At 45.4% G+C, this 144,179-nt stretch overlaps 2 protein-coding genes across 2 annotated transcripts; both read right to left on the bottom strand.

Annotated features, from left to right (window-relative positions):
* Positions 1-15,823: 15,823 nt before the first annotated feature.
* LOC114641457 (interferon alpha/beta receptor 1a-like) lies at positions 15,824-65,697 on the bottom strand. Its single transcript, XM_028790488.2, has 7 exons — positions 65,479-65,697; positions 48,871-48,997; positions 44,048-44,226; positions 34,220-34,377; positions 27,371-27,521; positions 20,046-20,188; positions 15,824-18,155 (listed from the first exon to the last, which is right to left on the bottom strand). Exons 1-7 carry the CDS (start codon positions 65,537-65,539, stop codon positions 17,871-17,873), a joined length of 1,104 nt encoding a protein of 367 aa, XP_028646321.1. The 5' UTR covers positions 65,540-65,697; the 3' UTR covers positions 15,824-17,870.
* A 3,074-nt stretch (positions 65,698-68,771) lies between these two features.
* LOC114641458 (interferon alpha/beta receptor 1a-like) lies at positions 68,772-141,367 on the bottom strand. The gene is made up of 7 exons (XM_028790489.2): positions 141,145-141,367; positions 86,444-86,570; positions 84,101-84,282; positions 83,213-83,370; positions 74,299-74,449; positions 71,956-72,113; positions 68,772-69,423 (listed from the first exon to the last, which is right to left on the bottom strand). The coding sequence occupies exons 1-7, from the start codon at positions 141,197-141,199 to the stop codon at positions 69,175-69,177; spliced, it is 1,080 nt and encodes a 359-aa protein (XP_028646322.1). The 5' UTR covers positions 141,200-141,367; the 3' UTR covers positions 68,772-69,174.
* Positions 141,368-144,179: the final 2,812 nt, after the last annotated feature.

Raw genomic sequence — 144,179 nt, 5'->3', positions numbered from 1 at the left:
AAAAAAAAAATCTACAAAACAAGAACCTAACATTGCAGACAACAAGCCGTAAAATTAAAGAAGGTCCGAGACTGGCAATGATTGGTTTCTAATTATGCAACTGGTTTGGAAAGAAAACCTGCAGCCACTGTGGACCTCCAGGACCCACACTGCCCACCCCTGGCCAAGGGGGCAGATCATAAATAAATACCTGGGAGTGCAGCTGGATGATAAATTAGACTGGACTGCCAATACTGATGCTCTGTGTAAGAGAGGACAGAGCTGACTATACTTCACTAGAAGGCTGGCGTCCTTCAACATCTGCAATAAGATGCTGTAGATGTTCTTTTACCTGCATTTTTATTACTCTTTAATTTAATATTGTTTTTTATCAATATGCTGCTGCTGGAGTATGTGAATTTCCCCTTGGGATTAATAAAGTATCTATCTATCTATCTATAAGGGGGGATAAAGCCAGGCGCACTGCTGAGTTGTGGCTGGCAGCAGGGCTGAATTTATATGAAAAGAGGCCCTAGGCTATTCCACTTATGAGGCCCTTTCACCTTCCATTTTTAAGTTTGTAAATTACATGAAAGATAATAAAATACATCATTACTGTGATTAACCAATACATTTTTATGTTTGTTTATTAGTCATATGCGTAGAATTCCTCCTTATTTTCGGTTCAGTGTTTTAGTGTTCACTGTTTTTAGAATAGTGTAATTTTAATTTTGCTAACAATTTGAATGTAGGCCCCTCTTGATCTTGAGGCCCTAGGCTGAAGCCTAGTTAGCGTATAGGAAAATCCGGCCCTGGCTGTTAGACTAACGAGCTCTGCGTAGGGCAAAAAAACTAAGTGCGCACTGGCACTGGATAGACAGATATATATTATTTGTTAATACTTTACTGAAGCTCAAGAAAGAAAATGATTTTATTTTTATACACACATACATACATACATACATACATACATACATACATACATACATATACATATAAAGTGCACCGTACGATTCCTTTCCGAGATGTTGCACAACTCACCGAGCGGTCATCGCTCTTCCACTGCGCCGGGACATCACGACTTCTACTGAGATTTGTGCCGAACTGAAAGCCCGCTGACCACACAGGAGTCGAAAGCTCCGAGGCCGCCGATATGAAGGAATGTGACGATTACAACAAATCTCATTAAAGGCCGTCAGCCCGCCGTCACTCAAACACGGCGCGACTCGGTAATGCAGTAAGTTGTCAAAACTGAACCTATTAAAACGCAATATTCATTAATATCACCTACAAGTTACAAAATACTATGATGGCCTAATATAACAATAAGTCTATTAAATAACAGGAGCGCCTACCTGAATAAGAGGCCACCAACAAATAAAATGACAAGCAGCCCGCCGCTCAAGCAGTAGAAAAGCAAAGCCGAGTTACAGCAGCGCGGCATAACGTGCACTTTTAAAATAACACAATTGAACGGTATACAAAGTTCATACTTAAAAAAATAATAAAATAAACAAACAAACATAACGGGCCAGGTGAGCGCAGTCTGTAAGAGAACGCAGAGCGAGCGATCACGTGCCTCTCGGCTGAACTTGGCGCGCAAACCGTACGCATGACGTCACATCGGGTGCAAAGGTCAACGATCATCTCTAGACCAAATACAGAATAAAAATCGTGTTTAATAAATGTGATCGTTATTAATGTCACCACGTATCTGGCATGAAATGTGAAATAAAAACACGTTGCACACGCACACCCAACACTTGATAAAGAAAAACTTGAACTGAAAAAAGGCAGGGAATTAAAAAGGCGGATAGCGCGGGTGCTGCTGCAGCTGCCATATGCGAGCCCACTGGCTGTCACCCTGATGCTCTGACAGCGGGGGTCCTGCGAGGTCAGCGTGCCTCAGCTCCTGATGAAAATGGTAAGGGGGCATCTGGAATATTGGCATGATAAAGAGTCCAAAATCCGACCAGTAACGAGGTGCCCAGTAGTGTGGGTGGGGGCTCTCAGAAAGGCCAAATGCCCCCCTTACAACAGCTAATGTCGTTTCTGTACAGGGTTTATTCGTCTTGCTGCATTAATAAGTGCAGATATGCAGAAGGTGTAATGGACTCAAGTGGCCTGTAATCTTCTTTTTCTTTTTAGATTTCTCTTAATTTGAAGCTTTAGCGTCTGCAGCACTGCTGATGTCTGAGATTCGCCATCTGCTGGAGGAATAAAGGGACTGCAGTTGACAGCTACACGCATTACACCAGTCATTCCAGCAGATGGCGCCCTGCTGAAGGTCGGCTCCTTTCATCACAGTGGTGCCCTGCTGGGCCGTTGGCATTTGAGTGCACTGTTGCCAGCTCAGTGGTTTTCTCTCCCAGTGGGCTATTTTTGATTGTCGTCTGCAGGAATAAATGGGCTTTTGCGGGTAGCAGGTTTTTGGGCTATTTTTTAAAAATCAACGCCGTATTTTGGGCTTTTTTACAACCCTCTGTAAAGATTTTTTTACCCTGATTTTCATCCATCTGGTTCCCCTTCCCTGCATGTGTATATGTTCAAATCTCCCCCAGGGATCCCCCCTTTGTGTAATGGTATATACCATTCTATCACTCCCCCACCCCAACTCAGGCTTTGATGGTACGGACCTGACCCCCTTGCTCTGGCGCTGCCCCCCACTTTCCATGGTGTCATTTTGTTCACCTCAGGCCTTGGGCTATTTTAAGGTGTTATTGGGCTATATACTTTTAGGAACCTGGCAACCCTGGTTTGAGGTGACACGACATGTTGAGGACAAAATGGGGGACTGAGATGCTGCATGCGAGACCCACCCTGGGCTCACCAAGAAGGGCAGTCCCTATGGCGTATGCCATGTGATGCCCACAATCTCCATTTTATTATCATTTACTTTAATAAAATTCATTGCCGTCCAGGTGTTAATGTCATTCACACAGGCATGGAGGGGCCGTAGAGTCATTTTAGTGGCAAATAGACTTGAGTGTCATTGGCATAGCAGTGAAAGGAGAAGCCATACTTGTTAGGAATGGAGCCTAAAGGTAACGTGCATATCATAAAGAGAGCTGGTCCAAGGATGGGACTCTGCAGGTACGGGGGGCTAAAGAGGACAAGAACTCACCCAAGAGCAGATAAGATTTAAAACATTTACATGCATCACCTTGGCTGCTGTTCAGGGCAGGATATCAGAATCGCGTGATCCACAGGTGACTTCAAGATCTAACAGCACAAGAACGGCCGAATCGCCAATGTCAGCAGTGAGGAGGAGGAGGAGGAGGAGGTCACCGTAAACCTTTAATAAGCCGGTGACAAGGTCTGAATCCGGACTAGAATTTTTCCAGAATCTGATTTTCATCCAGAAATGTTTGTAATTGAACGAGGACGGCTTTTTCCAGGACTTCAGATAAAAAGGGCAGCTTGGAAGTTGACCTGAAATTAGAGGGTTCAGATTTTAATGTTTAAGTGGCGCATGAGCCGGGGACTCGGGCCTTAATGCTCTATAAAATAACGGCAGAGGCCGAGGACACCGATGACGGGCTCAGTGAGTTCAATGACAGGTTTGGGACACTGAATCCTACACCAGGACTGTGACAGTGGCAGTGACAAGGATCTTAGACTGTGTACAGGTGACGTGACGAGCTGTGACACCTGACAACACGCCTGATCGGGTGTTAAAAAGACTGTGCTGCTCAGTTAGTGGCTGATTTTATGGACGTCTTCAACGTGTCCCTCCAGCAGACTGCCACTATCGTCACTGTGCCCTGCCTCAATGACTGCCCAGCTTGTGTCACCGATAATGAAGTGCTGAGAAGGACTAGTCACGGGTCACATTAAAGCCCAGCCTCCCTCCTCCACCGGACCCCCTTTCAGTTTGCGTATCGTGCCAATCGTCACACTTGTCCTACACACCACCTGATCCTACCTAGAGAGAAGACGGCTACGCCAGGATTGTGTTCATTGACTTCTTCTCAGCCTTTAAGTCTTTCAGGGCGGATGTCGTCATCTGTGAACACGGAGCCTTGAGGGCAAACGTCGACTTAAAGTTGTGAAAATAAAGCTGTGAACGTCGATAAACTCACCGTTATGTCATACAGTACAGCAGGTAGAGCCTCACTGACGTGACGTCAGATCTCTGCCTGTGTGAGGAGCGCGGGCTAAACATCAACTAGAGGGGCGGCGAGTGAAAGAGTAACGCTGAATACTCTGTGCGCACATCATCTGTTTGTGTGTCACTGGCCTCTGACTTATCAAACTCGGGTACCTGCATCAGCTGATCAGTCCGCACAATTTACAGTACAACACAATGTATTGTTGTGTAGCCCAAACTCACACAGGGAGTGACACAATGGGCTTTAACAGGCCCGGCCTCTCGACGGCCCCCCAGCCTCGACTCTCTAAGATGACAAGGAAACCCTCATAGGGAAAAAATGGAAGAAACCTCCGGAAAGGCAATTCAAAGAGAGACCCCCATTCCAGGTAGGTTGGGCGTGCAGTGGGTGTCAAAAAGAAAGGGGGGGGGGGTCAATACAACCCAATAGACAGAACAGAACAAACCCTCAATACAACAGAAATATTACAGGGACAGAGCAGAATTTAACAGGAGATGATATCCCATAATAGGATTTGGATTTGTTCAGAGTCCTGGAGACCTCATCCATCAAGCTGCCTTCTCCTATTGGCCATTCCACAGTTGGGCCAGCCAATCCGATGACAGGACCCATCTTTCTCACGATTCCTGTGATCCCCCATCTGAGATGACTTTACTTTAGGCTGGCAGAACAACTTGGCAGGTGGGCCGTGGGCACCAAGTGGCACATTTGAGTACCGAGAAGACAAACAGAAGAGGTGAGGGTTAGTATCCAATTCTAACTATCATGTTACTTATGTTTTAGTGCTAATGACTAACAACAGAGATGCAGTCTGCACAGTAATCAGCAGCTCTAGTCAGGGTGTGCTAAACTGAAGTAGTGAGTCTTCAGCCGGGATTTAAAAGCGGAGACTGAAGGGGCATCTCTTATAGTAGCAGGCAGACCATTCCACAGTTTAGGGGCCCTGTAACTAAAAGCTCGACCTCCCACTGTTATTTTATTAATCCTTGGAATCATAAGCAGACCAGCATCTTGAGATCTTAATGTGCGCTCAGGTTTGTAAGTCATGATAAGTTCAGACAAGTAAGCCGGACCTCGGCCATTTAATGCTTTATATGTTAAAAGAAGGATTTTGAAATCTGCCCTAAACTTAACCGGGAGCCAGTGTAAGGATTTAAGAACTGGAGTTATGTGCTCGTATTTTCTTGTTCTTGTAATAATTCTCGCAGCAGCATTTTGGATTAACTGGAGGCTGTATAAAGAACAGTTTGAACATCTAGTGAACACCGCATTGCAGTAGTCAATCCTACTAGAGATAAATGCATGAATTAATTTCTCAGAATCCTGTTTATTTAAAAAGCGCCTTAATTTCCTAACATTTTTAAGATGGAAGAAACATGTTTTGGACAACTTTGTAATATGCGCTTTAAATGACATGCTAGAGTCAAAGATAACTCCTTGACTGTAGGCTGATTCAGTAAAATTAATTGGGATTCCAAATGAGTTAAATGATGACAAAATATTATTGTGATCAGCATCATTCCCTCCAACAATTAACATCTCTGTTTTATCTGTATTTAAAGACAAGTAGTTCTCATTCATCCACTCCTTTAATTCGCTAACACAACTAATCAAAGACAACATTGGAGAAACTTCATCTGATTTAAATGAAAGGTATAACTGGGTGTCATCTGCATACGAGTGAAAATGAACATCTAATGAGAGATCCCAGTGGACGCCTGTAAAGTGAACACAGTGAAGGTCCACGTCTGATGTCCTTACGCCAACGTTTGCCTGGCACACTGACATGGACACTCACTGAACTTCTCAAACTCTCATTTTGATCCATAAACCAAACATGAAAGTCAGGTCTCTGCACCAGCCGATCGCAGTGCTGGACTCGCTGTGTGGCCGACACTCCTGTCCTGTCATGCGCCGGTGAGGACGTTGATCCACGGGAGGCCAGCCGGCTACTGGACTTCATCAAACGACAGGGTGTGCTGGTGGACACCAAGGACCACCAGACCCTCACGCTGTTTCTTTCCTCGTCTGAGTGACGAGACATCAGGTATGTAATAAGAATGTGAATTTACACACCAGAGAGGCTCATGGAACATAAAACAGAGAGACCTTTGTCATAAATGAGTGTCTCACATCGATTTAGGTGTGAAACGTTTGCTTTGTGTGCTTTTCACAAGACGGAGTATTCAGCCCTGGGACAAAAGGGAATAAGAAATAATTCGCCCTAAAAGAGTCGATCGCCATCATCCCGCAGCAGCTAACAGTGAAAGTCTCTCTGCTCGGATCGCAGGCCTCACTTTGGAACTCGACCTCGGACTTCTTATCAGGAAGGTGACAGACAGAACACGTGTCGGCACAAAGACTCCATCAGACTGAACATGGTGGCCCCTCGGGGCCGTGTGCTCAGCCCACCGCTCTTTACTCCACCAACGCTCGACTGCACCAATCAGCTCATTGAGTTCCAACAGGCGTGGGACAAAACGACATACAGGGCAGAGGTGGCACAGTTAGTGAGCTGGTGTGGGGACAACAATCTGTCCCTTAACGTCAACAAGACCAAGGAGTTGATTGTGGACTTCAGAACAAAGGCCGAGCATCAGACGGGGGCGGCAGCACACACTTCACTGAGGGTCTCTCCTGGACTCTGAATACCCCACACCAGGCCAAGAAAGCTCAGCAGAGGCTGAAGTGGGTGAGAATCCCCCCATCTCATCCTCACCACCTTCTACCAGGGCACCACTGAAAGGGTCCTGACGAGCTGCGTGACATCTGAGTACAGAAACTGCACTGCGTCACGTGTGGGGAGGATGGCGGAGAGGGTTATAGGGGTCTCTGCCTCCTCACCACATGCAGGAAGAAAGTCCTCCACATGGCGAGACCCCTCTGGTCGCTCTCTGCTAGGAGATATCAGTAAAGAAGACACTTCTGTCCCCAGACCCTCCCGCTAGCGCACTCATAACAAGTCCCTTTTTATACCTTGGATTATTTCACATTTCTAACTTTGGGAGTTCGGCCCCCTAATCCCCCCCCCCGTTCTTCTTATTGATTTTCTTTGTGGTTTTCTCTTTCCCTTCTTGACATTCTCTGGTCTTGAGAAAGCCCACCATATTCTAGAGAAATGACAAGTAAACTGAACCAGAAATCAAGGAAGCGTTTATTAAGGTAAGTCACTGGGGGGGGCAATTCATAGGCCCAAATCAGACAAACAGAGACGGTGACACATAAAGACTCAAAGGGGACAAAGACAGCAGGACATGTGAAGGGAAGAGACGCACCTGAGCAGGCGGCACGACTGAGGACCCCATGGCGTTAATCTTATTATATAAAGAAAATAAAAAACAACCCGTCTGCTTATCAGATTTGGAAATACGGCGCCCACCCCGTTTAAAGCTGAAGCGATCTGTGAGTCGGGAGTAAGTCAGGCACAGAGGGGGCAGCGTTCAGTGATGCCAGTCTCTTTAGAAAATCTGACGAGAATATCTAGGGGGCAAGTGAAGAGGTTCAAGTCAGGGTGCGGATCTCCTGTCCCATTAAACTCCTCACTCCACGCCACACCAGGCCAATCAGAGGACATCAAGGCCGGGCCAAAATAAACGGAAAAGTCCACTTGAATTCCATGGATCTGACTGGCGGCTCCTTAACCAACACGTTTAAACACATCTCAGTCCTGCGGGTACGATTTCTATTATAACCGTAAGAAATTGTTTAGGGGTAACCAAGATATCATTCATTCATTCAGTGTCTGACCAGCTTAGTCCTGAACAGGGTCACAGTGGGGGGGGGGGGGGGGGGTACTGGAGCCCATCCCGGGTAGCAGAGGGCACAAGGCAGGAACAAAGCCAGGTCAGGGTGCCAGTCCACCGCAGGGCACACACACACACCGGTCCACCTGGAGACGGACAATGGAGGACGAAGGTAAGCGTGAACATTTCTAACGTCGTCCAACACAAACCGTTTTAAAAAGGGTGTTAGTGAGAACTCAAACGTTTCGACCTCCATTTTCATGCCTCTTGATCAGCACTCATAAATTGAAGACATTGATGGAACTGTCGCTTTTATTGAATGAGGTTCCAGAAATAACATAAAAATACTTTCAAATACTTCAAATGACAGAACTCACTATAGGGTGCCGGTCCAGATCTGATTATGAAACTTTTAATGCAATGCAGGAAAACAATGCAAGACAAAAGAATTGTTCGAAATATCCTGTAATACAGTGGCTCTCAAACTGTGGGGCGGACCCCCTAGGGGGGCACAAAGTAACAAAAAGGGGGGGGGGGGGCGCAAAGATGTGAAAAAAAAGAAAACAAGAATCGAAAAATATGACAAATCCATCTATTAAACTGATACTAGAAAAATAAATAGAGAGTTAGATAAATGTCGATAAAAGTTCAGTAGGTGTAATAAAATGTGCATCTATGATATGTCATTAATTAAAAAAGAACAAATTGGTATCAATGGGCTCCTTTCAAAAAAACATTAGGGGGGGGGGGGCAATTACAACTGTCATGAAAACTCGAGTCACAAACACTTAGAGGCTGAGAAACGCCGATGTAATAAATGTAATGCAGGGCAGGTGCTGCCATCTATTGGCAACAAAAAGAAGTTTTTGTGAATTCTCCATGTAATAAACTTAATAAGTTATAGCTTATATAAGTTAATAAATAATAATAATAATAATAATAAATAAACACATCCTTCTGCTGATACCAACATAGGAGAGACATCCCCACCCATAATTACAACAGCGCAAGTGAGCAGAGAGCTGAGGAGACTTCGTGCCAGCAAAGCAGTGGGTCCAGATGGAGTATCGCCACGACTGCTGAAGGTCTGTGCATCGGAGCTGGGGGGTCCTCTGCAGCGCATCTTCAACCTGAGCCTGGAACAGGGGAGAGTCCCGAGGCTTTGGAAAACATCTTGTATCACCCCAGTCCCAAAGGTATCACATCCTGGTGAGCTGAATGACTTCCGGCCTGTCACTCTAACATCACATGTGATGAAGACCATGGAGAGGCTGCTGCTTCACCACCTGAGGCCACAGGTCCAACACGCCCTTGACCCTCTGCAGTTCGCATACCAGGAGAAGGTGGGAGCGGAGGATGCCATCATCTACATGCTACATCGATCCCTCTCCCACTTGGACAGAGGCAGTGGTGCTGTAAGAATTATGTTTCTTCACTTCTCTAGCGCCTTCAACACAGTCCAACCTCTGCTCCTTAGGGACAAGCTGACAGAGATGGGATTAGATTCATACCTGGTGGCATGGATCGTGGACTATCTTACAGACAGACCTCAGTATGTGCGTCTCTGGAACTGCAGGTCTGACATTGTGGTCAGCAGCACAGGAGCGCTGCAGGGGACTGTACTTTCTCCGGTCCTGTTCAGCCTATATACATCAGACTTCCAATACAACTCGGAGTTCTGCCATGTGCAAAAGTTCGCTGATGACACTGCTATCGTGGGCTGCATCAGGAGTGGGCAGGAGGAGGAGTATAGGAACCTAATCAAGGACTTTGTTAAATGGTGCGACTCAAACCACCTACACCTGAACACCAGCAAAACCAATGAGCTGGTGGTGGAATTTAGGAGGACCAGACCCCTCATGGACCCAGTGATCATCAAAGGTGACTGTGTGCAGATGGTGCAGACCTATAAATACCTGGGAGTGCAGCTGGATGATAAATTAGACTGGACTGCCAATACTGATGGTCTGTGTAAGAAAGGACAGAGCCGGTTATACTTCCTTAGAAGGCTGGCGTCCTTCAACATCTGCAATAAGATGCTGCAGATGTTCTACCAGACAGTTGTGGCGAGCGCCCTCTTGTACCCGGTGGTGTGCTGGGGAGGCAGCATAAAGAAGAGGGACACCTCACGTCTGGACAAACTGGTGAGGAAGGCAGGCTCTATTGTTGGCATGGAGCTGGACAGTTTAACATCTGTGGTGGAGCGACGGGCGCTGAGCAGACTCCTGTCAATCATGGAGAATCCACTGAACAGGATCATCTCCAGACAGAGGAGCAGCTTCAGAGACAGACTGCTGTCACCGTCCTGCTCCACTGACAGACTGAGGAGATCGTTCCTCCATCACACTATGCGACTCTTCAATTCCACTCAGGGGGGGGGTAAATGTTAACATTATATAAAGTTATTGGCTGTTATACCTGCATTGTTATCACTCTTTAATTTATTATTATTTTTTTGTATTAGTAAGGTGCTGCTGGAGTATGGGAATTTCCCCTTGGGATTAATAAAGTATCTATCTATCTAAAAATTGCCTAATTAGATCTGGACCACCCTAATAGAAGTTAGTTTAGCCACTTTTCAAATTTAGAATGGCGTTTCCTTAATCTAAAAGATCAGTTCTGTCCTCTTCAACTATCCAATCCTCAGTCATACAGTGGTGTCAGATTTGATTTTTGGTTTATAATATGAAAATATGAGCAGAAACTGAGCACCAATCAGCGTCACTTACAAAGGCTGGGGGCGTGGCCTGGGGGAGGGGGGCGTGGCACCCGAGTCTTCAGCCTGCAGCCTTAAATAAAACTGGGTGACGGACTTTAGGGTTAAAGGAGAGGAGACCCCTTAGGAGGCGCTGCTCTCGACTTTAGTGGGTCAGCCAGCGTCTCGGCCTCGGACCGGGGGGACGCCGTGTGGCTTTCAATTGGACTCCAAGCCTCATTCATCAAGCTGTTACTGTCTAGTTTGTGTGTTTTGTGCAAAGTAGAAAGGACAGAGCGGAGTCTGGAAAGTTTTTATTAGAATGGACCAAGCACTGAAGTATGTTAACACGGGCACAGCCGAGGGCTTTGACGATTCCCATCATCAGGAATCTCATTCCGGGTTTCTACGTGTTCTGGTTATTTAATGCAAAGGTCTGAAAGATTTAACTCAGAAACAAAAACGGTTTTAACTGTAAGTATTCATGAACACAATAAAAACAAATGGATCAATTCTGTCACGACACGATGTTCACTTAACAGCTGTTCTCTCTTTATTTCTCTTTTCTTTCTCTTTCCTTTATTTCTTTCTTTCTTTCTCTTTCTTTCTTTCTATTGTTTTCCACGCCTCACCGACTGCATTTCCTGCTGTTAATTATTAGACAGCACTCAGTGACCCCTCAGCCCCTCTCAGTAGTGACACCTCATGCCTGTCACTTTCTTTCTTTCTTTCTTTCTCTTTTCTTTCTTTCTTTCTTTCTTTCTTTCTTTCTTTCTCTTTTCTTTCTTTCTTTCTTTCTTTCTTTCTTTCTCTCCTTCCTTCTCTTATTGTAGACATCATTAATGGCCAGTCCTTCCTTTTTTATGAGAGTGTCTTTTATACTGTGGATGATCACACAGCACTCAACATCATTAAAAGCAAGGAACTGGTCCAGGACTTTGGTGACACCAGAGAGCCTCAGGGTCCGGTGACCAATCGAGGAGTCGATGCCCACAGCGGTGGTCGTGTTTCGTGACTCTGGTCCACGGTGTTCATAACTCAGATGTCACACAGGCCCTTTAGGGTATCGCGCTGTGACTCTCTGCTCTGAACAAGTCGTTTTATACCCCTGAGTTTATTGTGAGTGGAGATCAGCGGCGTCACTGGCACCAGGCAGGACGTGCAGGTGGTGGGCGCGGGCAGAACTTCACTTCACTTCTCTATTGAGGCACACAGAGGCAACGCTGGCACTGACCCGGTGTGTCAAAGACGAGGGAACATTCCCAGAAACGAGACCTCCGCCTCACGTAACACAGATGGGCAGTCATGGAGTCTGCGGTCTCAGAGGCCACAAACCCAGCAAAGGCATAAAACACAAAAAGGAATCCAAATGGAGGACTAAAGTCGCTACTGGGGGTCCCTGAACAAAACACACAGTGACTGTGAGCACACACTGGCACAGCGCGTTATCACACCCACCACACGATGAAACATCATGGGTAACCCCTCAGGCAGACATGTGGTCCAGTGCCACCCTCTGTCAGTCACAGTCAGGTGTCACGTGGGCATCCCCTTGGCCTGGTCCAGCCGCTAGGGTCCTGCCCATCAGATCACCCTCGGGTAATGGCGCCACATGGCCGTAGTGTGACATCTGACGCCCCCTCACAATGCAGGTCATGTGCCTCATTCAGGACTCCGTGAGGGACACGACGTCAGAGCAGTGGCCCCCAAGGACCCTCTGAAGAGACCCCCAGTCTTCATCTCAGGTCACTGGGTAGCAGACAGGGAGCTCCAGGGCTCTAAAGACACCACACACCCCTTTAAAGTGACCTCATGACACCCCATGTCCTCCCACTCCGTTTTCTGAGTCACATGAATGTCACTGCCGAGGCGAGTAAAGCTCTCAATGCCGAGCTCGACGTTCTCTCCACAGACAATCAGAGACGTTGTTAAGAAATGAAATATCAACGGAGTCAATGGCGCCATTAAGATGGCAGAGACAATTAAAGCTCTCAGGATTTGTGGACGTTACTTTCTGGTTCTTCACTCATTTAACTTTAACAAGGAAATCCCTTCTTGGTTCTCAGATAAGCAGACGACTTTAATACCAACGGCACTGAGGTGGCATCATCCAGTAAGAGTCTAATAATCCGAGTCCATTCCATGGCACCGAATGAGGCGCATCACCCGCATTGTGAGGGGCGTCAGTTACGACACTACGGCCACGTGACACCATTACTCAAGGCCACCCCAGGGGACGCCCACGCAACACCTGGCTGTGACAGATAGAGGGTGGCACTGTCTGCCTAGCGGTGGGTGCCAGCTGGGACCCCGAGCTGTTTCGTCGTGTGCTCCCCATCCTGACCGGTTTCTGACGGTTACACCTGTGCAGTCTTCAGTCTCGTAAAACACTTCTCAGTAGCACCTTTAGTGACAATGGTGGCATCTAGTGACCAGTTTCAGTATTGCCACACTGTGATTACTGTTTTAAGAGTTTGAAACACGGCAGCTGTTGTCCTTTGCGTGGAAGTTGGTTTCATTTTACCTCTGATTTTTTATCGTAGCCCACCTGTACGTGAACATCAGTCTTCATATTCGTTTGGACCTGAACTTTTCTTTCCAGGCGTTTTAATGGACACTCGGCTGCGAATGCCACCTACTGCTGCACTACCACAAGTCCTCCTTGAGTGTTTTCTCTCCTACACAGTGGTCCTTCGATCTGGATGGCGGTGTTTAAAGCGGCCCAGACGTTTCGGTTCCAAAGTGGCAGTGATTCAAGTCGCCCACTGAGGGTCACCAGTCAGCCTGAAGGGTTCCATCCTGCAGCAGAGGACACACAGCATCAAGCTGACATCAGGCCAATTGGCACGGAGGGACTTGCCAAGATGACACCCCTTTGTCAGCACAGAGCCTGCTCAGCCAATCACGGAAGTCGTAATTTGGGTTGAAATCCTTAAGATTCACAATTTCACAAGGGCTCCAGGGCTGTTCTGTGGTCACCCACTCGTCGCCTTTTCACAAGTTCATCACTGAAAGTGTCGGCTATCAGAGCGTCACTTAAAGACGACCCTTTTCAAATGGACCCTTTTTCTGTCACCAATCACCTTCAGTCTCGCCTCACACATCACAGTTCATTTGACAAATTCCAGTCTCGCCAGTCACAGTACAGAAACGGCACTCGCGGGTATCATAAACGACATTCGATATCCGACGATGAGAGAAAGTCCATGGTGGTTATGCTGTTAGATTGGACACCACTGATCTTATTACGCAGGCTGGACAGCGACTGAGCCCGCCTGGTTTAGTTCTAATTTCTCCAATCAATCCCAGGCCTGGACTCCATCACCATTACACTCAGAAGTTCAATATGGTGTCCCGCAGGGCCTTCACATGCTGCCACTGGGACTCTCTCTCATTAGAGAACACAGCGTTCATTTTCACTTGTCTTTAAGACCAAAGGACACACTTAAGTAGTTATCAGTATCAGAGAGTTAAAGGAGTGGATGGATGGGATGACTTGAAGAGAAATGGGGAGAAGGAGGAGACCACAGTGCCATTCTGTCACTTTGTACAGTTTGACTGAATCAGCCCACCATCTCATCTCAGCGTTACCTTTGACCCTAGCATGTTGTTTAAAAGCACAAATTACAAAACAGGTTTTATCCATCTTAAAAGAAAATTCATTTTCCAGCAGACCCCCTGTGACCCTGTGTTAGGATAATGACCGATGAGGAGCACTTCCTAAATATGCAGGATACTGAAACATGAATTCCTTTCTCGTTGGATTGACGACTGCAACGCGGTGTTCACAGGCTTTCAGGAATCACAAAAACAAGAAAATGTGAATAAATAACTGCTGTCCTCGAGTCCTGGTTAAGTTTAGGGCACATTTCAAAATCCTCCTTAAATGCCCGAGGGCCTGCTCACCTATCTGAACTTATCATGACTTACAAACCTGAACGTACATTAAGATGCCGGTCTGCTTCTGATTTTGAGGATTACTAAAGGGGGAGGTCGAGCTTTTAGTTACAGGCCCCTAAAACGTGGACTGACCTGCCTGCTACTCGAAGTGGTCTCAGGCTGATGACGGGCGACTTCCGTCCTCCATACCCTGACTAGAGCTGCTGATCGGCTCTGCTTGCTGCCGCTGTCTGCTTGTCATTTGTGCAGAACGAGAAGTCATTTAAGATTTATAAACTGGTACTAACCCTCCTCGATGCTACTTCTCTTCTCGATGTCCACTTGGTGCCACTGTTCTCCTGCCCATGAAAAGTCCTCTCAGCTACTGGAATTATCAGAAGCCATCTTTAGATTGGATTACCAGCACAGATGCAACAATACAATGACCAGCAGGTCCAGTTGGCCGAGGTCTCCACGATCACCGGTTCTCAAACTGAGGTCCGTGATCCCCTACGGTGGGACCGTGAGAAATGCTTGCATATTTATACTATTTATATTTTTGTAATAATTAGCCTTTACCATCTGAGGGGAAGTAAGTGACTGAGCTCCGTCGTTACCCCCACCACCTTGACCCGACCACTGATCCGCTGTTCTGTTATTCGCTGCCACTGCTTTGTTATCCCACCGTTATCACTCGGCACAAACCAGCCCTTATTATTTTTATCATAATCAAAAATTATCAATTTTTTCGTAGAATCAAAACACTCGCGAACAGTTTTTGTATATTTTAGAATAAGAGCGCTAAAGGTGGATACAGATAATCAACACACAACACATTTTTTGTGTTTTTAAGCAGATGCATCCATCCCATTAAAATTCTAACTTAAATTTAATAACTAAGATGTACGTAATATTTTCTGAATAAATAATTGTTTTTCAAAAAATGTTTTATTCACATCAGCCTGTACCCACTACGCAGTGCCACGCAGTGGGTATGTGGCTCCCTTGTGCAAAGTATTTGACGTCCCCAATTTTCTTGCAGTAATATTGATTTTTTAAATTTTTAATAAAAGGGTCCGCGAGCCATCAAACAATTTTTAAAGGGACCGCCACGCAAGAAATTGTAAAGAAGTTTGAGAACCGCTGGTCTTGATCTTTGGCTTTCCTCTCCTCCACTGTCAACTGCCCGGAGGTCAACACTGAAGTGAAGGACTGATGTCGCTGGGCTCCATTTGTGTTCATCCGGCCCTGAGGGTTTGAACTGCTCTTTGTCATTACGTAAAGTCTGTTTGTGTGTCCACCTGTGAACTTGTCACAGTGCCTGCTCTCAGTGACTGAACTGAAGGTGACACTCAACCAAACAACTAGAATACAAAAATATATCTTTATTTTATAAAAAAGTTACAAAGTTAGTTACAAAGTGTAATATCAGGTACACAAATGCAGCGTGATGACGTCACTAACACACAGGACGACTGGGGCTCAGCGTTAAATAATCACAGAAAAGCCAACAAAATGACCACCTAAAACAGCCATGGGAGTGGCACCTCTGTCCTTACTGGGCACACACTGCAAATAGGTGACCCTCGGAGGGCTGACTATGGGACAGCGGAGGTCCGTCTACCAGGTACTCATTGTGAAGAAAAAGTTTGACTGAGTGTGAGCAAGAAATGGAGCAAGCAATACATGAGTGACACCTGGGGACAACAGCACCTGTCACTGAGGACACTCGTCCACTGGACAACGGGTCACATCACACTGAAACAAGAAGGGGCATTAAGGGAATGAGTAGACAGAGAAAGCCTCAACAACACGACCACACAAGGCTTTAGAGTCCGTGTTGGTCAAACACCACCACAAGCGGGACAGAACAGGACACTACTGTTGAAAGCAGGCCAGGATCACAAACGTCAGCCGCCACTCACTCCCTGTGACGACAGAAACACGAGAGAAAGAAAAAACATTATTAACTGAAATGTAAGGTATAATAAGAATGTGCTGTGCATTAACCGACAGTATAACATTAATCCTTTTATAAGCCGAGAAAAGATTCTTAAATTGTAACTGCCACAACCTGATGGTGCAGAAGAATAGAGAAGTACGTGGTTTTGTAAAGTGCTGTCTCTGTAAAACTAGCCATAGCTGAACTGCACAGCCTAATTTGGATGGGGAACCTGGGACTTTGGGCATGCAGACTACCGTGTACTTCTGCACGTACGGATTTAATGGGTCATCTTAAGCTAATTGCAAACTCTGCGTGAGCTCACATTGAACGGACACACTTTTTCTTTTTGTTTAGTAAACAGACTGGTATAAAACTGAGCGAACTTCCTTTTTTGAGCGGGTTGTCTGATCTGACCAGTCAGTAGCAACTTGAGCTGGCAGGCGGGCACAGCCTCTCTTCTCACCAAGAATAAAGAAATTGCTTTTTATTTTAAATTGGTGTTTTTGTCTCCTGTTGTTGTTCTCGACTTTCGTCCACACACGGGATACAAATGAAGGTGAATTCACAACACTTTCAGATTCTCCATTGCTGCACGGCAGGCTGCAGCTTACAATTCATGGAGTGACAGAAACAACGGACGGGTGCAGTTGAGCAGCACAAGTGAATGCCTGGTCGGCCTCCATAGCTTTGCTGGGGCTTTAGCTTTTGCTCACATTTTTCTCTTCTTATTCCATTCTCTTACAATTTTTGAAGTTTACTGTATCTCTGCTCTTGTTTTTCAATACGGTCTCCTACAAAATGCGCCATTTTTCTTATGAAATCTTTTTCAAGGTAACCTTTACAATTACTTAGAAATTCTGCTTTCATCCTTTTGTGCCATCACTTTCATGGCTCTTGTGTTCCATTTTGAGATCTCTTAAGATTTGGGTTTGCAGGCCAGAAAGCCTGCTTCTCGAGTTTGTGTTGGTTAAGGCCTACTGACATCTGTCAGGCCTGCTTTTAAGTTTTGTGAATCCCACGGTCAGTCATCGTCCATGTGGAGTTTGCTCAATCTAAAGTGGCAGGACCTGCAGTAGATTGTTAATGTACGTTAATGTATGTTCATTTTTGACGTGATGTGAAGTAATTCTGTGAATAATTAGATATCGTTTGAGTGAAGCAGCTAAATTAATGTCAAGTCACTCTAAGTGTCCCCTTTAAAAAATGCCTGAAACCACAGGAGTGTGACATCAAAATAATAATAAGCAGCAGCACATCCAGAGGCTGGGCTGTTGTCTTCGTAGGCACGTCTGTGTGCACACCAAGTTCACGGCCATCAAGCTGATGGCTTTGCATCAAAGTAACACTGGCAACATCGGTCCTCCTATTGGGCACAGTCAGCGCCAGTATATACAGCAGATGACCATGTGCACTCAACGTGCCAGCGCTGGCCAACTTGACCTTTCCTACAAAGTATCGTCATGTGTCTGCCTCCAAAGACTAGCGGATGTCATCCCACGGGCCTTTAATGGCCCTCATCAAGCAGGCTCATAAAGCGGTGATCTGTTTAGTAGTTGTGGCTCACTGAATGTGTGCTCGAGCTTCTCATTTGAGACCCCACCTGAAGTCTCCTCCATCGAGTAGATGCCAGAGTCGCTGCTGTTCTGTCTGAGCGTTTGGGGCAGCAACACGGGGACTGCCAGCAGTGTGCAGGGTGCATGTTCGGCCATTTCCTCAGGAACGGGATCTATGCCATCAAAATACAGGACTTGCACACTTTCTGCACGGGCCAACATGAACATGTGCATTGATCCATTTGGAAACTGGAAAAAAGAAAAAACAAAAAGGATAAGCGTGGCGTGAAATCTGCAACTGTGCACACAACTCCAGCTGTTCACCCACACGCCGGAGCGCACAGCAATAAAGCAGGCCGTTCTCATTTCACATCATTTCTCGCTCTTATTGAGTTACTTAGCAGACACTTTAATCCAAAGTAACATTAAATAACAATATTTTGGATAACGTTAAGCCATTTGAGTTTAACTGAGTTGAGCATCTAATGGGCCTTGTCATATAAACCAAACCAGTAAGACATCGGGGTAAACTAAACAGGATGGATGGGAACGGGACACTTCACAAGTTCTTTGGGGGGTGATAAACCGGATTATGTTTCAGTTTTGCTTCATTCCGTGCCTAAATTTTTATTTATTATTTTGGCTTTGCTTTACTTACAATAATTTCATGTTAATGACGATGACATCACTCCATCACCTTTCTGAGTTTGGCTTGCTGTTCGTGTCACTGCTACAGTATTTATCTGTCACTAGGCCAGCTGCCTTTGTCACTGCGATGTGTAACGTCATCACCAAGCGACTATTTAAACTGCCAACACTTGGCCCGTCCTGTTACAGTTGGCCACCAGGCCCTTCACAGCTCCCCAAACTCTAAGTGCGGGTATCGATGCGTCATTTACTGGTGCAGATTTAACATTTTGTAAAGGAGCAGAACAAACGACAAATGTGCCATCAAAAATGAACCCAATTAGCTTTCCACTCATTTGTAATCAGGGTGAAATTAAACAAAAATGATTTTGTCATCACTTGTTTATGAAATAAAAATGTCCCAACGTGACTTAATTAAATTTGGGGTCATGAGTTGACTTATTTATCTGAAATTTAAAATGCCTTTTAACAGTCTATTTACTTATGACTCTGTAGTAAAGCATGAAGGTAACAGCATCATCAAGTTCACGGACAACACCACCGAGACTGGCCTCCTCAGTGACAATGATGACGAGGCTGCCTACAGGAGGGACACAAAGACGACTGCATGGTGACATATCGCCACCTCTCGCTCAATACACACAATACAAATTGTTTACACTCCACACCGACGGCTTCCCCGTCTAGACTGTTAGCAGCTTCGGGTTCCTAGGTGTCCAGTTCACCGACTGCCTTTTCGTGGTCTTCCAGCACCACCCGTACTGACTGACAGGCTCAGTAAAGGCTCTCTAAAGAGCTGTGGGTGGGAATCAAAGTGCTGGTGAACTTCTACCACTGCAAGTATCCTGACTGGACGCATCACGCTGTGGTTTAGTAACCTGACTTGGCAGGACTGCAGTCTCCTCCAAAGGACTGTCCACACAGCTTCTATAATCACTGGGGTGGACCTTCCATGGCTATCTAATCCACCAGATATCTGGAGAGCTGTGAATCCATCATCTCTGATGGACGCCATTCAACTCACCCACTTCTGGGAAGCCTCACCACTCACTTGCTCCACCAGCTTCAGGGAAAGCTGCTTTTACCCAGCAGCACCCTGCTCTTACATGCCCTACACTGTACCCACCTACTGGTTTATGTGTAACTGTACTGTATGTTACATGGGTACTGCATTGGACTTTCTTCTAATTCTGGATTTCTTCATCTTCTGCTACTCGTTTATTTATATATCTTCATCTTATTGTTTTCTTGTATTCTGTATTACTGCCTATATATACTTCTCTGTCCCCTCCACTACCCACAACTGTGGCACAAGAACTTCACTGTGCTCTTGCAGTGTATGTGACAATAAAGATCTCCAATCCAATCTAACCTTTCATTGAAAAATAATACTAGATGTAAATATTAGAGTCAATAAAACTCATAGGGTCTTCAAATAAACAAAACTGAGAAGAGACTCTGTAAAGACACTGCTGCACTGTGCCCACCTACCTCCTTGATAAAGACCGGAGTCTGCCGGGATGGAAAGAAGACGTATTTGATCACTTTGAAAAGTAAATATAAGAGAGGAGGAGGGCCACACAGGAAGAGCAGAGGCAGGATGAAGGTCAGGTTTAGCCCACTTGGAGTGTCATCTGCAAAATGGAAAAGTTCACAACAATCATTAGTGTCAAGAATGAGCACTCACTCCCAGATAACACTTCCACACTTCCAAGTGCATTTCATTTGTCAGAAGAAGCCTTAGCAGTAAGAGCAGTTATTATACTGTCAGATGTACAGACGGCACTCAAATTCTTAAATGTGGCCACTTTGCAGTGCCACGACAAACAAAAATGGATTACAATACAAAACTGTGGTCAATTTGGTTAAGAGTAATACATAAATAAACAGGGACACAGAGCGACTCCCTGGTGCACAAGGCTGCCAGTTCTCTCCACCTCGCTGTGAGGCTTAGAGTAAATAATTTTACCTGCCAATGTTCACGTTGTTGAGAGATGATAACAACTGCTCTGTGCCCTGGTGATCTGTAAGTTGCTTTGGATACAAAATTCACATAACAATCTGGACGAGAACAGGCCATTCAATCCAGCAAAGCTCACCCATCCTCTATCCAATTAACTCCTCCAAATAACATCAAGTCGAGTTTTAAAGGTCCCTAAAGTCCTACCTTCTACCACACTACATGGTCACTTATTCCTGTGGTTCTCTGTGTGAAGAAAAACTTCCTAATATTTGTGCGAAATTCACCCTTCACAAATTTCCAACTGTGTCCCCGTGTTCTTGATGAACTCATTTTAAAATAACAGTCTCGATCCACTGGACTAATTCCCTTCATCATTTTAAACACTTCAGTCAGGTCTCCTCTTCGTCTCTGTGAAGGCTCAGCTCTTTTAATCTTTCCTCATAACGCATCCCCTGTAGCCCTGGAATCAGCCTAGTCACTCTTCTCTGGACCTTTTCTAGTGCTGCTATGTCTGATGGGCCCAAAACTGCACCCAGGACTCCAGATGAGGCCTCACCAGTGTGTTATAAAGCTTGAGGAGCAGAACCTTCTGTGACTTGTACTCCACACATCAAGGCGCTATATAACCTGACATTCTGTTAGCCTTCTTAATGGCCTCTGAACACTGTCGGGAAGCCAAGAGCTTAGAGTCCACTATGACTCCTAAATCCTTCTCATAAGGTGGACCTTTGATTTTCAGACCTCCCAATTTTTATTCAAACCTCACATTTTTACTTCCGATGTGGAATTCTTTACATTTACTGACATTACATTTCATCTGAAACAAATCTGCCCAAGCCTGTCTGCTGTCCAAGTCCCTCTGTGATGATTCAATGGATTCTCGATGATCTGCCAATCCACCACGCTTTGTATCGTCTACAGACTTAACCAGCTTGTTCTTTATATTCCTATCTAAATCATTTCTATATATTAAAAATAGCAGCACCCCAGCACTGCCCCCTGCTGGTCACCACTCTTCACATCACCCATTTCTGATGAGGTTCCTAGCACCATCACCCTCTACTTCCCGTGTCTGAGCCAATTCTGCACCCATCAACACACAACACCCTGAACTGCCACTTCTTTTAATTTGATGCCCACCCTCTCATGTGGCACCTTATCAAATGCTTTCTGAAAGTCCAGATAAATAACATCGTATGCTTCACCTTTTCTTGCTTCCTCATAGAATTCCAACATGTTAGTAAAACACGACCTCCCTCCTCTGAACCCATGTGGTGGTCTCTTCACTAAAACTCCTGTTCTTGCCACATATCACTCAATGTTTCGTTCCATTAATTTACCTGTGATGTGCAATAGGCCCGTGTCACGTTTACCAACTGAGCACCTCTCTCTTCCAGCACAGCTGTGCTCCGCCTTTTTTTCTGACAGCCAATAATGTGCTGCCTGATGGAGCGCTGCTTTATGATGGGTTGACGCAACAAGTTTAGCAGCAATCTCTGCCCTTTAGTTCTTTTTACAATTCTGTTATGGTATATCAAATATGAGACAGATGAGCTTCTCTTCTGTTTGAGGGTCAAATCACATTTGCTCCTTGTCCCTCATCATGACATTCTATGCATTGTACTTTTGGTTCATTTGGATGAACACAGCCCATCCCTCCGACTAACGAGAAAGTTAAACCTGCTTGATTTTACCCTAGTGGGTCAATAGATGATCTTCCTGCCTCCGAATGGCTAACATTATGGAAATGAAGGCTATGACTGAAAATCGCTGGAAGTGTCATGTGATGCGACACAGGCTTTAACCGAGTTACTCTCTTTATCTCGATTTTGAATTTACACGTAAATGTACTCATTGATTTATGAAACTGGTACCCCAGGACAGAACCTGAGAACCCCTCAGTTACACTACAGGGTTGACATTCGCCATGTGATACAAGGGGCACATATGGAGTATTGAAGAAGGAAACAAACAGACCTCTGGAAGTTCCCTTTCAAATTGGCTTTGACTAAATGTTCATGTGCAGGTCTCTGAGTAATAAATATGTTTTTGAAAATGTTCAATTCGGTTCACATCACACTGTATGTAAAAGACAGAATGAGACAAACTGCTCGCTGCTAGGAAGTCCATGAAAACAGACCTCACTTTCAGGCCTCCTAGGTAAATGCATTCTATGTAGTTTTCTGTAATGGAAACTAAAACGGACTAAAATTGATTAATTAAGCCTTTGTTTGCTTTATCTTGAGCCAATCAATGCACAGCATTCAAGATGGCTGACTTTCTCCATTGTATATATACTAGGGGGCTCCGCCCCCTGCTCGCTTCGCTCGCCAACCCCTGGCGTTGTGGCATGATAAAGAGTGAGATGTATGAATTAGATATAGAATAGTGTGCAGGTTTGGATGATGCCTATATAAATACAAAATAGAGTGTTTGGCATAGAGTAATGTTTTATTGGAATATTTATCTGTATACAACATTAGTAAAGACGGTGTCTTGTCTTTGAATGAGTCTTCCTTGGCATGGATCATTTTTAACTTTAAGTTTAATGTGAGATGAACGTCGAACACATGAGAATGCAACAAAGTTGTCCATGTCCAAAAACGGGTTCAGAGAGGTAGATCCCAACTTTGTCCATGGTTTGTCCTTGTGATTTGTTGATGGTCATGGCAAATGCAGCTTTAATGGGGAACTGTCGGTGTTTCAATGTAAAAGGTAATTCCAGGTCAGAACTCATAAGGTCAATTCCAAGAATGAGAACAGTATTGTTAGCATGTGAATCTGAAAGAACTGTTGCTTGAATAACATTGTGTGTCATGGTGTTGACGACTAACCGTGTGCCATTGCATAAACCCTGTTTAGTGTTAAGGTTTCTTAATAGCATGATTATTGTTCCGTTTTTAAGGGTAAGGTTGTGTTGTGGTCATCCGTCCGGGTTAATAGTGTTCAAATATTCTAAGGGGAAATTCAGATGTTCATTGTCGTCATCAGAGTCAACTTTGTCAGAGCTTAGAAAGAGCCGTGTCTCTCCAGGAAGTAATGAAATGACCTGTTTAATAATGTGATTAACATTAATATTTTTTGGACATAATATAGTGCGTTGTGTTAACCACATATGCAGTATGGGGCATTGCCTTTTGGTGTCCTGTTATGTTCTCTGGTAGATTGCAAAAGCAAATGAACTATTGTAGGATCTAATGCAGTTCATAAAGTTTTTACTTTCAGGCACATCCTTAGTTAGAAGCTTCTGTAGATATTCAGGATATGAATGTAAAGGAGGCTTTCTAATCTGCCCCTTTTGACAACAACGTGTAAATTCATTATTTGTATTGCCAGTTGTTTCTTCTGTGAAGTTAAGTGAATGACAATGATTGCAAATGACATTCATTAATCCCAATGAATTTTCCTCAATAGTGGACTCATTATTGAAAGCGTTGTCAGCCAACTGGCGTAAGCGTTTAGCAGACGTCTGGCGTTGATGTCTGCGACGGGCATGTTTTGCTTGTGGTGTTTGAGTGCCGCGTTGTTGCATGTCCATTATTTGTGACGCACTATTTTTGATTTTTAATTGATTCGCCTCCGCTTTGCGCAAAGTCAGTTTCACTCTACGTCATGCATTGTTTGTATCGTGCCTTGTCCGTTTTTGTATGTCGGTCAGTTGAGCTTTCTGCTTTTTGAGTCCAGCTTGCTTGTTTTCTGGCCGGTCATATGCGCGTTGCTTTGCTCCCTTTTTTGTATGTCTGAGTCGCGAGCTCTTTCTTTTGAAATCGTGCTTGTTTCGATGCAGCACTTTGAGACGCGTACTATATGCATCTACGTTCATTGTGTCTGTCCATTTGGGCACGTCTCTGTAGCGGGGTAACTCGAACTTTGAATTTTTTGATCCGAGACATTTTTCCTCACGTATTTTCCGAAGCGCGTTGTATGCGCCGCCGTGTATTGTTTTGGTTTCATTCGTGTTCGTGTGTTTGGTCCCGTTATCCGATCCGAATCGTTTTGTACCCGTGACCGTGTATTCATGACTTGTTTGTTCCTCAGCGTGCGAAATATGTATAAGTAATAAGGAGGATCGCACTCACTGTTAATATGGAGCCTTTTCTCCAGTTGAACGGTTAATAGTGCTTTATTTTAATGAGATCCACCTATGCTGCCTAGTGTGAAGGTTTTGAGATGACGTATGTTTAATATGGACGTTTCCTTTAGATATGTGGCTTTGGGTGTCACTTCTTATTGATTTGGGGGGTGTGGGGGGGGGGGGGGTGTGGGTGAGGATTGTTGTTGCGCGCGCGTCTTCTTTCGTTTTGTGTTCCAGGGGCTTGTTGAATCCCCCTCTTTGTGTGTGTCCTGTCCGTTGCTTGTAGGGTGTGTGGGGTGGTTTTGTGTTCTTTTTTTTTGTGTTCCAGGGGCTTGTTAAATCCCCCTCTTGGTGTGTATCCCGTCCGGTGCCTGTAGGGGGGGGAGCCTTGCCGTTGTGCGCGAGCGTCTTCTTTTTTTTTGTGTGCTAGTTTCGTGTGCAATGGGTTTCGTACGGTGCCTGCCTTTGACTACATTTTTCTTTGCCTTTTCCCTTTTTCTGTGCTTGTGGCGTCTCATTTCTTTGTGCTCTTGTTTCTTTGCTCACTCCTTTTTTCTGTGGTCTTGTCCACCTCTCGCGGCCCCTCATCCGCCTCTCGCGGCCCTTTCTTGCGCCTGCGCAGTACGTCTTTTTGCAGCTACGGCCCATGGCCGGATGTGCCTGCGTCCATCATCCGGTTTAGCATTCTCGGTTAGTAATATGGATATATATATATATATATATATATATATATATATATATATATATATATATATATATATATATATATATATATATATTTATTATGTATGGGATATTCTGCTTTTATGCAGAGAGAATGCAGAGATGATTTTGTACAAAAATAACAGCAACAAAAATAAAAACAACTGGATAAAGAAGCTCTTAAGATATCCTGCTTTGTGGGTTAAAATGTAATGTCAGCTGTGGTAGAAGAGTACACTGGGATAACTTAGCTGTTAGCTGAACAAACAGGCCTCATGGACTGGATGGTCTCCTGTCCTTGGTCAGATTTCTTAGGTGGGAGCGGAGGATGCCATCATCTACATGCTACACCGATCCCTCTCCCACTTGGACAGAGGCAGTGGTGCTGTAAGAATTATGTTTCTGGACTTCTCTAGCGCCTTCAACACCATCCAACCTCTGCTCCTTAGTGACAAGCTGACAGAGATGGAAGTAGATTCATACCTGGTGGCATGTTTCGTGGATTATCTGAAAGACAGACCTCAGTATGTGCGTCTTGGGAACTGCAGGTCTGACATTGTGGTCAGCAACACAGGAGCGCCACAGGGGACTGTACTTTCTCCGGTCCTGTTCAGCCATCGGACTTCCAGTACAACTTGGAATCCTGCCACGTGCAAAAGTTCACTGACGACACTGCTATCGTGGGCTACATCAGGAGTGGGCAGGAGGAGGAGTATAGGAACCTCATCAAGGACTTTGTTAAATGGTGCGACTCAAACCACCTACACCTGAACACCAGAAAAACCAAAGAGCTGGTGGTGGATTTTAGGAGGTCCAGGACCCCTCATGGACCCTGTGATCATCAGAGGTGACTGTGTACAGATCTATAAATACCTGGGAGTGCAGCTGGATGATAATTTGGACTGGACTGCCAATACTGATGGTCTGTGCAATAGAGGACAGAACTGACTATACTTCCTTAGAAGGCTGGCGTCCTTCAACATCTGCAATAAGATGCTGCAGATGTTCTATCAGACAGTTGTGGCGAGCACCCTCTTCTACGCGGTGGTGTGCTGGGGAGGCAGCATAAAGAAGAGGGACGCCTCACACCTGGAGAAACTGGTGAGGAAGGCAAGCTCTATTGTAGGCATGGAGCTGGACAGTTTAACATCTGTGGCAGAGCGACGGGCGCTGAGCAGACTCCTGTCAATTATGGAGAATCCACTGCATCCACTGAACAGGATCATCTCCAGACAGAAGAGCAGCTTCAGCGACAGACTGCCGTCACCGTCCTGCTCCACTGACAGACTGAGGAGATCGTTCCTCCATCACACTATGCGACTCTTCAATTCCACCCAGGGGGGTAAACGTTAACATTATATAAAGTTATTGTCTGTTTTTTTACCTGCATTATTATCAATCTTAATTTAATATTGTTTTTTTGTATCAGTATGCTGCTGCTGGAGTATGGGAATTTCCCCTTGGGATTAATAAAGTATCTATCTATCTATCATATAGTGCTTTTCATCTATCTATCTAAGTACTAGGGTGTTGTACCGTGTTAGCCATTACAAATGTAGTGAGAGGTCAGGCACAATGACCCCTTTTATTGGTTATCTAAAAAGATTACAATATGCAAGCTTTCAAGGCAACTCAGGCAACATGGCATCAAAACAAACGTCAAAGTGAACTTTATTGTCATCTCAACCATATACAAGTATACAGACAGACGAAATTGCGAAAGCTCAGGGTCCATGATGTAACAACATAATGTGCAAATAATCAATTAAAAATAGAATTAAAATTTAAAAGTAAAACACAAACAAGACATCGTGCAATCCATGTCATTCATACATTACATCTCGCCTGAAGAAGATGGCCAGAGTTGCCTCGAAAGCTTACATATTGTAATCTCTTTAGTTAGCCAACAAAAGGTGTCATCTTGCCCGACTTCTCACTACGTATCTTTCTTAACAGCCTCCTCAGTCGTACTGAAATCCTCCTGTGAATGTGCTGCTAAGACTCCTGTGACATCCAAACGCAACCACAAGCTCAGACTCACAAACCAAGTGGCGCTGGTCTTAAAGAAATGCTTACCGTCACCCAATGTCTTCTCGCAAGCAACTCGACTGAAGTTACTTGTCTTGTTGAATCTGTCACTGATGATTTGCACCTTCAGGCAGTAGGTGGTGTGCGGTGCCAGGTTGGAAAGCACAACGGTGGTAAGTTTTGTAACAATGCTTTCATTCTGCAGCAATAGAAGGAGACATGTCATTAAATTCAGTGAGTAGAAAGCTCAAGATGGCAGAAGAAAGAATTAAAGGAGAAGCACAGGAAATGGCTGTGGAGGAATATTAAAACAGCTGTGACGAGGACAGAATGACACCAAGTCAAGATATGAAGCTCCCTGCAGTCCTCCTGTCCACCAACACTACTTGGTCACTCATTCCATGTGTCTGTGGTTTGAATATTTGTGTGAAATCAGCTCTGAGCAAGTTTCCAACTGTGTCCTCGAGTTCTTTTGGAAGAATTTATTTTAGTTAAAGTAATAACTGGGGTCAGCTGTATGAACGCCTTTCATAATTTAAAGGCTTCAGTCCTGCCGCCTCTTCACCTCCTCAGTCTGTCCTCACAGCTCATACCTCAGCCGGGTGGCTCTCCTCCGGATGCTTTCCAGAGCTGTGAAGTCTTTATTGTAATATGGAAACCAAAGCTGTCAGTAATATGTCAGGGGAGGCCTCACTAGTGTGTGACACAGCTTCTGTATAACCTCCCTGGGCGTAGGGGGCGCTATGAATATTAGTCTGGCTTACTTGCAGCACGTTAATAAAACTGAACGTTATGGAGTGCAAGCCACCTCTGTAGGTCTCTATTGAGGTATTTTATAACACTTGTCCAATTGGAATTTCAGATTAATGAAGTTATAATCGAATCAGACTTTAAAAAATGATTTGAAAAAATACGGCCTACTTGCTGGCTTGGTCCATGTGAAATCTCCGACTATTGGTCTCGAGTTTAAATATAAGCAGCAGTGGCCTTCTTATCTGTAAAGTTTATGCAGAATTCACAACAGAAGGCTCTGAAAGAATTTCTTCATTTTCTAATGTGAATCCTAATTTTTCAAGATCTTTATTAAATGGGATTTTGTGTTCACAATTGACGATAACTTGCCACCTGTTGTAATCATTTTGAGGTCGCGTTTCAGGAGCCTTTTGTCTCTTTTTCTTGTGGCAGCTGCCTCAGATCTGTGAACTACTTCCTTAAACATGCTTGACACTTTAAATCGAACCACTAATTTATTTGAAAACTTTTTTCCATGAATTTCAGCAAAACAGGTTTTACCGGGAAGCAAGATTCTTTTAATTGTAGCTGCCAAACGTAAGAACATCGATCTACATAGATGGATACTTGTTTCTATTTACATTAAGTTACAGTATCAGTTTTTCTGTTGCCTCAAATACACAGAATTAGCTATACGATTCTCAACAGCAGTGCTAATGTTTGTAATGCACCATTTGTTGGAATGAAAATGCGTTGTATTTAATTGCTTCATGCGTTACAAAACACATTCCAACAGATTCTTCTATGGGCCATCGGGGTCAACAGAAAACCATCGGGCAGGCAAAGACTTGAGAATGTAAATCAATAAGGATAAGACTCTAACAAATTAAACTTTGGTATTTCATATACCCTTCAGATTTTTAGGAATCTCAAGGCACAATTGCATTTTGTGCAGAAAAATTATGGGAATAACTTGGAGGGTCATGGTTAGCAATAAAGAGATCAGGAAGGTGCTGAACAGGAGAAGATCAAAGTGAGCAAACTGGCGACGTTTGGACAAGTCTGTAACAACGACGACAACATTTATGTCCATGGCACATTTACATACAAACAATGGAGCTCAAAGTGCTTTATGTCAAAACTCAGTGTAGCTTAAAGTGCTTTACAGGATGTCAAAGAGAAAGATACAAGACAAAAAAAATAAGATTAGGCAAGAATATTAACAAATAAGAATAAATCTAAATGCTCTTAACAGACAGATTAATATCAAGTGGTGTCCTAATATACAACATCATGACGCAAGTCTCTAAAGAGGAGTCCGGTGGTGAGGACAGCAGGGTGACAGACAAAGAAAAGGCCTGGATGACATCTGGAATGCATTACAATGGATACCCAAAGAGCCGGACGCTTGGCTCAGTGTTTAAGAATTTCCAAAATGTTGCACAACTTGAGGTTCTCTTGTAACATTTACACACCAGGAATTTGAATTGCTCCGAGTCAAAGAGAGCAAGAGAATGTATTGAGAAAGCACTGCTCTTATTTCAATTACTTTGAACTCAGAAACTCCGTGAAATTCATCTCTCATATTTAATACGAATGTTAATTATGGATGTGGTGAGAGAGGACATGCAGGTGATGGGTGTAACAGAACAAGATGGACAGGACAAAGAAATGGAAGAAGATGATCTGCTGTGGCGACCCCTAACGGGAGCAGCCGAAAGGAGAAGAAGAAGAACAAGAAGTCAATACTGAGTTTGGGTCCAAGGAGTACAGCAGCACATCCACAGCCCAATGAGATTCTTGGTTAGCTATGGACAGGAACTCTCTCAATGCCTTTGTAATTACTGCCAGTGCACCAGCAACCTACTGGTCCACAAAAGATATGCATTTTCCATGGTCAGACAGAGCCCCCCCGTCACAATGAAGACTGATTGACCTCATAGCATGGGACCAAACACCATCCTTTAGACTTGTCCATGGCACCAGGGCCCTCCAGTGGCACTGCTGGACTGGCAACTGGGACTTCCCAATAAAGCTATAAAATCATGTCATCCAATCCCCACCCGATATCAACCCATAAAGTCCTTTAAAGAAAACAAAAAAAAAGTAAAGTAGCCGTAAAAAAAAAAAAAGAACAGCTGAGAGAAAATGATGATGAAGAGGTACAACAGTCAGACCGGTCCCTTGTGTCACTGGGAGGTGCTTACTGGGGACTTACTGGCTCACACTCACGTACTTGTGTTGGCATTATCCACTTGTGACGGTCAGATCAGCCTTTACATTTTGCTGCTTCACTTTTAAAGATAAATTCAGTAAACCAGGAGGCCTCTCGTTCAATCCTGGAGGACCGCGGTGCCCTGCAAGGCTCAGTTTCACCCCAGTTTCCAAACTGAAATTATCGAAGCAACTAACAACTATACTGTGATTCACTAAATCAGGCAACATTTTCACAAAAGTGCAATCATTACATTCAAAAATGACAATTGTATTCCACGTGCACTGCTCTTCTTCATAATGTAAGTACAAGTGTGCTCTAAAATCACATCTGCCACAAACACCTGGTTACCAACTGTAAGGTGCAGCATAAAACTTTCTGAGCTGTTAAAGTGAACTTCAATGGGTAGAAGGATGAAGGCCTTGTAAGGCGTTACAAGAGAGGCCTTTGGTGTGCAGTATTGTTAGACTTGATTACTTCTTATTAATGTCACAGCCTTCATCCTGCCTGGTCACAGCTCATTCGTGGTTTGCCACGGCACTTCATGTGATACCAGTGTTGTAGAGTGTGATCTGAGTAAGGACAACAACTACACAGTAACAGTTACACAACTGAGTGAAGACACAATCAGGCAGAAAGCTGGCCAAGTATCTGCGCACATGTGAGATTCTTCAACAAGCAGAAGGGCAATTCACCGGTGCAGTTTCACAAAACTTTAAAGTACGGCAGCACACACATAACACAGTCTAGTGTGCTTAGTGCAAAGCAGAGAACAGAGCAAATCATCAGATAGTGGGAGATCATTATCACAGGCCACGTCAAGCAAATTCAAAGTCAGCAAACCGAAGGTGAAGCCAGGAGCATACAGAGATATTCAGAAAAAGCTTCAAGAAACGTCAGATTTAGTTTTGCCTAACAGTGGTGGTCATCCTCTGAATTGGTTCAATTCGTGAAGAGGATACACAAAAAAAAAGAGCTAAGAAGCTTTGGGCTGGAAGATCCTGGCTGACTGCTTCATATACACCATGAATGAGAAGCAAATGGACCCCAAGAAGGAACAGATCAGCCATACAGCTGATATAAAAAGTCTACACACCACTGCCAAAAATCACAAATTTTGTGTAATACAAAACAAAGCCAAGATAACTTGTGTCAAAACATTTCACCTTCACTGCAAAACTGCAATCCGTACAAAGAAGGTGGAAAGAAATCAGAAACTGTTTAGTGGAAAAAGGAACAGCTGGCATCATTAGTGTGCAGACCCTTTAATAACCGTGGATGTGGCCAAGTTCAGAATCGACCAATCACGACAAGTTTCATCTCAAACACCTGACTTCACCTCAAGTGGCTCTGACTGAACTCAGATAATCTTTGGATGTTCCTGTCGGATTATTCGGCTATCCTCTTGAATCCAACATACCATGAATGCCATGGCCCATGAACGGGGTCTCATCTCTGAAAGGTATCAACCAGGTCAGGGGTACAAAAAGTATCAGGAGTTCCTGATGAGTCCTGGTTGTTCCCCACATGTGACAACAATCAGTTGTATTCTGTCTGGGGTGTGGGGTTTGGGTAGCAAGATGAAAGCCTGTTCTCACAAAGAAAAACATCCAAACCTGGATAAACCGTTCAAAAAGGCATACGGGTCTCCCAAAATCAGAGAGAGAAATACATTATGGTCCAATGAGACCAAGGCTGAACTATTTGGCTATAATTCCAAAATGGTTTGTCAGTCAGTCACTCATTATCCAACCCAATACAGTAATCCCTCGCTATATCGCGCTTCGCCTTTTGCGGCTTCACTCCATCGCGGATTTTATATGTAAGCATATTTAAATATATATCGCGGATTTTTTGCTGCTTCGTGGGTTTCTGCGGACAATGGGTCTTTTAATTTCTGGTACATGCTTCCTCAGTTGGTTTGCCCAGTTGATTTCATACAAGGGACGCTATTGGCAGATGGCTGAGAAGCTACCCAGCTTACTTTTCTCTGTCTCTCTTGCGCTGACTATCTGTGATCCTGACGTAGGGGGATTGAGCAGGGGGGCTGTTTGCACACCTAGACGATACGGACGCTTGTCTAAAAATGCTGAAAGATTATCTTCACGTTGCTACCTTTTGTGCAGCTGCTTCCTGAAACGACATGCTGAACGGTGCTTCGCATACTTAAAAGCTCAAAGGGCACGTATTGATTTTTGCTTGAAAAACAAACTCTGTCTCACTCTCTCTCTTTTCTCTCTCTCTCTGCTCCTGACGGAGGGGGTGTGAGCTGCCGCCTTCAACAGCTTTGTGCCGCGGTGCTTCACATACTTAAAAGCCAAACAGCCCTATTGATTTGTTTGCTTTTCTCTATCTCTGTGACAGTCTGTGCTCCTGACACGCACTCCTTTGAAGAGGAAGATATGTTTGCATTCTTTTAATTGTGAGACTGAACTGTCATCTCTGTCTTGTCATGGAGCACAGTTTAAACTTTTGAAAAAGAGACAAATGTTTGTTTGCAGTGTTTGAATAACGTTCCTGTCTCTCTACAACCTCCTGTGTTTCTGCGCAAATCTGTGACCCAAGCATGACAATATAAAAATAACCATATAAACATATGGTTTCTACTTCGCGGATGGCTCTGTAACGCAACCCCCGCGATGGAGGAGGGATTACTGTACTGTATATCCTAACACAGAGTCAAGGGGGTCTGCTGGAGCCAATCCCAGCCAACACAGGGCGCAAGGCAGGAACAAACCCCGGGCAGGGCGCCAGCCCACTGCAGAAAATGGTTTGTTTGGCACAAAATAACACCACTCATCCTCAATTGATCGCCATGATACCCACAGTGAAGCGTCACACTTTGGGGCTGCGTTTCCTCAGCTGGAACTGAGGCTTTAGTCAAAGTGGTTGGAATCAGGAAGAGTGCCAAGTGTCAGTCTACTGTGGCACAAAACCTTCAAAGCATCTGCTAGGAAACCGATGATGAAGAGGAACTTCACCTTTAGCATGACAACGAGCCAAAGATTACATCAAAATCACCAAAGCAATGGCTTTGTCAAAGGAGGATCAAAGTTCTGGAATGGCTCAGCAGCCAGAGCCCACCCAGACCTGCAGGGTGACCAGAAGAGAGCTGAGCCCAGGAGATGTCCTCCTTGGCATTTCAAAGATCTGGAGAAGTGGGCATGTGCCAAACTGATAGTTGATTTGATTGCAGCACTCAGTCTATTAGTTTGGGGGGGCGTGTGTGTGTGTGTGTGTGTGTGCACACTAATGACACCAGGTGCTAACTACTGTTTGAGATTCTGAACTTGGCCACATCCTCCAGTATTAAAGGGTCTGCACACTAATGGCACCCGGTGCTGTAGGATTTTCCTTTTTCACTAAACAGTTTCTGATTTGGTTTCACCTTCTTTGTGTAGATTGCAATTTTATAATAAAAAGGTGGAACAAGTTCTTGTTTAATTTTTTATTACATAAAATCTGCGATTTTGGCAGGGGTGTGTAGACTTATTACATCCGCTGTAAGTCCAACCTAAATAAAAAGAAACCTAAAAGAGGAAGTGTGTTTGTGCTTTAAAACAAGGAGGCAGAAAATCAAAGGCCATTAGACAAAACAACGGCTAGTTGGTTAAAAGCTTTTCAGATCTGTTATGGACTGAAATATGAGATGGCTCAAACACGTTTAAAGAGCAGAAAGTCCAACATGACTTTAACAAGAATTTAACATTTAACAAGAAAGAAGACCAAGAGATCAGCTAGAATTATAACATGAATTATAACATTAAGGGAACAGTACTGAAAACAGAAAAGTAGGAAGGGGACGCCACAAAAGTGCCAGTCATAACAAAAACTAGATGCCATTTCACAGCATGGCTCTTGCACTGTAACATCACATATTGCTTCTGTTAGTGTTTATGTTGAAAGGCACTATATATACTCCACTTCTGCAAAGTACAACTCCATCCTACCTTCAGACCAGATGCATTATTCCAATACACTATCACGTATGAAAAGGACAAGTGCTGTCGCATCGAGGCGTTATTGCAGTCCTTCGGATCGGTTATGTTCACTTTCAGCATGTAGTTTACTGGAACAACGTGAACATCAGAAGGTGGGCCCAACTCAGCTGAAAGACCAAAAACACACAATTAGCCAAGAGGTCCGATGACAGGAGTAGACATTACACAGCAGGTCCCCTTTCATGTTGGAATGTTTCTATCTTCAATACAGCAATCCCACTCTTCATCGGTAACATTTGCTTTTCTTGATCCCATCCCTTTACTGCACCAACTTTTATTGTGTGAGAAAACGGCACCAGTCCACTGTAGGGCACACTCACTCACGTTAGGCTAGTAGGGCCAAAAATCCAGGAAATGGTCAAACGAAATGTTGTGACGGTTTTTAGTAGATAGCACTATAATGTATTTGTGTATACTTTGAGACAACTGTATTTTGTCACAAATTAAAAATGTACTCCTGATATAGAAGTTGTGCCCACAGGAGTGCTCTGTTGCTCACATGGATTTACTGTGTGTGAACCAATCAAAGGTACTCTCTCTCTCTGGCTCAGTCGCACTGCATTCTGGGTAATACACATGGGTTGGCTCACTTAGGACACACAGTCACACTTCCTGTCCCCTTTTCTGTCCCTACTTTGACTTTGTTTTTTTTATTAATTTGTGAATTTTTCTCGGTTCCATTGTTTGCATTTATTGTATTTCTTACAATTCTGCCCCTATAGTCAGTCAGGTGTGGCCTACACACACTGTAAAGCCTGTTGCTCTCCGCTAGCTAATCTTCCTGACTATTGTTGTCTGCCTCACTCTTTGTGCTTCCTTCTTTTCAGATTTGTGTTCTCGTTTGATTTGGAGGTTTGGGGTTTTCTGCCTATTCTAATTGTTTGAAGGATTTTGGATAGGTTTCATTCTGAAGATTTATTACAATCAATTTGACTTTTTATATTGAGTTCTTTCTAAACTCTTTGGGTACGATTGTTTATAAGTGATGCACACAAAACCTCACATTTTTTTCTCTTCAAATAATTTCTCATTAAATTTTCATCTAGAAACTTCCATTTATTTATTTATTTTTTATTTACGAACAAAGCTAACTAGTTTTGACGCGGTCATCTCTAATGGTGAGGAACAGCACTGCACACTTTCTCACCATTTCTGTGCACACGCGTCACTAAATGTAACCAGCAGCACACACTGTAAGCTCAGTCATTAATTAGTAAGCCACTCAACTGGCAACTGAGTCCCAAGTTAGGGATCTGTGCCGGACCCTCTCAGGGAGTACAGCTGCTGGGAGGAGAAGGGGGCAAAGTTAGGAATCCCTCATCAAAGATGGCACATGTCACTAAATGTAGCTGGCAGGTGTGCAATGGCGCAATATGTTCTGTCACAAGTAAGCAGCTAGATAGCCAGTTATGGGTTTAGCCGAGTGGTAGAAGCCACTGCTTGTAATTCCCAGCATCCTAAGGGAGTACAGCTGCTGGAATGGGAGGTGATGCTCACAGCTAGCCCTCAACAAAGACAACAAAGGATCAATTGTCACTTAGTGGTGGCTTTTCGTGGTCGTCATTATGCATTTTTCAAATTCCATGAGGTCAAAAACTGTAGGACGTCTAACCTCCTAGGCACTGACCTGAGGATCTCTCAGGCTCGGAATTCTACATAAAAACAGAAATTCCCGAGTGTCTCTCAGGATGAGCACAGCGTTACGCATGAATGCTGCCCTCTAGTGAACGAAAGAACATCAACTTCAGGGCTGTTTCTGACCCATTTGGTACCCCAGGCAAGAAAATCCATCTGACCCCCCACCTTCCCCTCTTCAGAGAGACACACACACAAACACATAATATGCTGCTAACACTGGTTAGTTAGTTACTTATGCAAATAGAATAATAAAGTAATACAGTGGAACCTCTAGATACGAGTTTAATTCGTTCCAGCACTGAGCTTGTATAGCGAATTTCTCGTATCTAGAACAAACGTCCCCATTGAAAATAATGGAAATCCAGTTAATCCGTTCCGCATCCCAAATATATTAACATAAAAATCAATTTTCCTAACAAATAACACTGATAAATTATATATACTGTAGTCTACCTTTAATAAATAACACTGGTAAATAATATAACTGATTATTAAAAGAATCAAAACAGGTGTCCAAAGTGCAGTAGAGCATTCAATAAATCTTTAAATAAATAATCCTTAAAACAGTTGTGAAGTGGAGGTTTAAAGTACATAAGAATAACAATCCTTTAACACGAGGTTAAAACGTCAACAGGAAGCAGTCTTCAAAAAACAGATGACAATCCCCGGTGCTTCTTCTCTGTTAGCGTCTCACCTGCTTCTCCCATGCGGGCTCTGCAACAGGCGAGACACTTAATGCAGCTGACCTTCTCTACACCGTCCTGCTTCAGCTGTTTGGCTCGCCTGTTCAGCTACACGCGAGCCTGTACTCGCTCGCTCTCCCGCACCGACTTCCTACTGCTGCGGATTCCTGCCTCCTCCTGCAACCTCCGCTCTCTCTCCTCTCCTTTCTTTTACTTCTTTTCCCCCTTAACCAGCTCACGCTTCTCTATATATGCGGGGAAGACATGGCAGCTACAGCCCATCAGCCACAGGACAAATCATGGATGTGGGCAGTTTCCCACCTGTGCACTTAGGTGAGAAACGCAGACACCGCAGATCGCCCTGCGGCTCGCTACTGCTACCACGCCCCCTCGCTAAGCCGCGAGCTATACCCACAGCCTGGCTCGTGGCTCGTTACGCGAGCCAATGCTCGTATTTAGATCTGAATTTTTCGCTCATACTTTCCTCGTATTTTGAATTTCTCGTATACAGAGGTGATCGTATCTCGAGGTTCCACTGTAATACTATAACAATAGAACTCTTCTGTGTGTAAACTGTGTATGTACCAACACATACAAAACGAACAATGAATTAACAACATAGAACCACTTAGCATGTAAATAACTACAAAACTTTATAAAGATAAAGGAAGGACAATAAATAATATTAGAAACCCATCGCTGGTAAATGGAGGGACTTAACATTGCAAATAAAAGTCTTTTAAAAAAGCACCGTGCTTGTGTAGTCCTAAATGTGTTCCTGCATAATGTCCCCGAGGAGTGTATGTATGCTGGTGTAGTGGTCACAGTGTCCCTGCTGCAGTGCCAGTGCCCCAGCCTCCAAGACCTCCTGCCCTCAGGTATCACTTTCTCACCCGAGGAGCAAGTCAAGCGGGCAGTGGCAGCGCTGACCTGGATGGACTCAGTCACACACAGGAGTCTGGAACAGCACCCGGGTCATCGTCACTCACCCTGCACCACTGTCCTTGAAGAGGAGGAGGAGGAGGGGACTGGGACCCAGCTATGTGTGGCCACCTGGCAGGCTGTGCGCCAAGTGGAAGACCAGGGGATGAGTCCCGAGTCCTGGTCCTGGCAGTGGCTAACTGCCAACGCTGAGGTGGCTCTGCCTCACAGTCACACACGCAGCATGGCACACAGGTAGGGAGGAGGCTGAACGCTGCCTACACTAGTACTGTACATGTAACAGAGTGCAAGCCATGCCGAGGCACACAACTGAAACATTTCTTCATGCTCTGGTCAGGTGCAGACAAATTTTTCTAAAGTAAAGATAGGAATCGCTACCGAGAGCTGCAGTAATGTGTGCTGCCCACCAGATGGTGCCCCTGACACAGACAGCCTGTGCCCAGAAGTGAATTTGATCCTGCTGCCAAAAAAAAAAAAAAAAAAAAAAAAAAGAATATTTCAATGCATTTTGGTACCCTATAGTACTTCATCAATAATCACGAGTGGGACGGACCCTCAGCCTAAACGCACGATTGTGATGTGTAAATCAGAAGCTGTAATTTTTCACACCCTTTTCCTTGGCCTCTAAAATTAATGAAGGAATTGTTTTGGGGGTTTTAGAGATCAAGGAATTTCATGTTCTGGTCTGTTTTTTGATTTAGGACTTTAATTTTTAAATACTGCCCAAGGTGCCACTTTGTTGCACCACCATTTCTTATTTGTAATGAACGCTTGACAGGCTGTTGCTAGACAAGACATCAGGGAGTGTGTGACGCATCATGTAATTTACACAAACGTCTACATCGTACAATTCTTTTTAAAATTCCGAGTCTGTGACTAATTCAATACTTCAAACAGACTGTGTCATTGTTTTCCAGACTTCTCTGGTTACAAATGGCTTCTGTTCTTTTTTAATTTATGTCTTGCATTTTGACTGAGGCTGTTTGTAACATTTTGGTATTTGGCTCTCAACGTACGATTTTGTCTCACTCCCTGGCCGCTGTTTATTTATATCACATCCTTGACTCACAATTATAATCGCGTTACGTCTCCTGATTCCATCCTACTTAAAGCTGCTGCTGCTGCCCTGTGCAGTTGTAACAAATCCAGTTTTAGAACAAACTGAAACTGCACCATTGAGCTGAATCAAGTGATAGGGATGACAATGTGAACGACACGGATAACAAAACTGATGGATAAAGCAGCCTACGGCACAACTGCTGTGATATGTGTGGTGAATTCAGTGGTGTGAGGATTCACTGGGGTGCAACAGGATCGTCAAGTGGAAGGGCCATTAAGACATCTGTCCCCTAGGCACCGTCACTAAGCCTTGTGCTGTTGTAGCGTCCAGTAACACAAGGGGCGCGTTGATCGTGTGGATCAGGCACTGACATTCTACCAAAATAAAAAGAAAAAGAAGAAAAGCATGCAGAGAAACACACGTCTACTGTCCTGGTTGTGTGTTGGCATTTGTTTCAAAATGCATCACACAAAGAACGCGTGCCAAGTCTGCATCAGTTCAGCAGGGGACACTGGACAGGCCTTTGCTACTGTACTTACGCCATTTACACGTTTCTCTTACACATAATATTATTTTCTTGTTCAAAGACATTCAGTGTTTTTGGTTCATCTTCTGGGGGTAAACATGGCACTAAGGATGCGCCGCATGGGGTCAACTTACCGGGAGTATGCAGTTTCATGAATTAAAGAAGAGTAATATTACTTTACTGTGATTTTATGAATAAGTTTTAAACCCTTTTTCTGTAAAGTGTGTGATAATTTAAAAAAAACGTATAATGCCTTTCTACTGATGGACATTTTCAGTGCAAATTCCAACTTAAATACAAAATCCGGTTATGAACCCAAGGGCCACCTCTAAATATATTTTTGTGAATTTTGAAACTCAAATATTTTAAATTCTGTGGACTTTATTTTATTTAATGAAATATGTCTTAAATAATGTTTCGTTACAGTTTAAGTCAGCGATTGTAATGGTCTCCTTCTCCCATTTGGGGTTTGGTCTCTTCAGGGTGCAGGCCCAGACCTAACTTGTACTTCAAAGCTGTCCTCAAGTTTTAAGGCCGTTATTTAATATTGAAACCTTCACTGGAAAATGAAAGAACTTTAAGGCTTGTGATGTGTGTTATTTTTTTTTATCATTCTGCACCCACACACATCTTCTATAATCCCAGAGTTCCCACATCAAATTTTAATAATGAGGCCAGTGCAATGCAAGTCCTGTTGAGTGTTGGACTTTTAGATGATAGTCTGGAAGAGCCAGTTGTTTATGCGGGCTACATCTGCAGGAGATGCCAGCTGATCCAGCACCTTGAGCTCAGGGTCGCAGAACTGACCTGCGTTGTAATAGTGAATTGGCAGACTTGGCCCAGGTGTCCTTTAGAGAGATAGTGTGCACCCCCAAGGTGGCGCGGGAGGAGATTCCAGACTAGACAGGTAGAGATAGGTGGGTCACGGTCACAAGGTGTAAGGTAAAGAGTGCACACTGTCCGGGGGCATCAACCCCAGAATTAGAAGAGTCAAACCGTTATGTCCTTGCAGAGCTGGACGGTGTCTCTGATAATTCTGAGGTGGTAGGCAGGGATGTAGTGATAGCTAGGGACTCAATCATTAGGGGGACTGAAGTGCAGGTGTGCTCCAGAGACAGAGAGTCTCACACGGTGTGTTGCCTTCCGGGTGCACAGGTGGGGGACCTCCCTGGAAGGGTAGATAGGCTCTTGGCCAGAGCGGGGGTGGATCCAGTTGTCATTGTCCATGCTGGAACAAATGACAAACATAAGGGTAGTCTGTCAGTTCTGCGATCCAAATTCAAAGAGTTAGGTGCCAAGCTGAGGAGCAGAACTGACAAGGTAGTCTTCTCCGAAGTTCTACCTGTGCCTTGCGCCAGTCCAGGTAAGATTGAGGAGATTAGAAGGCTAAATGTGGGGCTCAAATCTTGGTGTAGGGTAGAAGGGTATAGGTTTATAGGGTATTGGGACTCCTTTTATAACGGATGGGACCTGTTCCTTCATGACGGGTTACATTTGAACTGGAGTGGCACCAATGTATTGGGGAGGTGTATAAGTAGGCTAGTCGAGGATTAGTGGGGGCAGGGAGTTTAGGACAGGCCAGGTTTAGATCTAAACATGGAGGAACAAACAACGGTGTAGAAATAAAAATGTGAAACAATGTAAATTCTAAGCAAACATTTAAATGTAGAAGGAGTAACACATTAAAAATAGGTTGTGTCAATGCTAGAAGTTTCAAAAGTAACGTAAGTGAGTTGAAGCTGTACGCAGCAGAGCAGAATTACGATATAATAGCAATAACGGAAACCTGGCTAAATAACAAAGATGGGGATGAGTGTAACATAGAGGGATACACATTTGTTAGGAAGGAGAGACAGAACAGAAAAGGAGGTGAGGTTGCTGTTTATGCCAAACAGAAGTTAAATGGAAGTCCTCTTCAGTTGGACGATGAGCCCCATCTTAGTGAGGACATCTGGTTTCAGCTGGAAAGCAGTAGGGAAAGGGGTCTTATTTTAGTAGTGTGTTATAGACCACCCAATTCAGACATTAATTTTAACACAGTACATTATATATTTTACACACAGTACATATATAATATATAGGCGGAGTGGTGGCTCGGAGGCTAGAGATCTGCACTGGCAATCGGAAGGTTGCCGGTTCGAATCCCGTCAATGCCAATAGGGACACTGCTCTGTTGGGCCCTTAAGCAAGGCCCTTAACCTGCAATTGCTGAGCGCTTTGAGTAGTGAGAAAAGCGCTATATAAATGCAAAAAATTATTAAAATTAATTATTATTATTATATATATATACACACACACATACACACATAGCGTCTCTCATTAATTTTTGTTTCCTTAGTATTACAATGAGTGTGGACTCGTTTGAACTCGTATTATTATTACACCAGCCGACAAAGGAGGCGCAACTGTCATCCTAGACAAAGAACAATACACCACAGCTATGGAAGAAATGCTTTCGGACACTAATACTTATCAACAGCTGAATAATGACCCAACAAAAACTACAAGGAAACAAAAATTAATGAGAGACGCTATCTCTTCCACCTTTTCACCTCAAATGGATACTCAAAAACATTCATTAATCGGAGCCTACACAGGAAATGCCAAATGAATCAGCAAACAATCGACTTAAATCAGAACCCCCAGCCCACCTGGCACTCACTCCCTTATCACCACAAGGTGTCAGAAGGTACAGCGCACATCCTAACCAAGTGGGGCATCAAAATAGCACACAAACCCACGAACAATCTGCACACGGTCCTGTTTAATGCTAAAAACAAGAAATCGACAGCAGAAACACGAAACGCAGTTTACAGTATTCCATGCAATTCTTGCTCAGCGGTATACATAGGACAAATGTCAAAAAGAATCTCAACACATGTACAGGAACATCGCAACGCCGTCAGAAGAAAGGACACACTATCTTTGATGTATGCACATACTAAATCGACAGGACACACATTCAACTGGGATAATGTAAAAGTAAAATTTATGGCCAGTACTAAAAGTGCCAGAGAGTTGGCCGAGTCTTGGCTATCAGATGAAAACGCCATCAACAGACACTTGGACATAAATCCAGCATATGCTAACTTAAGAAGAACATGTACATAATAAATAAACTATACAAACCCCCCCCTCTTGATCATACTGACTTAGTCACCTCACACCCCCCCCCACTTAATGTGTTGCTATATATTGCCTTTGATTCTTGTAAGTCTAAGCATTATCCTCTGATGAAGACCCCTGGTAGGGGTTGAAAGCTCAGGAATAAAAACTACTTTTTGATACGTGATTCATTTTTTTCTCCCTTCGTGGATCTCCAGCTGCAAATATATCTATATATCTATAAATATATAAAATATATAAAATTTTATATATAAAATTTCTTTTGCGTTTGAAACGGAAATTATGTATGACCACACAATATGGAAATTACATATGACCACAGAACATATTATAATACAGGAACTAATCACTTCGTTTGCGGACACCATTTTTATATCATCTTTATGAATTGTTATTTGTGTGAGAGTTATTTTACTGATATTGAAAAGAAGTAAACACAAACACACCGATCTATCCCACAGAAGTGCACCCCGCGTCGCCCTCTCCCAGCCCTCCTCTCTGGACAACAGCACTGAGCAGTCTGCTGCCAGGCGCGTTCTGACAGAGAAGTTTTATTTATTCGTCCACGTGACTGTCCCGGAAACTGCACCATTGTAACTTTTTTGTAGTTGGCAGTACTTGATAGTAGAAGGGATGAGGAAAGCAGCTTTGCGTCTTTCTACTTTTTAACTGTGCCAAGCTGTAAACAATGTGAAGACGAGACCACCTTCAGCAGCGAGGGGTCGTGAGAACAAAGTGGACGCTGGGAGGCGCGGAATGTCGGGTTGCTCCATCGAGTCGAGAGCTTCACAGTTTCAGGCAGCATCCTCTCTTCTCGCACTGTTTGTGACACTTCAAGTCCCCCGTCAGCTCCTGGGAGAGTGGGAATCTTTGTGAATGAGTGTAATCGGCGCCATCGAAGCAGGACTCTGTTTGTAAATTGCCCTGCACGACTACTTACTGTCCCTTAAGGTAAGTTCGGGTCACTAAAACCCCACAACATTCAAGCTTGCTTTTGTGATTAATTATTTTAAGAAGTAAATCACAGGCATGTAGTGCAAGGTCACATAGAAATAACATAAAAATGTAATTTCTATACTACAGCGGTCGTGTAGCGCCTTTCACAAGGGATCTACTACTTACCTGTTGTGTTATAGCGCCTTTAAAATGTAGTTTACCCGAAACCACTCCAGTAGTGCTCAATGTATCTTTACTTCTTAAATGTTAATGTGTTACTGTTTAATAACTTATAGACTACATTTTATTTTTTTCCCTTGCACTCAGTGAGCGAAGCCACTGGGTAATCAGCTAGTAATATCATACAATTCTCAGTATTTTGTAAGAGTGCAAATGCAAAGGCTAAAATTGTTAAGTTGAACTTTGGTAGGGCAAATTTTGAGCAGATGCGACAAAGTCTAGGGAGGACAGACTGGGATAAGACAGTAGAGGAGCAGTGGAACAGGTTTAAAAATGTAATGCAGGACAGATACAGACTCGAGTTATAAACAAACTGTACAAACATGTTTGATTTATTTTAAAAATCCTGCATCACCTAGTTGACCTAGTTTACCTTTGCCAGTTTAGTTCATCTTCATCCTCTCACACTCACTCACTCAAAGTCAATCAATTACCTTAACACACAGGACTTTGATGGGGGGGGGGGGGGGATCGCAGTCTCCTCACAGGCAGTGACACAACCCTGGTCCCTGCAGCTGTGAAGCAGACATGCCAATGAACTGTGCCAGCTTTAGCTGAATGCAAAATGGTTACTTGGAAAACTGGTGTTTCAGCAATGACTGTTACAATGCAGACACATTCCTTACCGTGCTCCTCGGGTTCAAACGTTTTCTGTGACCATGATGAATTTTCATCTCCACATTCAGCTCGCACTTGGAAGTAAAATAAGCCGTTGTAGTGGAAAGGGATCTTGCAGAAATCGCAGTGAGTCTCCATAATATGCTCACACACTGAAATGAATCCACTTTTTTTTCTGATAGATTTTCTGTTTTAAAAAAAAAAAAAACAAAAAAAAAAAAAAACAGATCCGATTTGTCATCGTAACAATGGAGGACAACAGACTTTAACTTGCCTCTCCTATGGTTAGACGTTTACTGATTTGTTGCTTCATAGAATCCCAATGAGCAAATACTGTAGAAGATACAATGTTTAAATTATTTGTATAACTTTATAAAGACTTTGCAAAATAGACGGAAGGCCACCTACTTCCATATTCAATTAACCTCTGGGACTCAACAATCAGACGCTTAAAAGTTGGACTTGCTGTGAGGTGGACGCTGGGAGTTTGAATTTCCATTCACTTGTCATGGGCTCTTTGAATGAATTAAGTACTTCTGCCTTTGTAATAAGCGTCTAATTGTGGCATTTTTCTCTTCACTTGTCTTAAAAATCAACACTAAACCCATTTGCCTTTATTTTGACTTTGTCTTAATTTCTTTTTTCCGACTCGCATTGTAGGGAGTCCAAAGAATTATTTGGGAAACACAAGCGAGAGGTTTTAGAAAGCAAATCCACAACCTAATCATAGATGTCACAGAGTATGTGGCACTAAATGATAAACAGACACCTTTGTGACATCATTCAGGGACCACACCCCCTGCAGGGTGCCTGCAGCCTTAGTATATTCTTGACCAGGGTCATCAATAGTCATGTGCAGTGAGGACACACAAGGAACACTGGTGCAAACAGTGTCCAAATGATAATTAAGATGCGGTGCCAGTTCATCAGTAAATAAACCATTTAATAAAACGAACTCTTCATGGAAGTTAAAATCCAATAAGTAAGTAGTCTATTACATAGGTAAAAATCAAGAATTAAAACAAGGTCAGGATCAATTATTTTAAAACTCAAGCCCCAGTGCATCCTTCCTTGAACCCATCTTTTCTGCTCACCCATTGGGTTCTACTCGGCTGATACTTAGGTCTCCTAATGCCATCCATCAGCATCTGTGAGGAGCTCGTAAGCCCTGCACCCTTGTGCCATCACCCTCCATCAGCTTCTGTGAAACTCACCAGAGTAATCGGCTTTTCCTAATCCTATCCGATGATCTGTATGGAGCTTCCCTGACTGCTTTGCCTCCTTTGTTCTGCTCAATGGAATATTAGAACAATCTGGATGAGAACAGGCCATTCAGCCCAAATCTCTTAAAAGAACATCAAGTCGAGTTTTGAAAGTCCCTAAAGTCTTCCTGTCCACCACACTACTTGGTCGCTTATTCCAAGTGTCTATTGATCTTTGTGAAAAGAAAAATTTCCTAATGTTTGTGCAAAATTTACACTTAACACGTTTCCAGCTGTGTCCCTATGTTGTTTGATGAACTCATTTTAAAAAATGTCACCGTCTCGATCCACTGGGCTAATTCACTTCATAATTTTAAACACTTCACTCAGGTTTCCTTTTAATCTTTCCTCCTAACTCACCCCCTGTAGCCCTGAATCAGCCTAGTCGCTCTTCTCTGGACCTTCTCTAGTGCTGTTATGTCTTTATGGAGACCAAAACTGCACACGGGACTCCAGATGAGGCCTCACCAGTGTGTTATAAAGCTTGAGGAGCAGAACCTCCTGTGACTTGTACTCCACACATCAAGGCACTAAATAACCTGACATTCTGTTAGCCTTCTTAATGGCTTCTCAACACTGTCTGGAAGTCGATAGCTTAGAGTCCACTACGACTCCTAAATCTTTCTCATAAGGTGGACTCTCGATTTTCCTACCGCCCATTGTGTATTCAAACCTCACATTTGTACTTCCTATGTGTAATTCTTTACATTTACTGACATTAAATTTCATCTGCCATAAATCTGCCCAAGTCCTTCTGTGATGACATAACGGATTCCAAATTATCTGCTAATCCACCTATCTTGGTATCATCTGCAGACTTAACCAGCTTGTTCCTTATATTCCTATCTAAATCATTTATAGATATTAACAATAGCAGCAGCCCCAGCACTGCCCCCTGCTGGTCACCACTCTTAACATCGGCCAGTTCTGATGAGGTTCCTCGCACCATCACCCTCTGCTTCCTGTGTCTGAGCCAATTCTGCACCCATCTAAAAACATCACCCTGAACTGCCACTTCTTTTAATTTGATGCCTAACCTCTCAGGTGGCACCTTATCAAATGCTTTCTGAAAGTCCAGATAAATATATTAAATTAAATAACATCTACTTTTGATTCTGGGCGGCACGGTGTCGCAGTGGTAGCGGTGCTGCCTTGCAGTTAGGAGACCCATCTGTGTTCACTTCCCGGGTCCTCCCTGCATGGACTTTGCATGTTCTCCCTGTGTCTGCGTGGGTTTCCTCCCACAGTCCAAAGACATGCAGGTTAGGTGCACTGGCGATTCTAAATTGTCCCTAGTGTGTAGGTGTGTGCCCTGTGGTGGGCTGGTGCCCTGCCTGGTGTTTGTTTCCTGCCATGCGCCCTGTGTTGGCTGCGATTGGGTCCCGTGACCCTGTAGTTATAATGGGTTGAATAATGGATGGATGGATACTTTGATCCTGACATTCATATTCACTTTCACTCGATTTTTACTGCCATTCCTTCTCTCTATTCCCGCTCAGACCCTCTTCATCCTCGGTGAGTGCACAAACGACTGCAGAGCCTCGAGGGACAGCTGGGCTGACGGCATTCACTTGTGTTACACGCAGTTAGCAAATTCCCTCTTCAAGAGCCCTGTGGCTGCACTACTTTTCTGTTTTTAAAAATTACACACTGCCATGGGCCCACCATTGAGCTTTACCACCATTGCCATGTTAAGGAAAGAAGAAAAACAACTAAGGATTCTTAAAGTGAGGACCAGCGTTGAAGAACATAAAGACTTTCTGAATGTGATTTCCCCTTTGCAGAGTTGCAGGAAATAGAAGCCTGATGTTGACACACTGGGTGTAAAGAGAAGAACCAACCCAAAGTTAGGTGCCATCTTAATGCAGGTTTCTGGTTTTTTTTTTTTTTTTTTAATATAAATGAGAACTGTACAGGTGCTGGTCATAAAATTAGAGTATCATGACAAAGTTGATTTATTTCAGTAATTCCATTCAAAAAGTGAAACTTGTATATTAGATTCATTCATTACACACAGACTGATGTATTTCAAATGTTTATTTCTTTTAATGTTGATGATTATAACTGACAACTAATGAAAGTCCCAAATTCAGTATCTCGGAAAATTAGAATATCAATTAAGACCAATCCAACTGAAAGGTATGAACATGAAAAGTATGAGCATGTACAGCACTCAATATTTAGTTGGGGCTCCTTTGGCCCGGATTACTGCAGCAATGCGGCGTGGCATGGAGTCGATCAGTCTGTGGCACTGCTCAGGTGTTACGAGAGCCCATGTTGCTCTGATAGTGGCCTTCAGCTCTTCTGAATTGTTGGGTCTGGCGTATTGCATCTTCCTCTTCACAATACCCCATAGATCTTCTGTGGGGTTAAGGTCAGTCGAGTTTGCTGGCCAATCAAGAGCAGGGATACCATGGTCCTTAAACCAGGTACTGGTAGCTTTGGCACTGTGTGCAGGTGCCAGGTCCTGTTGGAAAATGAAATCTGCATCTCCATAAAGTTCGTCAGCAGCAGGAAGCATGAAGTGCTCTAAAACTTCCTGGTAGACGGCTGCGTTGACCTTGGACCTCAGAAAACACAATGGACCAACACCAGCAGATGACATGGCACCCCAAACCATCACTGACTGTGGAAACTTTACACTGGACTTCACGCAACGTGGATTCTGTGCCTCTCTTCTCTTCCTCCAGACTCTGGGACCTTGATTTCCAAAGGAAATGCAAAATTTACTTTCATCAGAGAACATAACTTTGGACCACTCAGCAGCAGTCCAAAGGTGAGACGCTTCTGACGCTGTCTCTTGTTAAAGAGTGGCTTCACACAAGGAATGCGACAGCTGAAACCCATGTCTTACATACGTCTGTGCCTGGTGGTTCTTGAAGCACTGACTCCAGCTGCAGTCCACTCTTTGTGAATCTCCCCCACATTTTTGAATGGGTTTTGTTTCACAATCCTCTCCAGGGTGCGGTTGTCCCTATTGCTTGTCCACTTTTTTCTACCACATCTTGTCCTTCCCTTCGTCTCTCTATTAATGTGCTTGGACACAGAGCTCTGTGAACAGCCAGCCTCTTTAGCAATGACCTTTTGTGTCTGGCCCTCCTTGTGCGAGGTGTCAATGGTCGTCTTTTGGACAACTGTCAAGTCAGCAGTCTTCCCCATGATTGTGTAGCCTACAGAACTCGACTGAGAGACCATTTAAAGGCTTTGGAGTTAATTAGCTGATTAGAGTGTGGCACCAGGTGTCTTCAATATTGAACCTTTTCACAATATTCTAATTTTCCGAGATACTGAATTTGGGACTTTCATTAGTTGTCACTTATAATCATCAACATTAAAAGAAATAAACATTTGAAATACATCAGTCTGTGTGTAATGAATGAATCTAATACACAAGTTTCACTTTTTGAATGGAATTACTGAAATAAATCAACTTTGTCATGACATTCTAATTTTATGCCCAGCACCTGTATATTAGATAGAAACACATTAAGTACACAGCGTAAGAAGTGTCCTTTAGTCTTCTAAAGCATAGCCTCACTAAGTAACACTGGACATGTGACAGATCTTACAGTAAATATCCTGCGGTGAAGGTGACGTTCTGGTGGGCTCCTTGTAACATCCAGTCCCATTTTAAGACGTACCGAGTGTTCACAGCATGTATTCTCACATTTTGGGGCACCTCCAGTCCTCCTTTAACTAGAGAGAAAAAAAAAAACAACACCATATCATAAAGGGTCTTACACTACTGGCCATGGCAGCCACATGTTGATGTCAAAGTTCATGGGCCCCTCGTGGCTTTACAGAGCCATCTTCTAATCATAAACATCAGTCCAATTTTACACTACAGAAAGGCAGGCAGGTAGGCAGAAGAGGGTTGACTAGGTTTGCACTTTTAATTCATTTCTATGTTTTGTTTTCCATCATAATCATTTTCAAATGCTGAAGGCCAATTCTGGAAGTAGAAGCTGCGGGCATCAGAAGTAACCGACAAACCTGGCAATCGAGTTGGTGTCCCCAGGAGGAGACAAAGAGCACAGAGAAGAGCCGAGTGGAGTGAAGTCATACGTGGAGTCCTCCAGGGGTCTGTTTTTGGACCCTCACGACCTTTTCTGGTTTATATTAATGACACCGATTCTGATGTAGTGAGCAAACTTGTGGAATTTGGCAATGATACTAAAATTGGAGGAAGAGCAGACACTGAGGAGGTAGCAAAAAGACTTGGACAAGCTACAACAACAGGCAAACACGTAGAAAATGGAGTTTAACATAGAAAAGTGACTAATAAATACAAGAGTGGAGACACTGAGGAAGAGACATCTAGAAAAGGATTTAGGGCTTTATGTGGGCACAACATTTTCATCATCTAAGCGATGCGCAGACGTGAATAAAATAGCAAATAAAATGTTAGGTTATGCGGTGAAAACTGTGGAATAGAAATCAAGGGATGTTATGTTCAGACTGTGTAACGCACTAGTGAGACCACATCTGAGTGGTGTGTGCAATTCAGGTCACCAGCCTACAAGAAACAGAGCAGAAGACAGCAGCCAGATGCACCCTGGGACAGTCGAGGAGATGTTCCGCCCACCATGGGAGACTTTAGAGACAATTACACCCGTTTAGTCTGAGCAGAGGAGGCTGCGTGGGGATCTGATCAAAACCTGCAAAGACACTGATAGCAGCGGAGAGTCAGCAGAATTCTTTCACTTAAATGACAAATCACACACTCGAGAACATGCGTGTAAATTAAGAGGAAGCACTTGTCATTATGTAAAGTGACTTCTCAGTTTAGCATACTGGCAGTTGTAAGGTTTGACACACTGCACTAGTAAGAGCTGAACTGTCACACACAGGTCCCCGGTACTCCATGCCAGCACAGCTTTACACACTCACCGTCTGTGGGACGAAGCAACACCATCTTTAACTGCTGGTCTTCAAGAGGAGCCTCACGTACTATACCTGCCTGTCAATCCGAGCAAATCTGCATCACGCGTACCAACGTGACAAAATATTAAAAACAAAAATGTGATGTAGAAAATAAACAACAGAAAACACTCCGCCGTTTCCATCAGTTTACTAAGTCGCACCCAAATGTGGTGCTATGCATACAATCGCTGCCTTCATAAAAGAAACAAAGTGCTTACGATACCACAATTACAAATATGCACACAAACTGGAAAACACATTTTCTGTTTTTAAGGCTAATTATTTGTTTTTTCTTTTGTCCCAGGGCTGAATATTTTTCCAGAAAACTCAAGTTTTCTGAAAAACACAAAGCAAAAGTTTCACCCATAAATCAACATAAAATATGTACTGAAGATAAACATCACTCTGTTTCATGTTCTACTGGCCGTTCCCCGCGGCTCGGCCCGTGTAGCAGTGCAACTGGACAAACTTTAAAAATCAATGAACACAAAGGTATCACCAGGCGAACAGAGGCGGGTCTCACTCCAAAACGTGGCCAGAGGCAGAGCACGTGAGTGACGAGGGTCCTGTGCAGCTCCCCACTCCTGACGTCTCTCGGATTAGCGCGAGTAGATCACTCCTGAAAGTGAACTCTGTGAGAAGTCGCAAAATCAACCGGAATGTTCAAACAAATTCTAGAAAAAAAACCAAAAACACCCAACAATCTAAATCCATGAAGTCGTTCTCTCGTGAAAAGCAGGCGGACAGACAGACAGTGGATTTTATGAATATGAGATGAGACTCTACAGTATGTACATTCACATACGAGGTGTGATCAAAAAGTCCGGTGAATGTCAACGCAGAGCGCCACCCAAGAGCAATGCCAAACAGGTCAATGCTGGTTCTGACAGGTCCAACTTGTCTCAACTCGTTTGATGCTGTCAGTCGTTTGGGAGCCACTGTCGAGCTCAAGTTTGTCGTTAATAACGGACATCGAGCAATGCGTTGACATGAAATCTTGTTTCAAATTACAAAAAGCTGAGAAAACCCATCAGATGTTAAAATGGGTTTATGGTGACACCGCACTGATGACTGTTTACGAGCGGTTTGATCAATTTCATAATGGATCTGACTCGGTTGAAGACGAGAAAAGATCAGGACGTCCTTCAACATCAATAACCGAGGAAAATGTCAAAACAGTTTCATTCTTCATCGTGACAACGCTCCTTGTTACATATCCCTTCTAGTATGACAATTTCTGTTGAATAAAAACGTTACGCTGTGTCCGCATCCACCTTATTCACCAGATCTGGCACTGTGCGACTTCTGGGTGTTCCCTAAATTGAAAAAAGACCACGAAAGGCAAATGATTTCAAACCACTGAGGACAGCCAGGCAGCCATGACAGCCCAACTAAAGACCCTCTTGACAGAAAACTTCCAGAACTGCTTCATAAAGTGGCAGGAATGTTGGGAGAAGTGCATTCGGAGTGGAGGAGAGGGGGACTAGGTGTTGTAAATCTTTTACTGCAATAAACGTTTCTTTTTTAAAACATTCACCATATTGTTTGATCACACCTCGTACTTATTACATACCCGTTTGTCTTATCACTTACTGGAAAAAAAACTGTGTGAAGAAGTCGAGTGGCTGGTGATAGACAAGCCCGCCATGTCATCTGAAGTCCCGTAGCAGGATCTACTGTAAGTCTACGTAGTCCTCCCAGGGCAAACTGTGCCACAGACACGTCAAGTACACAAGCATTACAATCAGCTGGAAAACAATCAGCTAATGCAGGTGCCCGTCATTCGTTTTCAATTTCCAGATCTTCTGCATCAAAATCGAAGTTCAGTAAATGTCTGCGTAGTCCCTCATGGGAAACGTTACCGTAGGTGTGTCAGCTGCACAGTCAGTTGCTGACCGATTAGCTGACTTTCGTTTTCAATCTCCAGATAACTTGCATCAGAATCAGTGTTCAAGTCCGACTCAGCAATAAGATAACAATAAAATCAATAAATAATATGCTCAGAGGATTTTGCTTTGCACATTCACTTTGCTCTCTCAATGCCATTCTAGTCGGTGTTTGCTCTAAACTACTCACGTGCACACAAAGGGACCCAACATGATGTCAACGAGTCTAACAGACCTCCTAGCAAAGAAAGTCTAAATATAACAGACCTGTGCGTTTTACCGATGTTTACAGCTGGCATCACCATCTGCCCCTGGATGTCGACTTTAACAGACATCGGCCCTCAACCCCTTGTGCTGACGAAAGACGACATCCGCCCTAAAAGACTTAAAGACATCCGGAAAGTATTCACAGCGCTTCATCAATTTTTCCACATTTTGTTATGTTACAGCCTTATTCCAAAATGGATTCAATTAATTTTTTTCCTCAGAATTCTACACACAACACCCCATAATGACAACGTGAAAAAAGTTTACTTGAGGTTTTTGCAAATTCATTAAAAATAAAAACATTGAGAAAGCACATGTCCATAAGTATTCACAGCCTTTGCCATGAAGCTCAAAATCGAGCTCAGGTGCATCCTGCTTCCCCTGATCATCCTTGAGATGTTTCTGCAGCTTCATTGGAGTCCACCTGTGGTAAATTCAGTTGACTGGACATGATTTGGAAAGGCACACACCTGTCTATAGAAGGTCTCACAGTTGACAGTTCATGTCAGAGCACAAACCAAGCATGAAGTCAAAGGAATTGTCTGTAGACCTCCGAGACAGGATTGTCTCGAGGCACAAATCTGGAGAAGGTTACAGAAACATTTCTGCTGCTTTGAAGGTCCCAATGAGCACAGTGGCCTCCATCCGTAAGTGGAGGAAGATCGAAACCACCAGGACTCTTCCTAGAGCTGGCCGGCCATCTAAAATGAGCGATCGGGGGAGAAGGGCCTTAGTCAGGGAGGTGACCAAGAACCTGATGGTCACTCTGTCAGAGGTCCACTGTGGAGAGAGGAGAACCTTCCAGAAGGACAACCATCTCTGCAGCAATCCACCAATCAGGCCTGTATGGTAGAGTGGCCAGACGGAAGCCACTCCTTAGTAAAAGGCACATGGCAGCCCGCCTGGAGTTTGCCAAAAGGCACCTGAAGGACTCTCAGACCATGAGAAAGAAAACTCTCTGGTCTGATGAGACAAAGATTGAACTCTTTGGTGTGAATGCCAGGCGTCACGTTTGGAGGAAACCAGGCACCGCTCATCACCAGGCCAATACCATCCCTACAGTGAAGCATGGTGGTGGCAGCATCATGCTGTGGGGACTGGGAGACTAGTCAGGATAAAGGGAAAGATGACTGCAGCAATGTACAGAGACATCCTGGATGAAAACCTGCTCCAGAGCGCTCTTGACCTCAGACTGGGGCGACGGTTCATCTTTCAGCAGGACAACGACCCTAAGCACACAGCCAAGATATCAAAGGAGTGGCTTCAGGACAACTCTGTGAATGTCCTTGAGTGGCCCAGCCAGAGCCCAGACTTGAATCTGATTGAACATCTCTGGAGAGATCTTAAAATGGCTGTGCACCGACGCTTCCCATCCAACCTGATGGAGCTTGAGAGGTGCTGCAAAGAGGAATGGGCCAAACTGGCCAAGGATAGGTGTGCCAAGCTTGTGGCATCATATTCAACAAGACTTGAGGCTGGAATTGCTGCCAAAGGGGCATCGACAAAGTATTGAGCAAAGGCTGTGAATACTTATGGACATGGGATTTCTCAGTTTGTTTATTTTTAATAAATTTGCAAAAACCTCAAGTAAACTTTTTTCACATTGTCATTATGGGGTGTTGTGTGCAGAATTCCGAGGAAAAAAATGAATTTAATCCATTTTGGAATAAGGCTGTAACATAACAAAATGTGGAAACAGTGATGCGCTGTGAATACTTTCCGGATGCACTGTACACATCCTAGAGCCGTCCTCGTGGAATCAGAGACCACCATGTAGAAATCATGTAACGGCTGATCTGTTACAGGCTTAAAACAAACAGCTTTCCAAGTGTAGGCCCGGATGGCCAGAACACAATGTGGCCAGTCCACTGCTGTAAATTTATTAAATGTAAACTCGTATCTTTGATTTTCTCACAGACTGCTTTGTTGAGAGTCAAGTCTACAGTATACTAGAAGACCATGACAGTCTTTTCACCATGGAGGTGAAGAACCCAAAGTCAGTATGAGATACTCTCCTCCAGTAAAGCTGCTGGGTTGACGTAAGCGGACACCATAATAGTCAGATAGCAATCGTGGATCATCAATCAAACAGGCAGGCTTGGGAGACAGAACTTCAATCACAAGCAATAAAGAAAATCTCAAACTTCCCACAATCCAACTGGAACGTACCAGAGACACCTCGGCTCCCCGATCTGAATGAACGACTTTACTGGAATGTTCTCACCCAGTGCTGCTCTTTCCCATCTGTCCTGCTATTCTGTTTCAAGCAGTTCTGAGCAGCAGCCCACAATACCAAATGTAACAAAACTCGACAGGACTGTAGACAACTTTGAACTAAATGGTGTCACAGGCCAAAAAGCCTTCAAAATCATAAAAACCATCTCTTCGGCCACAGTACTTAAACATTTCACAGACAGTTTACAACAAATTCTAATGCAAAAAAAACAAAATGAATCAATCCAGCTGCTTGACTGTTACAAAGTGATTAAAACGTAGGCTTTTGGTCAACGTACAGGGCGGCTCACGAAAAAAAAGTGGCCCCCTGCACCGTGTTGCCTGCTGTCTGACCCCTGGGAACCACTTGTGTGGTGGCAGTCATTTAAAGCGCTGCATGTAGGAGACAAATCTGTGGACTGTAAATGAACACTGAAAATGCAGTACAGAGAATCGACCCCACGACGTTGCCAAGAAGAGCTCACATGAAACGGGAGGTGTATTGACGCACAAGGAGATCACGTTCAGCATCTTCTGTAAAGGTGAGTACCAAATCCTGGCGCCCCTAAGCAGCCATGAGTCGAGGTAATTCTTGGTAGTGAAAACCAATCAGATCGCTTTGTGCTACCAAGAATTGAAAGCTCGGGCCAATCGCGGCCCGTATCGGCTACCAAGAATTGGACAATGATGGCTCAGTCGGCTACCAAGAATTGGCGAATCACGGCTTGTGTTGGCTACCAAAACTCAGAAAGGGCGGACCGGCCTCTTGTCAGTTAATGTATTCTGCAAAAGCTTGTTAGTCACACAGACGCTTTGTGATTTGTGTTTCATTTTGAACTTTCTAAAAATGTTACTCACGAGTGTCGGTTTGTGCAGATATATTTACATTCACAAACACATTTTTTGAATGATTTTTAACCATTCTTGGTGCAGTTTATTACATATGTGTGCAAAACGTGTAAAGACAGATATAATAATGTATAAATATAATAAACATTGAATTGTATAATCATAGTTTCATTTTTTATACTTGACTAATTTCACAAATCGTTCATATCAATGCTAATACAGAATAATAATTATAGTTATACTCTATATTAACATTGATGTTATAAAATATGCTTATAAAATAGACCTACACCTTTAATACTCAGATGATTCTAATCGTGCTGTAGAACAGCATATATACACACAGTATATATATATATATATATATATATATATATATATATATATAAATATGATCTGCTTCTCGCAAACATAAAGAGGGCACCGTGGCGGATGTTAGCTGACTTGCTGACCAACCACAAGCGTTACCTGCTAGGTAACCACCCATACAATCAGACTGGGATTCAGACTAGGAATGCCATGAATGTAATTACCCCGATCTACATGCTGGCAAATAAACGAACCACACGCCGTGGCGCAATGTTAGGGGCTTCGCCTCTAGCGCTGACGTCCGAGGTTCGCTTCCCCAAGAGGAGCTGCCGAATGAAGAACAACATTTTATATATATATAATTAACTAAATGGTGTGTGCTGTTTACTATAAGTATATAAACATTTCCCTTTGCAATATTTCCAAATATTTATTTTTACCTACTTCCAATTAATTAAATGTCAGCATCAACTAGAATATATTACTTCTCAAATTTTAAAAATGCATACAAACACAAAAGCTGTGAACTATTATTTATTCATTCTTATTGTGTTTTCATTTTTATTGTACCCCTCTTGATTATCTGTGCGGCCGTCTGAGACCATGGTGAAGGTGCTATATAAGTAAGTGAAATGCTTTATTATTTGTTATAATTATGATTCAACAGAATTTCGAGGCAGTTTGTTTAATTGTGATTTTAACTATGCTTGTTGTCCATGTGTTCCTTAACAAATCAATCATTCATTAAACAGTTTTTGTTTAATCAAAAAATAAAAATAAACAACTAAATCTGCAAAGTAGAATTCAAAGCACTGTTTGTCGAAGAAAAATTTTTAAATATATATATATATATTTTAGAGATATAATCTTTCATTCAGCAATTTCCCATGAGCGGGATTCGAACCCGGATCTCTGCAATAATTTCCGGTAGATTGTCCCACAAGAATCGCAGCTATACCTCGACTAATACACGATATCCTCAAATCCAGAGTGGTGGCTCTGAGGCTAAGGATTTGAAGGTTACCGGTTTGAATCCACGTCACTGCCAAAAGAGATCCTACTCTGCTGGGCCCTTGAGCAAGGCCCTTAACCTGTCATTGTTCCAGGGGCGCTGTACAATGGCTGACCCTGTGCTCTGACCCCAAGGGGTATGCGAAAACTAGCAAATTCCTAATATGAGAAATTGTATAAAGTGAAATAAAGAACAAAAATAATCTGCTTGCCTTTCTCTTCACCACATAATGCAGTCGTCTCGCTGGCCACCCCATATTTCACAAATATTTGCTTCAGAACTCATTTGTTTGCAGTTTTTTTTCTTAAAAGTGACCCGTTACTTTTGTCATTTAACGACTGTGGCTTGCAGCACCGTGAGAAGCAACTTGCCGTTCTGATGACAGCTGACATCAATAAAAGCCTCTGCAGACTTTACAGTTTCACTCAGAGCTCCACTTCTCACGCTTTTATGAGTCATTGTAGGCCCACGGCAAAGTCACGTCACCCCTGTATCGACGTTAGCAAGAGACGGGCCGGGCCTGAACTAAGCAGCCAGCTGAACAAACACACACTGCGACTTTAGTGCTTTTCTACTCACTGCTGTCACGTCAAAAAGTAAGTGCACTCCATGACATTTTTTTTTTTTTAACATATGTGTAATTTTTAAGAATCAGATTAACGTGATATAACAAACATTTACATTTTGTAGGCCTTTGTATAATTTAAATAAAATGAAATGCAGATTGTGCAAGTTGAAAAAGCAAAGGGCAGCCCTCCGCTTATCGCTACGTCAAACCAGCGATGCCAACCTCATTAAAGAGGATCTCGTCTGAGCCCGGCCGCTGTGCCAGTGAAGTGTGTGTGTTATCGCCAGGCTGGGATCAAAAGAGCCCTCGGGGGCCTTCAGAAGGAAAGAGGTCATCCAGAGGGTACGGCTGAGGGAATTCCATGACCTTCAGTAATACTCATGGCTTCCTCTTTGTGATTATAGAACATTACTTCTATTTATTATGCATTTTATTTTATGCTCATATATTTTATTTCTATTTATGTTTTATGTTAATTTGCTTTGTTTTTCTTTTATTCTATTATTGTGAAGCACAGCATTACAATGTTGTTTTAAATGTGCTATATAAATACACTGTCATTGATACTCCATCCAAAGGGGTGGGAAAAACGTTGTCAGAGACTGCCAGACAATCAGAGGAAATGCCAACACCAGGGAACAAGTGCCGCTAGTGGAGCCAAGGGCGGACTTACTTTTTCCACAGACTAAAACAGCATTTCTGTTCATTTTTTGTTGAATGAATACTGAAAAAGTCACATTTTTATTGTTCCCCCCCATTACATCAGCATCCTCTACAGAGGAAGCTGAAATGAAGATCAGACCTTGACGTGCCCACCTATGGTAAAGAGGAATAAAACAGTTCATGGGGTGTACTTACTTGTTCACATGACTGTAGGATATGCTGTGATAGAGGTGGGCGGTATGACCACAATTCTATATCACGGTATTTTTCTAAATTCTGCCGGTTTCATGGTATTTGACGGTATTTTTTTCCCCCATGCATGAGGGGATGTTAACCACATTTTCCACTGCAATTACTGCAGTAGACTGGCTAAGAATAACCTATTAGACTGTTATGAGAATTGTACATCATACAAAAAGACATTTTAATGTGCACACAAGTATTAATCCAGGTTTGCATGGCCCCATAAAGTAATAGTTTTCAAGGGGGTGGCACTAAAGAGAAAGAATCACATTGCATGACAGATGCAGTCAAAATATAGAACCTTTAATTGAACAAATTTTGCAAAAGCTTAAACTATGATTTTGATAACATATTTTCAACCATCCAAAGAGGCATTTAGACTTAGTAAAATATCCAGAGGTGCTTGTCAAAAGTTGGATTGCACTGAACACGTCTTAGAAAAGGAATAAATAGTCAATATTTTTTGTAAACCAACTACACTTTGTTAATGTTAACAATCTCTGTCCACTGACACGTTAAAGTGACTTTTTAAACAATTTTGCCATCATTAAACTGCATAATAGTTAAACTAATAAATAATAACAATAAAATACATAATAGTATTACTGATAGTTGCACCATTACTTCAAGGCTTCAAGCCCAGGTGCATTACAGAGTATTCACCAAATTAAAATAAAATAAAACAAAACAAGTGCAACTTGGTGATGACATCTTTACCAACTGTACCATCATTTAGGCAAACTGCATTAATATGGACCTTGCTTCAAGCTAAGCTACATACATAAATAATAAAACTGTAACTTGCATTTATAATGCTGTTTGTGGTATAGCCCTATGGAAGCGCATTAGGGCCACTGTGAAGAAAAAAAAAATATGGACACGGAAGAAAAAAAACAAACTATATGTCGAGAATAAATTCGATATGTTGACTATGTCAAGATTAAAGTCGACATTTCCACTTTATTCTCAGTTTATTTTATAATTAAAGTAGAATGTTGTAAACTAAACTTCATCCTAAAATTAATGTTTAATTTACTAGATTTTCTCAAACCCCGTCATAAGTTAATGCAGCACATCAAATACTTTGTGTTAAGTGTTCCCCGACCCAGTCGTTAATCACTCGCTTCTTAAACTGACTTCCTCCACACTAAGAGCAGGCGCCTGCAGCAATCACCGCACAGAATCCATTCACTTCATGATATTCCTGCTCTCTACCAAAACCACACAATAATTACCAATCACCACATGATAAACGTCTTTGTGAAATTAAAATTAGTTATTAACTTAGCCGATGGAGTGTTCAGGACTTTAAAAATATCTTCGTTATACATGTTTAATTATGCCATCCATTCAGAGTTGCGCCCATCTCTGAACGAGTCGACAGCACATCGCAGAATGAATACAAGCAAAACATACACTAGCAAGTACAAAAACAAGTACAACTTGGCTTGCAGTATTATCCAGTAGTATAGAAACAGTATTTACACATCTGACCTTTTAAAACTAAAGTATCTCCAGGTGACGGACGTGACTCCTTTTTTTCAGCAAATGTTCTTCTGCTCATCACATGTTCAACTTTACTTTTAGTTCAGTTTCGGAATGCTCTCTGTCCATTTTCACCGCGCGGCACACCTATGCTACCGCCCACTATTTGGTGGTGTAGCAGTGAAAAAGAGCCCTAGTGCAACAAATCTGTGTTTAGCGGTGTAGCAGTGAAAAAGGTCCCCACTTGAACAGTTTCCCGCTGCGCCACGTTCTGAACGTCGTTTAGGCAATTTAAACCGGTGTTGCGGTATAAGAAAAATCCATATCATAAAAAAAATAAAAAATGGTTTTCGGTATGAACCGGTATACCGCCCAGCACTATGCTGTGATGTTAAACACATTTTAAGGGTTCAAATAGCTGCTTAAAATTAAGTTATTGGCTGTCTGTATACCTGCATTGTTATCACTCTTTAATTTAATATTGTTCTTTGTCAGTATGCTGCTGCTGGATTATGTGAATTTCCCCTTGGGATTAATAAAGTATCTATCTATCTATCTTAAAATGCACAATTAATATGCTTGTGCCGCTGCTGTGGTCTCGAAGAGTCTAGAATGAAATATCAAATGTTAAGTGGCGTGATTTAAATCATCTCCTGTAAGAATGAATACGTTACTGGAATGTGTAACACCTCAATTCACTAAGATGAATGTTCATCTGGTTTTGGATTAACTAACCCAGTTCAGCCACAGCTCGGACTGGTACCATGCCCTGATGTTTATCATGCCTTGTGCCCTGTGACTGCTGGGATAGGCTCCAGCTGCCCTGCCACCAGGCTCTGTATAAGTAGGTTAGGAAGATGGACGGGAGCCACAGCCTCACCAGCAACACCAGTACAGTACAAGGCACACACTGTATACTGGGCCAGAGGACGGGCCATTGAGCCCAACAAGCTCACCAATCCAGCCCACCTGATTTCTCCACAATAACATCAAGTTGAGTTTAGACGGTCCCTCAAGTCCTCCCGTTCATGAAGGACTGGCACAGGGGCAGTGGTAGGTGCCAGTACATTAAACTGAAGGAAGGACCCCCCGTTGGAGAGAAGAACATTATGATAGAACTGAACAGTGAGCTTTTCCTCATTGGAGATCAGAGCTAGCGAGTTCTTCTACACAAGTTGGTGCGTCCACAGCAGTAAAAGGAGAGGGTGCACTTTCATGAGCTTATGGCGCCCATGGGCCGGTGCCTACTCTGCCTTTGCTTAGAGCCGACTCTGTGCCCACCTCACTACTTTATCATCCGACCGCAATCGCCTGCAAAGGACAGTGAAGACCGCAGAGAACATTATTGGGGTGCCTCTCCCTTCACTACAGGACATATTTTACAAACGCAGCATTGAGCAGGACCCCTTACACCCCTCACATGGACTTTTCATACTTCTGCCATCCAAGAGAAGTCAGATCTGCCAGGCTGCAGGAGAGTTTTTACCCCCAAGTTGTCAGACTCCTTAACACCAGGCTGCACCCTGCCCTTCCACACGGCCTCAACCTCCTCTAGAAACAGAACTTTTATACATGTGAGCCACTGACCTGTGAAGATGAGTGTGCAGGGAGAGAAGAACTGAAGATCTCCTACTGACCTCCTGATCTCCTTCTGCTGTGAAACATTCTGACCTGTCATTGTTTACACGTCTTAGACAACTATCATCATACACAGATCACTTCTGTATTATCTATATCTGATATTCATTTATCTCCCTAGATACTATCAGCACATCTCTCCCCCCACAAGAGGTGATCAAGCACTGGATCATTGTTACACCTTATTCAAGGACTCCTACAAATCTCTCCCTCAACCAGCTTTTGGAAAAGCAGACCATTGCTCTATATTGCTGCTGCCTGCATATAAACAAAGACTTAAACAGGAAAAACCGGTTTACAGGGACATTTACAAATGGGACAGTGAAATTGAGGGGGTCTTACAGGACTGCTTTGAAACAACTGATTGGCAGATGTTTGAGGATGCAGCTGATGGCAACATCAATGAATTCACAGACTCTGTCACAGGATATATCAGCAAGTGCATTGACGATGTTGTCACTAAAACCTCCATTTGCATATATCCTAACCAGAAACCCAGGGTAAATAGGGAGATCCGGGCTAAGCTCAAGGCGCGGACCTCTGCCTTTGGCTCAGGGGACTCTGATGCATACAAAGCAGCCAGATACGACCTCCGGAGGTCCATCAAGAAGGCCAAACGGGACTACAGGGACAAAGTGGAGTCAAGCTACCACAGCTCTGACACCAAGCGCCTGTGGAATGGACTGTGCTGCATCACTGACTATAAAAAGACAAACACAGTCGGTGTTCAGCCCACTGCATGTCTTGCAGACGAGCTCAACACCTTCTATGCTCGTTTTGATGCAGCCAACAAAGAACAGGTGCTATATCCTCAAGGGGGCAGTGAGTCTGTCACTCTGATCCTTGAAACGTCTGACGTGAGAAGGTCCTTCAAAAAGGTCAATCCTCGCAAAGCTCCGGGACCAGATGGCATCCCAGGCCGTGCCCTCAGGGCGTGTGCTGACCAGCTAGCAGGCGTGTTCACCAACATTTTCAATCTCTCCCTGAGGCAGTCAGTGGTCCCCACTTCTTTCAAGGCATCCACCATCATTTCTGTCCCAAAGAAACCGGTGGTCTCCTGTCTGAATGACTATCGCCCGGTTGCACTGACATCGGTCATTATGAAGTGTTTCGAGCAACTGGTCAAAGGTTACATCTGCTCCTCCCTCCCTGACACGCTGGATCCTCTCCAATTTGCTTACAGAGCAAACAGATCGACAGAGGATGCCATTGCGCTAACAATAAACACTGCCCTCACCCACCTGGAAAAAGGAAATACATATGTAAGAATGCTGTTCATAGATTACAGCTCGCCATTCAACACCATCATCCCCTCAAAACTCGTCTTGAAGCTTGACGACCTCGGGTTGGGGACGACCATCTGCAGATGGATTTTCTCTTTCCTCACAAACAGGCCCCAGGTGGTGAGAGTTGGCACACACACATCCTCATCACTCATTTTAAACACAGGAGCGCCGCAGGGCTGTGTGCTTAGCCCCCTCTTGTATTCCTTGTTCACCCATGGCTGTGTTGCAAAACACGGCACAAACACCATCATCAAGTCTGCAGATGACACAACCATCATAGGCCTTATCACTGACAACGATGAGACGGCCTACAGAGAGGAGGTGCTGGCATTGAGTAATTGGTGCCTGGATAATAACTTGTCTCTTAACGTCAGCAAAACCAAGGAGATGATTGTGGACTATCGAAAACAACAAGGCAGAGAACACCAGGCCATCTACATCAGTGGCATAGAAGTTGAAAGGGTTAACAGCTTCAAGTTCCTCGGAGTAAACATCACCAAGGATCTCTCATGGACCCTTCACATAGACACTGTGGTTAAGAAAGCTCGCCAGCGGCTCTACTTCCTGAGGAGGCTGAGGAAGTTTGGCATGAATGCCAACATCACCTCAAACTTTTACAGGAGTGTGGTCGAGAGTCTGCTGACGGGCTGCATTACCGTCTGGTATGGGAGCTGCTCTGCCAGCAGCCGGAAATCACTACAGAGAGTGGTGAAGGCAGCAGAGCACATCACAGGCAAGAGTCTCCCTGCCATTGAAGACATTTACCTCCATCAGTGCTTGCGTAAGACAAGCAGCATCATAAAGGACCACAGCCATCCAGCACGCCAGCTGTTCTCCTTGTGACCGTCTGGCTGACGATACAGGAGTCTGGCTGCTCGGACTACAAGACTTAAGAACAGCTTTTACCACCAGGCCATTCGACTCCTCAACAGCAACACCTGAACACTTACACACACTTACATTACATCTACATTGCACTACTCACACACACACTGTACCTGCACACACACTGAATACTGACTGGAACATGCATCTGCACTTTATGGAATATGCATCTGTACTTATAAAACATTATCTGTGCAAATAACTGTCATTTGTACTTGCTGCTCATTCAACTCATATTGCTCTATAACTTCTTTTAAAACATACACATTTTATTTTATATGGCTTGTCTATGTTTAACTTGTAATCTTTTTTTAAGCTTTATTAGATCTAGGCTGAGTGACTTGTTTTTCTCGTCATACACATTTCATTGTATGTTGACCCTGTGTTAACATAAATATGACAAATAACCCTAAACCTAACCTAACCTATTACAGATCTATTGACTATATTTAGGTATCTAGATTGCAAATACCATACATTGCATAAATGTTCATATTGCTAACTACACGTCAATATTGCTGCTACTTCTTTGTCTTTGCACAATGTCTTGTTTGTGTTTTAATTTTAATTTTTCTATTTGCACGTCATGTTGTTACTCTGTGGACCCCGAGCTTCACAATTTCGTCTATCTGCATGCTTGTAAATGGTTGAGATGACAATAAAGTTCACTTTGACTTTGAGTCACTCTGTGCGTCTGCGGTTCTCTGTGTGTGAAGGAAAACCTTCTAACTCTTGTACAAGATTTGCCTTTAACAAATTCCCAGAACCACATCATTGCTAACATGTGAATCATACAACAGAATTGACTTGGAATACAAGACATTACCAAAGCAATTTCAACCCACCATTTGCCCGACACTGTACCCAATACAAAGACATTCACAAACTTCTTAGTGTCCCCATGTTCTCAATTTAAAGTCACAGAGCTGGGGTCCACATCAATCATGTCCCCTCTTAGACTAAAAACGTTCACCTTCAGTGTCACCCACTGTGTCCTAACCCAATGGTTTCCACTCCCAGTGCCAGGGCTGGCCGAGTACCAGTTTCCCAACCCATCATTCATTTCCGTTTGATTGATCTAATAAATGTGCCCATCTTATTTTGCCTTTAAAAGGGTGCAGTAGAGCGTGATTAACATTTGTAAGAAATGTGGAATTATTCCTATTTTCGCCCGTTTCAGAAGCGAAGCCACGTGACACGACATATCTTGCGACTGTCAGGCCGGATGTGCACTGTGGTGACAGACGTGACGTTTTGAGTCAAACGTTTAATACAAACAAGGCGGAAATTGGGGCTCGCTGAATTAGTCAAGACTTTTTTATATATATAGTTCGGAGTTTTCGTATAAACAGGTTTCTGATTTTTTTAAAACCATTCTACACGGACGGAGGTCTCTCGTCTGCAGCAGAAAGCGGGGTCAGCATTAAAAACGGCATTTTCGCACTCGCCTCGTCTCCGTCTTTCTTTCTTTTCTAATCCCATTCCAGACGCTCCCCCGTCCACAATCGGCTCCTGCTGTGCCCTCCGATGCTGCCAATCCCAGACTGGACCACCCTGAGTCGGGGCACTCAATCTCGGTGAAGGGTCCGGGATGACACCCTCAGACAGACCCACGTCCCCCGGGCTGCCTTTTTGTCTTCAGGGGATTAAGTAGCCCCTGAGAGCAGGCGGCCAAATGACAGCAGCTGATTCGCGTTCACTGTCAAACCGGGGCGGGCGGGCGGTCGGTCGGTCAGCAGCCTGGAAAGCCTCCCTGCGGGTTACTCGTTTATTTCAGAGCGCGAAGTTTAAAATGGGTTTAAAGAGACAGCCGGTTTGGTGGTCTATTCAGAATTTCGAATAATCTCAACATGTCATCCCAATTTCTGCTCGCGAGGCCCGCAGTTGTACTTTCGCTTTCTGCTTTTCTGTCGCTCGCTCGCTCGCTCGCTCACACGGTTTGTCCTCACCTGCCTCAATGAACCACAACACGAGCGGCATCCAGAGAAGAAGGCGCCTCATGTTGTGCATATGCAGCAGGACTCATCTCTGCGGCCGTCCGCCTGGCTCTCCGTCGCACTGAAGCATCCTGTCTTACTCCGAGAAGGGTCTCGAGTGCTTTCGCAGTTTGAGTCTTTCGAAACGCTCAAGGCGACGGCTCTGCGTTTCACACTTCCGGATGTCTAGTAGCGGCACGAACGAAGCCCCGCCCATTGTGCGCAGCCGCAGACGCCAAGACCAGGCGCGTGTCACGTGACTCGCTGATCGCCGTCCGGCTAAATGTTGGCCGGGCACTGAGCGGACATTGAACGGACCCCGACCACTGAGAGGTCTCATCACCTCCTTTCGGGTTACAAAGGGCAAAGTCTACGTCCTTCAGCTCCCCATCAAACCAAAAGACGAGGTTCCAGCAACTCAAACTCGTTAACAGGGTTGTGCCAGAAACGCACCTAACTGCACCGAGCATTGGAGCGCCAGAAATTCAGTGCCAGCAGTATGGGGCACAGATGACACTCAGCTGTGCGTGTCGTTCCCTCCAGAGGACCACACAACCTCAACTACAATCTCGGCATGTCTCACTGATTTTGCAACGTCGATGAAGTCAGTGGCGTAGCTAGGAGGGGGCGGTCCGCCCCGGGCGGCACATTTTTGGGGGCGGCATTATTAGCCAAAAGGCTCAGAACACTTCACGTGTAAGCAGCAGGGTTCGGAAAAATATCACCCATGAATGAATTCTCTGATTTTCATCCACAAATGCTTCAAAAATCATTTTCAGACGGTCCTTCTGTGACGGCATCAGACACGGCTGCTGATGAGTGATGCCACCCCTGCCTGGTATCAAATCTCGCTCCAGACTCTTTTCCTGTGTGGCTCCTGGCTGGTGGAACAAGCTGCCCACCACCTCCAGTCAAACTCCTGACTCCCTCCAAGTGTTTAAGACGCGCCTGAAGACTCTCCGGTTCAGTTAGTTTCTGATAGTATCTGATGATTGGAGTTTTTATCATCTAGGAAGTGTAACTCAACTTTTGTTTTGTGTTCTTCACTTGTGGTCAATTTTGTCACCTTCTCCTGTCACATTTGTACCCAAAAGTCCCCACTGACTGATATTTACTTGACCTAATTTGTAAGTTGCTTTGGATAAAAAGTGTCTGCTAAGTGAATAAATGGAAATGTAATGCAAAAAGATGTCAGGAACCAGCCTGGACACCCATAATCCTCAGGGCAAATCAAATTAATGGGTACTGCCCACTGTGCCACCAATAATTTAAACGGATTCCAAAACAACTTTAAATTCAAAATAATGAAGATAATTTGTGTGTATATTTGTGGAAATGGAATCTTAGGGCTGCTCTTTCAGTTTCAGGTTGGCACAGATTTGCCAGGTCTGTGGCACTAGAGCTACCCAAGGGTACTTTCAAAAACAGCCCACTCTACCTGAACCTCTCATTCAGACCCTTCATTCATTCATTCAGTACTTTGTAGAAGCCCCTTTGGTAGTTCTTCTTAGGTACATCTCGACAAGCTTGGCACACCTGGACTTGATGCCAGTCTTTCTGGCAGCTCCTCTCAAATTCCGTTAGAGTGTCTGTGAGCTGCCATCTTCAGGTCTCTCTATGCAAGTCCTATGGGGGTGTGATTCTGGGCTTTGGCTGGGCCGCTCAAGGACAGACTGTGACATTGTCTGGGGTAAAGGCTTCAGGTCATTGAACTGCCACCACAGTCTGAGGTGACATGGACTCTGGAGCAGGCTTCTTCCAGGTCCTCTCTGAGTTTGGACGCATTCATCCTACCCTCCATTCTGACCAATCTCCCTGTCCCTGCACCCCATAACAGGATGCTGCCACCACCTGGTAGGACTGGTATTATTAGGCAGGTGTTGAGCAGTTTGTCAGACGTGGTGCTTGGAGTTTTAAGTTTTGTCTCATCAGTGCAGGGCACCTTTTTGCTCGGCTCATGGAGTCCTTGAAACTGAACACTGACTTTACCTTAACCACCATAAACACCTGATTGATGGAGTGCTGGTCGTCCTTCTGACGAGTTCTCCCATCTCAGCAGCGGATGTCTGAAGCACATTTCAAAATATATTCTTTCATTCACATACTTGTTTAATTTTTATATATTTAAATATTTCATTCTATATTTACATACATGTCAAGAAAAGGACAAGCGTCTGTGTGTCTGTCCAGTTTCTATGTCTATCATTCCAACAGATGGCGCATCACACACATTAACGCTGCTTCTGTTAATCCCATTCCAAACGGCATACAACAGAGACAAATGGATTGCACATTTGCAAACATTACCACTGAGGTCTACGTTGATCTACGCAATTCATCCATCCATTATCCAACCCGCTATATCCTAACTACAGGGTCATGGGGGTCTGCTGGAGCCAATCCCAGCCAACACAGGGCGCAAGGCAGGAACAAATTCACCACAGGGCACACACACACACTCGGGACAATTTAGAATCGCCAGTGCACCTAACCTGCATGTCTTTGGGAGGAAACCCACACAGACACGAGGAGAACATGCAAACTCCAGCATGGAGGACTCGGGAAGTGAACCCAGACGGGTCTCCTAACTGCGAGGCAGCAGCGCTAGCCACTGTGCCGCCCATCTAAGTAATCAAGTTCATAAAATGAAAAAAAAAGTAAATGTTGACAAATTCAAGAACACCTCTTCTATAAATTCTGTACCACTTCATGCAGGCTTTTCTCGACATTTGCACCAGTGACCCATAGGCACAAGATCTTTGTTTAAATTTATAAAATGGCTTCACTTACGGACACCAATTTCTGTAGCACATCAAAGCAGACCATGCTGTGAAAAAAAATAATTAGGACTTGAAAAAGACCAACCGTTAAGAGACTGGCACAGGGTCACACGCCTCCCTTCTTGCTGGTCCAGCACAAAGCCACGGGCAGCACTAAGGATGCCAGATCTGTAATCTGCTGGCTGTGGCACACACCGGCCATTTAAGGTGAGCTGCAGTGATGTGATGTGTGGCTGCGCTGCACCTCCTTCCAGGCCTGCTTTAAGCTGAAGCCCAGGATGGTACTGGTGCCCGGGTTCAAAAACCCAAACCTTTACCACTGTGCACTGGGTGTGCTGGCAGCACATCAGAATGTCAACCCACAACTCAAAGAGGTCTTTTTATACGAATGGCCTCACGCTGCACTCTCATTCCTCAGCCCTCCAACCAGCAAACTGCAGATCTGTAAGGGGACGATGCCAGCAAGTGAATGGCATAAATACACAATTGTTTATTTGTTTATTTATTTACACAGCTATCGGTTAAAAAAAATAGAAAATTGCATCGCAAACTCGTCAGTTCATTCTGTATAAGACAAGAACTCCAGGAAGGAAGGCCACATTTGGTGTTGGGACCACACAGAATGGGCATCTTCTGCCAGGGTCTCCCAGTGCCCTCTCCGATCAGACTTGTGAGTGATCTTTATAAATAAAAGTAGAGACTACGTTGTAGAAACCCGTTAAGACATAAAAGTGGGCTGCAAAGCTTAGGCACAGGAACTGAAGTCAAGCGTTCAGAATTTGATTTCAAGTGCAGAATGCGTTTCACGGTTCGAGCTGCTGCAGCCTGTCCACCTTAGTGGAGGAGAACTGTGGCCATTTTCTTTTTTTTGTCTTCACAGTGTCCACTGTCACGCCACCTCCTTTGGTTTACTTGCACCTCCATTGATCCCAGAGCCCTCCTCGCCCGAGTAGACTCCCGAGTCATCGCTCCCCTGGCGCAAGTGCGAGATGGCAGCCGTCTCCAGAGATGTCGCGGCAAAACACAAAATGTCGGGGACGCCTTCGGGCAGGACGGCCACCTTATCGCAGCAGAGCTCGGCTTCATCGCCGGCGGACAGCAGCACCGAAGCGAGAGGCGGCGAGTTGTCAAACAAGCACTAACGGAGAAAGAAAGAAAAGAAATACGGTGAGGACAAAGTACATCAGAGGCACGGACTCAAATATCTGCACTCGCTGGACAGAACTGGCAAGTGGGCTTAAAGCACAAAAAGAAAAAATCGGGAGAATCTCAAAGAGACGACCAAAGGATGACGTCTGGGTCACGTTACACGACTCCCCAGCCATCACTGACGTAATCTTAGCCAGGCGACGTGACACTCCTGTGAAGCCAACCATCTAATGTGACACGCCCAACGACTGAGACCAGCTAGTCTGCGATTGGCTAAGATAAACTCAGACAGCTCGAGGGGCGGGCTCTGTGTCTGAGAATTCAGAACCAATGAGGGGCCTGCTGGAAGTTCAATACGTAGAAGGTCGTGACGAGGAATCAAAACGCGGCTGTCGTGAACCTCACAAACGGGAGAGAAGCTCGTCTGTCTGATGTCTCACATAGAAAATAAAGGGCAGCGAGTGCTGCTCAGCTCACGGCAGCTGTTGATCCTGATCAGGGTGGACTGCAGGCCGGCGGTCCACATGACCAACATCATCAACTTCTTCCATGTGAAGCCTGAAGGACTGATTGAGATCATTGATGTGAGGTAGAATGTCTAGCGGGGGCTGGCTGGGTGGTTTTGTGGCCTCGGACCCCCCTGCAGATTTTGGTTTTTTTTTTCCCTTCAGTCCTCTGGAGTTTTTTTTTCTTGTCCTCCCAGCCATCAGACTTTACTTTCTTCTTTGTTGATTAGATTTGCTTAATCTTATTTTTATAAACTTCTTCATCTTGTAAAGCACTTTGAGCTCCAGCATTTGTACAAAAACGTCCGATAGAAGTGGCACAGCGGTGACTCCATCAGGCAGCACGCTATCAAGAGGGAATGGGGGGGGGTCTTCAGTTCATAAGCCTGAGCCCATTTAAACGAGCCCCCCAGCCATTCAGGAGATACTGGAATCTGCTAGTTATGGCACAGACCACTCCACTGACGTGAAATGCATTTATGTTATGTTGGGCTCCGCTACATCTGCTTCCAGGCCTGTTTGAAGTGGGAGCCCGGAATGGCTGGCAGACAAAACCCAGGCAGTAATTTTACATTTAGTGCAGCGGCTGCTCACTTTGTGTCGCTGTGTGTATCATAGTGTGATGTGCACAAGAACGCGTAAAGCATAAAGTATTTTCAATTTCCCTTGGGATCAACAAAATATCTATTATATAGTGCCTTTCATATCTACCTCTCTATTATATAGTGCCCTTTATATCTATCGATTAGTGGTATCATACAGTGCCTTTCATATCTATTAGTTATATCATATAATGCCATTCATATCTATCATATAGTGCCTTTTATATCTATCTGTTAGTGATATCATATAGTGCCTTTCATATCTGCCTATCTATCATATAGTGCCTTTCACATCTATCTATATCTATTAGTTATATCATATAGTGCCATTCATATCTATATCTATTAGTGATGTCATATAGTGTCTTTCACATCTACCTGTTATACAGTGCCTTTCATATCTATCTATATCTATATATAGATATATATACCTACCTATATATATTGTGAATTTCCCCTTGGGATTAATAAAGTATCTATCTATCTATATCTATTAGTTATATCATATAGTGCCATTCATATATACCTCTCTATCATATAGCACCTTTAATATCTATCTATTAGTGATATCATACAGTGCATTTCATATCTGCCTATCTATCATATAGTGCCTTTCACATTTACCTGTTATACAGTGCCTTTCACATCTATCTATATCATATAGTGCCATTCATATCTATCTATCATATAGTGCCTTTCACATCTATCTATCTACCTATTATATAGTGCCTTTCATATCTATCTATCATATAGTGCCTTTCACATCTACCTGTTATACAGTGCCTTTCATATCTATCTATATCTATATATAGATATATATACCTTCCTACATATATATTGTGTATTTCCCCTTGGGATTAATAAAGTATCTATTAGTTAATCATATAGTGCTATTCATATCTATCTATCTATCTATCTATCTATCTATCTATCTATCTATCTATCTATCTATCATATAGTGCCTTTCATATCTACCTCTCTATCATATAGTACCTTTTATATCTATCTATTAGTTATATCATATAGTGCCTTTCACATCTATTATATAGTGCCTTTCACATCTATCTATCTATCTATCTATCTATCTATCTATCTATCTATCTATCTATCTATCTATCTATCTATCTGTCTGTCTGTCACACCGTCATGTGCTAATCAGCAGGCCACACATCGCCAGTCTACAGCGCCACCCTTAACCAGTGAGTGTCACTTGTGCTCCATTGTGAAGGTTTGCTGTGGTTTCTCTTCTCACACAGGCCTTGACCAGCACTCGGCACACGACGCGGCCACCCCAGCTGTAGCAGCAGCGTTCAGACTTTTTCAGTACAAGCCAATTGTTCAGCTTGGTGGGTTTCATGATGTGGGGAAGTGAACTTTACAAGGAAAAGCAGGTGAGCAAATGAGGAAGCTTACCTCTTGCATGTTGGCTGGAAGCTCATAATTTGGGAAGAAGGTGTATCGCACAACTTTGTAAGATTTGTGCCCCAAAAAGAAACAAAGCAGAATGACAACAAAGGTCAAAGTCAGAGTCGTAATGAACAGCAGCAGAGAAAACCACCATAAATTGGAACCTGCAAGGGGAAAAAATACAACTATTGAAAATACATTTTACAAAGAAAACATTAAAGCTGTGATAACATATGAATTACAGCATCAATTCCTTTATTACAATTATGACCCAAAGAGATTTCAGATCATTTTTGAATTTCATTCAAGGGGCACGGAGAGGTCCCAATACCCCTAGAGTTGTGGTTCAAAACTCTTAACACCTTAACCCCCGGGCCACAACGTCAGTCTGGTAAAATGTTGTGTTTGGGGTCAGGCTGCCCGGGGTCGGCCTACACCCTCTTTACAATAGGAGTGCGCTCAGCTCAATACAGGATTATTTGATATCCCGATATCCCCTTGTCAGTCCTGGTGTACCCACTCATCTTCTAGATAGATACTTTATTAATCCCAAGGGGAAATTCACATACTCCAGCAGCAGCATTCTAGTTGGCACACGTGCCCCTGTGGTTTGCCATTGAATTTTTAGAAGGACACACTGCAAGTAAAACACGTAGCTCAGGCTTCTCCCAACACTGACATGCAGCGTATTCAATACGTTTTCAGACCCCTCCACTTCCTGCATACTTTATTGTATTGCAGATTTAATCTTAAATGAATACATTTGCCATTTTTGCCCATCTTCTTAGTTACGTCTCTACAGGCTTCACACACCCTGATTTGGTCAATTCCTGGCAGCTCCTCTGATGCTCCACGAGACATGGATAAGAAGCGTCTTGTCAACTGCCATCCAGTTCTCGGAGGTTTGAGTCAAGGCTTTGGTTGGGTCACATTCACAGATTTGTCCCCAAGGCCACTCCAGTGTTATCCTGGCTGTATGTGTCACTACACTCTCTGTATTTGGCTGTATGTATCTGGCCCTGACCAGTCCCCCTGTCCCTCATATCACGATGCTGCCACTGCCATGCTTCACCGTGGGGTTGCTATTACACAGATGAAGAGCAGTGCCTGGTCTTCATCACAAACAATGATGGCCCAAAGATGAGAGACAGAGAAAGAGATTTTGGGGACTTGCACTGATAGCACGTTACCACACCCATCACATGACAAACCACCTGGATTGGGACCAGAGTGCAGTGGGTGACACCACAGCACCATACTGGAACAGTGAGAGGTTTTTTACGGTGGCCGGAGTAGCAATCCTGCCACCAACAACCAAGTTTCCCCTCTAAGTTGGGGGACCTGCTTGCAGGGCTGGGTGCAGATGAACGTCACACTAGGATGAAGCAATTGCAGGTTAAGAACCCAACAGAGTGGAGTCACTTCTGGCATTTATGGGATTCAAAAGGGCAACATTCCGATTTGCCAGTGCAGATCCCTGGCCTCAGAGCCACCACTCTGCCCAAATTGTGCCACTGTTGTCTCATCAGACCAAAGACTTTTTTTCGTCATGCTGTCAAAGTCCTTGAACTGTCAACTTGCCTTTCAGTCATGAGTGGCTACCATAAACGCCTGATTCATGGTGTGCTGTTGAGATGCATTTCTGTTAGAGTGACCACTGGCTTCTCCAGCACCTCCCTTCCTGCCCACTTACTCAATGTTGAAGAGTCCTGCTGGTTCCAAACTTCTTGCACTTCACAATTCTTGAGGCCACTGTGTCCCTGGGAACACTCAAATCTTTACAAATGGTTTGGTCCCCTCACCCTGATCTCTGCCTCACCACCATTTGGTCGCAGAGGCCTACAGGGAGTTCCCTGGTCATCTTGGGTTAAGTCTTTGTCCTGACAAGAAGTGTGAATTGTAGGACCTTCTACACACCGGGACCACATGTGACTTTCCAGGTGACGTCCAGTCAATTCAGTTGGCCAGGTGGACTCCAGTCAAGTTCTGGACATATCTCAAGGAGGATTCAAGCAAACAGGATGGACTTGACACAGCAAAGGCTTGAAATACTTCTGGGATTTTTAATAAACATGCAAATCTTTGTGGCGACATCTTCTCACTCTCATGGTCACTCTGGGTTATCGAGTGTGGACTGGCCGATGTATCAGTTTTAAATGAAATCTACAACACAACAAAGTGTGCAGAAAGCGAAGGGGTCTCACAGCTTTCTCAGCCCACTGACATTAACTCAAATTATTAAAATGGACTCTGATGAGCCGCAGGCCGACACCAGCTTACCACAGAGGAGGTGAACCAGAACAAAGAGCGATGGGCCACCTTAAGACATCAAACACGTCAAACTCGTACCTCCAATTGTTGTTGTGGCACAAACATCTTGGCTGAACTGACTTTCCTTCTTGTAGAATTCCTCAAAGACTTTGGCCTTCATGCAATATCTTTTCCAAGGTGTAAGATCTTTAAGTGTCACCACGGAGATGCTGTTATCTGTGATGTTGAGCTGACAATAGACGGAGATAGAGAGAAACACATTCAGTCAGCGCCGATTTTCATAAAGCGTTATTCACAACACAAAGAAAATAAGATCACGTCAATTGTTGAGGATCAGCATACTTCATCACACACACACACACACACACCCCTAAAGAACGTGTACAGTTTAACCAAACATTAGGAGGTGACAGGATGGGACATCAGTGGATCGATCGCTGCTGCTGCTACTTTAAAATGAACTCTTCAGAAAGAACCTGAGGACACGGAGGGAAACTCGTCACACACCGAGCACCACAGACACGTGGAATCAGCAGGCTGGTGGACAGCAAGACTTGGTGTCATTTTGGAGAAATGAGAGGAACAGGATGGGCGACTTTGTTCTGGTCCCATAAAACCGTTCTGAAAGTTCCAATGATTAGTTGTATTTGGCACACTGCACTTACCCACATACATAGGTATAGAGTTATGAAGACATGCTTTCTGATTTAGCCCAAAGTAAAATATGAACACATGACTATCATCATCATCATCATCGCTGCAGTTGATTAAAATCCTTGGCAAATTGTGAAAGGTCAGGTCAGGTTGGGGAGCATGCACTGGCATATGGCGCATTGTGAAACCCACCACATCACGAAACAGCTTGGGATCCTGGTTGGCAACCCCCCAGGGCAGACACACGGTCCAGTCCCACCCTCTCTTTGCCACAGGCAGGTGTTACTTGGGCATCTCCTTGGCCCGGCCCAGCCACTGGGGTCCTCAACAATGAGCCAGATCACCCTCGAGTAATCATGCCACATGGCCATAGTGCCGTAACTGGTGCCCCCTCACAGTGCAGGTCATGTGCCTCATTTGGGACTCCATGAGCAACACAAAGTCAGACCAGCGGTTCCCAAGGATTCTCTGAAGAGACAAACATGAAGGAGTCCAGTCTTCATCTCAGGTCACTGGATAGCGGCCATGTCTAACAAACAGGGAGCACCAGGACTCTAAAGACTTGGACCTTCATCCTTTTGCAGAGATATCAAGAGAGGGCACCACACACCCCTTTAAAGTGACCTCATGACCCCCCCATGGTCTCCCAATCCGTCTACTGACCTCATAGGAAGAGTCACATGAATGTCACTGCCGAGGTCAGTAAACCTCTCGATGACGAGGTTGACACTCTCCGCAGACAGACACACCTCGAGGTGAGTCTTTATAAATGCACTGCCTTTACAGGTGACATCAGCCCGACATGTACAGTCACACGCCAACTAACGGCTCCATTTTAGTGTAAGTCAGTCACCAAGTGTACAAGTCACTGCAGTTGATGCTCTGTGGGTCTGGTGTGGACCACCGGTGGTACTGATCGTCGAGTCTTGGTGTCGGCCTGCTGGGCCTGTTTCAACACTGGTGGGTCTCACCGCTGGTGGGTCACAGGTTGCCATCATTGGTGAGTGGGTTGCAATCAGCAGCACTACATAATGTGTTTCCCCGTTTCTAAGTGAGTTTGTTTCACCGAGGGGGCGGTTGGGCATTGCTGCTAGAGGGGGGGTCAATGAATTTAAAAAAAAAGGCCAACCTGGGGTGCAGGACCATAAAGACTGAGAAGCACTGGTGTTTCTGGGCTGAATGTAGAAGAATTAGCCACGTGGAGCAGCGCTGATCAAAACAAACCATAAGGGGCCTTCCAACAGTCTGAAAATATACGCACGAGACCCTGTGAAATAATTTGGTTCATCACTGTGGCTGGGTTGGCAATTCCTAGAACTTTGTTAAGTCAATTGTTTTCTCGTGGCCCTCAGCTCCAAGAACGAATCGCCTCAAGTCACTCTGCTGTAAACTGGCACAACGACTGTGACAGCAGCTCACTATGCCAGGCGGATTTATTAATGACAGGCTTCCTCCTCTTCACAAGTATAATCCTCTCAGGACATGAACTCTCGTGACACACAAAGAATACTTTGACTCCAGAATTCCGTCTTTCCTAAAATAACAGCAAACACCATTAAAATGAACAAATTCACCTCCATAGTCAGAGGCAGTTCACAAAGAACAAACACTCTGAAGTGGCCTTTCAGCTCCATGATATGCAGTTGACCGGCACCCATCAAGTGGCAATGGCGGGTATCAACTTCATGGCGATTCCACTGATACAAACAATAATAATAATTATAATAATTCTTTCATTTGTATCGCACTTGTCTTACTACTCAAAGCACTTCAGTGAGTGGGGAGTCACTTCAAATACCACTAATGTGTAGCATCCACCTGGATGATGCAACAACAGCCAGTTTTGCACCAGTACACCAAACACACATTAACTGGTGAAGAGGTAATTAGCCAATCAGAGACAGGGGATGATTAGGGGGCCAGAATGACCAGGAGATGAAGGTAATTTAGTGTGGACATTGGACTCCACCCTGCTCTTCACAACGGATGCCCAGGGATCTTTTCATGTTCATAGCTCAGTGTCCCACCATCACTACACTGGGGTCCACACTTAGATCACAAGGTAATGTGGCCTCACCAGCACCTCATCCAGTAGCAACCCAAGTCTTTCCTAGATGGTCTCCCATCCAAGTACTGGCCGGGCCTGAACAGGCTGAGCTTCAGGTGGATGACACGTGTTGTGGCCGAGCACATAAAGGCCCAGGACATTTTCTTTTGAACTGAATTTCAATTCAGTTTTTCATTGGCAACATCTACTTTTCACTTACAGATGACAGCGCCACCATCATGAACGGTGAGGAATAGCACCGCACAGTGCGCCATTTTCAATAGCTTTGTGCCTTCATGTGCCCGTGTCGGCCGAATGCACATGCAGCTGCACAAAGAGCTTCGTCACAGGTAAGCAGCTCGACAGGCGCCTGTCCTTTTAAAGGGCTGGTAGAAGCCCCAGCTTGTAAATCCCAGCATCCTTAGTGCACCACCCAGCAGTGTCATCTCATTGGAGGTAAAAGCAAACACAGCATGTCCCTGCTGAGGGATCAATCATATGATGGTGGAGGGTTTGTGTGCCACCAACAAGCCTTTTCCTACTCTATGAAGTGCTTTGTCATGAACAGTGGGAGGTCAAAATGTTGTGTGTACCTGTGGTTTAAATAGTAACAATACTTAACTGCCATTTTATTAATATGTTTTGAACATTTTGTCTATAAAGTAAGTAAAAAAGCATTATGCATTTTTGACAGTTTTTCCAGCTAATCTACAAAAATCAGGTTACAAATATCAGCAGGAACAGAACTCGTTTATAACTGCGGCCCACCCGTACCCGTAGTGTATGTGCACAGTGGTTATCTTTTCATCTGTAAAAAAAATAAATAAAAATGAAGCAACACGTGTGATAAAGTCAAGGAAATAAAACGAGATCAATATCAGACGTGCTGAGCAAATCGAAAATGAGGAGATGAGGCTGTGGGCTGACTGGGTGATCGAGTCGAGATCCTTGAACGCCATTTCTAGATTATCTGTGGTCTTCTGCTTCTTTCTCTCCCACTTCAATGGGCAAATGAGAGATGCCAGAAGTTGGCACATGTCCCAAATGACAACGACTCTCTGTGCCATCCTGAGTCCAAGTATGACAGTATGCCACCCAGTATGAGAATGGCACAGTGATACTCACACCTGCTAAGATGTGCCTCATAACTAGAAGATAACATGAAACCTCAAACCTGCTCTTTTCATCGCCTACCAGTAGTACATTCAGTTCAATTCGCTTTGTTATGACCATTGAAGTCTTTCATAGCTGAGCTGGAGAATCAAACAGAAATTTCTCGTTCACTCTGCTTACCATACATCCAACCATCCATTGTCCATCCATCCATCCATCCATCCATTCATTTTCCAACCCGCTGAATCCGAACACAGTGTCATGAGCGTCTGTTGGAGCCAATCCCAGCCAACACAGGACACACACAAACACACCCACACACCAAACACACACTAGGGCCAATTTAGAATCGCCAATCCACCTAACCTGCATGTCTTTGGACTGTGGGAGGAAACCGGAGCGCCCGGAGGAAACCCACGCAGACACGGGGAGAACATGCAAACTCCACGCAGGGAGGACCCGGGAGGCGAACCTGGGTCTCCTAACTGCGAGGCAGCAGCGCTACCACTGCGCCACCATGCCGCCCACCATCCATTGTCCTATCTGCTATATCCTAACTACAGGGTCACGGGGGTCTGCTGGAGCCAATCCCAGCCAACACAGGGCACAAGGCAGGAAACAAACCCCAGGCAGGGCGGCAGCCCGCCGCAGGGCACACACACACACACCAGGGAAAATTTGGAATCGCCAATGCACCTAACCTGCATGTGTTTGGACTGTGGGAGGAAACCCACGCAGACACGGCGAGAACATGCAAACTCCATGCAGGGAGGACCCGGGAAGCGAACCCAGGTCTCCTTACTGCGGGGCAGCAGTGCTACCCACTGCGCCAGCACGACGCCCTCTACTTACCATTTCAATCATTTTTTCCTCCAGCTCTGCAAGTCTGACAGTTTAGTGTACTCTGTGAATGAATACATTTTTCACACAGATGTGAACACACACCTCTGTCTTTCTAAAACGGCTTTCAGAACTGCTGATCAAAATTCCGTGATGGTGCTTAGAGGTCCAACAGGGCAACGTTTGTGTGCTGACATGGTGGCTGGCAGCTTAACACTCTGCACATGTGCATAAAGCACAAGGACCCCAGACGTGTATTAAATTTCTTCAGTCCAAGTTCACGTTCATGTAACTCTGCGTCCATGTAAACAGAAGTGCAAATAAATACCGAAGCCAAGGTGAAGTAAAGCATATAGACGCAGATATGTGATGTGCGATGCTCTTATAATTAAAAGGCGTACAAGTGAGGGTGACCCTGAAGGAGTCACAAGCTACAGTGAAGCACACTGTAGAGACTGTGTAGACGACAGCTGTGCCTGGGTGCTTCACCAGTTCAATGGGAGAGTGGCCAAGAGAAAACAAAAAAGGTCAAATAAAAACACAACACACCGGGCATCTCTACAGGAAAATTCAGCTGGAAGATGGCTCTGTGGTCTGGTGAGAGCTAAACTGAGCTTTTCAGTAGATCCAGAGAGAGCAGACCCAGTATGCTTTGTCGGACACGATATCACCGGGGGCTTCATGTATAAACTGTGCGTACGAACAAAAACGTTGCGTATGCCTGTTTCCACACTCACATCGCGATGTATAAAAACTAAAATTGGCGTAAAGCCATGCACATTTTCACCCCAGCTCCAACCTGGAGTATGCATGTTCTCTGCTCGGTTTTGCAAACTGGTGGCACCCAGCATCAAAGCAGTGCTACTGTTCCTGGGTGGTTTCCCTTTATTTTTCAGATTCACATCCCTGACTCGGCTTTATCAAATACACTGAAATTAACCACATAATGTTTATTAGTTTAATTGTAATTAACCTGTAACAATATAATGGTCCACAGAATGGTCAAACTATTCTAAATACCATAACTGCTTTAGCTGCTCAGTGCACCACTCGGAGTATTTATATCACTGTATCGGAGTGTGGAATCACAACTGTACAGCAGCTGATCGGATTATCAGTATACAGCATCAAGCACACGCTGCCTCAGCCATGCTGTCTATTTGAACTGCTCTCATACGACAAACGCTTTAGAGTCTTTTCTGTACGGACCTCGCGGTTCACAAACAGTTTCATCCGAAGAACTCTAAACGCACTCAGTCAGTCCATCAAGTGCTCCTTGTAGAACTGTTTACTTATAAGTGTGATCACCTCACTGTAAACTTGCACTACAGTTATAATACTGCACAACCTGAGCCACTTTTTATAAAGCGCGTATTTACATATGATGACTGGCTTCTAAGACAATTTAGATTTCCAAGCCCTATCTTCTTGGAGCTCTTGATGTCATTTTTAAGATGAAATGCTGTATAGTATGTTTATTACATTGTACAGATAAGTTTTAAATTTCATTAAAATAATGTATATTGTTAATAATTAAACATGTAAGGACACAGTGGACAGTGATAGCGATGAGCTGGTGGCCCCCCGTTCAGGGATTGTTCGTGCATCGCGCTGTATGCTTGCTGGGACTGGCGTGACCCTGGATGGAATAATTAAACATGTACTACGAAGATATTTCAATGTTCCTTAAAAGTTTTGAAGAATCGGCGTTCTAAGCGTACAGATGGCTTGACATTTATTAAAGAGCTGATTGTGTGGCGATTGGTTACTTGGAGAAAGAAAAGGAAGGGCAGGAATTGGAGGTTAGTACATTTGAAAGAGACAGTACTGCTGTAATAAATTATTTCATTAAGGGTCGCGCATGGCGCAGCAAGCATCTTACAGGTGGCAGGAACAATCTTTCTCGTTGCTACCACTGCACCACCGTGTCCCCATGTTTAACACATGCTTTAACTCCTACCATTATGAAAATGATATCATTTATACATCTTTGCTCAGAGAGCTGTAATATCACAAATGTAATGGATTCTGTGTCCTGTCGGAGGAAGAGAAAACCCGTTTTAAGAAGCACGTAGTGATTCACACACAGAGTACAGAAGAACGCAGATAATACAAAGCATTTAATGTGCTACTTTAGTTACTATGGGATCTGAGAAACTAGTAAATTAAATGATTTTTAGATGAAGTTTATGATGTTCTACTATAATGACAAAATAAACTACATGATTAAAGTGGGCATTTCAAGATTAAAGTGGACAATTCGTGCTCTCTTTCCCCCACTGTATCCCTATTTTTTTTTCTCTGTACCCCAATAAGTTTCCATATGACACTCAGATGGTGGGCTATGACTCGCCTTTTAACGGCGACTTTAATATCCGACCGCTTCTTTTTTATTTCGGGAACTGTGCGACTTTGTGAACTTGAGCTTTTGAGTTTCTCGACACACTATGTCACACGATCAACTTCCTTTTGTTGTTTATTCCACTGTTTAAACCAACAAATAGTACGTTGTTCCTTTGCCTCCATTTGGTAGTCGCTGAAATTCTTCTTTCCCTTATCCCCCATACCCCCCCAAGGTGCTTTTGTCATTGTCTTTTCACAGAGCGCAAAACATAAGGGGCTATTTATATTGATTAGTATATTCAAAGAAGAGTAATTCTGGGAGGGGATGGGGTGGCAGGCGCGTGCGTTATATTTCATGCTGACTGGGATTTATGGAGCGGAACAACGTGGAAGTTGGCATACACACAGATTTATGCATCTGGATTTCTTTGTGCGTACTCACATTTCTGCTTTTGTCTGTACGTCATGTTTTAGTGTGAATTCTAAGCACGCCGTTATGCATGAGGCCCCAGGGCAGTACGTGCATTTATTTGGTTCTAATGAAATCAAAATTAGAAGCCACAAAACCAGGCTGAGCACCTGAAAAGACAATACGGGCCCTAAAACAATCAAGCAAAGGATTCATCTAACATTTACCATCTTCTCTGTTTGACAGTCGATCTGCTTCAATGGAATTAGCACTTCCAGTATCAGTCTTTTATACTTCCTACCACTTTTTGCCTAAAAAAATTCCTTTATTAGGTTGTGGTGTTGGACATGGTCCTCCCTGCGTGGAGTTTGCATGTTCTCCCCGTGTCTGCGTGGGTTTCCTCCGGGTGCTCTGGTTTCCTCCCACAGTCCAAAGACATGCAGGTTAAGTGGATTGGCGATTCTAAATTGGCCCTAGTGTGTGTGCTTGGTGTGTGGGTGTGTTTGTGTGTGTCCTGTGGTGGGTTGGCACCCTGCCCGAGATTGGTTCCTGCCTTGTGCCCTGTGTTGGCTGGGATTGGCTCCAGCAGACCCCTGTGACCCTGGGTTCAGATTCAGCAGGTTGGAAAATGGTTGGATGGATGTTGGATGTGTGCACCATCTTTTGGAAAGACACTTTAGTAGTATGCACAGCAAACACCTTGGGCGTGTCGATAATGAGGCCTGTGACAATGTACGTCACAAGTGATGACTTAGAGATTGTGGCCTGCAGATCCTGTCTGTTCAATTCATTCCAACAAGGTGACGCTTTTGCATTTAGAAGAGAGTGCTGGACCAGTAGGCCACAGGGCCTGCCAGTCTTATTAAAATTTGACTGTTTTAATGGGTGTTTTACACAGAAATTGCAGTATCCCACAACTTATTTTTTCCCCACCACTAATAACCATAAGCAATTCTGTGACATTACTAGTGTCATTAAGAGCTTTGGTTTTAAAATTAATTTTATAATTTGCTAAAAAGACATCACTTAGCTTGAAACAATTTGGGGTCCATCCTGGTCTTCCCAAGTTCATCTTGCTAAAGCCTCATAATCCGCATTCCTTCCTAACTTGGCAAAGGAGTCTGCCTCAGAGGTTGCTTTGGTGTACCTTATGTGCAACCTCTGGTGAACAAGATGGGATTTCTTAATCAATCCATCCATTTTCCAACCCGCTATATCCTAACTACAGGGTCACGGGGGTCTGCTGGAGCCAATCCCAGCCAACACAGGGTGCAAGGCAGGAAGCAACCCACAACAGGACACACACACACACACACACACACACCAGGGACTATTTAGGATCACCAATGTACCTAACCTGAATGTCTTTGGACTGAGGAAACCCACGCAGACACGGCGAGAACATGCAACCTCCGCGCAGGGAGGACCCGGGAAGCAAACCCGGGTCCCCTTACTGCAAGGTAGTAACGCTACCACTGCGCCACCGTGCTGCCCGATTTCATAATCATTTGGAATATTTTAAGCCTGAGGCCGACTTAAGGATGTCACTTTATAGTCTGCAATGGGGGTTCCGTCTTAGTACTTACCACTTTATTTGAAGCACTTTGCCAGTAGAGAATCAGAACCTTCATCTGCACTTTGTCTCGCATGGAGCGGTTCTTGTTGTCCTTTGGCTCCTCAAGGTGCACTTCCAGCATCCCTTCAGTGGACTTCACTTCAGTAATGGTGGGAGGGCTCAGTTCTCCTGAAACAAAGGTCAACTTCCCCATTACATGGACTTCAAGAAGGCAAAACATTGCAACTGAAATAAAATCAACATCACCGGCACTCACCACTCCATACACACACATTATGGAGATGCTGATTTCATTTTCCAGCAGGACGTGGCACCTGCCCACACTGCCAAAAGTACCAACACCTGGTTTAATGACCGTGGTATCACTGTGCTTGACTAGGCCAGTAAACTCGCCTGACCTAAACTCCATAGAGAATCTACGATGAGGGACACCAGAGCCAACACTGCGATCAAAGCTTCCTTAACACCTCAGCAATGCCACAGGCTGATCGCCTCCATGCCACACTGCATTAATGCAGTAATTCATGCAAAAGGAGCCCCGACCGAGTATTGAGTGCCTACATGGACGTACTTTTCAGTAGGCCAACATTTCTGTACTAACAATCTTTATTTTTATTGGTCTTATGTAATATTCTAATTTTCTGAGATACTGAATTTTGAGTTTTTATTACCAGTAAGCCATAATCAGCAAAATGAAAAGAAATAAATATTTGAAATACATCACTGTGTGTGTGTAATGAATCTATATAAATATAGGAGTTTCACTTTTTGAATTGAATTACTGAAATAAATTAACTTTTCGATGATATTCTAATTAATTGAGATGCACCTGTACTAACCATTTATGAAAGGCGCTATATCAGTGGTTTAACATTCTTGGTGTCCATTCATTCCTCACCTTCTTTCTCTGCACAAAACTCCCTCTCCACCCACGCCGATGCTGACCCGTTGTCCACAGCCTTCACTCGCAGATGGTAGATTCCAAAATAGTCAAAATACTTGGAAAAGTCACACTGGGTGTTTGTTGTGTTGGCGCACACCAGCTTCCACTCTCCTGGTCCATAGTCTTTATCAAAGCCCCTGTTTCAAAAAGAGAGAGAAAAAGATGAAGCTGCTCACATGCTACAGTTAAAAAAAACAAACAAAAAAACGCACAATCTTGGAAGGTCTACTGAGAAACTCGGGCCATCAGCCTTGGTACATATGACTGTGAGCAACCAAGACCACCGTGAAAATCCTGCAGCAACCTGATACTCAAACTTCCAAGGTCTTCATGTGACTGGCAGTGGTGTCCTGCTCTGCTCTTTCCTGGAATTCCATCTTTGGCTGTGGATGGGTGGGCTGTTCGGTTTGCGGCTTTCCAGCTGGTTTGTGAAATGCATGGAGAGTCCCGACGATGATTAGAATGAGGATGCAGAGGTGCGTCACTTTAGTGCGGGCACATACAGGTGACAGGCCCACGGGACGTCAGTCTAGGTTCATCTTAAAAAGTGGACATGTGCCAATGGGGGTAATGCAGTAGGTGAAATGTGCGGTCGGGAGCACACGAGGGTCAGCAGAGTGACCACACGGGCTACGGTGCTGTGGTGGAAGCAGACAAGGCCATTCTGCATTCTCTGAATGCTTAGGAGCCGCCGAGCTGAGGTGTTTTGGGGCCGACTGGTCTGCCAGACCCAGTTAGCAGACTGACTGGGGTTGGTTTTGGATGATTATTATTGTGGGTGTGTGAAATGCTGCACTGAATTATTTTTATTGAGCACATAGTCCTGCTTTGAATTATTTATTGCATATTAAATTTGTAAGAGCAGCTACTCAAGGCAGAGACTGCAGCTGTGGAGGATGTGCCCGGCTCAACAGTCTATAAGGTAGCATGGCATTATGGGTACAGCGGCAAGGAAGAAGCTCTGAATGAACAAATAAAAAGCACATCCTCGCCTGTAAATGATTTGGAAAACATCACTTGGAAGATCCTGCAAAGATAATAACAATAATAATTCTTTACATTTATATAGCGCCTTTCTCACTACTCAATTCGCTTTACTTCAGTCACCACTAATGAGTAGCATCCACCTGGATGATGTGACGGCAGCCATTTTGGTGCCAGTACGCTCACCACACATTAGCTGTTAGGTGGTGAAGGGGTGACAGAGACAGCCAATTAGGGGCCAGAATGACCAGGCCATGGTGTGCTACTTACCCAGGACATCGAGATACAACCTACCCTTTATGAAGGATGCCCAGGGATCGTTTATGACCACAGAAAGTCAGGATCTCAGTTTTATGTCTCATCTGAGGGATGGCACCATGTTTACAGCACAGTGTCCCCGTCACTGCACTGGGATCCACATTTAGACCAAAGGGTAAGCGTCCCCTGCTGGCCTAACCAACACCTTCTTCAGCAGCAACACAACCGTTTTTATAGATGGTCCCCCATCCAAGTACTGGCCAGGCCTGGACAGACTTAGCTGCAGTTGGGTGACCTCCTCTGAAGTGCATGTGGTGTGGCTGCTGATGTGGCAGAAAGTCTGATGAGACTCAAGTGGAACGCTTTGTCTTGCATAAGAAGTAGGATGTATGGGACACCACCAGACTAGTGGAAGCATCCCGTTGTGGGACAGGCCGGACTGATGGGAAGATGAATGCAGCATCACACAGTCAGGCAGAAAGTGCAAACTGAGGAGGACATCAACATAACAAGAAGCCAAAGGTGACCATGGATGAGAGGCCCAGTCAGAGTCTCAACTGTGGGGAGACGTCACCACCACTCTGCACCTAACCTGGCGCAGCTTGAGCAGTTCTGCAAAGATAAAGGGGCAAATCTTGCATTCAGTGCCTTTGGCCACGTCTGTATGGATTCTACCAGGGTGGACCGACTGGATGTCTTGTCCTTTGTAACTTTTTAGAGCTCTATGGACATTTTGAGTTTTCTTTTTTTCCATGGTTAGGATGAAGTCCACAGTCAACGTAAAAGCTGTAAATATCTTCTTGCATAACCCAAATGTGTGCTGACTTTACTAAACCGATTCCCCTGACCTGTGTTATGGAGGTGCACCTGAGCACGTTGTGAAGGCCCTGTGAAGCTAACGGCTGGCCAAATGCTCCAAACGCATCCATGGATGACCCAACTGCTGCAGGGTCATCTCTGACAAGTTCCTGTGAAGAAGGTCAAGACCCAAACTCATCAGCCCCCCCGCCTCCCCCACACACACAAGCTTACTGTTTCTGGTCAGAATGAACTCACGGGATGTACTCGGCAGTGAAGAAGACAGTAGGCTTCCACAGGTCCGGCGCCCAGTCCCACTTCAGAGTATACTGGGTGTTCAGCGCCTCCACCCTCACGTTCTCGGGCTGAGGTACAATTCTAGCAGCTGGAAAAGAAACGGGAAACAAAAATGTTAAGGTCACGTGTGCTGCTAAACGTCAGTGGTAGAGCAACCGCAATTTGATAAGCTGTGTCTTCAATGCTCATGAAGTTCATCACGTTCAGTCGAGACCCTGCATGGGAGCTTCGGACCAACCTCAGGCCCATGGCCATTTCAAAATAATTAAGGATGGGTAAAGGGACCAGGGAAATAACCAAAAAAAAAGGGCAGAGCTGGGGCCGAGGGTCCAACGAAAGCGTGACAGTGACAAGAAAACCTGAAAGGAAAACCAACAGCGGCCAATGCTACCAGGACCTCCACAGGACACCAGACCAGGGAATCTCCACTGGCTGCAGGTTTTTACCCTCCGTTTTTTTTTTTTTTCATTCCGTGCCCCATTAGCGCCCTCCTCCTGCCCTGTCAGGCACTTCTGATCTTTCCTAAGGTGGTCTTCTTCCTGCAGTGCCTGCCTGTTTCTCGACTGGAAGTCAATTCGAATCGCGCTGGGCTTCATTTTCATTCCCTAATCAAGGCTCACGTCTCTTCATTACTTCTTCAACTCTTTTGCACTTTTTACTGCTTCCCCTTAACCCAATGCCAACGACAATCTGGCAAGTGGCCAGCTAAGTGGGTGCCATTTGCCCCTCCTGTGTGTTTACCATAAAATGATCTTTTCAGTGAAGCTCGCTCACCTGCTTTGGTTCACATAACACTGTAATGGCATCCCCTGAAAAAACAAAACCTAAACCATGAGAAATGGTGGACACGGGCACCAACGTGGCATAGAACAAAACAACTTGCCTTGTACATGGAGGCTGGGATGGCACAAACCCACCGTGGCCCACCAGGCCCCTGGAATTTAGATGACGAGGCTGTGCACCATGGCACCCCTCATCATCAAGTGATTTAAGCAAGAAGTGGAGGTGGGCTGCCAGCACAAAACCACAAACTCCATTTTGCTTCATTTTTAGAAGACTACCGGGGTGTTGTGGTTAAGGCTGCAAGTTGTGTGGCACACGCATCCTGGCAGGCTGTAAATTTACAGTTGAGCGGATATCTGCTCTGAATAGGAGAACGGCAAGAACAAAATGAGAGGGGGACTAGGAAATGAAATGTGACCCCAAAAAAAAAAGTAGAATATGCGACCCACCTGTCGTCGGTGCCAACGTGTTAAACCAAGACTTAAAAGTCAAAAAGTAAAGGCAGAAAATGCTCACCCTGGCATTTCAGACATTTCATGTACAGAATTATCTGAAATAACTGGAAATGTCGCAGCTTTTGGTCCTCAGGATGTTCTAATAAGACGTCCAAAGCTGAACAACAATTTCTGTGAGACTTTTTTCAAAACATGACCCTGACGTCATTAACGGCCCCCTTCCCTAATTTATGGCTCCATTTGGGACCGGCCATTAGGCCGTATGTTGGTCACCAACTGCACCACTCTATGGGTCTGGTGAGGGTCACTGGTGCATCTTCACGTCTTAGTGTGTGCGAGGCAGTGGGGACCACGACTCCGGTGGGATGCCATCATTGGTTCAAGAGTGAGAGGTGGTTGGTTGGCTAAGCAATCAGCAGTGTGGCATAACTGTGCTAAATCGTAGAAAAAGTGCGGCCATCTCTACGTGGTGTGACCAAAAGCCTGCAAATCCCCTTCAATGAAAGTCGTCAACGTGCACTTAAATCTCAATGACTGAATCGGTTCATTTGTCAATTGAAACTGTGGAACAGGGGAGGAAATCAAAGCAAAAAAAGTGTCTTTGTGCCAAGCGTTGTGGAGGGCACTGGAAGTGAATGTGGTTTGGTAATTCCAGTATCTTCTAACAGGCTTTGTCTTGATGAAATGTAACGCCGACACTCATTGGTTATTCACTGCTTAATTGGGGTCACGAGGAGTCAACTTTCACTGCTAGGAGGGTCAAGGGTCAAGTTCAGTTAAACCCACTTATTTCGAGCCAAGTTCAAAAGGGCCGCTGCAGAACGCCAGCTTTTCAGCGTTTACGCCGTTTCCACGCATTTCCTTTATTTGTCGTTGCTGTCTGATCCTGTGCTGCACTCAAACAAATCGAAGGCGTTTCACAGCTCACCCTTTTGCGATGTTCCTAAAACACAAGGGTGCCAATTAGTGTTGGATCGACGCTAAGATTTTGACTTTAATAATAATAGTTCTTTCCATTTATTTAGCACTTTCCTCACTACTCAAAGTGAGCGAGGAGCCACTTCAACCACCGCTCATGTGTAGCATCCACCTGGATGATGCAATGGAGCCATTTTTGCACCGGTATGCTGACCACACATGAGCTGTTAGGTGGTGAAGGGGTGAGAGAGAGAGAGAGAGAGCCAATCAGAGACAGGAGATGATTAGGGGTCCAGAATGACCAGGCTGAGGACATCATAATACACACTTCTCTTTACGAAGGAAACCCAAGGATCTTCTGCGACTACAGACAGTCAGGACCTCAGTTTTACATTGCAGCCAAAATGACGGCGCCATTTTTGCAGCACAATGTCCCCTGTCACTATACTGGGGCATTGGGATCCGCACACAGACCACAGGGTAAGCACCTCTTAAGTTTCTCCTAGATGGTCTCCCATCCAAGTGCTGCCTGGGCCTGAACCCACTTAGCTTCAGGTGGGTGACCTGATCTGAACTGCATGTGGAGTGGTATCAATACCAGCTTTCAGACCACAGTACTGGCACCACAATGATTCCAAAGCAAGTAACAGATAACTCCAAAACCTTACTCCCGCTTCCCTGGTGCCACACTATGCACTGCTAAATTCCTGATAGCACATAAAGTCCTGGTCGCTTTGAAGAAATGGAGGGGGGGCCCCTAGTGAATTCTAGATTGCATCAAAGCAATAAGGTGGTGCTGGGGTCCTGGCTGCACCAAAGAATAAATTCCAGATGATACCGAAGCTTCTGGTTTCATTTCGTGAAGTCTATGACAGGACGTTTTTCCACATCTACATTGTTGAAGGAAGGAGATGGGGGTACCGAAAATCCCATAACTCTGGCACCGTACCATTTTAAAATGTGTGTTTTTCGGTACTTTTCCAGTATAGGTAAGAACATAAGAAATTTGACAGGCAAGAGGAGACCCTTCAGTCTATCAAGCTCATTTGTTTAGCTAATAGCTCTGCTGTCCCGGTATCTCATCCAGATTCTCCAGGTTTCTTCTTCCACTCCATGTCTCGGTAGTTTATTCCAGAGTCTCACAACTCTGTGTGTAAAGAAGAGCTTCCTGTCCTCAGATTTCAATGCGCTTCCCCTTGTTGCTGGTTGCATCTTGGGCATTGTATCATAGCAACAGTACACCATAATGGCGGCACCCATAGAAAAGCCACACGGTGTCACAATATAGATCAAAACATGTATGTCTGTCCGCTTTTCACGAGAGAACAACTTCACGGATTTAGATCGTATTTTTTTCTAGAATTTGCTTGAACATTCCAGTTGATTTTGCGACTTCTCCCTTCACGGAAAGAATCAGAGTTTGCTTGCAGCAGCAATTTATTTATTTATTTATTTATTTAGATAGATAGATAGATAGATAGATAGATAGATAGATAGATAGATAGATAGATACTTTATTAATCCCAATTCCCATACTCCAGCAGCAGCATACTGATAATAACAATAATAAATTAAAGAGTGATAACAATGCAGGTATAACAGCCAATAACTTTGTATAATGTTAACGTTTACCCCCCCCCGGTGGAATTGAAGAGTCACATAGTTTGGGTGAGGAACGATCTCCTCAGTCTGTCAGTGGAGCAGGACGGTGACAGCAGTCTGTCACTGAAGCTGCTCCTCTGTCTGGAGATGATCCTGTTCAGTGGATGCAGTGGATTCTCCATGATTGACAGGAGTCTGCTCAGCGCCTGTTGCTCTGCCACGGATGTCAAGCTGTCCAGCTCTGTGCCTATAATAGACACCTGCCTTCCTCACCAGTTTGTCCAGGCGTGAGGCGTCTTTCTCCTTAATGCTGCCTCCCCAGCACACCACCATGTAGAAGAGGGCACTCGCCACAACCGTCTGATTGAACATCTGCAGCATCTTATTGCAGATGTTGAAGGACGCCAGCCTTCTAAGGAGGTATAGCCGGCTCTGTCCTCTCTTACACAGAGCATCAGTATTGGCAGTCCAGTCTAATTTATCATCCAGCTGCACTCCCAGGTATTTATAGGTCTGCACCCTCTGCATACAGTCACCTCTGATGATCACGGGGTCCATGAGGGGTCTGGGCCTCCTAAAATCCACCACCAGCTCCTTGGTTTTGCTGGTGTTCAGGTGTAGGTGGTTTGAGTCGCACCATTTAAGTCCTTGATGAGGTTCATATACTCCTCCTTTTTTTGATTTGTGCGAATCAGAGAGAGAGGCCACAGGTCGAGGGGAGGCGTGGCCTCAAGAGTGGGGTGCTGGGTAGGACCCTCCTCACTGACGCGCCAGCCTCTGTTCGAGTTGGTCTATGTCTTGCCACGTGTTGGAGTACACCTCGCCACCACTTAGCTAGCGATGCCCGTTTGTTCAGTATACGTTGTCATCTAGAGATAGTTAAGGAGTAACGTTTGACATTTTTGAGAGAGAGATCAGAGCTCCGTGTGTTTTAGAGGGTAGCTGCTGATTGGCAGAGATATCACGGCCATGCGGGGGACACTCGCCCATCATAGCTGAACACGATCAGATACACTGCCAACGTTTGACGATGGAGTGTACCTACCTTCCGCTTGGCCAGAATTACATTTTTCGAATGATTTTTAAAGTCTGTCCTGTTTCACTACTACAGGGGACAGCTAGTGAGTAATAAAATGAACAACAGCCAACAAATATTCAGAAGGATTCTCTGCAATTCAAAACTGTCCACTCCGTTAGGCCCTTGAGAAAGACCCCCAACCTGAAAATTGTTGTGTGGCTGACCCTGCACTCCAACCCCCCAAAGGTCATGTAAAAAGCCAATTTCCCTGCAGGGATTACTAAAGAATATCAAATCAAACACAGAGAAAAAATACGCAAGAATCACAACAGAGGGGGGCCATGGTTTCCAGGCAGACCCACCAGATGCACGTTAATAGCGGCTCAAAGTGTGTCTACAGCCTTCATCTTCAGCTCTTATTTTGAACTTGTGGTATTACTTCATCTGTGAAATGGGGAAATGTTCAAAGAATAGCGGCCCACCGACACTGATGGACTTCTTTGGAACTTCTCAATGCTTTGAAACAAAGATGGTGCTTCTGGCAGTGCAACACCGAAGCCTACACACCATTCTGGATCTGATAGCTTGTCTCCTACGCCTTCAATGGCATCCTCTGCTTCAACCGAGGTTTGGACAAGAGATCACAGGGACAAAAGTGATTTTTACCAGGTGGTGAGCTCCCCAAATCTCTCTGTGCTGATGTTAAGAAGTCGATTATGGTGCTTAAACGAGGCAGAGCAGACACTGCAGAACGCACGGTGTACATGGAAACAAGAAATGTTGAACTTTGTGTAATTGTATTGGTTTCTAACGAAATGGAGGATACAGTAAGCAGGCTGTCTGGTGTCACGCATGTGCGCATAGGGAGCTGCAGAACGACCCAGGAAGTAGTGCAAAGTCTACAGCCAAAAGGGAATGGCGGACAACTAACCTCCCTCTCTCTCTCTCTTTTCCCAGAAAGAAGGAAACGACGACACCATGAGTCTTCTAACGTCTTGCCACTTCCATATTCTCCTTTCCCCCGATGACGTCAGGACTCCCAGCGTCCATTGCGACTCCCTACCCAGCATTCCTCTGATTAATTCCGGTCCCCACTAGAAATCTTCCCCATCCCGCCATACTGTCGTTCGGTTGTTAATCTGTGAATGATTCTCTGGACTGTAATTGAATATTGTGCAAACTGTACGGTATACAGGGCCGGAAACCCCAAACCTTTATGCGGATTTTTGTCTTTATTTTACACTGGTAAGACTGTCGATTTGGCATAAGAGGGACCCCAGAGCTCAGACATCACACGCAGCTGCCGCAGTCCCAGCACTTGCACTTTTTTCAGACCTCGAATCGCTGGACTCGACGACTCAGTGACGCCATGGACGGCCTAACCCTAAACACGTTCCTGTGGATTCACCCAGGGATGTTATATTTCGGCTGCATTTCTACCACATTAAGGAAACGGCATGAAGCAGTGAAACACTTTCAGACCCTTATAGTGACTTTCTGATTTTCACGGATCTTTCACCAGCGACTTCGGCAAGACGAACAGAATTTGCTCCCTAAACGGCGCTACTTTGCAAGCATGGCATATTTTATAAAATGGGGCTTTCCTGTGAAAGAAGGGTGTCCCAGCAGAAGCCATTACTGTAACCCACAAGGCCAGCGGCTCAGGCACAGAGGCAAAAAAAAAAAAAAACACAAGTAAACAAGTCCGGGGTGGAGACGTGCCTCGGGATGGCGCCTGCAGTCAATCATAAACCACGGGCACACAGCCTTTAAATATTTGGAGAAATGAGCTGAACTGGACTGGCAAAGCTTGTTGGCCTGCCCTAACGTGCCCTGGCAAGTGACAAGGGAGATAAGCAGAGGCAGAGTTTGGGCTCAAGCACACGGCCTCCCTCGGGCGGGCACGTCTGGGACAAGCGAGCCCACTAAATAAACAGAAATAGAAAGTCAAACACAGACAGAGCAGTTCATGAAGTGCACAGAGTCAACATGGCTGCAGGCCTCAGGTTAAGCGCTGGACTCGACCCAAAGCCCATGCTGTGCTTTGGGATTTTTAGGGATTTTTGTCCCCAATCCTGCTGCAGTATCCGGCTGGGCTGCCGTTCTTAGTTAAATGTGACAAACGTGTGGCTTGTAGGTCTGACATGACTAAGAAAATCTTGATGTGGCGTGACGTCCAGGGCTGTTTGGAGGCTTCATAAATTGTGTTAAAAGTTCTAAATCTCGTGCTGACTTAACTCTTTTAAGGCTGATTATTTTTTTCCCCTTTTCTCCCAGTGCTGAATATTTTTCCAAGAAACTCAGTTTTCTGAAAAGCACACAAAGAAATCGTTTCTCACATAAACCAACATAAAATGTCTGCTGCTGTGTGCAGTACCGTGTCGCGGCGTGTTAGCATTAACGGCCGTGTCGGTGGCAGCAGCAGCGGATCAGCTGGGGACTGACTGATCACTCCAGTGATGCTGGCCGGTACCTCACTTTCATTTTTAGATCTCGATCTCCAGATCACCTGCACCAAACTCGCAGTCTGACAAGTCAGAGTTAAAATCAAAATAATGAAATACACAAAACATGGCGTCCACCGAGTGTTTCGCTGCGCTCTCTCGCCAGATGTCGATGCCGTTCTAGATGTTGGTTACTCTATGGTACTCACACACACACACACACACACGTGGAGATTCAATGTCAAGTCAATGAGTCGAACAAACAAACCTCCTAGCAAAGAGGACTCGCCTATAAAGTAACAATTGTGTTTTCTCGATGTTTACAGCCCATTACCACACTCAACATCCGCCCTCAAAGGGTACCTTGTCTCCTTTTGTTCATGTCACACCGAGTCACATTGTGACTTCAGACCTGTGGAAGAGGGAGGAACAGTACAGAGCTCCGCACACAGAGAGAGTTGGCATTCCCCTTGGCGAGGACCCTCCGTGGTCCCTCAACACCCCCAAGCTGGGCAAAAAATCCCAACAGCGCCTCCCCCTTCCTGAGCAGGTGAAGGAAATCAGGAATGTCAGCCGGGATCCTTCATCATTCTTACAGGCGAGGTGTCAGGGCAGCAACCTGTCCCAGTTACACCAGTGTTCTGTGTGGAGGAATGGGCCAGAATTCCAGTCGCTTACTGTGGAAGGCAACCCAAAATGTATGGTTCAAGTTTAACAATTTAAAGGAAATGCAACCAAATATCAACAAAGTGTAGAGAAACTTGTGATCCACTGGGATTGTGATATCTACATACAGTCATATGAAAAAGTTTGTGACCCCCCTCAGCCTGCGTAATAATTGACTCTCCTTTCAACAATAAAGATAACTGTGGTCTGTCTTTCATTTCCTAGGAACATCTGCGGTGTTTTCTGCACAAAGATTTTTAGTGACGCAGTATTTAGTTGTTTGAAATTAAATCAAATGTGAAACACTGGCTGTGCACAAATGTGGGTCCCCTTGTCATTGTGCTGATTTGAATGCCTGTCACTGCTCAATGCTGATTGGTTGATGAGCTCATTAAGCCTTGAACTTCATAGACAGGTGTGTCCATCATGAGATATAAAGGTATTTAAGGTGGTCAATTACAAGTTGGGCTTCCTTCCCTTTGACTCTCCTCTGAAGAGTGACAGCATGGGATCATCAGAGCAACTCTCCAAAGATCTGAAAACAAAGATTGTTGAGTTTCCTGGTTTAGGGAAAGGCTACAAAAAGCCATCTCAGAGGTTTAAACGGTCAGTTTCTGTAACTGTAAGGAATTGAATCACGAAATGGAAGGCCACAGGCACAGTTACGGCTAAACCAGCAGGTCTGGCAGGCCAAGAAAAATACAGGAGTGGCATATGAGCAGGATTGTGAGAATGGTGACAGACAACCCACAGATCACCTCCAAAGACCTGCAAGAACATCTGGCTGCAGATGGTGTATCTGGACATCGTCCTACAATTCAGGGCAATGAGAAAGAAGCCCTTTCTGCACTCACACCACAAACAGAGTCGCTTGTTGTATGCCAATGCTCATTTAGACAAGTCAGATTCATTTTGGAACAAAGTGCTTTGGACTGATGAGACACAAATGGAGTTATTTGGTCAGAACAAAAAGCACTTTGTCTTGGAATGCGGTGTTCTTCTTCTGCCATGCAAACACCTGCTACCTACGGTCACATTTGGTGGAGGTTCCATCATGCTGTGGGGTGGGCTGTGTGGCCAGTTCAGGGACTGGGGGGCCCTTGTTAAAGTCGAGGGTCGGATGAATTCAACCCAATATCAACATATTCTTCAGGATAATGTTCAAGCATCAGTCACAAAGTTGAAGTTACTTACGCAGGGGTTGGATATTCCAACAAGACAATGACCCAAAACACAGTTGGAAATCTACAAAGGCATTCATGCAGAGGGAGAAGTCCAATGTTCTGGAATGGCCGTCACAGTCCTCTGACTTGAATATCATCGAAAATCTATGGGATGATTTGAAGGAGGCTGTCCATCAAATTGAACTGAACTGGAGAGACTTGGTATGAAGAATGGTGAACAAGACCTCCATCCAGAATCAGACACTCATCAGAGGCTATAGGAGGACAGCGTCTAGAGGACAAAAGGAGGCTCAGCTAAGTATTGATGTCATATCTCTGTTGGGGGGCCCACATTTATACACCTGTCTAATTTTGTTATAATGCATGTTGCATATTTTCTGTTTATCCAATAAACTTAACGTCACTGCTGAAATCCTACTGTGTCCATAAGGCAGGTCAGATATTAAAAGGAAGTTCAGCCAATGAGAAACACAAATCCAAAGAATTAAGAGGGGGTCCCAAACTTTTTCATATGACTGTATTTTATATATATATATATAAGTCAATGTGTGTGTGTATATATGTACAGTCAAAATAAAAAGTATGTGAACCCCTAGGATTTCTCTCTATTTATGTCTAACTCCCATATAAAACCTGCTCGTATCTTCATGTCAGTCCCAATAATGAACTAACACAGTCTCCTATAGCTACAGATACACAGACTTTCAGAGAATGTTTGACCAAATTGAATAAATCATTCAAACTGTGAAACTGAAGGTTGGAAAAAGTAGGTGACCCCTAAGCTAAGGACTTTTTAAAAAGCTCATTGCAGTCCGAATTTCGCACACCTGGAGTCCATTGAATGAGACGAGTTCAGAGGTGTGACCTCGAATGACTTTGATGGATCACAAACACTCTAAAGTTTGAGTCTGACCTTTTGACAAGAAGCATATCCAGATGGGAGTCACGCCTTGCACAAAAGAGCCGTCTGAAGAGTTATGATGGAGAATTGTTCATCTACATAAGGCTGCAAAGGGTTACAAAGTCATCTGAAAGATTTGAGATATTCATCAGTCTACTGTTAGGCAAGTTGTCTATAAATGGAGACAGTTTGGTATTGTGGCGACTCTGCATAGAAGTGGGCGCCCTGCCAAGATGACCCCAAGAGCACAATGCAAAGTCAGCAATGAGGTAAAGAAGAACCCTAGAGTGACAGCAAAGGACTTGAAGAAGTCATTAGAACTGGCTAACATCTCTGTTCGTGAGTCAACTATACGCAAAACATTGAACAAGAAAGGAGTCCATGGCAGGACACCAAGAAGGAAGCCACTGCTATCAAAAAAGAACATTGCTGAACGAGCACTTGGGACACTCCACAGTGGTACTGGGAAAATGTCCTGTGGAGTGTTGAAATCAAAATGGAACTATTTGGGAGGAACAAGCAGAAGTTCATTTGGCGTAAAAAGGGCACTGCATATCAACATCCACACATCATCTCTACAGTAAAGTATGGTGGAGGGAACATCAGGATTTGGGCCTGCGTTGCTGCATCAGAGCCTGGACAGCTTGCAATCATTGTTTATCAACAAATTCTCCAGGATAATGTGAGGGTGTCTGTCTGTCAACACGAGACTGGGTGATGCAACAGGACAATGACCCCAAACATCGCATCAAATCCACAGCACGATGGCTTCCTTTGGAGTGGCCCAGTCAGAGCCCAGATCTCAATCCTATTGAATGACTTGAAGACAGAGAGCCACACACAGAAGACAACCAAAGAATATGGAAGAGTGAAGGCAGTTCTGCAGGGAAGAATGGGCTCAAATCCCCCCCACACGACGTGCAGGTCTGATCTGCAGTTACAGGAAGCGCCTGGTTGAGGTCATTGCTGCCAAAGGAGGGTCACCCAGTTATTAACTCCCAAGGTTCACTACCACTGTGAACGTTGAATGTGTTTGTAAAATAAAGACATGAAGGACTAGACTCCCCTCCTTTAACCGTCACCTTATCGTGGTGGAGGGGTTTGCGTGCCCCAATGATCCTAGGAGCTCTGTTGTCCGGGGCTTTATGCCCCTGGTAGGGCCACCCAAGGCAAACTGGTCCTAGGTGAGGGATGAGACAAAGAGCGGTTAAACAAACCTCCTATGAAGAAAAACAATTTTGGACGGCGTTTTCCCTTGCCCGGACGCGGGTCACCGGGGCCCCACTCTGGAGTCAGGCCTGGAGGTGGGGCTCGATGGCGAGCGCCTGGTGGCCGGGCCTGCACCCATGGGGCTCGGCCGGGCACAGCCCGAAGAGGCAACGTGGGTCCCCCTTCCCATGGGCTCACCACCTATGGGAGGGGCCAAGGAGGTCGGGTGCAGTGTGAGTTGGGTGGTGGCCGAAGGCGGGGACCTTGGCGGTCCGATCCTCGGCTACAGAAACTGGCTCTTGGGACGTGGAATGTCACCTCTCTGAAGGGGAAGGAGCCTGAGCTAGTGCGCGAAGTTGAGAGGTTCCGGCTAGATATAGTCGGACTCACCTCGACGCACAGCTTGGACTCTGGAACCAATCTCCTTGAGAGGGGCTGGACTCTCTACCACTCTGGAGTTGCCCCCGGTGAGAGGCGCCGAGCAGGTGTGGGTATACTTATTGCTCCCCAACTTGGAGCCTGTACATTGGGGTTTACCCCGGTGGACGAGAGGGTAGCCTCCCTTCGCCTTCGGGTGGGGGGACGGGTCCTAACTGTTGTTTGTGCGTGTGCACCGAACAGCAGTTCGGAGTACCCACCCTTTTTGGAGTCCCTGGAGGGGGTGCTAGAGGGCATACCTTCTGGGGACTCCCTCGTTCTGCTGGGAGACTTCAATGCTCACGTGGGCAATGACAGTGAGACCTGGAAGGGCGTGATTGGGAGGAATGGCCCCCCTGATCTGAACCCGAGCGGTGTTTTGTTATTGGACTTCTGTGCTCGTCACGGATTGTCCATAACGAACACCATGTTCAAGCATAGGGGTGTTCATATGTGCACTTGGCACCAGGACACCCTAGGCCTCAGTTCGATGATCGACTTTGTGGTCACATGTCTTGGACACTCGGGTGAAGAGAGGGGCGGAGCTGTCAACTGATCACCACCTGGTGGTGAGTTGGCTTCGATGGTGGGGGAGGATGCCAGTCAGGCGTGGTAGGCCCAAACGTGTTGTGAGGGTCTGCTGGGAACGTCTGGCAGAGCCCCCTGTCAGAAGTAGCTTCAACTCCCACCTCCGGCAGAACTTCGACCACATCCCGAGGGAGGTGGGGGACATTGAGTCCGAATGGGCCATGTTCCGTGCCTCTATTGTTGAGGCGGCTGACCGGAGCTGTGGCCGTAAGGTGGTCGGTGCCTGTCGTGGCGGCAATCCCCGAACCCGCTGGTGGACACCGGCGGTGAAGGATGCCGTCAAGCTGAAGAAGGAGTCCTACAGGACCCTTTTGTCCTATGGGACCCCGGAGGCAGCTGATAGGTACCGGCAGGCCAAGCGGAATGCGGCTTTGGTGGTTGCTGAGGCAAAAACTCGGGCGTGGGAGGAGTTTGGGGAGGCCATGGAGAATGACTTTCGGACGGCTTCGAGGAGATTCTGGTCCACCATCCGGCGTCTCAGGAAGGGGAAGCAGTGCAGTGTCAACACTGTATATGGTGGGGATGGTGCGCTGCTGACCTCGACTCGGGACGTTGTGGGTCGGTGGGGGGAATACTTCGAAGACCTCCTCAATCCCATTAACATGCCTTCCAATGAGGAAGCAGAGCCTGGGGACTCAGAGGTGGGCTCCCCCATCTCTGGGACTGAGGTCACCGAGGTGGTCAAAAAACTCCTTGGTGGCAGGGCCCCGGGGGTGGATGAGATACGCCCGGAGTTCCTCAAGGCTCTGGATGTTGTAGGACTGTCTTGGCTGACACGCCTCTGCAACATCGCATGGACATCAGGGACAGTGCCTCTGGATTGGCAGACCGGGGTGGTGGTCCCCCTCTTTAAGAAGGGGGATCGGAGGGTGTGTTCCAACTACAGAGGGATCACACTCCTCAGCCTCCCTGGAAAAGTCTATTCAGGGGTCCTGGAGAGGAGGGTCCGTCGGATAGTCGAGCCTTGGATTCAGGAGGAACAGTGTGGTTTTCGTCCTGGTCGCGGAACAGTGGACCAGCTCTTTACCCTTAGCAGGGTCCTGGAGGGTGCATGGGAGTTTGCCCAACCAGTCTACATGTGTTTTGTGGACTTAGAAAAGGCATTCGACCGTGTCCCTCGGGGAATCCTGTGGGGGGTACTCCGAGAGTATGGGGTACCGGCCCCCCTGATAAGGGCTGTTCAGTCCCTGTACGATCAGTGCCAGAGCTTGGTCCGCATTGCCGGCAGTAAGTCGAACCCGTTTCCAGCGAGAGTTGGACTCCGCCAGGGCTGCCCTTTGTCACCGATTCTGTTCATAACTTTTATGGACAGAATTTCTAGGCGCAGCCAGGGTGTTGAGGGGGTCTGGTTTGGTGGGCTCAGGATTGGGTCACTGCTTTTTGCAGATGATGTTGTCCTGTTTGCTTCATCAGGCCGTGATCTTCAGCTCTCTCTGGATCGGTTCGCAGCCGAGTGTGAAGCGGCTGGGATGAGAATCAGCACCTCCAAATCCGAGACCATGGTCCTCAGCCGGAAAAGGGTGGAGTGCCCTCTCAGGGTTGGTAGCGAGATCCTGCCCCAAGTGGAGGAGTTCAAGTATCTCGGGGTCTTGTTCACGAGTGAGGGAAGAATGGAGCGTGAGATCGACAGGCGGATCGGTGCGGCATCCGCAGTAATGCGGGCGTTGCATCGGTCTGTCGTGGTGAAAAAGGAGCTGAGCCGCAAGGCGAAGCTCTCAATTTACCAGTCGATCTATGTTCCTACCCTCACCTATGGTCATGAGCTATGGGTAGTGACCGAAAGAACGAGATCGCGAATACAAGCGGCTGAAATGAGTTTCCTCCGCAGGGTGTCTGGGCTTTCCCTTAAAGATAGGGTGAGAAGCTCAGTCATCCGGGAGGGGCTCAGAGTAGAGCCGCTGCTCCTCCGCATCGAGAGGAGTCAGATGAGGTGGCTCGGGCATCTGATCAGGATGCCTCCTGGACGCCTCCCTGGTGAGGTGTTCCAGGCACGTCCAACCGGGAGGAGGCCCTGGGGAAGACCCAGGACACGCTGGAGGGACTATGTCTCTCGACTGGCCTGGGAACGCCTTGGGATTCTCCCGGAAGAGCTAGAAGAAGTGGCCGGGGAGAGGGAAGTCTGGGCATCTCTGCTCAAGCTGCTGCCCCCCGCGACCCGACCTCGGATAAGCGGGAGACGATGGATGGATGGATGGAAGGACTAGACTTTTTTGTGTGTCATTGGCTTAAGCTCATTGTGTAGATCAGGACCTGGGACTTCGATGAAGATTACATCACTTTTTAGGACCAATTCATGCAGTAAACCAGATCATTCCAAAGGGTTCACATACTTTTTACTTTGACTGTATGTATGTGCCAGCATCACGTCCAAACGGCTGGAGGGATTTTCATGAAATTTGGTTCATGTTTCTCGATGATCAACAAAAAATACTGTAGGGTGAAGTCAGCTGTAACCCACCCACTTCTGTGTAGGGTGGGGGGTGATCTTACGCTCTTGTATGCATATTATCATGCAGTTGACACTCGAAACAACCAGCAGAGGGCGAACTGGAGGTGACTGCCAGCATTCTTTTGGTTTGAGTGCCACCCACTGCGCCCGCCTGCTGCTTTTGAAATTAAAGAGAGTTCTACACGTGTGTGTGTGTCTGTCCGGCCCAGAAGTGAGACGCAGAGTCAGGGTGAGGGCTCCAGCTCCGAGGATACGCAAGCGAGGCCAGCACACCGGCCAAACGAAACCTCTGAAGAAAGACCGTCACTTAGCTGCTAATGCACACACGATGTGAGCAGGTCGGCAACACGAATCCTCCCAGGAGAGAGATGCCCAGAGTAGTTCTGACGATTTCAATACTTTCTAGGATCCTGTGCTTAGAACATAGCCGGAGACTGCCAGCATTCTTTATGTGTGAGTGCAACCACTGCGCCCGCCTGTTGCTTTTCAAATTAAATAGAGTTGGCTGGTTCAGATTGTCAACTGGATGATAAAATACATACACGACTGCTAGACAAGGACATTAGTGAGTCTTTACTGTTTCTTAATTTATTTTTAAAGTTGTTTATTGTGTTGTTCTCAAACAATTAAAAAAAAAAAAAACACAAACACTTTATTTTCCTCCCGGGCAACGCTGGGTATTTCAGCTAGTGGTCAATGGAAAGTGACCTACTCTGAGGTCTGTGAACATTGGTGGAGAAGGTGGCGTCTGCCCTGCACAGAGTAGACGTCTTAAACGATAGGCCAAATGTAGAGTTTGTTAGGAAGAAATCTGTGGAGGGCTTCGAAAGTGAGTTTGAAGGGCATGGAAACTTCGGACTTCAACGGTCAGCTTCCAAAGTGGTCCCTGTACTGGACTGGCATCCTGTTTCCTGCCCGGTGCTGCCAGGAGAGGCTCCAGCCCAGTGTGACCCCAAAATGGCTGTGAGGTTGTACTCCATTACATTTCACTCATATTTCTTATTGAAAAAGTCAACCTTTTCCACCAGCTGCCCTTGACTACCTCCCATCAAGCCTTGTGCCCTCCACTGACTAAGGTGTTGGCTGCCCACTCCCTCCCTTGAGGCCCTTTGTAACCCTAATTAAGTATTCTTTGTGGTCAAAATGTGGCAACAAGTGGTCTGCACTTAAAAAAAAAAAAAAGCTGCAATGTAAAAAATGTGACAACCAACTGCGAGTGAGACCCCGAGTGAGTCACATCACCTGCTGGCACTCACCCTGCACAAAGAGGAGAACAGCTGGGCGATGGCGGCGTTCAGTGTGACAGGTGCTGTGCACATGGGCCCATTCAGTCAGTCCTCCCCTGCGCAGGCCCAAGGGTGCCTGATGCGGTGGTCTCTGCAGCATTTCACTGCTGGTTCAGTAATCCCAACCCACCCGACTCTCTTCAATGCAAATAAAAACGAGTGAACCAAACACTTGTGACTTTTAGGTCACAAAGAGCAGTTGGAAATCCCCTCCAGCGTGTGACCCACAACACGTGTGCATGTGAACATCTGAGACCAGGAGCTGCGGCTTGTGGTTACGGAGGACGGGGTGGGGGGAGTCCCATGGCGGTGTCACTTGAAGGGGCCTTACAGGGAGCAGGAGAGAAGGCGCGTCACTCGGCTTTCTGTCCTGCTGCAGGCCACCTATGGATGAGACTCGTTCACGGGGTTCATTTTTTTGATGTTGTGGTGAACAAATGAAGTTTATTTGGATTCATTTACTGGAATTGTGAAGTCCCATAAAACTGGATGCACACCCACACACACACACTCGAGGTGTTTTCAGGGCTCCTTCGTAACATACTTTCACATCTTTGTTTCATTTCTGTGCTGTGTGTTTCTTCCCATTTGTGCCCTGCTGTAGTCAAACAGCCGATCGAGTCGTTTGTCCTGTGTGGTCAGCACTGCCACCTCATGGTACTCAGGTCCCGGCCCAGTCTGTGTGACAAGTGAATGGTCACAAAACTCTGCCAGTCCCCCCCCCCCCCCCCCCATACAGTGAAGTTCTTCCTCGCATGTGTCAATCAACATGGCGCATGTCACCAGTCTCTGTCACGGTGCGTGTGTTTCCATGCACCTTAACAACCCGGTTATTCAAAGACACCCGAGTTTCTAAAACGCCATGTAAACCTGTCATGAGGTTGGCTTCCAGCCAGTAAAAGAAGCCACAATGGAAGGGCAAGAGGTGTCTGTTGCCCAATGTTCTATTTTCCCCCTGCCTACAAGATGGCAGCATCCCACCGATGGGACACCCATAGGAACATCTGCAGGGCAGGCTGGGAATTGTAGTCCTATGGGTCAGCCCTGTTGGGGTTCTTGGGTGCCACCAGGGGAAGCTACCAGGGATCGACAGAACCTCTTCGATCGACTTCCACCTGAGCCGGAAGTGCTTCCAGTGTGCAATGCCACGGCAGAGGAGGTATTCCCAGGTCTGGCATACAAGAAGCTATAGAAGCAGGCAGGCAGGCACGGGCATCGTCAGCGCCAAAGAAGGCACTCGGAGTCTCAGGACAGGCAGCAGAATCAAGAGTTATTCACTTCTGATGGGCAGCCCTTACAGTTCTTCTCACACAAGTCATTAGTCTTCGTCATCTCAGCTGAGCGGGTGTCAAACCCCTCCATGTTCATCATGTCTGTCGGACAGGGCCTACCTGTAACTCCCTATTGGCGAGAGTTGAAAAGTTCAAATGCCCTCTCTCCGCGAGTGGCCCATCCTTCCCAGTTCTCCTGCATGTCTGACCTTTGACTTGGGAAGTATTGGTGGTTTCCAGCTCATACAGAATAGTAGTCGGAGCCTATTTAACCCTAACTCTTACACTTTGAATGCTTAGTGAAATACAATCCTTACTTGCTCATGTGCCTCTGACACTCTTGTAGTTCGTGTAGATTGCCAGTCTGAAGAACACACTTCACTATAAAGCCGAGAGTCGGGAGGAGTGTGGACGAGGCTTCAAGGGAGGTGCGGAAGGAGGCAACAGATTAGTTCTGGGAATTGTGGACAATGGTGGAGGCAAAAACAATAAAGACGGTCTTGTGTTTGAACCCAGGGTTGGGTTGTGTAGTTGTGTCTGGGCTGCTGCTGCTACGCCCCCTGGTGGTCACAACGTTTTCTGGTTAGAGAAACCGGATTAACAGATGTCAAAGCTCTCCACGTATAACTTGGTGACGTGGCGGGTTACAGTTAGGATTTCGTAGTCCGCGCCGGTCCACTGCACTCCGTTCACCTGCTTGGCTTCACATGAGCTTTTAGGCAGAAGCGTCCATAAGGATGAATTTCGTGAGGAGTTTGCAACATTCCGTCTGTTGGCTGACATAATCTCTCTTAAAATGTCAGAAATCACCACATATATGTCGATGAACTTTTTGCAGAGCGCTAGAGTGGGAGTAGATTCATACCTGGTGGCATGGATCATGGACTATCTTACAGACAGACCTCAGTATGTGCGCCTCGGGAACTGCAGGTCTGACATTGTGGTCAGCAACACAGGAGCGCCCAGGGAACTGGACTTTCTCTGGTCCTGTTCAGCCATCGGACTTCCAATACAACTCGGAGTCCTGCCACGTGCAAAAGTTTGCTGATGACACTGCTATCGTGGGCTGCATCAGGAGTGGGCAGGAGGAGGAGTATAGGGACCTCATCAAGGACTTTGTTAAATGGTGCAACTCAAACCACCTACACCTGAACACCAGCAAAACCAAGGAGCTGGTGGTGGATTTTAGGAGGCCCAGACCCCTCATGGACCCCGTGATCATCAAAGGTGACTGTGTGCAGATGGTGCAGACCTATAAATACCTGGGAGTGCAGCTGGATGATAAACTGGACTGGACTGCCAATACTGATGCTCTGTGTAAGAAAGGACAGAGTCGACTATACTTCCTTAGAAGGCTGGCATCCTTCAACATCTGCAATAAGATGCTGCAGATGTTCTATCAGATGGTTGTGGCGAGAGCCCTCTTCTATGTGGTGGTGTGCTGGGGAGGCAGCATAAAGAAGAGGGACGCCTCACACCTGGACAAACTGATGATGAAGGCAGGCTCTATTGTATGCATGGAGCTGGACAGTCTGACATCTGTGGCAGAGCGACGGGCGCTCAGCAGACTCCTGTCAATTATGGAGAATCCACCACATCCACTGAACAGGATCATCTCCAGACAAAGGAGCAGCTTCAGCGACAGACTGCTGTCACCATCCTGCTCCACTGACAGACTGAGGAGATCCTTCCTTCCCCAAACTATGCGACTCTTCAAATCCACCCGGGGGGGTAAACGTTAACATTATATAAAGTTACTGTCTGTCTGTATACCTGCATTATTATCAATCCGGGGGCTCCGGTTGATTTACTTCACAGCCCACAAATCACTACACATATTTATAAAACACAAGAAGAGCGTCACCGGCGTCAGGCTTAGTTTTGGGTTAATGACGACATTTTGCACCATTTAATGGCCTCCAGAAGATCACCAACACACGTTAATGTCGGTTGTTAAGAAGGCAGACTGGGATACTCGCCTCCCCCTGGTGCAAACACACCGAGTTACTGGGAAGTACGACGACCGGACTTCGAAACTTCTGTGCGTTGGCTCACTGAGTCCATACTTTTAAAACTCAACGGCGTAGCCACCAGGGGGCGGCACTACCAAATGGTGTTGCTCACTGAGTCAGCAGTTGAAAATTCAATGCCTCTGCCACACTGCCAGGCAAGATGGGACCCTGAAGTGCATCTCTACTGTGACGCGTTTCTGATTCTGAAACTCACAATAAAGTCAAACTTGAATTTCTGCAGAAGTACGTCCATCAAACCAAATGAAAACCTTTCACCGGTTGGTCCTGAAGACCAAGTCAGAATGGTGATATTACAAAAGTCTTCCTCCCTTTGCCAGGCCCCCTCTGCTCAGTGCTGTGTCTCTCTCCTGATGAGCTGCCCCGTGTGTTGGTGGTCCTCACTTGGTGGCTCACTTGTTGTCAGTCCTCCCCCCTCCTCTGTCGCTGAGGTCCACCGATAGGTTTTTAGTGCCACTTTGTCTCTCCTATTTGGGACAAAATTAAAAAAAGGACAAGGCCACCTCACAGGCACTGGGCAGACCTGGGGGGGCTCAGTGCAGTCCGTCATACTGAAGTGGATCAAGTGCCCCCCACATAAACGGCACTTACAGCTGGCATCACAGGGGCCTCTCTGATCACTCAAGTGTGAGGACGTGTCCGGTTCAACCATCTCCAAAGAGTCTTTATGGAACACTGGCATGGAAGACGTCCTCACCTGGAAGATCCTGCAAAGACGCGTCAGAGTCCTCTGCTCTGATGGAACTAAAGTGGAAGATGGCACATCAGCCAGGTGATGGCCACGTGAGGACTGCTGAGAAGATGAATGCGGCGCCACACAGAAAGAAAATGGCCCTCTGCCAGAAAGCTGCCAACTGGTGAGGACGTTTGGCTGATGACATGACAAGGGGCCAAAGCTACAATGGAGTGGCTCAGTCAGAGTCCTGACCTCACCTCACGGACCATCTGTGACGAGACCTCAAAACTGCAGGCCACTGCCACTCGCCAGCGGACCTGGCTCAGCTTGAGCCATTTCGAAGGGGCAAACCATCAAAAACACGACATGCTGTACTGGCTGGTGAGAGGGGAAGGGGATGTGGCGAGGGGAGCAAATATTTTCAAATTATTGACCTTTTAATCTTTGTTGTTTCTTATTTTTGGGGGAATTTTTATTTGTGACAGTCAACCCAATCGAAATCCCAGGTTGAGACAGTCATTGAAGTGACAAAGTGCTGGGTGCTTCTTTAAAGTGCAGGTGCAAACAGCTGGCACTTACAAGAAATGATTAAAATAGAAAAAACAATTCAAAACAAATCGCTGCGCGCCCGAGCACGAGGTCACCACAGAGCCACTCCTCACCGCAGCGCATTTGTGCCCCATCAGCAGGCGTGACATTACGCAGTCAGTTCTGGGAAGAGCACAGGAACAAATAAGAAGAGACGAGCTTCTGAGAAAGCGAGGGGGCGGTCGGTGCACACCTTGGCACAGCGGTGCTGGGCGAGACTCGACAGCAGATGCTGCAGGGCGTTCAGCCCGATTGTGAAATCCTGCCCACTGGATGGCAATGTGTACGGAGCGACACAAGTCTGCATCAGCCTCATGTGAATGGAATGCCTCCATTATCAGATTTACTGTTAATAGACGGGGCAGACGGAGCAGAAAAAGCAGAAGTGAATGCAAACCACGAATACCATCTGAAAGCATCTGGAAGTCTCGCTAGACCGAAGTTATGAAATTAAGAAACTTGGCAAACAGGCCGTGCGGAGGGGTCGGGTTAGACGGGCATTCTGGGTAGGCGCCCAGGGGCCTGTGATGGCAAGAAATTAAGAAACTTGGCAAACAGGGCGTGCGGAGGGGTCGGGTTAGACGGGTATTCTGGGTAGGTGCCCAGGGGCCTGTGATGGCAGCGGGCCTGTTCACCATTACTGCCACACACAAAGGATTGAGCATCAATGAGTTGAAATGACCAAGGGGGGGGGTCATCCCCCTCCCACCTGGGGCAACGAACCTCCAAAATCACAAGTGAGAAATGCCACCCTGCTTTAAAGGAGCTACCATGTTAAAGGTCTGAGCAACTCTCTGTTAAGGAGCTAAGTCACCCAGGGGGCCTCTGGGGGTCTTAATGACATTTGCTGGAGCTACTGAATTACTACCCCTTTGATAAAGCGGTCATGGTGGCCTTTTTTAACTGCCAATAATGACTGAATTTGAAAGAAAACCATAAAGCAAGCAAAGGTTTACCTTCCCATGGAAAAGAAAACAACCGCAGGATAATAAATTAAGGCACGGGGAGCGAGCAGCGGGTGGTCTGACCTACACCAATTCTGTTGGTAAGGCGTCCCAGGTGGTCTTCAGTCCCGCACTCCTACCACGCAGTCCGGTGCTGCGCTTCAGCGCTTCCTCTCGCCTTCCCTTTACGTCTTTGGCCTCAGGCAATTAGAGCGGGGAAAAGAACTGGCAGGAGTAAAGCCAGACGTTTAATGACATCTCGCCGATAACGTGACCACATTACGAGAAAGCCGAGCACAACGTGGGCGTTGGTTACAAACCAAACTGTACAAGCTGATGGCATGTGATGTGGAGCTTCAGGCGACGTATAAACTTGTAGCTACACTCGATTCTGTCTGGCCTGCTCTCTTCAGGATGGAAACACAGCAGAGAGAGCGCAGGCCTCCCTCTTTACTGTTCCTCTGCAGCTCCTCACACACACACACACACACACCTTCCAGGGCCAATCACCAATGAAACACTCAGGCAAACTGAACCACCAGGCCTTCAAACAAACAAGAAAGGACACAAGTGAGCCATAAAACTGCTCTCCTTATCAATGAAACCCTGGGGGTAGAAAACGGGTTTGTCCGGCTCACTGCCTCTTTATAACATGCAGAACTTTTATCAGCTTTGATGCGAGATATCGCTCAGTTCACTATTCAGATAGCAGGTGTGTGGCACTCCTTGTGTGATTTTGGGCTCTACAAAAACAAATGGTATTGTATTGTGTAAAGTCATTCTTACTCGTTTTAGTCCTGTCTGAATCGCTCATGTCAAGAATTTTTTTTCCCCCCAGACTGTGCGCTCACACCTCGAATTCCCAAGTTAAAAGCAGTCCGACACGAGTCGACATGTTGGTAGAATCCTGTCATTCCCTGTGAAAACAGCATTTCCCTCAGGATTTTAGAAATTTTCATGGCATTCAAAGCACATGTCCATGCTATACGCAGCCCACGTCAAACCGATCCAAACTGCGTCGGTCAAGGAGACAAGTGTGTGGCCAAAGGAGCTCCAAACACAGAACTCGTATCCGAGGACTTGTACTTGTGACTTGTTAGGGTGACACGGCCGTTTTAAGGTGATGACATGGCGTAACAGAACAAGATACCCTACACCACTGGTCAAAAGGGTTACAACACCTCCAATTCTCCAGTTTTTCTACAAATTTAACCAGTTGAAATGCAATGAATGACCTAAAATGGTAAGCAGTGAACTACCAGAGGTTTAAATTTAAAGTTTAGGTAAGCAAAAACTAAAAAAAAGGAAATTTCAGAATATTCCAAATGGGCCTTCATCAGAGAACAACAAGTTACGACCTTCAGATGCTCAGCAGCAATGAAAGTAAATGAAGCCTTGCAATTGGAGGCGCACAATTTGCACAGGTGTCCCAACTTCTGTCCATTACTTCAAAACCCTCCGTCTGTGGGTCTGGAAGCAGAGTTTGGAACAGACTACGGTGTTACTACGCCCTCTGGAGTCCCACTTGGACAATACTCCAGTGAGAATGGCAAGAAAATGAAGACATCAGCGTTGTTACTTTAGACGTGTAAGCCTTTCATTCAGAGAAATTGCAAATAGTCAGTCATCAGTCAGTCATTGTCCAACCCGCTGTATCCTAACACAGGGTCACAGGGGTCTGCTGGAGCCAATCCCAGTCAGCACAGCGCACAAGGCAGGTACAAACCCTGGGCAGGGAGCCAGCCCACCACAGGGCACACACACACACACACACACCAAGCACACACTAGGGACAATTTAGGATCGCCAGTCCACCTAACCTGCAAGTCTTTGGACTGTGGGAGGAAACCCATGCAGACACGGGGAGAACATGCAAACTCCACACAGGAAGGACCCGGGAAGCAAACCCAGATCGGTCTCCTTACTGCAAGGCAGCAGTGCTACCCTCTGTGCCACCGTGCTGCCCTAATTAATTGCAAATAAATAAATAAGTGTCAGGGAGTCCAGTGATGTTCTACACAATCCAAAGGCAACTGGAAACTGGGAGAAACTCTGATAGGATAGGAAGAGATCTGGCAGAGCCAAAGTCACCAGCCAATCAGAAGACCCGCTTCTGGAGGTCACCGGCTTGTGTGATCACAGGCACCTCACAACACAACAGCTTCAAGCACACAAGTGTCAGATTGTCCTGTGAAGAGGAGACTTTGAGCTTCAGGTGTGACAGGGGAAAGAAAGTCATTTCTTAAAGGACTAACCAGGGCCTTGAAATACCAGCTGTGGACCACTGCAGACCACAAGAGTGTCTGCCTGGCAGCGGCAGGGATGGTATGAGTGGGTGAACTTTTACTGGTCCAAGAGCAGAGACTACCTGCTAGCGAATCTGTGTGTTAACCGGCATTTCGACAGATTAGAGGTGTGCCAGTTTGCACAATGAATCACGAGGACGTGTGCCATTTGTCAGCTGGAAGCTCGTGTGGTGCCCCACTACAATTACAACCCAACCCCAATCCCCCCCAAAGCTCAGATGATTACAATGGGCCTCCAATACACTGCCATGTGAAAGGTGGGTCATGGCACCACAAAGGGTGACTTAGCCAACTTTGCTCCCCTCAATACCCTGAATTTGCCATCATTGCGTTTGATGCCCACCCTCTCATGTACGACTGTAGCAAAGACCTTCTGAAAATCAAAGATAAGAAAACCCACCTGCACCTCTCTGACCACAGAATGTCAGCATGTTAGTGAAACATGGCCTGCCCGTCTGGTGCCGAGTGACTGTAGGGTGACGCGCCAGGCCTTGACGTGAGCTGCACAAGCCGTTTCCTAACATTTGCTCACCTGTGATGGACGTTAAGCTTGCTGGCCCGGCCTACGGTTACTCAGATCATCATCCTTTTTACACACCAGCTGAATGTCTTTCCCTGGGTGTGTAGAGATTTTCAAAAAGACCTCATGTGGCCAAAAGTCTGTGGACCCCCCCCACCCCCCTTCTAAATGATGGGGTTCAGGTGTTTCATGGTCAGCTGGTGCATCACATCAGCACACAGCCACGCTGACAAACACTGGATGGCACTGAAGAGCTCACTGACCAAGCGTGGCACTGGCATAGGATGCCACTTCCGCCCACAAGTCCTCTCCGCTAGATCTGCCCCAGTAAACTTGTAAGTGGAAGGAGCAACAACAGCTCAGCCATGAAGTGGAAGGCTGCTCAAGCACTTATGAAAATGTCTTCTCCTCTGTGGCCTCACTTACAGTGTAGCTCCAAACTGCCTCTGCAAGCAGCATCAGCACGACAACGGTGTGTCCGAAGAGCGGAATAATGGGTTTCCATGGCCCACCCGAATGAGGGTGTGCCACTTGAACCGGGAAGTCAAAATGTCAGAGTTACCAGCAGGAAGCGCCACCTGGAACGCCTTCACAAATTGGATTTTCTGCTCAGAAAGTCGGCACAGTCTCACCCACCGCCATTTTAAAATTCAAGATGGCTGCACTGTACGTCAACAGAAGTGAGTGTTGTAGTCCTCTACCGTCTCGGTATCAGCCGTACACACAGTGATGTCCAGTTTCTACCTGTGGACACGTTGCTGAGGTACTTGGATGCGCTAAATATCACGTGATGTACTATTCAGTAGTCGTCCATTTGCCAAAACAGCAGGCACTGCGAAGGTCTTCCAGGAGGTGTCCCTACTGCTTTTCCAAATGTTTTGCTGCAAAAACTCAGGTGTGGCGTCACTGCCAGCTCTGACATCCAACTTCAGAGGTGAACGGAACGCAGATTAAGAGAACTGCATGCCATGGCGAGCGCCGGCTAGAGTAGAGTAAAGTGCACGACCATTGGCCACCGGAGCACTGAACACGTGAATGATGCTTCACTATCTGGCAGTCCAATGGACCAATCATGCCAGGGGAATGCTACCTTCTGGACCGCAGAAGGAAAAATGGCAGGATTTGGGCTCGGCCCCCTGGCCCCAGTGAGAGCTACGCTCAAAGCCACAGCAGACAAAGACTTGGAGGGAATCGTGTGAAGGCCCTTTTGTGTGCCAGCACCATTGTGCCCCTGTGGTCCATAAAGACGTGGAGGAACCTGAGTGAGCTGTACGGAGCCCTGAGCTCAACCCAATTGTGAGCCGGGTCACGTGGTCCAATATCCAGCGCCTGACCTCTCACAAAAAATTCCCAACACCACACTTCAAAATCTTGTGGAAATTAAAGGGGGGGGGGAGGCTGTGTCATAAGGGGACCAGCTCCACGCTAATCCCATGGATTTGGAATGGGATGTCCTACAAGCTCATACAGGCCAGCTTGACCACAATCTTTGGGCCATATAATGTCCTAGCTGTCCCCCATGGCTCCGCTTGTGTAGTAATGAAGCAGGACAAACTTTAAAAAAAGTCATAATTAGTATTGAGAAGAATTTACGTTGATAGCTTTCGTATCCGAGGGACTCTTGATTTATAATATTTTTGGCGAGAATGTAGCTGTGATCTCTTGTAAAAAGTTGGCAAGGTGTCTCTGGCCAAGCGGAAGGTCAAAGTGTTAAATGTTGTCACTGTATCTGATCGTGTTCAGCGCCCCCCTGAAAGGCCGTGATATCTCTGCCAATCAGCAGTTACCCTCTAAAACACACGGAGCTCTGATCTCTCTCTCAAAAATGTTCAATGTTACTCCTTAACAATCCCTAGATCAGGGGTGCCCAACGCGTTGATCGTAATCGACTGGTAGATCGCAAAGGTAGTGCAGGTAGATCGCGTTGCATTCAAAAAAAAATTTTTTTTAAACGTTAGTCTATCATATATCCTCCCTCTGGCACTGCCACTTGATTGACATACAGGGCGGCCAGTCCGAGATCTCCTTTCTTCTAACATACTGGTCATCACGCACGCACGATCAAACACACGAGCTACTGCAAAATTCCAGCTATCTAAGTGATCCAATTTATATCGACTAAAGACGGGATTTAAAAAGAAATTTGTTTAGGGTTGAGAGTATGGGCTGGATGTGGAATTGGAAGAGGATTTTCTTTCTCACAATGTCACAATCGAGGTGCGTTTGTCTGATCTGTCAATCTATCATTGCTATTCCAAAGAAGGAAAATGTGGAAAGGCACTTTCATACTGTTCATAAAAACTACGAAACTGACTTCCTTTTGAAAAGTGATCTGAGAAAGAGAAAGGAGAGGGAACTAAAATCACAGTTAAATCAGACAGCCGTCATTCTTCACTCGGCTGAATTCAAAAGCAAAGGCAGACACACCTATGCATCGTTCCGGGTGAGTCACTCGATCATTAAGCATAAGAAGTCCTTCCAAGATGGAGAGATGATAAAAGAGGTCTTTGTTGAGACAGATGGCTAGGGAGAAATTCCTGCTGAGATTTCGAGACCCCTGGCTGGAGAAAAAGGAGTTTCTCCTTGTCATTAAACATGCAGAATACAAGCAACTTAATAACAATCAATGGCCGCTACACTTGGCATTTTTTTTCCGATCTGACCAACATGTTGAATGAGCTTAATTTACAGCTGCAAAGAAAAGACAAAACCATGGTCCATATGATTAGCTCAGTTAATGCTTTCAAACGAAAAATGCAACATCTGTCCTCAAAGCTGCAGTGCCTTGATTTGGGGAACATCAAAAACCTCACGTCAGAGCTGGAGACGCAATAGAAGGCGTGTGCGCAACTTGGCAGTGTGTGCTACACAGAGCAGACTTTGAGCTTTACTTGAGCCAATTGCTACATTTAAGTGCCATCCACTTAGGGAAGATGTTGAGGGGGATTCACTCCCATCAGAAATTGCAACACTGTTTCACCTGAAACTCGTCTACAGTGGAGGATGAGATTTTGACACTACAGGATGACATTCAGCTGAAGTATGGGGATCAGGGACAGTTTTGGAACTTACTGACAGAGGAAAAGTATCCAAACGTGAGGAAATGTGCTGCCTCCTTGACTGCATTATTCGGCTCTACTTATTTATACAAGTCAGCCTTTTCCCTCATAAAGATTATTAAATCCAAATACTGCAGTGACCATAAATGTATTGAATTGTTATTGTGCCATAAGGGTTATTCAGATATGCAAGGAACGACAACATATATTTTATGAATAAACTACACTCCATATATTATATTTTATATATATATAGTACTCTTTGCATTTATTTGACAGTAAACTATTTCAACCATACTATGATCTGCTCCTCACAAACTGAGGGCAGCGTGGCAGATGTTAGCAGATTGCTGGCCAACCACAAGCGTTACCTGGTAGGTAACCACCCATACAATCAGATTGTGACACAGACTACAAATGCCGTGAAAAAAAAAAAAAAAAATTATATATATATATATATATATATATATAGATATATATATATATATATATATATATAGAGAGAGAGAGAGAGAGAGAGATACCTATATATATATAAAATTCTTTTCGCGTTTGAAATGGAAATTACCTATGACCACAGAACATATTATAATACAGGAACTAATCACTTCGTTTGCAGACGCCATTTTTATATCGTCTTTACGAATTATTATTTGTGTGCGAGTTATTTTACTGATATTGAAAAGAAGTAAACACAAACACGCTGATCTATCCCACAGAAGCGCACCCCGCGTCGCCCTCTCCCAGCCCTCCTGTCTGGACTACAGTGCTGAGCCGTCTGCCTCCAGGCGCGTTCTGACAGAGAAGTTTTATTTATTCGTCCACGTGACTATCGCGGAAATTGCCACATTGTAACTTTTTTTTAGTTGGCAGTACTTGATAGTAGAAGAGATGAGGAAAACAGCTTTGCGTCTTTCTACATTTTAATTGCGGCGAGCTGTAAACAAAGTGCATGAGAACAAAGTGGACGCTGGGAAGCGCAGAATGTCAGGCTGCTCCACGGGGTCGAGAGCTTCACAGTTTTGGGCAGCGTCCTCTCTTCTCGCACTGCTTGTGACACTTCAAGTGCCCCGTCAGCTCCTGGGAGAGTGGAAATCTTTGTGAATGAGTGTAATTGGCACCATCGAAGCAGGACTCGGTTTGTAAATTTCCCTGCACTACATTTACTGTCCCTTAAGGTGAGTTCGGGTCACTAAAACCCCACAACATTCAAGGTTCCTTTTGTGATGAATTATTTTACGAAGTAAATCACAGGCATGTAGTGCAAGGTTGTCAGGCAGAAATTTGGATGATCACATAGAAAATGTAATTTCTATACCACAGCGGTCATGTAGCACCTTTCACAAGGGACCTACTACCGAGAGATGATCCAAATACATTTTAGCTGCTGTTAGTACTATTCACCTGTTGTGTTATAGCGCCTTTAAAATGTAGTTTACCCCAAAACAAACTCCAGTAGTGCTCAATAGATCGTCTTAACTGTTAATGTTTTACTGTTTAATAACTTATAGACTACATTTTATTTTTTTCCCTTGCACTCAGTGAGTGAAGCCACTGGGTAATCAACTAGTATAATACACACACACACACACACACACACACACACACACACACACAGTGTATATATACACATTATTTTTAAGGTAGGTAGATCATTTCGACCTGGTCATTTTAAAAGTAGCTCGCAAGCCAAAAATGTGTGGGCACCCTTGACCTAGATGATGATGTCTACTGAACAAACAGGTATCAGTCGCTAGCTAAGCAAAGGCCAGGTGCGCTCCAACACGTGGCGAGAGGTGTCAGTGAGGAGAGCCCCGCCCACTTCCCCCACCCCTCAGCCGGTCTCTCGGATTCGCGTGAGTAAATCGCTGCTGCAAGCAAACTCGGATACTTAGCGGGATGAGAGAAATCACAAAATCAACCGTAATGTTCAAGCAAATTCCAGAAAAAAACCTGATCTAAATCCGTGAAGTAGTTCTCTCATGAAAAGCAGACAGACAGATGTTAGATTTCATATATATTATATATATATACTGTATATATGAGATACACTGTAGATATAGAGATGGGTCTCTGCAATATAACTAAATTGCCCACCATGGCCTGGTCATTCTGGTCCCCTCATGTGGCTCACTCTCCTTCTCACGCCTTCGCCACCTGATGTGTGGTGAGTGCATGGGCCCAAAATGGCTGCCATTGGCTGGTCCAGCTGGATACAGCACATTGGTGGTGGTTGAAGTGGCTCTCCACTCTCTATGGAAGGTGCTATATAAATGAATATTATCATCATTTGGGAAGACTGTTGTGAGACTGAGCCCTTGGGGTCCTCTTGGTTGCCCTTGGGGTCCTGGTGGAGACAACGGAGTAAAGCCAGTGCACTACTTCAAATGGTGTTGTCAAAGTGTGGCATCAGACAGCTAGGCCCAGAGATCCTTCAGATTCTCCCAGTGGGTTACCAGCAAATTCCCGTTGCCAGACCCCTTGGAGAACAAGAAGCACAAAGCCAGGCGAGGCGTCAGACATGCAACACATGCGGGAAACAGCTGCTTTGAGCGAGGTGTGAGCTTCATGATGATCATGTGGCGTGCTCATACATTTTAAATCTGCGTGAAAAAACAATTCAGTCTATAGCCATGATGGAAGAAAAAAAAAGAGAAGACAGAGGAAGGAGGAAGAAGGACTCTGAGGACAACCTGCTAAAGGCAGATGAATTTACAACGAAAGAGGAGTTGGGCCTCAGCTGTCCGTCTGCCTGCTCAGTGGTCTCCTAGCCGCTTTCACTTCTCGTCTGAACAGACGTGGACGCCACACAGAGGGCACAGATGGTAAACATCACACTGAAGACTACTGGCAGCTCTCAGGGGACCGGGCACACACAGTCTTTGCCCCCTTTCCTGTTCTCCTCTGCCTTTGCATATCTGACACCATGAATGGCCTCACACAAAATCCAACTTTTGAGAAAGGAAGCCCCAAGTGAAGGCACAGCACGCTTTTTAAATCCTGACTTTCCTTACATTCACCCATGCAAAGAAACCATTGCCCCCACTGTTTCAGTGCTTGGTTGGGGCACCTTTGGGGTCGACAGTTGCCACTAAACACATCCTGTGAATCAAGACGAGTCTTTCACATCGCTGTTGAGGAATGACGGCCCACCCTTCCTGATTTCAGACATGTTGGTCGTTTTGAGAGCGTCAGTTGCTCATTTCCGGTTCCGTCCTTTGGTTTCAAGTCAAGACTTGGACTTGGCCGCTCCAGAACTTCTGAGCCACTCATTTGTCGATTTGCTTTTGTTGTCGCAGCTCCTCGCCACACTGATGCATCGTCACCTTGAGGTCACGGACAGACAACTGGATGTTCTCCACTCAAGTGTGCCATTTATGGCCCCTTCAATAATGGCAAGCATCCCCAGCCCATGACAGAAGCACTTGTGGGTCTGACAGTGGGCCTGATGTTCTTCCTGACGAACGGCAGAGATAAGGGGCTCTCTGAAACCCAAACAATTCTAGTTTTGACTGGTCTGTCTTTATTCCACATAACCTGGGCCCCCCGGGGCTCATCGCGGGGTTTTCCGGCACTGATGCTACTCTTAGAGGTCTCCACCTTGTTTCTCTGCAAAGAATTCCATTTTTCCTCAGGCTGGTGTTGTAAACACTGACCTAAGTGGAGGCCTGCAGTCCTTTAGATGCAATTTTGGGGTCCTCTGAGACATTTTGAATGTACACGTGGGGTCACTTTGGCAGGCCAGCTTTTGAATGTTCCCCATTTTGAGATCACGACACTTCTATTGGTGCTCGTCCTTCAGTAACAAGTCATCCGATTCTAGATCATCTAGCACTCCACCTAGTTAAGCTTAACCAAGTTTATCGATTATATTCTTATCAGGTGGTTACATAGTATGTAAATTAAAAAGAGCGCTGCCCCCTGCTGGACCTCACTTTGTACATCTCCCAGTTCAAATGAGGTCCTCACACCATCGCCCGTTCCTTCCTGTGTCTGAGCCAATTCTGCACCCCTCTACCCCCCCCACACCCTGAACTGCCACTTCTTTTAACTTGATGGCCACCCTCTCTTGTGGCACCTCATCAAATGCTTTCTGAACGTCCACATCAATAACATCATCTGCTCCTCTCTGGTCGTATTATTTTGTTCATCCTCATTGAATTCCAGCCTGTTATTAAAACACGACCTCCCTCGTCTGACCCCATGCTGACTGTGCTGTCCTTGCCAGGTGTTGCTCAATCTTATCCTTAATAATTCCTTCCATTCATTTTCCTGCAATGCCCATTAAGCTTACTGGCCTGTAATTGATTGTTATATAAAAAGGGTGCCCGGGCGGAGCCAAAGAAATTCAGTACATGTTTGAGGCCCATCTCCTGGCCACCATCAGTTTTTCAGACATTTTAACATTCAACCAAACGACAGGCTGGGTGCCCCTGAAGTGAGGGTCATTAATGAATGTGAACGGACCACTGGATGGCTTGGGGGTACAGAGATGGACGCTGCTGCCTCACAGACTCAACACCCAGGCTCTGAATCTCACAAGCGTCTGCACCGTCACTCCTAATCGATGTGGCTTTTCCACCCAAATATCCAATGGCTGATGAGCGTGTGCGCACGTGCAGTTCTCACTGTGACGGTGGGTGGCACCCCATGGTGAACCTTTGATTCATTCGTGGTTGCTCCCTGCCTTGAACTGGATGTTGCTCAGATTGGTTCCAGCCACCGCATGGCCATGAGTGGTTTGAGGAAGGTCTGTTAGTTTGTTGTTAAAGTACAAACAGCATTAAGCATTCAAATAATGTCCTAGAAAGCTCACCAGTCTTGTCCACCTAATTCCATCAAAATAACATCAAGTTGAGTTTTGAAGGTCCCTAAAGTCTTAGTGTCTACCACACTACTCGGTCACTTATTCCAAGTGTCTGTGTGAAGAAAAACTTCAATAGTTGGTGTGAAATTCCCCTTCACAAGTTTCCAGCTGTGTCCCCGTGTTCTCGATGAACTCATTTTAAAGTCACCGTCTCGATCCACTGGACTAATTCCCTTCATAATTTTAAACACTTCAGTCAGGTCTCCTCTTCATCTCTGTAAAGGCTCAACTCTTTTAATCTTTCCTCATAACTCATCCCCAGTAGCCCTGAATCAGCCCAGTCGCTCTTCTCTGGAGCTTTTCTCTGGAGACCCAAACTTCACCCAGGACTCCAGATGAGACCTCACCAGTGTATTATAAAGCTTGAGCAGAACCTCCTGTGACTTGTACTCCACACATCAAGGCGCTATATAACCTGACCTTCTGGTAGCCGTCTGACACTTGACAGTGTATCAAGTCCATTACAACTCCTAAATCTTCTCATAAGGTGGACTCTCAATTTTCACACCTCACATTTTTACTTCCTATGTGTAATTCTGTACATTTACTGACATTAAAAATCATCTGCCCAAGTCTGTCTGCTGTCCAAGTCCTTCTGTGATGATTCAATGGATTCTGCCAATCCGCGTATCTTGGTATCACCAGTACACGTTACCAGCTTGTTCTTTATATTCCTATCTAAATTATTTCAATATATTAAAAATAGCAGCAGCCCCAGCACTGCCCCCTGCTGGACGCCACACAAAACATCAAGAGGGAGCAAAGAGAAGTGGACACCCAAGGCAGCTTCAAATTACCAGTCATGGCACAAATGTAAAACTGTCAACTTTATTTCAGTTTTCAGCATCGCCGAGGCTGATGTGTGATTGAAGGAAAAGATAAGCTGCACCCAGAAAATCACAACCACGTTTCATGTGCTGCTTGTTAACCGCAACCAGGGCACACAATGAAAACAACAATGCTGGAGAAAGTCCAAGAGGAAAGCCGCACTTTAACTGAACGCTCTTAACAAAATGTCAAACCACCCACTCGACTCGTGCCCAGTGGAGCGCATCCTGTCGAGACGATTCAAATGTCACCATGGCAAGTTCAACAACATTCACATTGTGGCGTTAAAACAATTCTCCAACGCGCTTCCTCCCCGCAGCCTGAACGCGGTGGCCGACTTCACTGTAACAAGAAGAAATCCTGAGGAGCTGAACTGAAAAATACAACCCAAGACAGGCAGGAGGGCACTTCAGATCTGGGATCGTTTCCACCCCTCAAGTCGATTTTGGACGGCGCTTTTGTATAAAACACGGATCACATTGGGCAGAAATGCCTAAAAAAAACTTGGGCTCTGATTTTATTGCTGCCTTTACGTTAAAAAAAAAAAAGCAAGAATTTTAAGTTAAATAAGATTCTCCTAATTATGTATAAAGTGCGTTTACTGGAGGCTTTCTCTTCAAGTGACTAGCAGAAGTGGGCGATGCACCAGCTGATCTGGTATACTGGGGGAAATTCTTCTCCTGGCATGGATTTCACAAAAACCCGTTCTCCTTGCAATAATAATAAAAACAAAAAAGTCTTCCTGGGACGCCAAGCTTGCAAAAGCATTTAAACGTAACACACGTTCTACCTCAGAGCTTGGGCGCACAAAATGTGGTTGAGAGTCTTTGTATTTGGACTTGTGCTTGAAGAACATTACCCAGAGTGCCGTGTGGCAAGAGGTTACAAACAGGAAGAAGCTGCGTCTTGTGCTGGGTTTGCTGGGCAGTGGCAGCACGAGTGGGAAGAACCTGTGAGTTTGTGGTCCAAAGAGAGGCCACTGAACAAACACTTCAATGGACAGGGGGGCACCACACACCCGCGTGCACAATTCACCACTAACACCTGCATCATGTGACGTGCTCCGGTGTGCTGGGTGAGGCCCACCAAAGCAAGGAAGACCAAATCTTCAGCAGAGGTCTGTCAGGTCATGGGGGCTCCTTTATAGCGCCGAGGGGAGGGGAGGCTCTCGCTCTTTTAAGTTTCGGTTTTCTTTCCTTTTGGTCATCCCGGTGTGTTATAATATTACAATAGCCATTTATTTATTTCTTCTGTAAAAAGCCTGTTGGGGACAAATAAAGTGTCATCGATCTGTGGACATGCACAAATACTCCCAAAGCGGTCACTGGACAGCGATTCTGATTTTTGCCCATACTGCCCACTCCAGATGGACAGGACAAAAGTCCCATGCTGGATTCTCAGTGCCTGTCAAGCCAATTATGGCTGCCAACAGACCAGACGACTTTTGCCTTCATGTTATTTCTCAGCTAGGATCCCCCCAGGCTGGAGTTCAGCTGCCTTTATTGTGTCGTCTTTGTTCCCGGTTGATTATTCGTGTTAACGTTTCTGTTTATTATGCACATTAGTCTCTGTTTTTCATTTTGTCCATGTATGTAATGTATGAATGTATAAATGTTACATTCCAGATGTTTTATGGGAGGTTCCCCAAGAGGCGGGGCCACCTGCCCATCACCCTGAGGTTCTGCCCACAGACAGCCCTTCAATGCTGCAGGGTATCCCACAGTGCCTTGTGCTTCACTGTGAAGGCCAGTGCTCTGGAGTTGGCGAGTTAGTTTGTGTCTTTTTTGCCGAGTTTTGTGCGATTTGCTGGACTTTCTGCTCCGTTTTGTTTTTTTGACTACTCCATTGTTACATTTTGGCCTCCTGGCTGGAGTTCGGATCCTCGTTTGATGTTTTTTATGTTCATTTTTGGGACATTGTTTTATGTTAATGTTCCAGGTGGTCCTGTTAATCACTGCTCTCCAGCCTATAAAGCCAGAGGGTCTCCCACAGTTCCTGGTGGCTCATTTTGAATGCACTTGGGAGTTTTTGGTGGGTTTCTTGTTTTTTTTTCCCCAGTACTTTAAGGTTTCTGGATATTTTGAACCTGTGCTTGTTTTTTTTTTTGACTTTGCTTTGGATTCTTGGATTGGTTGGGACTTTGCTGGCAGCTCCTTTATGCCCTTTGGAGCCTCACAGTGTAACAGAGCATTTGGTGAAGGCCCAGCGTTTGTCCTCCTCTCTAGATGGTGTGTTGAGGTCTTGTGTGCTTTGGGACTCCAAGTCACAAGCCTTCCTCGTTTCTTTTTTCCTTTACCAGCAGCCAAATAATAATGAGATGTAAAGTGAACCTTCAAGCCCAGTTTCTGGTTCAATTGGTTTCTTAAGCTGAAGCCAACGGAGAGCCGCTCTTTAATTCTGTGGCTTGTTTGTGCTCTCATTCTGCCACATCAGATGCGTTCATTTTCATTTTTTCTCAGAGCATCGTCCAGACGGTTTTGTGGATGAGAGCATTTCCCAGACGTTCACGTTTTTATTTTTCAAATATTTAATTCAATTAGCTGGTTATCTGGTGGCTCGCTTTCCACCTCCTTATTGTTTGCCTGCTGCTCATTTCCTTCTGTGGCCTCTTTCTGCCACACCTGAGGTTTCCAAAACTGCTCATTTCTCTTTTTCTGAGTGCAACATTCCAGGTGTTTTGTGGGTCAGGGCAGATTCATAGGTTTTCAGACCTCAACTCCTCCAAAAATGAACAACTGAGGGTCAGGAATCTAAAAAAGCAAATCAAACCAAGACAACTGAAGTCTCCTCCATTAGCAGCGATAATCAGCAACAAACTACAAAAACCTGCAGCCATTGCGGCCCTCCAGGATCAGAGCTGGACCCCAAGCTTGATATCTGTGAAGCACTCGATGGCGGCGGTTATTCTGCACTGATGCTGACTGGCGTGTTGGTGTAACTCTGCCATGAGAAGGAGTTTACAAGATCTGATGTTCTGACAGCTGCCAATATTTGCAGATGCAGTTGAGGTCAGAAATTTGTGAGCACCTTAGCTAAAAACTTTTCAAACTCAAAATTCCCCAACTTCACACACAGGCCCTCACGCTGCTATACAGGCCATGTGTTAGGGCAATTAGCAGGTGGACTTCATTAACATAAGGGTGGTCCTCCAAATGGACGACTAAGAGACAGATCTACACGAACAGTCGAAAGGTTTACAACACCACAGTTTTTCTTCAACTGTAAATCAACTGAAATGTAATGAATGACCTAAAATGGGGTAAAGGTGAGCAATACACTGTTGTCTTTGTTCTGATCGTTTATACGTGTTAATGTTTCTGCTTATTATGTGCATTATTCTTTGTTTTTCATTTTGTCCATGTATGTATGTATGTATGTTACATTCCAGCTGTTTTGTGGGAGGTTCCCCAAGAGGCGGGGCCATCTGCCCATCACCCTGAGGTTCTGCCCACAGACAGCCCTTCAATGCCGCAGGGTATCCCACAGTGCTTTGCACTTCACTGTGAAATTGAAGGTAAACAATAAACTGCCAGAGGTTTAAATTTATAGTTTAGGATAGCGAAACTAAAAAGAGGATATTTCACAATATTACAAAATGGGAACATCTAATAGGTTACAACTAACAGATGAAGCCAAACAGTTTGCACAGGTGTCCCAACTTGTGTCGATTACTTCAAAACCCTCAGTCTGTGTGTCTGTGTGTGTTAAAGCAGAGCTGGAGCAGACACTGTGTCACTTACTACACCCTCTCAAGTGCAACGTGGACAATATTCCAGTAATAATGGCAATTAACAAATGAAATGACTGGCATTCTAAATCAAAGGCTTACCACAGTCTGGCTGTTAAATCAGCAAAGGTGCAGGCTACTGTGATGAATCAAAAATCAGAATATTATAAACTTCATGATTCCTTGACTTCTTTTATTTGCCTTTGTATTTGTTTGTTCTGTGCCTTGACATCATGAAACATTAAGACATTAAACTGGGTGTGCATTTCCATTTCCATAAAAGCTGAGGTGTTCTAAAACTTTGGACCAGCGGCGTATTTCAGCCTGTAATTGTGCTGTCAGATTTTCAGCAGGTTAAAAGTTTCCATTCGCCATGTTAGTACTCGATGGGGTTGCCTTTAAATGGTTTAACATGAAGAAAGTACTTTGGATTCGCCTTCCACAAGTTTCTCGTAACATTTTGTCCCATCCCTCCCAACAGAACTGATGTCACTGACTCGAGTTTGTGGGCCTGCTTGCTTGGACAAGTTTCTTCAGTTCAGTCCACGGTCAGGGCTTTGTGATGGCCACTCCAGTGCGATCACATTGTCGTCTGCAACAGGGGTAGGCAACGTCGGTCCTGGAGTGCCACAGTATGTGCAGGTTTTTGTTCCAACCCAGTTCCTTAACGAGAACTCAATTATTGCTGATGAAGCACATATTGCTTAAGTGACATTTTAATGCTTCATTTTAGTGGTCTCGCTTGTTAAGGTTCTCCAACCTTAATTGCTTATTTCAATCTTAAACTGCTGCATTCAGTGTTTTAATTGCTCCTTATTAGCAATAAGATGTAAAACAGGGGTAGGCAATGTCGGTCCTGGTGAGCCGCAGTGGCTGCAGGTTTTCATTCCAACCCAATTGCTTAATTAGAAACCAATCATTGCCAATCTCAGACCTTATTTAATTTTATGGCTTGTTAGTCTGTGCAATGTAAGGCTTTTATATCGTAGATTTTTTTCCTTTCCAAGGATATCATCCAAATGATTTGAAGCCTACAACAGATCATTTTCAGTCTGTCACATTTTTCTATTAAGTGTTTTATTAAATCAAACCGTGCATGATGAACAGTGTAATTGGAAAAAAGCTAGCTGGAGAACTGCTGGATGCTGGATGCTGGCTCCCCCGTGCTTCAAAGGTGGGATGGCGTTCTTTGGATTAAAGGCTTACGGAGAGCTGGGGGCAGAGTCCGAATTGACTTGGGTCATTCAAGTTGAAGCCAACATTCTTCGCCATACTTAACATTTATGACCGATTTCATTAATCCCCATTTGCATTTCGAGAGGTGCACCAGTTTGGGGGTCCCCATAAGGATTCCATCACTGTGAAACACCAACCCATTGAGAACGAGATCCCCTATGAAGTACCCACTGGCATGGGTGAAAGGCGCAGTAAGACTCCGTGTGCCAGTGCTGCACAGGAGGGGCACGATAATCGCTGCACGGCACTTCAAAAGTGAGGAAGCAGAGATGGAAGCACACAGCAGTCTGGGTAATGTTCTTAACAGGGTTGGGTCACTGATTACACAGGGTCCATATGCGTGTGTCTAAAGTCACAGATGTTACCTGTATTATCGTGGGATTTCCCTCTACTTACCCTTTACCTGTTCTCTCAAGGGTAAGTGTTCTCGTCAAGTTCGTTATCAGGTTGGTCTACTGTTGCACTTGAAGATGAACACACACATACATAGCTATACGCATGCACACAGACCCTAACCAAAAAAGTGCCCCTTCAATGACATACACACGCTGATTAACCTTTAGCATTTTCAACCACAAAAGTGGTGTCACTCAGCACTTCAAGAGACTTACTTATTATCGGCACGAACAACAAATGATGTTGTAATGATATCTCCGGCCTAAACATTACATTTGGTCTACAAGAATACAATTTAAACATACAAAGGCTCAGCGTCCTTGACGATTGGTCATTTATCAGCCAAGAATACCTTACTTTACGTCCTGTTCCCAACTATTAGGTGGAGCTCTCACCCTCAGCCTTAATAAACCTCGCAGCACAAAACGTATGGCAAATCTCCGGCTGCAGCAGGTGCTCAAAGAAATCTAACTCACTATTTCAATTACAGTAGTCTCCCGCTTAAGTACGCAACTTGAACCTGTGAAGTCTGCGCATACTTAGCCGCCACTCCCAAATAGCTTGCATTTTGCTACGATGTCAAAAAAAAACAAACGGCGAGCGTCTCAATGAGTCTCACCGCTGTGAAATCATCTCGAAGCCAAGCAAAACGTCTGCTCCCAGAGTACAAGGGTAGTGAAGGTGCTATCCGAAAGATTTGGGAGAATCTTGACCCCAGAATTTTAGGGAAAAATATGCGTACTTAACCGGAATGCGTACTTAAACGGGAGGCTACTGTACTCTATAAAGTACTGAGAAAAACGCTATATAAATAATGAATTATTATTATTATTATTATCATCATTATTACAGACATTAAGACAAAGCACAGAAAGTTAAAAGCAGCATGGCATTTATTACAGGGATAATAACAATACCACTGGAACAAAGAATAATAGAAAATAGGACTGATAGGAAAATCTGGACATGTATAGTCTTTAGAAAAAGCTTACAAAAAAAAGTTACAGATGACAAGGATGAATGTCACAGGGCAGCGTTTGATTTAGCAATCAGCGTTCATGAAAATGCTGTTAACTGACAATCGGATGAAAACTGGTCACACGTCTTTGTTGTCTTTTCTGACATCGCTCTTCTGTCGTCGCTGTTCCTCTTCTTCTTCTGACGTCGCTTTCAAAATGAAGCATATTAATTATAAAGTTTCTGCTTGTTGCATGCACCTGATTGGCTGGCTGTCAATATGATGGATGAATTTTGCTCAAACTCTTTAATCTCTCTTTTCCCAGATAATAAAGTTTTTTGATATTGCCTCATGTCCTCCTTTCCCAGGCTGCAAACCAAACTGTTGTCCCAGATGTCCATCCATAAAGTAATCAATAGCCTGAGGTTTCGGCTCAGTCTTCCTTTCCCAGGCTGTAATACCAATTTAGCACTGCGCTGTGAATAACTGTTATAAAAGGGAGGTGTAAGGGAAGAGGATATGCCTTTTATTATAATGCCTCCTACATCTGAATTTATCTTGTTTGGATTGAGCAAAATATAATAATATAGAGAATTATTTGTAGATTTTATACACCACAACATTACCGTTAAACCTCCCACCTGCAGTTCCTTTCGCTTGACCAGAGTACCACGTTTGTCAAAAGGTGCATCGTGTTTAAACGCGTCTGCTAGTTTTCAACTAACATTTAGCATTCCAGGAATTTTTTTTTTTTTGTTTATCCTTGAAATCCATACTGTAACGAGAACTGTCCCCGATGTACTGGATCAACCGGTTTAATGCCCACTTCAGGGTCTGGTGACAGTTCTGACTAAGAAAGGCAGTCAGACCAGAAAAGCCGGCGAGTGAGGAGCAGGTGACAGAATGGAGTCAAAAAGCCAGCAAAGTTCAAACCTGGGAGTCAAAAGTGAACCAAAACTCCAAATCACAGGGCAGGGCTGTCATGGAAATGAAGAATGCACTAGGCTTTGGTCCCCTGTCACATACGAGGGATAGTTTTTTTGGGGACACTTTATTCCGGTGCGCCAATGACATCACAACCAGTGCGGCCCCAGTGCATTAAGGGAGAATCGCCTTAGAAATGAGCAACATGAAAGCCACAAAATAGGTGTGCCCATCATTCACCAAAATGCTGCCAGAAAAGACTATTAATAATAATCATCATCAACTGCAAAACAGACACTCTAAATAATGCTCTGTCTGCAGAAATGAATTCCTTGGGCAAAACCCAAGAAACACCAAAAACAAACTGAATACGTAACGCTGATGTCAGAGGACTTGGCTGACACCCCGCACCAGACAGCCCGCGTCTACGAGTGCTGCACAGTTTTAATAAAGGACGCCACTGCACTGGCACCTCGTGGTCACTACCACCACCACCCCGAATCGTGTCTCCATTAGTGTTCAGAAGTCTGAGGGCTAAGCTCCACAAACAAATTCTGAGCCTCAGGTGGACACTGGTGTATCGGGGGGATATCGTGGCAGTCGGGCTGCCTCCGAGCCCAGGGGTGGGGGGCGTGTGCAGGCCTAGGTCAGAGGAGTGGGTGCTACCTGTTATTTGCTTTAGTATCATCTTTGGGGTATGAAGGCTGGCGTCGGCACCAACGTCTTAAAGTTGATCCTACATTACTGTCTACCACTGCGAGATGAGAACGACGGGGCACTACAGCTTCATCCAAATCTACAGTCCTGCCAACTTGGCAATCCCACCTGAATGCCCCTAAATGATGGGGGCTTATCTCTCAGTGAGACCATCGTTTCTGAGGCACCTCACCCAGGCTGAAGAGGGGCCTGAACTCCTCTCTAAAGGTGCTAAGGATCAGCTGCACAAGCATGGCAGGTGCCAGAAAGCACGGAGAAGATGATGACAAGACGTCAGAAAGACGTCAGTGCTGGGTGGGGTCACCGTGTAGCTGGGCCTCAGTGACAGGAATACCAACCATCAAAGAGAGGATATTAAAGGAGCAGGAAGACAACAATGGAAGGAAATACAAAAACAAAAAGTCACTTGTGGAGTAGAAACTCAGGGCGGCCAACCTGAAGGAGTAAAGCAACCCACCAGAAACAGAATTTCCGATAACATGACACACACGCACCCAAAAAAAACGATGGCATCATTGATGGCCTCCCATGGAGTCTGCGTGGGTCACATTTGACTTGACACATAGTGTGGTGGAAATACCGGCTTTATTTATTTACTTATTTATTTTATTTTTGTATTCACCGATTCCTTGGCGTATTTTGCATTGCAGTTCTTAGATTGGTAAACAGGCTGAGGGTTTTCCCCTTCTGAGGTTTTAAACGTCTCTTTTACGTTTGTGGCGTTCATTTTGTTTCTTTATTTCAAAGCATCTTCTGCTAGTCGGGTTTTGTGGGCGGTCCCACCTGCCCATCACCTCAAGGCACTGCCCCCTGCCCTGTAAAGCTAACGGAGGCCCTCAGTCCCTTGTGGTTCATTGAATGCACTGGAGTTTTGATGGATTTTATTTTAATTATTCTTATTATTATTATTGTGAATTGTTTGACCTCTGGGCTCCATTTTGTGACTTGTATTTTAGGGCACTACTTGCCTTGCCCGTTCAAAGAGCACAAAAGGCACAGCGGGGGCTACTTGAAGCTTCACTGCTTAACTGAGTGTTTTTATAAACGCAATTTCTAAAGATTCTACGTTTGCCCTTCTCATCTCTTAGCCGAGGTCTCACAAACTATAGGGTTGTCCAGATCTAACTATGCAATTATTGCATTGCATTAAAAGTTGCATACTTAGATTTGGACCACCCTGTATTTTTGGAGTATATTTTGCTTAAACTTTTAGAAGCAGTTTGCAGTTCATTACACTAATTTATCCCAAGGCCACCTCCTTGATATCACTCGATTTATGAAGTCATCTGGAGAGGCAGCAGCTAAAGGAATACGCAGGACTCAGTAAGAAGACACAAATGAAGCTCTGGATTTAATATCCTAAAACAGTTTCACGATTTCCAAGAGAGAACACGTTTTTAGCAAACAGCATTTTAAAGGGCTGTGATTAAACGTGTGGTTTTAATTTGAATGAAGTTAATAAACAGCACTGGTGCCCCTAGTTAATTGTCACTCTATAGTACCTTGCTGCTATCGTCCATTTTTCTATACAGTACAATCCCTCTTAACCGGCCACCTCGCGACTGGACCCATGGCCGGTTGCCGTTTTGGCCAGTTAATCCGTCGCATACCTATTTTCATGTAGAAAAATATTTCTAAGGTATGTACTGTACCTCTTCGAAGTTCCTGAAGAAACCATATCCACAAGACTTCATCCACGGGTTTTTTTCTTGTACAACGACTGGACAGTGTGGTATCGCGGGTCCACAGCTCAAGTCAGAGAGGCCACTAATTAAATAAATAATCGCTGCACTCGCGGCTTAGCGAGTACGTGTGGCCGATCGGAATTCGTGATGCAGGCGATCCCAGCTTAAGTGCACAGGTGAGGAGTCGTCCGCATCCGTAATTGTTCCTGGGAACTGCTAATTGCCACATCTGATCCACGTCCCCGTGATAAACAGAAGCGCGAGGCCGCTTGGGGGAGAACAGGAAAGAACGGGAGGTCAATGGAGAAGGAAGCAGGTAGAGGAAAGCCGGTGCAGGATAGAGAGTGATCCAATGAGAGAGCAGATTCGATGGAGCAAAGGCAGGCAGCTGCGAGGTGATCCCCTGCAGATGAGCATTTGGCCGACACTTGATGGGGCTGAAGAAAGCGGTCGTGCCAGCCGAGTGATCACGGAGCTGGAGTGACCAGTATTGAAGACGACTGGCCATCAAAAGGCAGTGGCAGTCGTGGAGTCCTTTGGCTGGTCTAGCCCCAGCGTGAACCCAAGTCTCGGTCCGGACGGAGCCCAACCGGACCAGTGTGGAAGGCAGCTGCACCTGCAGGTAGGGCGACTCCCCTGTTGCAAAGCCCGATGGGAGAAGCAGGGGAGCCGCCAGGTAGAAAGAAGAAGGCACCGTGGAAAATTCATAAAGGAATATGTAAACGGAAATCACTCTGAAAGTAGGAGCCAGGAAAGAAGGAAGTCCATCCATATAAGATAAAGAACAACTCAGGGTTAAAAACAAATGTTTTATTTTAACAGGCCGGTTAATGCGAGGCCAGTTAAGAGGGATTGTACTGTTTTGTCACAAAGACCAGCTTCAGATCTTTAGACCACATGTAATATCAGAGGAGGGGAAATAGCACAAATCTAAAATGATAATGAAACAGGTTTCATTATTAACACGATATTAACATTAACACTGGGCTCAAACAGCTGATCAAAGCTCTCTGACAATTCAACACCACTGACCGAACACAGCCAGCCCAGTCACTCTGAACCTCACCGTATACCGACGCTCATCTGGCCTGCGACGTCGTCACAACAAGAATACGACACCTCAAATCAAAGGGATTTCAAAGAGAGCGGATGAGGTAAGAAGCTGTTGACACTAACCAATCAGGAAAGGCCGACCCGAAGGCACCACAATGTCTAAACAGAGAACACTTACAACAGGCCGGCTTGTCAAAATGAGCCCAAGGGCACAGCAACGACGCATTCGTGAATCGACTCAAACACAAGAAGCAAAGGGTTATGGGAGAGGAACCTTCTCAGAATTAGGTAGTGTCCATCAGAGTCAGTGCTAGGGCTGTCACTCTTCTTAATAACTGTAAATTATCTGTGAAGGACAAGGGGGACATGTTTTACTAGATGGAGTTGTAGATATCACAGAGGGACAAGCACCACAATGAGAGCCATTACATCAAATGGAGAACATCTGGACCAGTAAGAGGCCAGCGAGCCAAAATGTCCCCATGGGCATAATGAGGACTCCTTCAAGAAGTCACAGAGGATCCCAAGAACATCATCCAAAGAACCGCAGGCATCTCCAGCCTCAGTCTAAAATGGGATTCGTGGGAGACAAGCAAAGTGGAAACCTCGGCGATCCATGATGAAGATCACGAGTGATCCCCAAACTTTTTGGAGTAATGGACTGCAGAGTCCAAAGACAAACCCCCTTAGATGAAACGTGTCTGGCATTTGACAGTGACATATAACATGGAGGTGCTGGTGTGATGGTGGGTGGAGGATTTGGAAGGCCATTACTGAAGGCACTAGGAGTTGTTCCAGAATATTCTTAAGTCATGTGTCTGTGACCTGAAGCTGCAGGACGACGAGCCAAAGCACAAAAGCAGATCTACAAGTGAATGGCATGGCGTGGCCTACTCGGAGTATTGACTTCATCCCCATAGAGAAGCAGACACTCGGAAGCCCACCAAAATGTCTGAATGGAAGCGGAGAGGGGATTTCAAATTACAGGAAACACTCTACAGGGGCGATGAAGATTTCAAATCTGTGCCCGGTGTTTACCCAGGTGCCCTTCTCTCATACTGCATTCTGTCTGAAGGTCTGAGGCCATTCCCTGGGTAAAATACACAAACACAGAGGAGATTAGAAAGGGGCAAATACTTTTTCACAGCACACTGTCTTCTGGTTATCAATGGACTAACAAATCGCGTCATGAATAAACTCCGTTTATTGGGTGCCCCACCACAGGGATTCTGGGTAGTGGCTACAGGACAATGACAGGTGGAGCAGAGGCCAGCCTGGGATTTAGGATGACAAGGCTGCATCCTGCTGCTGCTCCTCTCGTCAGTCACGTTGGGTCTGTAAATCTGAGTGGTGCTTTGAGGTGCCCCACTGTACCCACACAAAATGCCAGCACCTGTGGGGTCGGTGTACAAGTCGCTCAATAAAATCAAAATCAATGAATGACACGCAATGGACACCACACGTCTTCATGCTTACAGCGATCTAGAAAGATTTCAAATAAATGGAGTGATCAAAACCTGGAAGAGACCACTAAAGCAGGGCCTGCGACTTACGTGCACAGTGGGCACACAAGGGAGCATAAAAAAAAAATACACCAGCATGTCCTAGAAGTGAAGGCCACTTCAATGGCCGACCCTAAAGCAAGTGACTTAACCCGCTTGTAATCATGCAAAGCTCCATGGGTAATAGACGACGTCAATCTTAGTTAATGCCATTCACTGCAGGGGCATCACAAAAAGCTGCACTTATCAGAGTTGGCAACAGCGTGAGCCAGCAAGTCAGACCCCAAGGGCTGGCCACACAGTGCTAGAGGCCGTGTCACTTTAGGGAGCTTCACCAGTGCCTTTCACACGTAGCTGCGTGACGGCCACTTGTGTAGTCCGACGAGCCTGTGACTCGCTTCTGCCTTTAGTCGTAAGGTCTCTGTGGGCATGACAGCCAACAATCAATGAAAGCTCATCCAGGACCAACGAGAAAGAAGAAACACGTTGTGGTTTGTACCTCACAAGCAGAAGAGAAGCTCGCCGGTCTGCCGTCTTGTGTTTTATGTGCCACAACAGAAGAGAAAAATGAAAAAATAAAGAAAAGGGCAGAGATTGCGGCTGAAGTCGCTGTACCTGTTAACCCTTCATATGGCACTGGCACTGGCAGGCAGCACACCAATGGCTGTCACAAGAAGGGGTGAGGAAGACTGTGCTGGAAAGTTGTCAAAGAGTTGTACCATCGGATGTGCCCAGTGATTTCAGTCGTGTCACTTGGCATTTTCTGACTACGAGATCAGCAACGTCAGTCGACTACCAGCTGCAAAATGGGACGTCAGCTTTAGCCTGCAGGCCACTCTGCCCACCATTACAGTTTAAATAAGCAGGAGGGACCCATCATCACCGAAATAAAGTGCTGCGCCACCAGGAGGGCCTGCAAACATCCAGCTCAGCTCAAGCTTGAGGGCAACTGGGCTGACGGCAGGCTTTACAGAAGGACCACGAGATCCCATTAAAAATCAGCCATCAAACAAACTTTACACAAGATAATCCCCTAGACGTGAAGAGCGAAGTTAATCAGATCTCACGTAGTGCACACACTGAAGCATTGTGCCGTGTGTGTGCGTAAGCTGAACGTGACAAACAAACAACAGGTGACTGGATAACAATGAAGGCAGCAGGACGACGCGAGCGGCGCTAACCGCTTTAACGCTCCAGACGTTCAGGACAGTGACCCACACCTGCATACCACAGAAGAGCACTCGAGGGTGAAGGAGGACTTGAACCGGATTTGATTCATATCCTCAGCCCCTTGGACTTGTGGCCTGATGGCTGCTGCACTCGCTTTGCTCCACGTTTGCTTATCGGGCCGGTCTGTCACATCTGACTTTACTGCTCCGGTTTGTGATTTCATTTATTAGAGTTTTGTTGTCAACATTAAGACTTCCATCCCAGGTCAGACATCTCAATTCAAGATCGATACAAGATAGACCGACCCACACCAAAAAGCTGCACCTTCCTTGGGCAGTGGGGGGCGCTGTTGTCCCTAAGCTGAGGAGTCTTTGCTGGCAGTTGTTGTAAAGTCACTTATTAGGATTTCGTTCTTCATCACACCTGCTGCTGGACCAGGACTTGTCCACAGGTGCCATATAAACTGCCACTGCCAGCTGGACACCTCTAGAATAATAAAACATGTCTGCCAGCCTCTGGTCTGCTCTTTTACTTCACTTGCTATTGTGCCCGTTTGGCACAAGAGCACTGTCCCTCACCCTTGGCACTCAAATCTTTCATGGAGGTGCCTTCTGTCCTCACAAAAAGTTCTTCTTGTGGCCGCAGCCCCACCCTGCTTCCCATTCCTCAGTAAGTCTGTCGCACAGGACTCCTGCCAAGGACTACAGCAGTGACCCAGGCAACATGGCATAAGTGTTCTATGAATTGCAGACGCACAAATAAAAAGAAAGTACAAATACTAGTGCCAATGCAGCACGCCAGGCTCGTAAGGACTTCAACTCCTTTAACGGTCCGCCGTCCAGAGAAGGACGTGTCCATCCAGCTGTCAGCAGACTCAAAGAAACACGGCAGCACAGATGCTTGGCATTTTCATGGCTCTTCTTTTTAAGTTGCCCGAGTACCACTAGGACTTATTTGTTGCCGGACCAGCTGTCCCTCTTTGTATGATTTTGGCCGTGTGTTTGGGGTCATGAAGTTGGGACCAATCAAATGTGTCCTTGATGGTACTGCATGATGGGTAAGAATCGGCTGGCAGTGCAGGGGCCGCCTATTCTAATTTGTAGAAATGCAGCCCCAAACACACAGGGATCAAACACTCCTCTGTGTGCCATTCTCCACGCCTTCTGTAAAAAGCCGAAATTTCAAACTTGGGACTCGCCAGTCCAGAACACCCAGTGCCCTTTTTTTTGCCCAACATTTTCTTGCTTTACTTCCACCTCACAGGAATGGCATTTTAGTTGCGGCCTCTCCATGATGGTAAATTCTGAGAAGACCACTCTGGACTGCCAGCTGAAGGTGCTGCTGGGTATATTCTCATTTGGTCTTCTTGCTGGCATGGTCAGTGGTCAAACTCTGCCTTTCCAGTCCTCGGCCTTGCCCGTTTATACTTCTGGACATCTGAAACACACTGCGTGCCTGGGCGAGACCCTGATGAAGCAGGACGAGCACCTTGTGTCTTGTCACTTTGTTCACGGTTGCCATGGTGTAAGCTGCCCTGTCAGTCTGGTGGTCCCTTGCCAGGTTTAGTTTCAGTTCAGCTCTTTGGCGTCATTGGTCAGGAGCACCGTCATCAAGCACTGGGCTGGAGTTTACTTCAGATATTTTATTGCTTTCTGCACATGGAACTCTAAAGATCTGCCCTTTCCTGCTGACACACCAAAGACCAAAATCTGTGTGAGCGGCCTACAGTGCCAAAGACTGCCATGCCACGTTACTAATGCGCCAAGCATTGAGAAGAACAGACACCATGGGAGCTCTCTGCCTTCATCAGAAACTAAAAATCGTAAAACAAAAAAGTCAACTGGCAGCCTGAAAGCTCCTCAGTGTAAAGGCCTGACCTGGCAGCACAATGGAGACACCAGAAAGTGAAAACAGAGTGTCATGGCAGTCAGCTGATTATATAGCGCCTTCCATAACGAGCGAGTGACTCCAATGCTACTCGTCTGTGTAAGTGCTGGCAGTGATGCGACTCTACAGTGTCACATATAGAAGGTCATGGTTGGGGACATGAGCAGTGATCAAGTTTCACACTTTTAACTGGTGGAGTGAGGCTCTAAGTGGCACACGGTGACTCAGCGGATCTCTCTGAACCTCCTGAAGCTCTGGGTCAGTTGACGCCGTTATCCAAAGCGACTTACAACATCTGTGACATGATTGATTCCATCACATTTGTTACTCCACAGGCAGGTGTCAGTAGTGGGATTTGAACACACAACACAACTCAGCTTTAACGCATTAACCATTTGGCCACACTGCTAGTTATATAGCGCCTTTTCATAGTGAAGACATTCTACCCTGTATCTCACACACACACGTTCTTCATATTTAAACAGTGCAGTGACGCGACACACTAAGCACCACACAACAAATCAGTGGTGGCCTATAAAGTGCCTTCCCCTGGTGATCAAATACATGCCCTGGCACATAAAGGGGGCTCTCAGATTCACACAAAGTATGATGTGGCAGTCCAGTGGGGCATCCATTAGGGGGCCAAAGAGAAATTTCATTACAATAAGACCCGAGGGGTTGTGAGGCATTACAGCAGCTTGACTCAAGAGGAACCAGGTCAAAAATTGAGTACCGTTCAAATACAAATTACAGCAGGCTTCAGCAATTCAAGGGGCATCCAGAATACAAAATGAGCCAACAGGAGGGAGTTGGGTGCCAAATACACCGAGATCCACTCTGGAATAAAGAAAGCAAATGGCTACCCCTGAACTAAGATACACAGGCATACCGGCGTGAAAGAGCCAGAAGGTAAGAAGAACAAGTCAGCGCCGCGCCGCGCTCAGACGGATAAGCAGACCGAACCTAACTGGTCACACCGAGCCGTGGAGACGGCGCACAAAACCTTCAACTCTTTTCACTTACAGTCATATGAAAAAGTTTGGGACCCCCTGTTAATTCTTTAGATTTTTGTTTCTCATTGGCTGAACTTCCTTTTAATATCTGACCTGCCTTATGGACACAGTAGGATTTCAGCAGTGACATTAAGTTTATTGGATAAACAGAAAATATGCAACATGCATCATCACAGAATTAGACAGGTGCATAAATGTGGGCCCCCCAACAGAGATATGACCTCAATACTCAGGTGAGCCTCCTTTTGTCCTCTAGACGCTGTCCTCCTATAGCCTCTGATGAGTGTCTGACTCTGGATGGAGGTCTTGTTCACCATTCTTCATACCAAGTCTCTCCAGTTCAGTTCAATTTGATGGACAGCCTGCTTCAGATCATCCCATAGATTTTCGATGATATTCAAGTCAGGGGACTGTGACGGCCATTCCAGAACATTGGACTTCTCCCTCTGCATGAATGCCTTTGTAGATTTCCAACTGTTTTGGCTCATTGTCTTGTTGGAATATCCAACTCCTGCGTAAGTAACTTCAACTTTGTGACTGATACTTGAACATTATCCTGACAAATTTGTTGATGTTGAGTTGAATTCATCTGACCCTCAACTTTAACAAGGGCCCCAGTCCCTGAACTGGCCACACAGCTCACAGCATGATGGAACCTCCACCAAATGTGACAGTAGTGGCGGAGTGGTGGCTCTGAGGCTAGGGATCTGCACTGACAATCGGAAGGTTGCCGGTTCGAATCCCGTAAATGCCAAAGGAGACTCTGCTCTGTTGGGCCCTTCAGCAAGGCCCTTAACCTGCAATTGCTGAGCGCTTTGAGTAGTGAGAAAAGCGCTATATAAATGCAAAGAATTATTATTATTATTATTATTAGGTAGCAGGTGTTTATCTTGGACTGCGGTGTTCTTCTTCCACCATGCAAAGTGCTTTTTGTTCTGACCAAATAACTCCATTTTTGTCTCATCAGTCCAAAGCACTTTGTTCCAAAATGAATCTGGCTTGTCTAAATGAGCATTGGCATACAACAAGCGACTCTGTTTGTGGCGTGAGTGCAGAAAGGGCTTCTTTCTCATCACCCTGCCATACAGATGTTTGAATTGTAGGACGATGTACGGATACACCATCTGCAGCCAGATGTTCTTGCAGGTCTTTGGAGGTGATCTGTGGGTTGTCTGTCACCATTCTCACAATCCTGCTCATAGATAGATACTTTATTAATCCCAATGGGAAATTCACATTCTCCAGCAGCAGCATAATGATACAATAAATAATATTAAAGATTGATAATAATGCAGGTGAAAAACAGACAATAACTTTGTATGATGTTAAATGTTAACGTTTACACCCCTGGGTGGAATTGAAGAGTCGCATTGTTTGGGGGAGGAATGATCTCCTCAGTCTGTCAGTGGAGCAGGACGGTGACAGCAGTCTGTCGCTGAAGCTGCTCTTCTGTCTGGAGATGACACTGTTTAGTGGATGCAGTGGATTCTCCATAATTGATAGGAGCCTGCTGAGCTCATATGCCGCTCCTGTATTTTTCTTGGCCTGCCAGACCTGCTGGGCCTTCCATTTCCTTATTCCATTCCTTACAGTTACAGAAACTGACCGTTTAAACCTCTGAGATGGCTTTTTGTAGCCTTCCCCTAAACCAGGAGACTCCACAGTCTTTGTTTTCAGATCTTTGGAGAGTTGCTTTGAGGATCCCATGCTGTCTGTCATTCTTCAGAGGAGAGTCAAAGGGAAGGAAGCCCAACTTGTAATTGACCACCTGAAATATCTTTATATCTCCTGATTGGACACACTGGTCTATGAAGTTCAAGGCTTAATGAGCTCATCAACCAATCAGCACTGAGCAGTGACAGGCATTCAAATCAGCACAATGACAAGGGGACCCACATTTGTGCACAGCCAGTGTTTCACATTTGATTTAATTTCATACAACTAAATACTGCGTCACTAAAAATCTTTGTTCAGAAAACACCGCAGTACTCCTAGAAGATGAAAGACAGACCACTGATATCTTTATTATTGATAGGACAGTCAGTTATTACGCAGGCTCAGAGGGGGTCACAAACTTCATCATACGACTGTATGGCACCTCTGACTCCGACTCCCATAACCTAATTAATTCCTTCTGACTCCACATCTCTGATGGTGTAGAACGTGAAGGCCATGTGTAGGAAGGAGACACCAACCGCATCCCATGGAGCAGCCTGTTACTAAGGGGGTCCCAAGGGGTGGGCGAGAGCCTCACGACAGCAACAAGCACCTCCAGCAGAGATACGTCACGCAAATCTCTTTACATCGTCGGCCCTGATGCTGCCGTCCCAGCACACAACAGCACAGAAGGCAGCAGCAGCTGCCACCACCGAGTCTCACAAAGACACAGCAGTGACCCCATCAAACCAAACTCTCCATGTGACTCAGTGACGGTGCTCCACTATCCTGTGGGATGTCGTCAGCGTCTTTCGTGTCACTGGGAGGTGTGCGGGTGTCCATCTGATTGGTGAATGAGTCGCGACCGGAGAGTCAGCGTAACGATTCCTGAGGTGCACTTGTAATGAACGCCTTATTTTAATTAGACACCTTAAACGTGTCGTTGTGCTTTTGTACAGAAACAGGACACTGGCAGATGAAGGGTCTCTGTATCGCTCACTCACGCTATATGACATCACGCGCTGGAGACAAACCCTTTCAGTTAGTCGCAGACGCACCTTTGTTATCTTAGTGTCAGAACTTGAACAGAATGCAGCTTATCAAAGATAAAGGATGTCACAGGTGAACCTCCCTGCACTGAAATGCCAGCAATGCCAGCTCTGAGTGACGGTCCAACAGCCCTTGGCTTGACGTCAGGGCACTGGGGGCACACAGTTTTCAGACCGTCTCATTATGTTCGACGGGTACGTCAATGCAGTGAAGGAGAGAAACCTCAAGAAATGGAGCCTCAATGTTTAACCCACAAGCAGAATACCCAGAGTTCCCCATTTTCACTTTGCTTTTTTGCGCGTATTGTCGTCTTTTTACTATTAAAGTGTGAACTGCTGGCTTTCATTAAAAGACACTCGGACTGTGGATTCTTTTTTTCGGTGTGTGTGAAGGGCGAGTCACCTGAACGTGTGTCTGGTAGCCAAACTATTTGGAGCCCCTCGACAATCACAGCGACACTGGAGATACAGACGTATGAGGCAAGTGGACTGGAGGACAGCAACAAGAGTCCAACAGAAGGAAACTCCGGCGGTTTGTATTATTCAAACTCCATCAGAAAACAGCGAGAGAGCAAAACAAACACATAAAATCATAAATCCTCCACACTCTTCTTCACACCAGGACTGTTTCCGGACTCTTCTTCATCTCCCCCCCTCTCTTCTTCTCATTTAAAGACACATGTGTGATCATTCACAGGCACCGTAACAATGAACAGTCTTACATTCAAAAGAAATAACTAAAAGTTGATCCCAGTGGCATTAAATAAATATGGACAGGCCATAGATATATTTTTTTTTTTTGTTTATGCTGACATAAAGTCACAAGTAAAACGAGTCGCTGTTCTAGTTGTGAATATTCATTAGCAGAGAAAGCAGAAAAAGAATAAGATAACAAACACAAACAGCGCCAATCAGAGTCCAACAAATTCAAAGCGGTGTCCTGTGCTCAACAACATTTACGTCACCAAATCCTTCAAATCACCAGCTGACTTAGTAGTTCTGACGTGTGAGGAGACTTGCTGCTTACCAGGCTGGTTCAGCTGCTAAATGTTTAGCCAAATCGTGTCTGCCACTGACCGACGATCAAGTGCAGGACAATTCAGCGAGGGATTTCCAACTGTCCTCATTGTTAGGTGAAGATATTAAGTGACATTCTGTCCCTAGCAGTAAGTGACAGGTTGTAGTGAACTGTCTGAATGTGACCCTCGGGGTCAAATGGGCAGTGAATTTGGTATGCGGTGCCAATGTCCAAACGGTGTTTAATTTGAAAGAGTCCACTCCAGTTTCTGTAGGACTGCTCGGCCATACCAGTTCAGCTATCCCGTACGGTTCATGATGTGTTTTGGTGTCCCGATATGACTTTTGTCCTGCACTTGCCATGAAACTATTTTGGAAAGTCAGATTAAAAGCAGAGTCCAAATGACTAAGTAGTCCAGAAATAAACCTGGATGGGAATTCAGCAGCCAGGACTTCTGACCAATGCAGACATCTGAAGGCCATCCTAGGTGAGGCAGTATACCCGGTCCTAGCATGGGGTGTGGAGGTGTTACTGGAGACAAAAGCCTCAACCCATTCACCAGAGCGAGACAGCAGGATTTTTGACAACTCATTTATTAGAGTCCTTTCAACCAGGCCACCTGGCCTTGGATTGTGCGGTGAGGTCCGTGTCTTTTAATAATAATAAATAATAATAATAATTCATTACATTTATATAGCGCTTTTCTCAGTACTCAAAGTAGTCTTACAGTTCAGACTCGAACCGCCTCCCCTGGTCAGTATGTAATATTTCTGGTACTCCATGGTCAAATAGGCATTTTGATCAGGCAGGGCATAAAGATGAACACACTTTGTAAAATAGTCCTCCACTACAAGTACATAACGAATACCCTTGGACATACATACATACAGAATACCAAAAAAAGATTAAATTATATGTTTGTGATGCGTTGGGGGGGTCGGGACGAACCCAGAGACGTCGGATACACGGCAGACTCGAAATGAATCCAACGAATCGATTCACTTGATCGGCAGTTCCAAAGTCTCAGATCGGTAAGGCGACTCAACTCGACCCTCAGCGGCTGCGGGTTCAAATCGCCCTCCCGACTCGTCACTTGCGTGTCTGTACAGCTCTGCGGGTTCATTCCTTGACACGTTCACGTTGAACACTTGCAAATCATTTCCTTTTATTTTAACAGCTGCCTCGAAAGCTTTCATTTGTAATCTGTGCAGTTAGCCAATAGCAGGTGTCATTCCGCCCTACTTCCTCCTGTGTCCATCGATGGCTAACACGGTCCAACACTCTTACTGCTATGAACGGACACTGCGGGCTACACATGGCAAGTGAGTCGGCTGGGACGTTTTCTGGCTCTCGCCGGTGTACACAGAACCTCTGCGTCACCTCTCACGGCCTCTAACACGCAGCCTGAAAGGACGTGAAGGTGACCGGTGATCGACTCGTCACCCTGCCGGCCATTCGTCCGTGCTGAATCGGAGCAGATGACATAGAAACGGAAGGTTTCATTCACGTTGGCTGCTCTCCTAGCGCGCAGCACCTTTCCTACTTTCTTGACAGCACGGCAGGTATAAAGGTGCGAGTCACTTCCACGTCTCCAAACACGAGGGGAATTCCAACACGCGTTCAACTTTCCGATGTAAAAAAGTAAAACGACGAACACGCTACCTTGATACACCTGGAACAGCAGGAGAAGACCAAAAACCGTGCTAGGAAATGTCATCTTCTTCGCAGCTCTTCCCTTTCACTTCAGGTCATCGCGACCAGCGGTGCTCCTCCGTTGTCACACGCACAGTCACACAGCTGTCAACAGGAGCCACACGTTACGCTTCAATAAAAGGACTACGAACCCCAATCACAGCCTCAGCCTCTGGGCGGTCCGCTCCCACGCGGAAGTGAAAGGAGAAATACTGGCAGTTCAGGGATGCTCTGCAAATTCGTGTTTTTAATCAGTAGAAAAATTCTGAAACATTTATATGCACAGATGTATTTAAATGAACCCGTTTTAACACTTGTGTAAACTGCAATCTCTTCTATATTAAACATACTCACATTTTTTGTAAAAATTATAAGCAAAAGCTTTTTGTACGGTTTTTAAATAATTTACTAATTGTTAGGGACCTGAGCGATTTTAAGAGCAGTTCAAGCGCCCGCCCACGCGTGGCATGATGGGATCTTCTCTCCGCGGTTTCCGTGACGTCTTGTAGTTTTATGGCAGCGTCTCGGTTCCCTACACCTGTAAAGTCTCTTTTACGATTATCTCAGCATTTAGTTCGTTAGGAGAGACCGGGTCGTTCTACTCATGTCATGTTTTACTCTTAACTCAGGTGTCGCTTCTGGCATTAGGACGAGTCCCCCTCACGTAAGTCGGGTTTGATGAGCACCGGCGGGGCTACCTGGGCAGGTGCAGCTGCTTTAGAATTACAAAGTCGTCACATTGAAGTTTTTATTTCGCTTCGATGTCATTTTAGACTTTAGAGCTCAGGACTGCAGGATGTCGAGCTTGAGGCACAGCGCTGTGTCTCATCATTGAATAAAAAGGTCTGCGGGGCTCCATCTTTTGATTGTTTCTTTTTTCAGGTGAAAATTTCCAGCGCTTTTAAGATTTAATTTGGGATTTTTTTCCAGTAAAACAGACGCATAATAACTACATACGCCTGTCTGGTGCAAATAGGGTGGAAAAAGTAACATCGTTATACAGAAACATAGAATTACTTTATTTTGCCGATGTGCTCCACACTTAAGGTGCAGTGCGTAGGAGCGGACAACCATTAGAAAGGTCCTTCGGTATTTAGTTATTTGTAAAATTTGTAATCGTACGTTACCAGGAGAAGAGCGCAGGATAAAAACTGAAGTGAATGGAGTGGAATTGAACATGCACCCCGCACGCCCCCCTGGGTCAATTAAAATGTCCACGTTCGGGTTTTGTAGAGCAAAATGCAGTTAATGTGAGATACAGTATTAATAAAGTCCTCCTCCCATTGCGTAACAGAGCCGTGAAAAGCTAAAAGAAACGGCCGGCGGTTTCAGAGTTAAGACGGCTTTCATTCTGATCTTTGAAACTGTTCGCCCCGTAACACCTACGCTGGAGGATCGACTGTCATCCATTGTCATGAGATACTGGACTTTGCGTGTCTTCCTTTGTAATGATTAGGATCACCTGCACACCTGTTCATGTATGTAATTATCTAATCAGCCAATCGGGTGGCAGCAGTGCAATGCGTCAAATCCTGGCGGCGCAGGTCAGGAGCTTCACTTAATGTTCACATCAGACTCCAGAATGCTGACAAAATGTGAAGCCAGTGATGGTGACCGCAGCATGGCTGTTGGTGCTAGAAAGGGCCGGCATGAGGAATTTTGTAACTGCTGGGATTTGGTGTGTAAAGCAAAAAGCACCCAGTGAGCGCCAGGACACACCTTGTTGATGGGAAAGGTCAGAGGAGAGAATGGCCGGAGTGCTTCAGGCTGACAGAAAGGCTACGGTAACTCAGATAACCGTCTGGTGAGTAGAAAAGCTTCTCAAAATACACACCATGTCCAGCCTCGAGGTGGGAGGGCTGCAGCAGCAGAAGACCACCATGACACTCTTATCCACCAATAACAGTAAACCAAGGCTGCAGTGGGCACAGGCCCTCCAAAACTGGACAATTCAAGAAAAGGTAAGACTGAGCCTGGTGTGATGGACCTCGACTTCTGCTGAGGCAGACGGATGGTAGGCACCAACAGCATGAATTCATGCAGCCCCCCTGCCTTCTGTCAGCAGTCCAGGCAGGTGCTGCAATTCTATCTTGGCACACTGTGGGTCCATTAGTACCAATTAATCACTGCTTGAATGCTGTGGCCAACTTGAATGTTGTTGCTGACCACACACATCCCTCCATGGTCACAATTTGCTCATCTTCGAATGGCTACTTCCAGCATGATCATGCACCCCGTTGTCTCAGACTGGTTTCATGAACCTGACCATCAGTTCAGTGTTCTTCAGTGGCCTTCTCGGTCTCACCCCTTGGCAATGTGGCGGAGTGGGAGATTCACAGCACCAAGGCCCAGAAACTGTGTGATGCCATCCTGTTGACGTGGATCAGAATGTCAGAGGAATGTTTCCATCATCTTCTGAAATCCATGCCATGAAGAACTGAAGGGGACCACCCTACTCACAGCGGGTGGGGTCTCAAGAATTTGCTCTGTAGCCCCTTGGAGTAGTTCAGGTGCTTGCTGTGCCCTCAGAACATCTTCAGCCCTTTCACTCGGTCACATCTTGTGACGTTGCAGCCTTATACTGTACTACATTCACTTGAGTTTGTTTCTCCCCTCAGCACATCAAGTGACACTCAACACCTTAGAATGACAAAGTGACATACTCTCTGACTCGACTGTGTGTCACAAAAAACGAATGAAGGCTCCAGGCTGCAGGTAACGTAAGGAATGTTCCTCCAGTGAAGCACAGAGCTCTGCAAACGACACAGTCGCACGTCTTGGGGGTCCAGCGCCGGCGTGTTTGAGTAAAACTCATCTCCGTTAGGCAGGGGAGGCTCTGCCAGCTCCAGTTAAACGAGTAGGCAGACACACACACACGCGAAGGTGACAAATGACAGGAGGCCATTCAGTCCCTCAAGTCTGTTTGTTTAGCTAACAGCCGAGCTGCCCCCATGTCTGCTCCATGTCTTGCTAGTTTGAGAATCCCACAACTCTGCACAATGAAA

This window comes from Erpetoichthys calabaricus, chromosome 4 (assembly GCF_900747795.2).
Source record: "Erpetoichthys calabaricus chromosome 4, fErpCal1.3, whole genome shotgun sequence".
NCBI classification, from domain to species: Eukaryota; Metazoa; Chordata; class Cladistia; order Polypteriformes; family Polypteridae; genus Erpetoichthys; species Erpetoichthys calabaricus.
The sequence above is the reverse complement of the archived record's forward strand: the minus strand, read 5'-3'. Positions and strand labels throughout refer to the sequence as shown.

Coding starts and splice junctions, on each gene's coding strand:
- LOC114641457 (XM_028790488.2), bottom strand. CDS start 65,539: ATGCACAACATGAGGCGCCTTCTTCTCTGGATGCCGCTCGTGTTGTGG. Junction 27,522..34,219: donor ATAATGCATCTGGTCTGAAG/GTAGGATGGAGT, acceptor CTATTGCTGCAG/AATGAAAGCATTGTTACAAA. Junction 20,189..27,370: donor CGAGAAGACATTGGGTGACG/GTAAGCATTTCT, acceptor TCCATTTTGCAG/ATGACACTCCAAGTGGGCTA.
- LOC114641458 (XM_028790489.2), bottom strand. CDS start 141,199: ATGACATTTCCTAGCACGGTTTTTGGTCTTCTCCTGCTGTTCCAGGTG. Junction 84,283..86,443: donor TTCACTGCCGAGTACATCCC/GTGAGTTCATTC, acceptor TTTTTGAAACAG/GGGCTTTGATAAAGACTATG. Junction 69,424..71,955: donor TTCCAGCCAACATGCAAGAG/GTAAGCTTCCTC, acceptor TTTCTCCGTTAG/TGCTTGTTTGACAACTCGCC.